This window comes from Podarcis vaucheri (genome assembly GCF_965113315.1).
Source record: "Podarcis vaucheri genome assembly, chromosome: W".
In the NCBI taxonomy this organism is placed as follows: Eukaryota; Metazoa; Chordata; class Lepidosauria; order Squamata; family Lacertidae; genus Podarcis; species Podarcis vaucheri.
Genome location: NC_138757.1, coordinates 27764494 through 27908672, shown reverse-complemented (window position 1 = coordinate 27908672; position 144179 = coordinate 27764494). Strand labels below are relative to the sequence as shown.

Below are 144179 nucleotides of genomic sequence, written 5' to 3'. Positions count from 1 at the left end.
GCATGCTCACCGCGTGTTATCTCCAAAATAGGCTCTTTCATAAAACCATAGGTACAACTCCGTATTTTAAATTGTTTCAGAAAAAACCCAAAATTGACCATTTGCATGTGTTTGGATCAAAAGCCTGGGTATTAATTCCAAAACAAATGAGGAAAAAGGGAGATCCTAAGACCAAACAGTTAGTGTTTGTGGGTTACCAGGAGCTGGGAAAAAGTTTCCGCTTTGCTGAAGGGACAAATGGCATTGTGATCTCCAGGAATGCCAGTTTTTGTGAACATAGTGGCTGGGAGAGACTACATGCCAATACTGAGGTTTGGTTTGAACCTTCCCAGGAGCTTCATGACTCTGAAGGTAAACATAGAGAATCAGAGTCTGAGGGGGAGGAAAGTTCAGATAAGAGCTCTCAAGAAAGTGGAGTTAGCCAGAGACCAGTTGCTAAGCAACAAAAGAGAGGTCGTAGTTCTGAGGAGGAAAGTGGGTCAGAAGAAAAATTTTCTCCCAGAAGATCTAAACGACAAAACAAAGGAGTGCCTCCGGTGCGTTTTTCTCCAGATACTGCAAATGTGTTTAGTGTAATTGCAGAACCCAAGAGTTTTCAGGAGGTGTTAAAGTTACCAAAAGAGGAGGCAGAGCTCTGGAAACAGGCAATGGAGGAAGAGATGTCCTCTCTGAATGAGCACAAGGTCTTTACACCAGTAGCAGCGCCTGAGGGAGCAAAGATGGTAGGCTGCAGGTGGGTGTACAAACTTAAACCTCTGCTGACAGGAAAGTACAAATACAAAGCTCGTTTAGTGGCTCAAGGATATTCTCAGAGGCCTGGAAAAGATTATGACGAAACTTTTTCCCCTACTGCTAAGGGGGACAGTGTAAGGCTGATTTTAACGCTTGGAGCAAAGAGAAAACTCCTGTTAAACCATTTTGATATCCAGACTGCATATTTACATGCATCAATATCAGAAGACCTGTATCTAGCCGAACCGCCTGGTTATGAGACAGGTTCCAATAGAGTGTTGAAATTAAACAAAGCTCTATATGGTCTCAAACAGGCTGCAAGATCGTGGAACAAATGTTTCCATGAGGCCTTAGTGTCATTTGGTTTCAAGCAGAGTACAGCTGACAATTGTGTTTATGTACAGTGGTGCCTCGCAAGACGAAATTAATTCGTTCCGCAAGTCTCTTCGTCTTGCGAGTTTTTCGTCTTGCGATGCACGGTTTCCCATAGGAATGCATTGAAAATCAATTAATGCGTTCCTAGGGAAACCGCCTTCAGACCAGGTCCGGGGACAGTCTGTCCCCGGACCTCTTCTGAAGGCTGGGGGGGGGGACAAGGGCTTTTCTTCCCACCCCCAGCATTTTAAAAAACCCCGGGACAGCGGAGGACTTCTCCGCTGTCCGGGCGATCTTAAAATGCTGGCGGGCGGCATTTTGAAATCGCCCCGGACAGCGGAGGACTTCTCCTCTGTCCGGGGCGATTTAAAAGCCCCTGGGAAGGGAGGCAGGGGGGACAAAGACTTTCGCCCCCTGCCCGCCTTCAGAAGGTGTTCCCGCCCCCCGCCCCTCTTCGGAACAGCGTTCCGAAGTGGGGCGGCTGGGGCAGGTGTTCCCACCCCCCCTCCCCGCTTCGGAACAGCGTTCCGAAGTGGGGCGGCTGGGGCAGGTGTTCCCGCCCCCCTCCCCGCTTCGGAACAGCGTTCCGAAGTGGGGCGGCTGGGGCAGGTGTTCCCGCCCCCTTGCCCCCCTTCGGAACAGCGTTCCGAAGTGGGGCGGCTGGGGCAGGTGTTCCCCCCTCCCCGCTTCGGAACAGCGTTCCGAAGTGGGGCGGCTGGGGCAGGTGTTCCCCCCTCCCCGCTTCGGAACAGCGTTCCGAAGTGGGGCGGCTGGGGCAGGTGTTCCCGCCCCCTTGCCCCCCTTCGGAACAGCGTTCCGAAGTGGGGCGGCTGGGGCAGGTGTTCCCGCCCCCCTCCCCGCTTCGGGACATGGGGAGATTTTAAAATGCTGGGGGTCGGCAGCGAACGCTCCCGACCCCCAGCATTTTAAAATCTCCCCGGGACAGGGGGAGATTTTAAAATGCTGGGGGTCGGCAGCGAACGCTTCGCTCCCGCCCGCCAGCATTTTAAGATCGCCCGGGGCAGGCGGGGGGGAAGGCAGGCGGGGGGGGAGCAAAGACTTTTGCCCCCCGCCGGCCTTCAGAAGAGGTCCTCTTCTGAAGGCCGGCTGTGGGCGAAAGTCTTTGCTCCTGACCGCCAGCATTTCCCTATGGGCTTTCGTCTTGCGATGCAAGCCCATAGGGAAATTCGTCTTGTGAAGCGCCTCCAAAACAGAAAACCCTTTCGTCTTGCGGGTTTTCCGTCTTGCGAGGCATTCGTCTTGCGGGGTACCACTGTACGTGGTACAGGCAGTGATCAAGAGTTTTGTCTGATTTATGTAGATGATGTATTGTATGCCTGTAAAACAGATAAACAAACTAAAAGGTTTGACAAGCAATTATCCAGTAAGTTCAAAATGAAAGACTTAGGCCCGGTTAGGACATACATATCTAGGGTTGGAAGTGTGCTGGGCCCAAGATGGCAGCTGCCTAATTAGTCAGCAGAACAAAGTTAAACAACTACTGACTACATACAGGATGCAGGATTGCAAAGGGGCAGCGGTGCCTATGGATCCAGGTTTCATAAAAACACTTCACATAGATGAAAGTCCTGAATTTGAACATCCTGATGTATATCACTCTGTAATTGGAAGTTTATTGTATCTAGCACAGTGGTCCAGACCTGATATTAGCTACGCAGTAGGCATATTAAGTAGATTGGTCTCAAAACCCACACTAAATGCCTGGAAAGGGGTAAAACAAGTTCTGAGATACCTCAAACAGACAATTGGCTATATGTTACAAGTAAATTCTTCTGAGGACGAAATGTTGAGTTGCTACTGTGATAGTGACTGGGGAAATTTGCCAGATAGAAAATCTGTCACAGGACTAGTCATAATGGTCGGTGGAGCTTTAATCAGCTGGCGGTCACGCAAGCAAGACGTTGTAAGTGTGTCATCAATGGAGTACGCCGCATTGAGTGAATTGTGCAACGAGGTGATTTATTTCAAGCATTTGTTAGCAGATTTAAATGTAAATTGTGGAGAACCAGTACAAGTTTACATTGATAATCAGGCTTGTATAACCTTAAGTAAAACAGAGGGTTTCAAATCACGTTCCAAACATATCTCTGTAAAATACCAAAATGTACGTTGCTGTGTACAAGACAATATAATCACATGTACTTATGTATCAAGTGAAGAAAATGTAGCAGATGTATTAACTAAACCATTGGCAAAGATAAAGAACAAGCAAATGTGCAAGGGTTTAGGTTTTCTGGAAAAATAATCTCCTACATAGGTGTTATTTGATGTTAATTGTCCAGCAGAATCTGTGAGGGGGTGTTCAGTTTCTGTTAATTGATTCTCATGGGAACTTGCAGATTCTGGCTTCACACAATTAACTCAAGGCAGTGTCAATTTACTCTTGGCAGAAAGCCAAGGTCTGCTTGACCTAGAAACTACTTACTCTGATTGGTTAACGACCAGCACTCAACTCTGTTATCTAGGAATGCTAGCACAGTTTGGTGTTAGGTGTGTTGAAGGAGTAGAAGTTCTGTGTATGGTTAAGAGAGAGAGAGAGAAAGAAAGGATTTATTTGCTTTGTTTTGTATGCAGAAACTCTGCTGGTTTTATTTTTCCTTTTAATAAATCCTATAAATAGTTATTCTGAGTCTAGCTGACTAGTCATTTCCACCTCGACTAGCTTCTTCGCTGTGCAAGAAAACTCTGCTACGTTTGGGCTAAAGCCATTAGAGCGATGCCTGACACTTCAAAGTTCCATGATTAATCGTGTAGAAAAACATCATAAATCAGCACAAATCATCCCGGCGAAAGAGCGCACATCTTTCGCCTCTCGGTCAAAACCGAAAGAGAGATCACACACAGAGAGTGTTCCCGTATGTGAACATAACCACGCCTCAGAATGTGAGACGTCACTCAGAACTGTTAACCCTGTAAGTTCTGATTCTCTTCACACCCCCTCTCGTCTCGCATCCTGAGGGAAACTGTGAACATACATCTACAGACCTCTTTGAGTTCAACTCCCTTCCCATTGCCCCTTTCTGGCATCTGTCTCAGGCAACTGTTGAACCTCCTCAGAACTCCCAGGTTCGCACTGCGCGAAACCAACCCACACACTGGTGACCTGAAACCTCTCATGTGGCACCCCCTTTGTTGTGCGTGCGGATCGTCTGAGCACAGTCTCAGGTGCTCCTCCTGACCCACTGGGGCCAGCAAGTGTGTCTTCTACATCAGAAGACTCCCCCTCTGACTTACTGCGTCTTCGGGCCTTCTGGACTTTGCTAACAGGAGACAAAGGCTCACTCTTGGGCTCTCTTTTAACAACCTGTGGAGAAACCCAACCCTGTTCTTGACCCTGTTCAGAGACCTGGTCCTCAGCAGCAGGTTCAGCCTCTGGCTCTCCCTCCTCCTCAGAATCAGACAGACATTCTGAGAGAACGTCAGGACCCTCATTGAGTCTTGACCAACCATTCTGCTCACAGAACTCAGCATGCTTGCTAATCAGAAGCTTGGTCTGATCACCTTCTGGATATGCAAACCTCCACCCCTTTGTCGCAGGCTCATATCCACAGAAGATCATTTTCTGGAACCTCGGATCACCTTCCTTCCATTGAGCCTTTGGCACACACACCCAGGCTTCGCAACCAAACACACGGAAGAAATGCACCTGCGGCTTTTTCCGGTGCAACAAGAAAAACGGTGTGTCACCTATAACCGAGTTATAGGACCTATTCATCGTAAAGTTGGCAGCCCTCCAAGCTTCGCTCCAAAAGCTCTGAGGCAAACCGGAGTCACACAGTAGAACCTCAGTAGCTCGAGCCAGAGCTCTACTCCGGTGCTCCGCCACGCCCCTCTCCTGAGGAGAAGTAGCACCCGTCACCTTGTGACGTATTCCCTTCTGGCTGAAAAACCCCTGCAGAGCAGACCCAGTAAACTCTGCACCTCGGTCGCTTTTGAACCCCTCAACCTTGGTGGAGAACCGTAGTTCCACCTCCGCAACCCAGTCTTTAATCAGTTGTGCTGCCTCGCTTCGCTCCTTCAGCGAGAAAGACCAGCCAATTTGGCTAAAATCATCTGTCAGCGTCAGCACAAACCTGGCCCCGCCCAGACTCGGACTTTGCATGGGACCACAAAGGTCTATGTGCACAAGCTCAAAAGGTTTTGTGGTTACCCTCTCCCTTCTGGGATAACTGCACCTTTGTACCTTTGCCCTTCTGCATGCCCTACAGTCTAGGGATCTACCACATGCTTTCAGTTTGCAACCCTTCGTGCATCTGGGCAACTTCTGGACATCTTCCAAACTGCTGTGCGACATTCTCCTGTGCCACAAGTGAACACAAGAATCATGACTGGGAACACTAGCACACTCCGCTTGTGCTGTCTCGTTGTCCCCCTTACCCTCCAGAGGTATCTCCAGAACAAAGAGGTTGTTCTGACTTGCAACACTGACCAGTTGTCTCCCACCCCTGGAAATGGAACAGACATCATTTTCAAAGCAAACCTTATAACCCTCCTTTACAAGAGCAGGTACAGATAAAAGACAACAATGCATCTCTGGCACAACGTAGACTTCCAGCTCCGCCTGTAAAAAAGAAACAAAAACATTTCCCATGTTAGACACAGGCCTCTGTGACCCATCAGCGAAAATAACAGTTTTCCCAGCTGAAACAGCTCTGCAGTTCCACATCTCGCCACCAGGTGGCATCAGGTGATGGCTGGCTCCGGAATCGATAACCCAACGCATCACTCTGCCCTCACTGGAGTTGTCCCGTAGCGTTGCCATGGCAACAAACTTCTCGCTGCCCCCGTCCTTGGCAGCTTCTGTAGATGCAACTCTCTCAGTTGCCATGGAGACTGGACTAGTCTCAGTGTTCCCACACAACTCTGAAGCTCTTATCTCCCTTTGCTGCAGGTGGCCGACCTTGAAGCCTCTAGCTCTTCTCAGCTTCCCAGGCTCCGACTCACGACGTAAACAACTCTTGGCAGCTTTTGGAGAAAGAGGCGTCTCTGAGCTTTTACTGCTCACTGCCCCCCCCCACTTCTCACAGGGCTCCCAGGACGCTTTCCTGCACGCCCTCTGATGGGTAAAGGGCTCCCAGCACTTGGCCTCTCTCCAGGCTTCTCACACAGACACGTTGCAGCATCCACACAGCCCTCAGACTCTGCAACAGCAGCAGCAGCAGTAGCAGTCCCTTCGCCCCCCTCTGGGGCCTCCCAGCTCCTCCCAGCTGTGTATCGGCTCTCAAGAAGGTGGCCGGCGCCACCTTGCCTCTCCTGTTCAGATACAGCCACTTCCCGGCCCTTGCTTCCGACTCCAGCTTCACAAGCTTCTTGGAGTGCTAGCCAAGCGGCCTCTGGCCTCCTTGCACCCAGGACAACAGGCACCAGATGAGCATCCACACTTTCTGCCAAAAAAGCAAGCACACGCTTCTCAACTTCACTTTGCTCTGCAGCCCTCTTAGCCTCTGCATTCCCAGCTGCCTTCGGAACTGGCTGGACAACTTCCCACAGCCTTTCCCCAACCAATAGCAGCTCTGCTTGAAAACTCCACTCCAGCCAAGTTTGGCTAGTCAGTTTCTGACATGGCAACTTAAGCTCAAAGCCATGTTCCTGGGGCTGAGCCATTTCCTCCCTTCTGTTGGCTTTCCAAAGGTACTCACTCTGCAGCCAAACTGGGCACTCCGTACGACATGGCTCCTCAGCTCCCACTCCACCAGCCTCCTCTGATCTGCCTCAAACGTTAGGCAGGATTCCAGCCGGCTCACACACACACCAGCACGACCTGGCAACAGTTTCAAAAGCTTGGCTGACCTCCCATAACCTGTGGCTTGTTGATGGAGTCCGGCACGTTTCCCTGCGCCACACTGGACTCCTGTGGGTAGCTCACTGTCAGCGTCCTTCAGCGTCCTTCAGCAAAGTCTCCGCAGCGGTAGAAAACTGTTGCAATGTGTGTGTAATAAATCAGACTGCACGCAGGCTTTCTTGCTTATCTCCAACAGTCTTTAATCGTGTAGAAAAACATCATAAATCAGCACAAATCATCCCGGCCAAAGAGCGCACATCTTTCGCCTCTCGGTCAAAACCGAAAGAGAGATCACACAGAGAGAGCGTTCCTGTATGTGAACATAACCACACCTCAGAATGTGAGACGTCACTCAGAACTGTTAACCCTGTAAGTTCTGATTCTCTTCACAAATACTAAGTCATCTGCGAATGCTCTCAATTTGTACTGTTTAGCTCCGACCTGTATACCTTTCACCCACTGGTCCCTTCTAATCATGTTCAGCAAAACCTCCAGGACCGATATAAAAAGCAATGGGGAGATTGGGCACCCCTGTCATGTCCCTTTTTCTATTTTAAATTCTTCAGTTATCACATTATTTACAATCAGCTTTGCTTTTTGTTCTGAGTATATTGCACCCATACCATTCTCAAAACCTTGGCCTACCCCCATCCCCTGTAGGTTCTTCTTCATAAAACTCCAAGAGATATTATCAAAAGCTTTCTCCGCGTCCACAAATATCAAAACTGCTTTAGTATTTATGTTCACTTCTAGTTTTTCCAGAATATCAATTATATTCCTCAAATTGTCAGACAAGTGTCTTCCCGGGAGAACGCCCGCTTGGTCTTTATGAATCTCTTCCATCAACACTTTTTTCAATCTCTTGGCCAGAATGTCTGCAAAAATTTTGTAATCCAAATTGAGTAATGATATGGGGCAGTAGTTCTTAAGCTGAGTCTTTTCAGTCTCTGTTTTCGGTATAAGTGTAATGTACGCCTCTTTCCAGGACTCTGGTGCCCTTTTCCCTTCCAATATTTCATTGCAGACTTCCTTTAAAGGCTGTATTAACCACTCTTTCAAGGATCTATAATATCTAGAAGTCAGCCCATCCGGTCCTGGAGATTTGCCCAATTGCATGTTTTGGATGGCACCTTCTACTTCCTGTTCAGTTATTTTATAATTCAACATTAATTTACTTTCTCGAGAGATTTTTTGTAATCCATTTGTCTTCAGAAATCGGTCTATGTCCATTTCTTTCTGTGGCCCTTGTGTGTATAGTTGTTTAAAATACCTCTGGAAACAGTTTCTAATCTCAGTTGGGTTATGTATGTTCTTTCCTTCCACTTCTAAATTTGTGATAGTATTTAGTTTTTGTCTTTTTTTTCATTTGCCAGGCCAGCAATTTCCCACATTTATTAGCTGATTCAAATGTTTTTTGTCTCATTTGTTTAATTTTCCATTCTATTTCCTGATTCATCATTTCCTTATATTGTACTTGGTATAACTTTATTTCTCTTAAAATCTCCTGCGACTTTGGTTTTACTCTCAATTTCTTCTCACTTTCTTTTATTTTCCCCCAAATTTTATCTTTCTTCTCATTTTGGCTTCTCTTCTTTATTGCATTCTGTTGTATCAGGAACCCTCTCATGACAGCTTTGCTTGCGTCCCAGATTACTCTTTTTTCCACATTGGTGCTCATATTTATCTCAAAACAATCTCTCAAGGTTTTTTGGGCCTCCTTAAGCACTTCTTCATCTCTAAATAAGTTGTCGTTCATCCTCCATCTAAAGGAGCCAGTTGGTGTTAGTTTCATTTCCATCTTAACAGCATTATGGTTGGAGCAGGTTTTTGGGCAGATTTCCACTTTTCTTGTCTTTGGTGCCATTCCTCTAGTTACCCATATTTGGTCAATTCTAGTCCATGTCATCTTGGCTTCAGAAAAGAAAGTTCCCTCTCTTCCCAAGGGATTCTCTGTTCTCCAAATATCGACTAAGTCCAAGTTGTCTATCATCTCGAAAAATGTTTTCGGTAGTCTACCATCCTTAGTGACTACCTGTCTTTGTGCCTTATCCATATTTGTAGATACTACTCCATTCATGTCCCCCATCAAAATCAGATTATAATCCAAATAGTCCATTAAGGTCTCATGCGACTTTTTAAAGAATTCAGCTTTCCCCTCATTCGGTGCATAAATTCCTACTATCAAAAATTTCTCTCCTTGAACTTGAATTTCAATTGCCACAAATCTTCCTTGATCGTCTTTAAAAATAAATTTCGGTGATAGTCTCTCCTTTGCATAAATCACAACTCCTCTTTTTTTTTTAACTTTATCAGATGAAATAAACTCCTGTCCCAATCTCTTGTTAATCAATACTTTCCTATGTAGCCTTATCACGTGTGTTTCCTGTAAGCAAATCAAGTCCAATTGTTCCTTTTTTAGTAAATGAAATACACTTTTTCTCTTCCGAGGGGAATTGAGACCATTACAATTCCAACTTAACAGTTGCAGAGCCATGATGGGGTTACTTCGCTTTACCTCCAACTGCGCCAAGTGTTTGTTCTTGTTCTGTCGGTGGTGTCACTTTCTCTGGACCATGCAATCCAAAAGATAAAGATAAGTTTGCTATATCTAGCATTCCTTTTTCCAGTGCTTTTGGCTCTTCTCCGGATTCTGCTTCTTTCTGTAGATCTTCTCCGTGATCCTTCAAAAACCTATCTTTGTCATTGACTGATCTTATTTTTATCTTTCTTCCTTTATATTTAAAGGACAGGCCTTGAGGGAATTCCCACCTAAAGATGATTCTATTACTTCTCAACAGGGCAACCAGATCTCCGTAGTTAAGCCTTAAGTCCAAAAGATGTTTTGGGATGTCCTTAAATATCTCCACACTTGAGTCGTAAATTTCTAAAGTCTTTTGGTAATGCAGATTCAAGATTTTGTCTCTCTCCTCTTTTGTTCGAAGGGTAATCAAAGAGTCTCTCACCTTGTTCTTCCTTCCTCCTCTTCCAAGTCTGAATGCACTCACTATCTTAAATTCTTCCTTCCCCAAATCCTGTTGCCAAAAATCTGCGTAAGAAATTCAGTCAAGTTATCTTTCTCAAGTTCTGGTACAGCCCTGATTCTTAAATTTCTTTGTTTCTCCTTCAGTTCAATCATAGACAGTGTCAAACCGTGGTCCTCGAGTTGCTTATAAATCGGTGGTATCTTCTCTTGAGTGGCAGTTGCTATATCTTTTGCTTCTTCTGCTGTCTTTCGGGTCGAAGCAGATTCCTGTAACAATTTTTCAATAGACTCTGTGTTGGTATTCACCTTCTGTCCCAAATTATTAATGCTTGTAGTGTTTTGGTCAATTTTAACTGATGCTTCAGCTACTTGTTTATTTGTTTCAGCTACTTGTTTAGTTAAATTTTCCAAAGATTCATTAATTTTCCCTAGTGCCTGAGCCAAAACGTCTTTGGACGACATTACTTTTAATTTAACTTGTGGAGGTGCAGCCCCTGGTAATCCAGATGGTCCAGAAGGGCCAGATGTTAAAGCTCTTCGCTGTGACGCAGTATCTGTCCGATAGGGTCTGCCAGACCTAGTAGTTTTTTCCGAAGTCAATTCTAACTTTCCTCTTCCATCTGCCATAACACTCTCATGGGAGTCCAAGGTCGATCCCACGGCTGGAATTTGTTTTGGAATGGAAAATTCCCCTAGCCCAGTTGTTATTGTAGCAATGTCAAACCTCCTCTAGGGGGACACAGTAGCAGCCAAAACTTGCAACTTTAAGAAAAGAAAATAGTCCTTATAAGTCCCCCAATTCACAGGAAAACAACAGTTTCAGTTGCACTTAATCAGTTACTTTAATCAGTTACTTTAAAGCCAGGAGAAGTCCAGAAACACTGTATCTCTCTTGCAGAGTTAGCTGTCAAAAGTCCTCTGCTTACCGATAGTGCTTTTCACAGAGCGGCATTCCTTGTCTCAGGGCAGTCCGTTCCCAGGCTCTAAGCGGTGGATTTTAGCTTCCTTTCCCTCTTTTTTTTGCAGATAAAGACAGTTCGAACCTTTCCCCCCTCCTCTCCTGCAATCCAGAGGGGAGATCGCTTTCCTGATGTTAAGATTTAAGTCTTTTTTCAAACGTCTTTTAGAGTTTCCGCTTACAGTCTCTTTGCTTTGATCTGCTTACAAGAAAGGAAGGCGGACTTCCTTTTTTAATTTTTTTAAAAATATTTTTTATTGGTTTTACAAAATTTTTTATAAACAATACAAACAAATAAAGAAACAAACAAACATGTATAATTTCATCTCCTTTTTTCATAAACCTCACTTCTCTGACTCCCCCAAACCTCCCCTTTCCACATCCCAATTTCCAAAATTATTTCAGCAAATCCTAAACTTAATTTTATCAAATTTGTCCCTTATTTGTTCTTTTCTTTTACTTAATCTTTTGTCGCTGTAATCTCCTTTTCTTACTAAAAACCTCAACATTTTAGCATTCATCAATTTTGTAATATTTCTTGAGATAAGTTTTAAATTTCTTCCAATCTTCATCCGCCGTCTCTTTCCCCTGCTCACGGATTCTGTCGGTCATTTCAGCCAATGTCATATAGTCTATCACCTTCATCTGCCATTCTTCCAGAGTGGGTAGATCTTGGGTCTTCCAATGCTTTGCGATGAGTATTCTTGCTGCTGTAGTAGCATACATAAAAAAAGTTCTATCTTTCTTCGACACCAATTGGCTAACAATGCCCAAGAGAAAGGCCTCTGGTTTCTTAGGGAAAGTACATTTAAGTACCTTTTTCATTTCATTATATATCATTTCCCAGAAAGCCTTAATCTTCGGGCACGTCCACCAAAGGTGGTAGAAAGTATCTTCAGTTTCTTTACACTTCCAACACTTGTTGTTGTTTAGTCGTTTAGTCGTGTCCGACTCTTCGTGACCCCATGGACCAGAGCACGCCAGGCACTTCTGTCCTCCACTGCCTCCCGCAGTTTGATCAAACTCATGCTGGTAGCTTCAAGAACACCATCCAACCATCTCATTCTCTGTCGTCCCCTTCTCCTTGTGCCCTCCATCTTTCCCAACATCAGGGTCTTTTCCAGGGAGTCTTCTCTTCTCATGAGGTGGCCAAAGTATTGGAGCCTCAGCTTCACGATCTGTCCTTCCAGTGAGCACTCAGGGCTGATTTCCTTCAGAATGGAGAGGTTTGATCTTCTTGCAGTCCATGGGACTCTCAAGAGTCTCCTCCAGCACCATAATTCAAAAGCATCAATTCTTCGGCGATCAGCCTTCTTTATGGTCCAGCTCTCACTTCCATACATCACATGCTCCAGCTCTCACTTCCATACATCCAACACTTATTGTCAGGCAAATGATAGATTTTTGCTAGCTTGACTGGGGTCATGTACCACCTATAGATCATTTTCATAATATTTTCCTTTAAGGCATTACATGCCGTAAATTTTATACCGGTGGTCCACAACCATTCCCAGTCAGCAAACATAATGTTATGACCAATATCCTGTGCCCACTTAATCATAGCTGATTTAACTGTTTCGTCTTGTGTATTCCATTTCAGCAACAAGTTATACATTCTTGACAAATTCTTAGCATTGGGTTCTAACAGTTCTGTTTCTAATTTTGATTTCTCCACCTGGAAGCCAATTTTCCTGTCTTGTTTATAAACCTCCATTATTTGGAAATAATGGAGCCAATCTCGTACTTTTGTTTTCAATTTCTCGTGGCTCTGTAATTTCAATTTATCACCTTCTTGTTCCAAAATTTCCCAATACTTTGGCCACTTGGCCTCCATATTGAGTTTTTTCACCGCTTTAGCCTCCAAAGGTGACAACCATCTAGGAGTTTTGTTTTCCAACAAATCTTTATATCTAGTCCAAACATTATATAGTGCTTTTCTGACAATGTGATTTTTAAAGGCCTTATGCACTTTATCATACCATAAATATGCATGCCATCCAAATGCATTGTTAAAACCTTCTAAATCCAAGATATCTGTATTCTCGAGGAGCATCCACTCTTTCATCCAGCAAAACGCTGCTGATTCATAGTACAATTTTAAGTCCGGCAGGGCAAATCCCCCTCTTTCCTTTGCATCCGTTAATATCTTAAATTTTATTCTGGGCTTTTTGCCCTGCCAGACAAATTTTGAAATATCCTTCTGCCACCTCTTGAAACAGTCCATCTTGTCAAGAATTTGCAATGTTTGAAATAAAAATAACATTCTAGGCAATACATTCATCTTTATAGCTGCAATTCGGCCCAACATTGAAAGCTTCAAATTTGACCATATTTCCAGATCCTTTTTAACTTCTGACCAACATTTCTCATAATTGTCTTTAAATAAATTCAAATTCTTAGATGTCATATGAACCCCTAAATATTTCACCTTCTTAACCACCGTCAAGCCTGTTTCATTCTGGAACTTCTCCCTTTCCATGACTGATAAATTTTTTTCCAAAACCTTAGTCTTTTGTTTGTTCAATTTAAATCCAGCAACTTGACCAAATTCTTGAATTAATTCTAAAACCCTTTTTGTACTAGTGTCTGGCTCTTGTAAAGTAAGTACCAAATCATCTGCAAATGTCCTTAACTTGTACTGTTTGGCTCCGACCTGTACCCCTCTAACCAGCTGGTCACCTCTAATCATATTTAGCAACACCTCCAAGACAGATATAAAGAGTAATGGGGAGATTGGGCACCCCTGTCGTGTCCCTTTTTCTATTTTAAATTCTTCAGTTATCACATTACAGTTATCACAAAGCAACCACTGTCGGAATCTGCAAGTGACTAGAGCAGCCATGTCTGAGGGGCTCCGTCACAGACAGAGGTTTGTGGGCTTGAACAAACTCTGAGGGACTATCATTTTACACACAAGCAGCTCATCATCCCATCACAGCATTCCGACAGTCTCTGTAAGCTGTTTGTGCAGGAGAAGGCATCATGAGCGAACCAGCCGGAACCAGAGAAGCAGGAGTTGGAGCGGGTCCAAGCTTGGAAGAAAGGTACCGGGCGTTGGAGATCCAACTGGCGCTGCAGACGGCGAGGCTGGAGGAGAGAAGGGCTCAGGATGCAGACAAAAAGGGGAAAGCCACCCAGTTCACCAGAAAGGTACCAGGATTGGTGCAGAAGTTTGGGGGGGACCCCAAGGACTACCATGCTTTTAGGACAGAGATGCAATATGCCCTCAATGTGCAGTTTGATGAATTCCCTGACGAGGAATCGCGAGTGGCTTTCGTGATTGGGCATCTTGAAAGGGGGGCGAGGGACTGGGTTAGACCCCTGATGGCAACGAATAATGACGTCCTAAAGGACACAATGAAGTTCTTTCGTGCCATGGATCTGATGTTTTCCAGCGATATTGAGCAGGGAGTGGTACGCAGACAGCTAATGTCTTGCAAACGGGGAGCCGATCTGTCCGTGAGTACTGGACTGAGTTCACCATGCTGGTTCACAGATTGGGGTGGGACTTATCGGCGGAACCCATTCAAATGCTATTTGAAGAAGGGCTTGCTTCGGCTGTGAAAGACGAACTTTCCCGGAGTCCCAGGGCGGTTTCTATGGATCAGCTGACCAAATCTGCGCTGACCATAGGAGCGCGCCAGGAGGCGAGAGCCTTGGAGAGGCGGGAAGGGAAGGGGGAACGTTGGAAGGAGTTCCGCATTCCAGACATTCCAGAGCCAACTTTCCCGCCGGCAGAGCCGATGGAAATCGGAACAGCGCACACGTGCGCAGTTTCAAAGCCCAGTGAGGGGGGGAAGAAGGAGGGAAAAGGCGCCCGGAAATGCTATCTCTGCCAACAGCCAGGTCACTTTGCCAGAGTCTGCCCCCAGAGGAAGGAATGGCAAGGGATGGTGGGAGCTGTTGAGGGAGGAGTGGAGGAAACACCGGAGCAAGTAAAAGCCAACGCCTGGCTGCCACCGTCGGGGCACAGCAGCCAGGCCAAAGAGCAGTGAAAGTGCACACGCCAGAACCTCCTAAACCTGCCCTAGTGATAGAAGTGTCGCTAGAGCTGCAAAACGGATACCCTCTAAAGATAAAGGCGCTGTTGGACTCAGGCAGCTCCTGCAATTTCATGAGCAAAGAGTTTGCAGCTGAACACCAGATACAGACCATCCCTTTAAGCAACCCCCTGCAGGTGACCACGATCGATGGCAGGGAGCTGTTGGGAGGAGAAGTCAGCTTGCAGACCGTCCCAATGATAATGAAGGTAGCAAGGCACACCGAACTGATAGCGTTTAATGTGGCCACCTTGGGAGGGGCTCCTATTATTTTGGGGATGAGCTGGCTTGCGTTACATGATCCGCAGGTGGGCTGGCATCAGAGAGTGGTTTCCTTTGGTTCCGCACATTGCTTAGAACACTGCAAGGAGGGAAAGGGTTCAGCAGGGGCCCAAGCTACCCTAGCAGGGACGGAAGTAACGGAGAAAGTGAAGGTACCACGACAATACGCAGATCTCAGCGACATGTTCAGTGAAAGGGAAGCTGACCAACTACCCCCGCATAGACCCTTTGACTGTCAAATCAATTTACTCCCTGGGGCACAGCTCCCTGTAGGCAAGTTGTACGCCATGTCAGACAGAGAGATGCAGGAGCTAAGAGAGTTCATTGACAAGAACCTGAAGAGAGGTTTCATCAGAGAGTCCAGAGCGGTGGGAGGTAGCCCAGTGTTTTTTGTGGATAAAAAAAACACGGACAAGCCGAGACTTGTGTGTGACTTCAGGGCTTTAAACGCAGTGTCAGAACCGGTGGGCCTTCCCTATGCCCAGGATTGACGACATTTTGACCAGGGTGCGGAAGGGAAAGATTTTTACAAAGCTGGACCTAAGGGGGGCGTACAACCTGATACGTATAAGGAAAGGGGATGAATGGAAAACCACCATGTTTACCCCTTTGGGGGCATTTGAATATTTAGTAATGCCCTTCGGCCTACAAGCAGGCTCGGCGTGCTTCCAATCGTTTATGAACCACGTACTGGGGTCTTTGCTTTACAAGAATTGCGTGGCCTTCCTAGATGACGTGTTGGTGTATTCTGAGAATGAGGAGCAGCATGTGAGAGACGTCAGAGAAGTGTTGAGCAGGCTGCAAGCCAACCGGCTGTGGGTAAAACTGGAGAAGTGTCAGTTTCATACCAAGGAGGTGGAGTTCCTGGGGTACCGCCTGTCAGACAAGGGATTGGCAATGGATCCCGGCAAGGTCCAGGCAGTGCTGGAATGGAAAACACCCAAAACCAAGAAGGATGTGCAGAGGTTCCTAGGGTTTGGGAACTTTTATCGTAAGTTCATCCGAAACTTTGCTCACCTGACGGCGCCCATTACAGACTGTCTCAGCAGTAAGAAGAAATTCGTTTGGACTGAGGAGGCGGAGCGAGCATTTGAGGAACTACAAAGGGCCTTCGCCTCTGAAGAACAACTTCTGCATGTGGATTTACAAAAAAAGATGAGAGTCGAAACAGACGCATCAGACAGAGCTATAGGGGCGGTGCTTCTGCAGCCAGGGAAGGAGGAGTCAGAGTGGAGACCGTGTGCCTTTTTTTCGCGAAAGCTGAACAAATCCGAGAGGAACTACACGGTGTATGACCGAGAACTACTTGCCATTCATGAGGCTTTCCGGAGATGGAGGCACCTGCTAATTGGTGCACAACATAAGGTGCAAGTGTGCACTGACCACAAGAACCTAGAGTATTGGAGAACGGCACGAGTGCTCAACCAACGGCAAGTGAGATGGGCACAGGAGTTCTCCAAATTTAACTTTGAGATTTGTTACGTGCCAGGCCCAGAGAACATTAGGGCGGACGCTCTCTCACGCAAACCTGAATATTTGGAGGGGGAGGGAGCACCCGAAGAAAGACATGTCATTCCAGAGGACCGCTGGGTGTGTGGGGCGGCATTGGTGGGGCAAAGAGAACTGGTAGAGGGAACGGAGAATGATGAATACGCCCAGGACAAACTCAGGGGTCTCAGGAGGGAGGGAGATAAACCCGGAGGGTTTGAGGAGAGAAACGGGGCGTTGTATTACAAGGGAGCGTTATATATACCTGAAGGAGAGTTGAGGGGGAAGGTACTCAAGCAGCTGCACGATAGCCCCACAGCAGGGCATTTTGGGCAACACAAAACCATGTGGCTGGTTACCAGGAAATTTTGGTGGCCCAAGGTCAGGGAAGATGTGCGGGAGTATGTGAGAGGTTGTGACCAATGCCAGCGAGCCAAAGGGGAGAGGCGGGCGCCGGCAGGGTTATTAGAACCGCTACCCACACCTGAAAGACCATGGGAAGCAGTGGCAATAGATTTCATGACTGATCTGCCAAAGGCCAGAGGGAAAACAGCCATCATGGTTGTGGTAGACCTGTTAACCAAAATGGCCCACTTTATAGCCTGCTCACATGCTGTCACGGCAGAAGAAACAGCTAAATTGTTTGTAGAAAATGTGTTTAGGTTGCATGGCGCCCCCTTGAGGGTGGTCTCAGACCGAGGGAAACAATTTACTTCCAGGTTCTGGAGGAAGCTCATGAGCTTACTGCATGTAGAGGTCAATTTTTCGACTGCCCGACATCCTGAAACCAACGGGCAGGCGGAAAGAGCCAATGGCATCCTCCAGCAATATTTGAGGTGTTATGTCAATGACAGAGAGAATGATTGGGTGGAGAAGCTGGCGTTGGCGGAATTTGCCTACAACAATGCGGAGAACGTGTCCACAGGGATGAGCCCCTTTTTGGCTAATTACGGGTGCCATCCCAGGGCTTTCCCAGGGGGGGAAGGGGAGAGCTGGAGCGTTCCAGCTGCCGAACAGTTCGTAGAAGAAATGGAAGCGATCCATCGTCAGCTCCAACTTAACTTAGACAGGGCCAAGGAGGAGTATAAGAGGCAGGCAGACAAAAACAGAAGGGAAGGTGAAACCATTAGGGTGGGGGACCAGGTGTGGCTGTCAACCCAAGGGTTACCATTCAAAGGGGGTTGTAAGAAGTTAAGACCCAAAAGATTGGGCCCATTTGAAGTCACGCAACAGGTCAACCCAGTGGCTTTCAGACTCCGGTTACCGAACCACATGAAGCTGCACCCAGTTTTTCACAGGTCGTTGCTGTCACCGTATAAAGGGGACAGAGAAGGGAGGGTCACTCGAGGACCAGCAATGGAGGAAAGGGAACACAGCAACCATGTGGCGGAGATCCTCGATTCCAGGTGGAAGGGAGATCAAGTAGAGTATTTGGTAATGTGGGAAGGGGAACCGGAGTCGGAAAACACCTGGGTCATGGCAGAGGATGTCAATGACGAGGTTTTAATAGAAACTTTGTTCTCCAAATATCAATCAAATCCATATTTTCAGTCATTTCAAAAAAAGTCTTTGGTAATCTCCCATCTTTGGAGATTACCTGTCTTTGTGCTTTGTCCATATTTGTAGATACTACTCCATTCCTATCTCCCATCATAATTAGGTGGTAATCCAAATAGTCCAATAATGTCTCATGCAACTTCTTAAAAAATTCTGACTTCCCTTCATTAGGTGCGTAAATCCCTAATATCAAAAATTTTTCACCTTGAACTTGGATTTCAATTGCCAAATATCTCCCTTGTTCATCTTTAAACATAAATTTCGGGGGAAGTTTTTCCTTTGCATAGATTACCACTCCTCTTTTTTTAACTTTATCTGATGAAATAAATTCTTGACCTAATCTCTTGTTGATGAGTAGCTTCCTATGCAATCTTGTCACATGAGTTTCCTGTAAACAAATCAAGTCCAAATGTTCTTTTTTCAATAGGTGAAATACATTTCTTCTCTTATGAGGGAGGTTAAGACCGTTACAATTCCAACTTAAAAGTTGCAGAGCCATATTGAAGCTATTTGCCTCCTGTCGCTCCGAGTAGCTGTTCTTCTTCTGTCGGTAATTTAAGTCCAAACGACAAATTTAAGATGTCTGTTACTTCTTTTGTCTCTGATGTTAATTCCACTCCCACTATTCCTTTCAGGAGGTCTTCCCTGTAGTCGTTCAAAAATTGGTCTCGGTCTTGAACTGATCTTATCCTGATTTTCCTACCTTTAAATTTGAAAGATAGGCCTTGAGGGAATTCCCACCTGAAGAGTATTTCGTTCTTCTTCAGCAGACCAACTAGTTCTTTATATAGTGTTCTTGCATCCAGAATCTCTTTTGGTATGTCTTTAAAAATCTCCACAAAAGAATTCTCAATCTTGAGGGTTCTTTGATAATGCAAATTCAATATTTTATCTCTTTCCTCTTTTGATCTTAAGGTTATCAGGCAATCCCTTGGCTTTTTCCTGCCTTGCGCTCTGCCCAGTCTGAAGGCAGTCACTATCTTAATTTCTTCCTTCTCCAGCTCCTCTTGCCAAAAATCCGAAAATTCTTTGGAAAGGAAGTCCACCAAGTTGTCTCCCTCACTTTCAGGAACTGCTCTCAATCTTAAATTCCTTTCCTTCCTCTGCAATTCGAGCATGGACAGGGCTAGTGTATGATCTTCTAGTTTTTTGCAAACTGGCACTATTTTTTCCTGTGTGGTATCTGCAGAGACTTTGGCCTCCTCAGCAGAGACCTTAGCTTCTTCTGCAATTTTACATATGTTGGCAGAGTCCTCTAAGATTTTATTAATAGATTCTGTATTAGAAGTCACTCTTTTCCCTAATTCATTCACGCTTTGTGTGTTCTGATCAAGTTTTATTGAAAGTTCTGTCAACTTTTTGCTATTTTCCACTCCCTGCTTTGTCAGAGATTCCAAAGACTCATTTATCTTGACTAAAGCTTGTGTTACAGCATCTGATGTCATTGTTGTTTTTATCTGGCCAGTTGCAGCTGGTGCCGTTGGGATGCCTGAAGCTGAAACTCTACGCTGTTGTAAAGATTTTGTCTTGTATGGTCTACCAGATCTAGTTGTTGTCTCTTCTGGTGCACCACTCATTGCCTAGCCAAGGTCACTCTCACGCCTGTAAGTTGTTTTTAAAAGGAAATTTCCACTGCCTTGATAGTTACAGTCCAAATTGCAACAATTACCAAAATGCCCTCTAGGGGGAAAAAGTTTCCAAAGCTTCTGAAACAAAATGTCTTATAGTCAATCCCCTAGAGTTTTCCAATAGTCAATTGCAACAGTTTCCTGTATTTTCAGAGATTAACAAACCAGTAATTTTTGTAACTCTCCTGAGCCCAATAACTTTAAAACAAAGTAGCTTTCCAAGTAGCCATTTAACTCACTGACAGTTCTCTTCCGGCATCCTCACTTAGGCAGTCCGTTTCAGGGGTATTTGACACAGCGGTAAAAGTTTTTCAACTCCTTTTCCAGCAGGTTTAAATCACAGATTCAGACCCCTTCTGCTCCTGCCAGCCAAAAGGGGGAATTTTCAAAGCCAATGTCTAGTTCGCTTAGTTCTTTAAGATCTTTCAAAGGTTGCAGCTTTTAACCTTCTTTGCTGTATGCTTTTTTGCTGTCCGGGAAAGGCTGACTTCCTTGCTTTAAAGCCAGTCCCGTTTTCAGCCAAAATTCTTTAAAGTAATTGTAAATCCCAAATGTTTCAGTCCTACTCACAGGTTTTAATTTGTAATCCAGATTTCAGGAAGGAATCGGCGCTCTCCGGCTATGGCGATGCGGCTTCGCTTCACGAGCTGGGTGACGACTCTCAGCACCGCGCTTCACCCCCGCTGCCGTTCCGGAGCCTTTAAAAAGGCTCCTTTGCGATTTCGGGGGGGCACAATGGCGCCCACCGAGTCTCCTTGTTTACAGGCTTCTGCGCCTGTAATTTTTAGGGGTCCCCGCTTCGCCGTAGCGGCAGGACCCGAACTCGCAAAGCAGACTCCCTCCGGAGCTCGGAGGGAAATCCGCCATTAACCGATGGCGCCGACCGGAAGGCGGACTTCCTGTTTATACCTTCCCACTTCAGTGCCGAATTAAATTATTTTTCCCTTTAAATCCAATTTAATCCTACTCACGGGTAGTTACTTTCGAGGTCAGATTGTCCCAGGAAAAAGTCAGCACTCTCCGGTAACGGCTGTGCGGCTTCACTCTGCAGAAGAAGCAGGCGACTCTCAGCACCGCGCCACTCACCCCGTCTCGCTCCGGAACCCTTAAACGGGTCCCTTCGCTGTTTGGGGGGGTGCAAAAGGTGCCCGCCGAGTCCCCACGTTCACAGGCTTCACCCGCCTGTGATTTTTGAAGGGTCCCCGCTTTGCCGCAGCGGTCAGACCCGATCCCGCAGAGCTGGTCCCTCAGAAGCTCAGAGGGAATCCGCCATTACCAATGGCGCCAACCCAGAAGTCCCTCTTTGGGGGGACATTGTTGGGGAGCAGGGCTGCTTGGTGGTTTTGTTTAGCTCTTGGCTGGAGTGGACCTCACTTTTATATACCTGGTGGCTTAGGTTCCTAGGCCACCCCATCCTTAAGGCTCTGGGACACATCAAAATGAAATGCCCACAGTAAAGTCCAGTCATGCATCCAAACAGCTTCACAGCTTTAACCCCCATTTGAAAACATCAGCCTGGCTAGATAGAGCAGAGGTGGGGAATCTTGACAGGCCCACAGGCCCCACATGTAGCATCATACGTGGTATCAGGTGTGGAGACAGGTAAAGACATGGCTGCAAAGGAGCTTCAAGGGTGCGTTCAATTGTTCTTTGGCAAGCAGGGTTTGTTGACCGCACTTTTGGAGTTGACCACCAGTATTTGTTGTTTGGATTGAAACCATGCCTGCAGAAGGACATTTCCTCGACAGATCAGCTTTGCAGGCAGCTTCGTCAAGAGGGGAGGTGTGGGATAATTACAGTGGGGTGGCTCAGTTGGTCGAGTGTGACACTCTTAATCTCAGGGCTGTGGGTTCAAGGTCTACCTTGCGCCAAAAGGGGGAACTTGCAAGGTGGGCCCATATGTATAAGGACAAAGCTTCTTGCTTTGGACCAGCCTGGGAAGGAGGCAGGGTGCAGGTAACAGGACAGAACACTTTCCTTGCCAGGTTTCAATAGCTGGCAGTAACCACTCAGTGGCCGAAGCTCTGCTCATCTTCCTGGAGGCAGTGCCAGAACCAGTCATTTGCTATAAACTGTATCAGCGCTGCCTTGAGTGCTCACATGACAGCCACCTCTGTCGCCAGGTCGGCCCCAGAGCCCCATCTCTTCCTGGCTGGTCTGTGGTGTGTACAGAAGCAGAGAATCAGAAGGGATTTCCAAAGTCATCTAGTCCAAATGTTGCCGCGAGTAACAGGAAACCCACTAAAACATCCCTGAAAGCCAGTAAACCCGGCACACTGGCAGGAGGGTTAGTCTGGTCTGGGAAGCCTTGTTAACTGCAGAGGTTGCTGATGTCTCCTTTGATAACCATCCCTCTCGGTTGTGGAGGGGGGTGGGGTGCGCACATGTTGCCTTTTTGCTTTCTGACAAGGAGTTGTAACAGTAGCCCACCTGTTTCAGTGAACCTTGCTTCAATTTCCAACACAGGAAGCAGCCATATACTGAATCAGACCCCTGGGCCATCTAGCTCAGTATTGTCGAAATTGACAAGCAGTGGCTCTCAAGGATTTCAGACAAGGGATGTTCCCTACCCTACTTGGATGTGCTGGGGGTGGAACCTGAGACTTTCTGCATGAAAAGCAGAGCAATGGCCCTTCCCCCAAGATATCTCAGTTGGTAGAGCATAAGACTCTTAATCTCAGTGTCATGAGTTCGAGCCCCACCTTAGGCATTGCAGGGGGTTCCCTCGTGGTCCCTTCCGACTCTACAGTTGTATTATTCCCCAAAGTTCCCAGCAGAGTTCTAGTCCGGTTACCATTTTAGAAATTATTTTTTTTATGCCAGGTCTAAACCTGCAAACATAAAAAGTACACCGTGCTAGTGATCCATGCCCCTCCTCTATCAAAGCTCTGCATCGAAACTCCAAACTGCCCCTCCCTGTCTTACAGGTGATCTGCCAGTTGCCGCGGTCACACCAGAACGTGTTCTGCTTTGTGATGGCTTTCCTGCGGGAGCTGCTGAAATACTGTGAGAGCAACAACGTCAGTGCCAACATGCTCGGTAAGGCCTGCCTGTCCTGGCTGGGAGCTGGCCTTCCTCCTGCTCCCGCCTCCTCTCATGCAAACGTTTTCGCTTTCCTGCAGCCACCCTCTTCGCAAGCCTCCTGCTACGGCCTCTGCCCAACGTTCTGTCGAAGCAGAGCCCACAGGAGCGTCAGCGTGCCATCGGCTTCCTCCTGGGCTTCCGGCTAGGGGCGGATGACTACAAAAGGTGCCAAGCGTGACTGGAGACGAAGTTGGGAGGGAAGAGGCAAGGCCCAGCCTCTGTTCTCTGGTGCCTGCCTGTGAGGGGTGAGGGTGCTGATAAGCTAGTAAAACAACATTCCGGGCTTCGCGCCATCTCTTCACAAGATTTATTGTTCAGCTTCAAAGCCATTTACGAGAGATCAAACACATACATCCATACTCAGCTATCCAGATGAGTCATCTGACTTTCGTCTGTGACGCTGCCAACAAGCCCATTCCCGGAAATGACGCTTCCTTTTCGTTTTGCCCTGTGAATGGCTGGGTCCTGCTTTAGGCTCCCCCCTGCCAGTTTCCCCCTCTGACGAGGAAGAGACGCTGCTGAATGCTGGCTTGGGCTCTCTATATTTGTCTCCCTCCATCATGGTTTCCCCTGCAGCCTCCAATTCCCTGACATCCACCCCCTCCTCAAAGGCCCCTCCCCGTACCTGTGGACACATTCTCTGCATTGTTGTATGCAAACTCTGCTAGAGCTAGTTTATCCACCCAGTCGTTTTGTCTCTGACTGACATAACATCGCAAATACTGTTGCAAAACAGCATTTGCCCTCTCCGCCTGCCCATTGCTCTCAGGATGTCTCGCCGTGGTAAAACTCACCTCTACTTGCAACAAATTCATGAGCTTGCGCCAGAAACATGAGGTAAACTGAGTTCCCCTGTCCGAGACCACCCTTGCAGGTACCCCATGTAACCTAAACACATGCTCAACAAACAGCTTGGCTGTTTCTTCCGCCATCACGGCATGTGAGCAAGCCACAAAATGGCACATTTTGGTTAGTAGGTCTACCACCACCATGATTGCTGTTTTACCTTTTGACTTGGGCAGATCTGTGATGAAGTCCACTGCAACCACCTCCCATGGCTTTCCTGGTGTGGGCAAAGGTTCCAGCAAACCTGCCAGCGCCGCCCTTTCCCCTTTGGCCCTTTGGCAAGTGTCACACCCTCTCACATATTCCTTTACATCTTCCCTCACCTTGGGCCACCAGAATTCTCTAATAACTAGCAACATGGTTTTGTGCTGCCCAAAATGCCCCGCCGTGCAGCTGTCGTGGAGCTGTTTAAGGATCCTGCTTCTGAGGGTTTCACCTGGAACATACAAAGCTCCCTATAGTACAGGAGTCCCTCTTTCACCTCGAACCACCCGACACCCCCTTTTTGCCTTAAATCCTCCATCTTTTGCCTTGCAAAGTCATCCTCCCTGAGCAGCCTCACCAGTTCATCATCTTTCACCAACGCCCCCCCCCATGTCCACTGTGTTTCTGGGAACATTAATTTAGCGACCGGCGGTCCTTGCTCTCCCAGGTACTCCGGTTTGCGGGACAGCGCATCCGCCCTCACATTCTGTTCCCCTGGCACGTATTCAATTTTAAAGTTAAAGTTGGCAAAAAACTCCGCCCAGTGTATCTGCCTCTGGCATGGCACCCGCGCCTTGCACCAGTACTCCAAGTTCTTGTGGTCCGTGCACACCAAAATTTGGTGCCTCGCCCCAATCAGGAAATGCCGTCATTGCTTGAACGCTGCGACAATCGCAAGCAATTCTTTATCGTAGATCGTGTAGTTCTGCTCCGGCTTCTTCAATTTCTGCAAAAAAAGCACATGGCCGCCACTCCCTCTTTTCATCCAGCTGCAGCAACACGGCCCCTATCGCCCGGTCCAAAGCATCCGTCTCCACTCGCAGTGGCTGCTCTGGATTGACGTGCAGCAGCTGTTCCTCCGACGCAAACACCCTCTTAAGCTCCTCGAAACCCCTCTGTGCCTCCTCCGTCCACACAAACTTCTTCTTGACACTAGGACAGTCTGTTATGGGTGCCGTCAGTTTTGCGAAGCCCTTGATGAATTTTCTGTAAAAATTGCTGAACCCCAGGAAGCGTTGGATGCCCTTCCGGTTCTTTGGGCTCTTCCATTCGACCACCGCCTTGACCTTCTCCGGATCCATGGCCACCCCCTTGTCTGACAGCCTGTAACCCAGGAAATCCACCTCTTTCGCGTGGAACAGACACTTCTCCAACTTCACCCACAAACGGTGCTCCTTGAGTCTACTCAGAACTTGACGTACGTCTTCTACATGCTGTTTCTCGTTGTCTGAGTACACTAGCAAATCGTCCAAAAAGCAAACGCAATTACGTTACAGCAACGGCCTAAGCACGTGATGCATGAAGGCTTGGAAACAGTGACTTCCCGACTGCAAACCAAAAGGCATGACGAGATACTCAAACGCCCCCAGTTGTGTGAACATGGTGGTCTTCCATTCGTCTCCCTCTCGTACTCTGATGAGGTTGTAGGCCCCCCGGAGGTCCAACTTGGTGAAAATTTTCCCCTTTCGCACCCTGGCTAACACATCGTGGATCCGGGGCATCAGGAAGGCCACAGGTTCCATCAGGCTGTTTGTTATTTTTTTTAAAAAAAAGATATTTATTAGAAGTTTAGAAATTACAAAAAGAAGAAGAAAAAAGAAAACAACAAAAAATTCAACAAGACATACATTTCGATACATAAAAAAGGAAAATAAAAAACATAAAAACCAATACAACAATACAACATTAAAAAACACACATCCAATACTCCATATCTTTATCTTTCATTTGCTTGTTCCCTCGACCTCCTCACACCTCCATTTTTGTATTCTAGTTTAGTTAGTTGTTTCAGCAAATTCTTTCCATCTTTCTCAATTTTTATTAAGTAATTTATCTTAACGGTCTAACATATTAATTCACTCAGCAAATCCTTGCTATCTTTCACTGTGTTCTGTCATTCAATTTACCTTAATTTATTTTAACCTTATCTTACCATCAAATACCTTAAATCTTAAAACTTAATATTTATTTATGCATAACTCTTTATATCATTTCTACTAAAGCCAAATAGTTTCATTCCAACATTTTTCCTAATACTCATTAATTTTACACTAATTCTCAAAATAATGTTTTTTTAAAAAAAATTCTTCCAATCTTCATCCAATGTCTCTTCTTCCTGGTCTCGGGTTATGTCAGTCCTTACTGTTCATTCCATCTAGTTCATCAACCTGGTGTTCTTGTGTCCGAGGCTCTTAAGTCTCTTCCATGCCCCTTCTGCAGATCTTCTTCTTTTTTATACCTGCACTTTACCTTGTCTTCTGTTGATCTTTTTCTTAGTTTCTTTCCTTTCTCATTGAGGAATAGGTCTTGGGGAGACTCCGACCCAAAAATATCTTCATCTCCCCTCAGCAGATCAGCCCATTCCCCACAGTCCCATTCCCCACACTCAGCACTGTAGTCCAGAAAGTATTTAGAAGCATGTTTCAAAGACCCTCCAAAATTAAAAGCCCCCACAACTCCAGACCCCCCCTGGCCCACTCCAGATTCAATCTTCAAAAACAGCGGCTTATGCTCCTGCAGGGCCACGGGTCTCTCCATTTGTGTTACTTGAGGTTCAACAGCGACCTCCTCCATTATCTTCTGCACTTGCACTTGCCCTGTCAAAACAAGTTCCTGAGTTGGCTCCTGAATGGTTTCTATATGGATATTCGCCGTTTGTCCAAAGTTTTTGACTGCAACAGTCATCAAATCCATCTTCTCATGCATCTGCTCCAACAAAGTGCTTGTCTTGCAAAAAGCAAGCACCAAAACTTCTTCTAAACACATTTTTATTCAAGGCCAGAGTCTGGTCTCACGATCGTAATCTTGCAGCTGTAAAATCCCCAGATCGACTCCAGCAACAATCTAACAAGCTCCCTCTAGAGGAGACAATTTCTATTTGTATCCATCTTTTGAAAGCAGGTCCAACAAAGGAAAATTACTTTCATTTTTCATATATTTTGTATCTTTTAATTGCAAAAGGCTGTTGGGATATTTCCGTTCCACCTTAAAAGGGAGCAGGCTTTGTGAGTCACAGAGTCTGTGCATGTCCTGTTCACAGGATGTTTATGTTCTGCTGTTCCTTTCGATTCCTCAGTCGGTCAGAGACGCTGACTCAGAACGGTCATGTTTTCCTTTGTTCTGTTCAACGCTAAATAAAGTCTGTAAATTATGCTCTTCTGCGGTGCAAGCTTTCTGGCTGTGTTTTCTGCTGATAAACAGTGTGCACAAGCCCCGGAATGCAGCCAATCTATTTCTGAGGCTTCATTTCACTAACTGCTGGATCTGCCTGTCTACGGGAGATCGATGGACGTCCGGCAGCCGGCTTGGGGCCATGATGGACTATATCTCCCTGGCAGTTTCCCAACAAAGGCAACATTGGAATCAGTTTGTTTCTCTCTTTTTTTTAACTATCTGTCAAAAGACGTTCCTTTCACAGTCAATGAACTTTCCCACGAATTTCTGTCTCTGACACCCCGTTCCCAGGTTTGAGACGGTGGAAATTTATCTTTCTTTACTCTCTCTCCTGCAGGCTTGAACAATTAAAATTCCCCCCCTTTCTCCTGCTTCCAAGAGGGGTTTTGATGGTTATAACTGAAGGAAATTTAGTCGTTTATATGCAGCTTTCCAGACTTTAGCTTGCAAATTTTTGCTTCAGTCTATTTACAAAAAGCGGAAGGCGGACTTCCTGTTTAGAACCTTCCCGCTTCAGTGCCAAATTTAAATGTTTCTTAATCCGATTTTCCGTTTTACTCACGGGTACTTGTTTAGAGTCCAATTGTTCACAGAAAAAAGTCAGCGCTCTCCGGCAACGGCTGTGTGGCTTCACTCCGTAAAAGTAGCAGTCGATTCAAAACACCACGCCACTCACCCCACGTCGCTTCGGATCCCCGAAAAAGGGTTTCCCTGCGAGTAGGGGAGGCGCTCCTGGTGTCAGCCAAATCCCACGTTCCCAGGCTTCCTCTGCCTGGGATTTTTAAAGGGTCTCCGCCTTCGCGGCGGCGGCAAGGCCCGATTTTCACGGAGCGGGTTCCTCCCGGTCATAGGAACTCTGCCATTGCCGATGGCGCTAACCCGGAAGTCCTCCGCCAGGCTGTTTAGGACCCTGTAATCTACTATCAATCTTTTCTCATTAGTCCCCTTCTTGTCCACGAAGAACACAGGGCTCCCTCCTGCCACTTTGGATTCCCTGATGAATCCTCTCTTTAGATTTTTCTCTATAAAGTCCTTCAGGTCCTTGATCTCTCCCTCCGACATGGAGTAGAGCTTCCCCACCGGCAACGTGGCCCCCAGGATCAGGTTGATCTGGCAGTCATATGGTCGATGCGGTGGCAACGTGTCGGCCTCTTTCTCACTGAACACATAGAATCATAGAATCATAGAGTTGGAAGAGACCACAAGGGCCATCGAGTCCAACCCCCTGCCAAGCAGGAAACACCATCAGAGCACTCCTGACATATGGTTGTCAAGCCTCTGCTTAAAGACCTCTAAAGAAGGAGACTCCACCACACTCCTTGGCAGCAAATTCCACTGTCGAACAGCTCTTACTGTCAGGAAGTTCTTCCTAATGTTTAGGTGGAATCTTCTTTCTTGTAGTTTGGATCCATTGCTCCGTGTCCGCTTCTCTGGAGCAGCAGAGCAGCAACATCCTGTAGATCCCCATAACACAGAGGAATCTCGGTCGTCCCTGCCTTGCATGCTGCTGCCCTCCTAGCCTCCGCTGGTCACGGTTGCTCTAGGCCCAGACAGTTCTCCATGCAGTGCGTCGAACCAAACATCAGAGATCGTTGATGCCAGGAAACCACCGGATCGTGCAGAGCCAACCAGCTCATGCCCAGTATGATAGGCGGACTTGCCAACGTGGCCACATGAAAGGCGATGACCTCAGAGTGGGTGGACACCCGCATCCTCATGGGAGGCGTTTGATGGGTCACTTCACCCCCCAACAGCTCTCTGCCATCAATGGTGGTGACTTGCAACGGAAAGTCCAAAGGCCTCAGGTTCAGTTGGTGCTGCACTGCAAACTCTTCGCTGAAAAATGACGTGGATGCTCCTGAATCCACCAAGGCAAACTCCGCCACTGCGTGGCCGTTCGGGAGTTCCAGCACCACCTTCAGTACTATGCTTTCTTTGGGGTGTCCAATCCGAGGGCTTTCACTGTTGCTCCAGCCTGGCTGTTGCCCCGGTTCACCACCAGCAAGGCGTCCCCGTTTCCCGAAGTCTGGGGTGCTTCTGCTTCTGCCTCTGCCTGTTGAGTGGCCCCAACCATTCCCTGCCAGTTACGACGTTCCGGACACACTCTGGCAAAGTGCCCGGCTTTCTGACACAAAAAACATTTCTTGGCTGCTTGCCAGTCTTTTTTCTCTTTCCCGCCCGGCTGTTGGGCTTTTGAACTTTCCCCCGCGTGGGCTGCATCTATTTCCATGGGCTCCTGCAGTTGCTGAGCTTCGGAAGCAGCTGCCGGCATTTCAGGAATGTGGTTACCATGGAAACTCCGGCCCTTGCCCTGCTTCCTCTCCCGCAGTCTGGCTTCCTGCCTCAGCCCCACCGCTAGTGCAGCCTGTTAGGATATTTCCATTCCACCTTAAAAGGGAGCAGGCTTTGTGAGTCACAGAGTCTGCATATTTCCTGCAGGAAGTTTATGTTGTCTGTTGCTTTCGTTTCTCTCGGTGCCTGAACGCGGAAGCAGGCAGTCATGTTTTTTCTCTGTTCTGACTAACGCAGAATAAACTTATAAATAATGCTCTCCTGCGTGCATCTTTCGCTGTGCACTATCTGCTGATAAGAGCATGCATCAGCTCTGGAATGTGGCAACCTATTTCTGGAGCTCGTGTCGCTAATTGCTGATACTGCGTGTCTACGGGAGATCGATGGACGTCCGGAGGTGACGTGGGGCCATGATGGACTTTGTCTCCCTGGCAGTATCCCAACAACAGGTTTTGGGCCCAGATTCACAGCACTTACAGGAGAGTAAGACTGCGAGAGAGATATGTGGAGGGAAAGCGAAAGTGAGGCTTTTCGTTGCCGCGGCAAGAGACTTTGATATCCGGCTGGCTTAATTGGCCTGGGAATCGAGCCAAACAGAATTCGTGATTAATGAGCTGCCGAGATAAGAAGTCTCTGAAGTGAAAAGGACTCACGGCTCAAGTAAAGAGCTGGAATGGAGTTTTTCCAAGCTTCTGAGGCTGCTGAGTGCCCAAAGCTAAATGGCCACAATTATGAGACCTGGGCTGTGTGGTGTGAGAGTTTGTTGCGACAGTTTGGAGTGTGGCATACTGTGTGTGAAGCCCCTCCAGTTCCTCTGACAGATAGATGGAAGGCCCAAAATTCAAAGGCCATAGATGTAATAGTCTTGTCCGTCACTCTGGAGGAAATTAAAACGCTGGCTGGCAATGCTACAGCACGTCAGATGTGGAATGCTTTGAAAGTAGCTCATCTGCCTGTCATCCCAGCCCAGAGTTTGACTGCATCGGAGGTCCTGGCTGTTTCCCAGAATGAGAGTGTATGCAGGGATGCCGAGGGCACCGGTTGCAAGCTGCAAGGGGAGCTGACTGTGATGTCATCCCAGGCAGCATTCCAGCCTCCAGGGGGAGCCAAGGAGTTGGCAGCTCAGAGCTCTGTTTCTCATGGGAGCCAAGGTCATCCTCACAGATACCGGAAGGCCAGAAGTAAACAGAGACAGATGCCTGCTGATGGCCCGAAGCAGAAGGGGGGTGTAAAGCCCACGTCAGTGGAAAACAAGGCTTTGTTTGCTGGCACAGCTTAACCAAAGGCTAAAGGCAAGTCTGATGGCCAGGAGCAGGGGGGCAAGCATCAAAAGCCCACGCCGGTGAAAAACAAGGTTTTGCTTGCTGCAAAAGCTGCTCCAAAGGCCAAGGCCAGATTTATTGTGCATTCAGGATGCACCCACCATCTCGCAAAAGATAAGCATCTTTTTATCTCCTTCAAGCCTCAAGATGGAGAGATCCACCTGGGGGACTTCCGGGGTGACGCCACCGGCAATGGCGGACTCCCTCTGAAATGGAGGGACAAGCTCCGCGCGAAACGTGTCTTTCCCGCTACGGTGAAGTGGGGACCCTTTAGAAATCACAGGCGGATGAAGCCTGTGACCTTGGGACTCGGCGGCACCTTTAGCGCCCCCCCAACCCGCAAAGGAGCCCAATAACGGGCTCCGAAGCGAAGAGGGGGAAGTGGCGCGGTGCTGAGAGTCTACCGCTATTTCCGTGGAGTGAGTACCTAAACTTGGGAAAATCGAACCACAATTTAAGGAACTGGGAAAAGAAAGGAATTGGACTAAAAAATGCATTACAATTCGGTACTGAAACGGGAAGGTCTAACAGGAAGTCAACCTTCCGTTTTTTTGTAATTTGAACAAAGCAAAGACAAAGTAAACTAGAGTTTTGAAAATCATTTTAAAGGAGTGGATTTCATCATCTAAAATAGCTGAACCTCCCCTTCGGCAGCAGGAGGAGAAGGGGGTGCTTTCTTTGAACTGTTTTAACCTGCAGAAGTAAGTTTAAAACAAAGTAATTTTCCACCCTCCTGACCCAGGGAGCGGGGTGTCAGGACTGACGTTTGAAGCTCACTGACCAGGACAGAAGTTGTTTGACAGATAGTTAAAAGAAGAAGAAAAGCTGCAATTCCACTGTTTCTTTTTGCAACTTAAAAATAACAACGATTGACAAAGTATCTAAAAGTAAAAGAAACTTTGGGGCTGGATTTGCAACAGAAGTTTTCCCTCTAGGGGGAGATAGTGAAACTGTAACTAGGGATTTTCCAGCCGTTACAGTATAACCTGTGGGAACTGAATGGTGACCCTGAAGGACAATGTACTCAGAAATGTTGTTGTGCGCTTTTCTCAAAACAAATGCTCTACTGGAAGAATTCCATGAGGGAATGAATTTGATGACTGACTTGGTTGGGAATCTTAAGCAGACTGGGAAATCTTGGACAGGCAGTAGAAAAAAGTATGGAGTTTACCCAGGATTTATACCAAGATTGTGCCTTGTTAGAACAGATGAAAGAAGAGGATTCTGCTGAACCTTGGGAGTCAGAAATGGAGCCACAGACGGAGGTTGCGGCCCTGCAGGAACATGAATCTTTGGAATTGGCAACTGGCTTTCGAAAAAATCAGACTCGGAAAGAAGAAGTTTGGATCGGACTGGAAATGGGGTGTTGGATTGACCCCCCTGAGCAGGGACTTTCCGAGTCTGGTAGTGGACTGTGAGAGGCTTGGAGATATGGGGATTCCAAAGTCTGGAGGGGCTTTGAAACATGCTTTTAAGTACTACATGGAGCTCAGTTTGGACTGTGGAAAAGGGGCCTTTTGGTTGGAAGGAGGCAAAAGCATTATTAAATTGGAGATCACACGAGTGAAAAGAAAATATGAAGAAAAACAGTGGAAGGGACGTGGAAGAGATTTAAGAGCCTCGGATATAAGATCACCAGGTTAATGTGCCAGTTTAATGGGATAAATGGACTGACAAACCAGGGACCTGGGGGATGGGACGTTGGATGAAGATTTTCTTTTTCTTTTTCTTCTTTTTTGTTATTAGGATTATCCTACATAATTGAAGAATACTAGATGGATGTAGGAAATGAAACTGCTTGGCTCTGGTATAAAAGTTTAAGGGATTAGGAAAGAATATAATGGTTAAGAGAAGTTATTAAAAATAAGATTTAGGTTAAGGTTTTTATAGGACAATGAGGAGAATAGAGTAAGGTAATGTAATGAAAGATTAGAATAGGGTAAAAACTGGATGGTAAGGATTTGCTGAACTAACAAATTGAACTGGAATACAAAAAAGGGAGGTATGAGGAGGTCTGGGAAAATAAGTGTATGGAACATATGTTACGAAAATTAATGTGTTTTTAACTGTTTTTCTTTTGTATGTTTTTCTTTTTTGTATTTTTTTATTTTTCATTTTTCTTGTTATAATTTGGAAAACTCTAATAAAATATCTTTTTTAAAAAAAAACAACAACAAGATGGAGAGATCCACCTGGCTGACAGAAAGACGTTACGTATTGCAGGAGAAGGGACTGTGAAACTGGCAAGTCTGCACACTACCATCAAAGATGTACTTTATGTTCCAGGTGCTGCAGACAATTTGCTCAGTGTCCCACAGCTGACTGGGCGTGGCTTTGAGATTTCCTTCAAGAGGAGCGTCTGTGTCATCAGGAAAGGCAAAGAGGACATTTTGCATGTAAAGTTTATGGATGGTTTGTTCTGTTTAACTTATGAAGACAATGGTGCTGTTGCTGTGTCTAATGTTGATTCTTGTTGTGTTGCACAAACTAACAAAGTTCTTCATGCAGGATGCATTCATGATGCACACAGAAGGTTTTGTCACATCTCTTGGCAGGCACTGGCCAAGATGCCTGAGTTGGTTGAGGGTTTGAATATCAAACCCTGTAAGTTTCACATGAAATGTGTATCTTGTGCAGAGAACAAGGTGAAGGTTGCTCCAAAAGGCAAGGAGTCTAGCAGGCAGGCTTCCAAACCCTACCAGCTAGTCCACACAGACCTGGTTGGTCCACTTGCGCCCTCTTTGGGTGGAGCAAGGTACTTCATGGTTCTAATTGATTCTTTTTCCAGGTACATTCATGTGTTTATGCTCGAGCAGAAATCGCAAGCATTTCCTAGGTTCAAGGCATTCTGTGCTTGGTTGGAGATTGTTCACGGTAAACGTATCGGCTGTCTCTTTACTGATCGGGGCGGGGAGTTCACTTCTCAGCAGTTTGAAGCTTTCCTGACTGAGAAGGGAATCCAGCATGACTTGTCAACGCCTAGATCGCCATGGATGAATGGGCTTGCGGAGCGAGCAAATCAAACGTTGCTGCAAGGACTGAAAACCTTGTTGCATGATGCCAATCTCCCTGAAAAGTTTTGGGGGGAGGCTCTGTCGACTTTTGTTTACACCTTTAATCGCAGATTGTCATCACCTATTGGTTGTACTCCATATGAGAAGATGTTTGGTAAGAAACCTTGCGTCAAGCACATGAGAATCTTTGGTTCTGGGGACTTCCGGGGTAGCGCCATCGGCAATGGCGGACGCCCTCTGAATTGGAGGGACTAGCTCCGCGCGAAACGGGTCTTTTCCGCTATGGCGAAGTGGGGACCCTTTTAAAAATCACAGGCGGATGAAGCCTGTGACCATGGGACTCGGCGGGCACCCTTAGCGCCCCCCCAACCCACAAAGGACCCCACTAACGGGCTTCGAAGCGAAGAGGGGGAAGTGGCGCGGTGCTGTGAGTCAACTGCTATTTCCGTGGAGCGAAGCCGCACAGCCGTTGCCGGAGAGCGCTCCCTTTTTCCTGGGACAATTTGGCTTCTAAAATAAGCACCCGTGAGTACTTAAACTTTGAACAATTGGACTTTAAATAAGGACTGGTGAGCAGAAAGGAATTGGACTTAAAATTTTTATTTCAATTTGGTACTGAAACGGGAAGGTCTAAACAGGAAGTCAGCCTTCCGTTTCTTTGTAAACAGAATAAAGCAAAGACAACGTAAACTAGAGCTCAGAAAATCGCTTCTAAAGGATTGGCTTTCATCATTTAAAATTGTTGAACCCCCCTTCAGCAGCAGGAGAAGAAGGGGGATCTTTTCTGGACTGTTTAAACCTGCAGAAGTGAGTTTAAAGTAAAGTAACTTTCCATCGTCCTGATCCTGGAGCGGGGTGTCAGGACTGACGTTTGAAGCTCATTGACCAGAGACAAACGCTTTTGACAGATAGCTAAAAGAAGAGAAACATAGTGATTTCATTGTTTCCTTTCGCACCTTAAAGGAACAAATATTGACAAAATATCTGAAAAAAGGAAACTCTGTTGCTAGACTTGTCTTTAAAAGAAAGATTAAATAGAAGTTTTCCCCCTAGAGGGAGACTGTGAAACTGTAACCAACTCCTGGGAGCTGGCAGCTGTTACAGATTACAATTGTGGGAATAGACATCTGACCTTCAGGACAATGTATTCAGAAGCTCTGTTGTGTGCTTTCTATAAAACAAATGCCCTACTGGAACAGCTACATGAGAAGATGAATTTGATGGCTGATTCGATTAAAAATTTTGAACAGGCAGTGGGAAAATATGTGGAGCCCACCCAGGAATTAAATCAGGAGTGTGCCCTGACAGAACAGGCCCAACAGGAATATGAACTTTTAGATTTGACAAATTGTCAGAGCTGCTTCCAGATCCTAGCTCACAGAGGATCACGCTAGCCAGCGATCATTTAGTAAAAGTCTTTATTGAGTTACAGTTTCCATTCTCAAGCTGCTGCGTGCAACTCTACGTCTTATGGGTTAGACCGGCGAAGTTCCGTCTGAGTCTCCGCCCCTTGTACACCAACTTAATATCCTAGCCTTACTCCACCTTTTCCGCCTGACTGTTCTTCTCTGGGTCCCTCTGCCCCCCGGGGTCTCTTCCTTCCTGGGTTCTTCTGACGCCGACCCCCCGGACCCTCCTGTCTCCTTGCGCCGGGCTTTAGGACCTGGCTCCCTTTCCGGGCTGCTTACTGCGCCACCTTCCTGTGCATTTGAACTTGGCGCGCGCGCCCAACCTTCCACTTTCCGTCTGACCGTTTCCTCGCTCCCCGATGGAGGTGTGGCCACTCCTGACTCGTGCCCTCCCTCCTGTTGTGAGCTGCCAGCGCTTGATACCTGACGCCCTTCCTCTCCCCTGCTCTCTGTTGGTGATGCTGGTCCCGATTTCCAACTGCTCCCCTCTGAGCCCCCTCTGGCCCTTTCCTCCTGGGGTGTCCCCCTAGGCTCCCCCCTTGCCCTGGCCACTGGTGCTCCTTTCTGTGAATCTTCTGATTCACTGGAAAGACTCGGAGATCTCGGGTCGTCGTCATCACTCATCCTTTCTTCTGCCTCCTCCCCTTCGCTCTCTGTTTCCTCCCTTGCCCTTGCCTCTGCTCCTGAACCCCTGACATCCATCCCCCCTCGAAGCCCCCTCTTCCCCCCTCCCCTCCTTCCGGTGCGGGAGCTGGGTGCTGCCGTGTCAGGGGGACGAATGTCGGATACAGTTCGCTTCCCGTGGCGGGCCTCCATCTGAAGTCTTCCGGTTCTTCCTCCCTGCTCTCGTCGACGACGGTCACCTCCGCTTCCATCTCTGTGCCGCCGTGCTCGAAACCCGGGTCGTCCCCGAATACGTCCATGTCCGTCTCTCCCTCGCTTCCTTCTGGGGACGTTGCTCGTCCTGGACCCTCCAGCCACTTTCTGCGCCACTGCTCCTCTGGTCTATCGTCCCACCAATACGAGGGTTCTGAGACAGATCCCGAGGGTGACCCCTCCGGGGAACGTGCGTCTCGTGTCGGTTCCTCGTCCGAGTCGAACCCCCGGAACGTGCTGGCTGAAAGCGTGGGCGTGAAAAGCCAGTCGTCGAAAAAATCTGCTGGCATGGGCCTATGTGGGAAGAGGGCATGAAACTCTTCTTTGAGCAGAGGTTCGTCTAAAGCGTAGCCCGGCACCCAGCTGTTGGCACTGGCCGGGGTGCCCTCCTTGGCGAGAAGGTATTCTACCCCCTCTTCCCCCCATCTGGAGTCCAAAATCTCCGTGACTTCGTTGATGTGCTCCTCCTGTGCCACTCCCCCTTGCTCGGTTCTCTCTCGGAGCGGACTCGGTGCCGTTCCTGGTTCCTGAAACCTGTGAGGTGCCTTGTAGGGAGTGAGCACCGATCTGTGGAACACCGGATGCATCCTGGAGCCCTCCGGAAGCGCCAGCCTGAAAGCCACCGGGTTGACCTGCTCTTCGACTTGGTAGGGCCCCAGTTGTTTATGCCCTAGTTTCTTCTTCGCCAACGACCTGGCCGGCACTGCGTGGGCTGCTAACCAGACCCAGTCTCCCACATGGATCTCTTCGCCAACCCTCCTGTGTTTGTCCGCTTGTACCTTGTATGCGTGCTTAGCCAGCTCCAGGTGCCGCCGAAGCTGATCGTGGACTTCCTGCAATTCCGACGCGAACGCATCTGCTGTCTGCGGCTCCTCCTCCCCCATTCTTTCCAGTCCTGGGAAGGTTCTGGGGTGCCTCCCGTTGTTGGCGAAGAACGGCGTGACCCCCGTGGACACGTGCTTCGTGTTGTTGTAGGCGAACTCGGCGAGAGGCAGGTAATCCACCCACGTCGCAGGCTGTTGATTCGCATAACATCTCAGGTACTGCTGCATGATGGCATTGACCCGCTCCGCTTGCCCGTTGGTCTGCGGGTGTCTAGCCGAAGCCAGGTTGATCTTGACGTTCAGGAAGCTCATCAGCTTCTGCCAGAAGTTCGAGATGAACTGCCGCCCCCGGTCGGACAGTATAGACCGCGGCAGACCGTGAACCCTGAACACGTGATCTGTGAACAGTTTGGCGGTTTGTTCCGCCGTGGCCACCTTCGCACACGGGATGAAATGTGCCATCTTGGAGAACAAGTCCACCACCACTAGCACTGCCGTCTTGCCCCTCGAGCTGGGCAGATCCGTGACAAAGTCCAGGGCCACTCTCTCCCACGGTTCGAACGGGGTTTGCAGCGGTTCCAGCAGTCCCGCCGGCGGTCTGTGTACTGGTTTGGCCCTCTGGCAGGTGTCGCACCTCGCCACGTAGTCCGCGACCTCCCCTCTCATTCTGGGCCACCAGAAGTCCCTGGCAACTAATTCTATCGTCTTCTCCTTGCCAAAGTGCCCGGCAGTGGGTGCGTCGTGCAGCTGCTGCAGTACCTTGGCGCGAAGATCGTCCCCCGGCACGTAGATGGCCCCTTTACGGAGGAGTAATCCATCGCGAACTTGGAACTCGCCGGTCACCGCCTTGCCCCTTTGCGCCTCTGCCATCTTGGCTCGCGCGAAGGTGTCGTCCTGCAGCGCTCTCCTCACCGCATCCAGGTCAACTGTCGCCGAAGCGCACGCCCACACCGTCGGTGCGAAGATGTGCATGGCAGCCGCTGGCGTCGCCTCCTCCAGGTACTGTGGTTTACGGGATAGGGCATCCGCCATGACGTTGGTGTCCCCCGGGACATACTCTATTCGGAAGTCGAAGTTCGCAAAGAATTCGGCCCAACGTATCTGCCTCTGGTTCAGGAACTGCGCCGTGCGCCAGTGCTCCAGATTCTTGTGGTCCGTGCAGACCTGCACCGTGAAGTGCCTCCACGCCTTGAAAGCTGCATGAATGGCAAGCAACTCCCTGTCCCAGATGGTGTAGTTCTGTTCAGACTTGCTGAGCTTCCTGGAGTAAAACGCTCCCGGCCTCCAGGCCCCCTGTGGGTCTTGCTGCAACAGGACTGCTCCCACGGCTCTGTCTGATGCGTCCGTCTCCACCCTCATCGGCCTGCTGGGGTTGACATGCAGTAGCTGCTCTTCCGACGCGAAGAGACGCTTGAGTGCCTGAAAGGACTGCTCCGCCTGCTCCGTCCAGATGAACTTCTTCTTCTTGGAACTGAGCGTGTCTGTGATGGCCGCCGTTTGCATAGCGAACCCCTTGATAAACTTGCGATAGAAGTTCGCAAAGCCAACAAACCGCTGGACCTCCTTCCGGTTGCGCGGGCTCTTCCAGTCCAACACGGCACGAACCTTGGCGCTGTCCATGGCGAGCCCCTTGTCTGACAACCTGTAGCCCAGGAAATCCACCTCCGTCACGTCGAACTGGCACTTTTCCAGCTTGGCGTAAAGCCTATGCTGCTGTAGTCTGCTCAGCACTTCCTTGACGTGTCTGTCGTGATCCTGCTGCGATTCAGAAAATATCAGGATGTCATCCAAGAAGCAGACGCACGTCTTGTAGAGGAGCCCCGCCAGCACGTGATGCATGAAAGCTTGAAAACAGTGAGAGCCATTTTGCAATCCAAAAGGCATAACCCTGTATTCGTAGGTGCCCAGGGGCGTGAACATGGCTGTCTTCCGCTCATCACCCTCCCGCATGCGAATGAGGTTGTACGCCCCACGCAGGTCCAACTTGGTGAACACGCGGCCCTTGCGTACCGTCGCGAGGAGGTCGTCAATCCTGGGCATGGGGAAGTCCGATGGCTTGGTCACACTGTTCAAGATCCGGTAGTCCACTACAAGCCTTTTTTGGGGCGTGTCCTTCTTCTTAACAAAGAATACAGGACTGCCTCCCACCGCCTTGGACTCCCGGATGAAGCCGCGCTCCAAATTATGATCTATGAACTCCTTAAGTTCCTGTAGTTCGTCCTCAGACATGGAATACAGCTTCCCTTTGGGCAGCGCCGCCCCTGGCAGTAGGTCAATCTTGCAGTCATATGATCTGTGGGGGGGTAGCTTATCCGCTGCCTTCTCGCAGAAGACCTCCAAAAATCCCACGTATTTGTGGGGGATTGCTTGCAGCGTCCCCAGCTGCAGCTGCGCTTCCTCCTCCTCTCCCTCCTGCCGGGGCAGGATGCAGTATTCAGCGCAGTATGAGGAGCCAAAGACTAGCTGCCGCTGGTACCAAGCCAACGTCGGACTGTGTCTGTCCAACCAACTCATGCCCAAGACAATAGGCGTGTCCGACAGTCTGGTGACATTAAAACTGATGATTTCCCTGTGATTTCCAAGTCGCATCACCATTGGTGGTGTTTGCTTCACCACCTGCCCCCCTAGCAGCTCCCTGCCATCCACCGTGACGACCTGCAGGGGCAGCGTGGCAGGCAGCAGCTGTATAGCGTGTTTATCGACAAAGTCCTGCCCTATAAAGTCCGCATTGCTTCCTGAGTCAATGGTGATTGGCACGTCCATGGTGAGTCCATTGGGTAGCTGGAGCGATGTGGTGAGCCTCACCACTAGTTTGGGTGGGAGGGGGTCTGTGGGCTGCAAAATCTCTGGGGACTGCTTCACTGACACGTCTGGCTGGGCCCCAGTGCCTCTCTCTCCAGCCAGACTCCGTCGTTTCCCTGCTGTGGTTCCCCTTGCTGAGTTGCTGCAGTTACCATTGCTGAGGCTGCAGTGTGCTTGTGGAGCCTCTGGGGACACTCTTTCGCCAGGTGCTGCGGACTTTCGCAGATGTAACACTTCCTGTTCCCTCTAGGAGGCTTCGCTTTGACTGCTCCCGGTGCTGTGGCTCTGGTTGCTGACTGAGCCCTGGCACCGCCAACCTCCATCGGTTCCGCTCCCCCTCCTGGCAGAGGCGTGGATTGCGCACGCACAGCTTCCCTGGGAACGAAGGAGAACCCTCTCGCTGATTCGCGCCCTCCACGTCCTTCGTCCCTGCTCCATGGACGTTCCTCCAGCCGCACTCCCACCGCCAGCGCCCTCTGAACGACCTCCTGCGTGGTCCGGGGTCTCTCCCCCCTTGCAATTTCGTCTTTAACCGCACTGTTCAAGCCTTCCCAAAATAGATCTCTGACTGGAGCTGAATCTCTGTCCCATTCCAAGGCACTGACTAATGCAAAAAAGCGGGCATGGTACTGTCTTACGCTGGCCCTCCCTTGCTTCAGCCCATGCACCTCCTTCCGGGCAAGATCCACGTCTATGCTAGATAAAAAGCAGCCATCCATCGCTTTAATAAAGGCATTCGCAGTTTGGCGCGCTGGATCCTTATCCCTCCACAAATTGCGCAGCCATGCTTTAGCATCTCCATGCAAATGGGACATGATAAATCCCACCTTCTCTTGCTCATCTCTAAAGTCTTTGTTCAGCAGTTGCAGTGCACACTGTACATCTGCTTTAAAGTTGGGGTACATTTGTAAATTCCCATCAAAGTGAGAGACTAGACCGCCTGTTCTTCTCCCCAATCCAATCTCCTCCGGTTTGGGTGTCAGTTGCCCTTGCTTCGTAAGCACTTCCAACCTGACCTGGAGATCCCTGTAGGCGGCAGCTGCGTGCTCCTCTCTCTTCCTGGATGCAAGTATCTCGGCATTCAGACGTATCACTGCTTCTCTGAGTTCTCCTATCTGCTGTTCGGCCGTCATATTGTCTGCCGTTCGTGAGCTCGCTAGTAGGCACCCGCTTTCTCTCCTCTCCGCGAGGCCGTAGATGCCCACAATTAGGGACGGAGCTTACTGTCAGAGCTGCTTCCAGATCCTAGCTCACAGAGGATCACGCTAGCCAGCGATCATTTAGTAAAAGTCTTTATTGAGTTACAGTTTCCATTCTCAAGCTGCTGCGTGCAACTCTACGTCTTATGGGTTAGACCGGCGAAGCTCCGTCTGAGTCTCCGCCCCTTGTACACCAACTTAATATCCTAGCCTTACTCCACCTTTTCCGCCTGACTGTTCTCCTCTGGGTCCCTCTGCCCCCCGGGGTCTCTTCCTTCCGGGACTCTTCTGACGCTGACCCCCCGGACCCTCCTGTCTCCTTGCGCCGGGCTTTAGGACCTGGCTCCCTTTCCGGGCTGCTTACTGCGCCACCTTCCTGTGCATTTGAACTTGGCGCGCGCGCCCAACCTTCCACTTTCCGTCTGACCGTTTCCTCGCTCCCCGATGGAGGTGTGGCCACTCCTGACTCGTGCCCTCCCTCCTGTTGTGAGCTGCCAGCGCTTGATACCTGACGCCCTTCCTCTCCCCTGCTCTCTGTTGGTGACGCTGGTCCCGATTTCCAACTGCTCCCCTCTGAGCCCCCTCTGGCCCTTTCCTCCTGGGGTGTCCCCCTAGGCTCCCCCCTTGCCCTGGCCACTGGTGCTCCTTTCTGTGAATCTTCTGATTCACTGGAAAGACTCGGAGATCTCGGGTCGTCGTCATCACTCATCCTTTCTTCTGCCTCCTCCCCCTCGCTCTCTGTTTCCTCCCTTGCCCTTGCCTCTGCTCCTGAACCCCTGACACAAATGAACTTGGAAAAAGCCAGATTTGGAAAGAAAAAGTTTGGTTTGGTCTGGAAATGGGGGGTTGGATAGACCCTCCTATGCAGGGATGTTTGGACTTTTCAAGTCTGGCAATGGGCCGTGAGATGTTTGGGATTGAGGGGGCTCTCAATTTTGGAGGGATTTTGAAACATGTCTTTAAATACCACATGGAATTTAGTGTTGATTATGGAAAAGAGGCTGATCTGTCAAGAAGGGTAAAAAATATTGCTAAGCTGGAGTTCCCACGAGTGAACCGAGCAGGAGACAAGGGAAAATACAGTTACAAATATGAAGAAGAGCTGCGGAAGGGACATGGAAGAGACTTAAGGGCCTCGGATATTAGGATACCAGGTTAATGCGCCAGATTGATGGGATAATGAGGACTGACAAAACCCGGGACCAGGAGGAAGGGACGTTGGATGAAGATTGGATTTGTTTTTATTTCCTTTTTTTTACTGCTAGGACTGTTTTACAAAATTGATGAATGTTAGAAAAATGTTGGAATGAAAGTACTTGGCTTTAGTAAAAATGTTTAAAGAATTATGCAAGAATATTATGGTTATGAGAAGTTGGTAAAAATAAGATTTAAGTTTTAAGTTTCAAGGTTTTTTATACAGATAGGTAGCCGTGTTAGTCTGCCATAGTCAAAATAAAAAAAATCCTTCCAGTAGCACCTTAAAGACCAACTAAGTTAGTTCTTGGTATGAGCTTTCGTGTGCATGCACACGAAAGCTCATACCAAAAACTAACTTAGTTGGTCTTTAAGGTGCTACTGGAAGGAAGGTTTTTTATAGTAAGATAAGATTAAAATAGTTTAAGGTAATGTAATGACAGAATATTATGAAATATGGAAAGGATTTGCTGTGACAATTAACAACCAGGATACAAGTAAGGGGAGGAGGAGGAGGTCAAGGAAAGAGGGTAATGATAGTTGAGGAGTTGAGAATAATGGATTTGTTTTTAATGTTTTTAAATGTTTGTGGTGTATTTTTTGTGTTTTTTTCTTCTCTTATTTTGAATTTGTATATGTATGGTTGGAAGTGGCTTGTTTTTTTTCTTTTTCTACTTTGTTTTTCTTTTGTAACTTTAAAAAAAAATTTCCAATAAATATCATTAAAAAAAAAGAAAATCTTTGGTTCTGACATGTGGGTACACACCCCAAAAAGCAACAAGCTTGGGAAGCGTGGTGCACATGGTTTCATAGAATCATAGAACCATAGAATCATAGAGTTGGAAGAGACCACAAGGGCCATCGAGTCCAACCCCCTGCCAAGCAGGAAACACCATCAGAGCACTCCTGACATATGGTTGTCAAGCCTCTGCTTAAAGACCTCCAAAGTAGGAGACTCAACCACACTCCTTGGCAGCAATTTCCACTGTCGAACAGCTCTTACTGTCAGGAAGTTCTTCCTAATGTTTAGGTGGAATCTTCTTTCTTCAGGTTGGATCCATTGCTCCGTGTCCGCTTCTCTGGAGCAGCAGAAAACAACCTTTCTCCCTCCTCTATGTGACATCCTTTTATATATTTGAACATGGCTATCATATCACCCCTTAACCTCCTCTTCTCCAGGCTAAACATGCCCAGCTCCCTTAGCTGTTCCTCATAAGGCATCGTTTCCAGGCCTTTGACCATTTTGGTTGCCCTCCTCTGGACACGTTCCAGTTTGTCAGTGTCCTTCTTGAATTGTGGTGCCCAGAACTGGACACAGTACTCTAGGTGAGGTCTGACCAGAGCAGAATACAGTGGTACTATTACTTCCCTTGATCTAGATGCTATACTCCTATTGATGCAGCCCAGAATTGCATTGGCTTTTTTAGCTGCTGCGTCACACTGTTGGCTCATGTCAAGTTTATGGTCAACGAAGACTCCTAGATCCTTTTCACATGTACTGCTCTCAAGCCAGGTGTCACCCATCTTGTATTTGTGCCTCTCATTTTGCCCAAGTGCAATACTTTACATTTCTCCCTGTTAAAATTCATCTTGTTTGTTTTGGCCCAGTTCTCTAATCTGTCAAGGTCGTTTTGAAGTGTGATCCTGTCCTCTGGGGTGTTAGCCACCCCTCCCAGTTTGGTGTCATCTGCAAATTTGATCAGGATGCCCTTGAGTCCATCATCCAAGTCGTTGATAAAGATGTTGAATAAGACCGGGCCCAAGACAGAACCCTGTGGCACCCCACTAGTCACTCTTCTCCAGGATGAAGAGGAACCATTGATGAGAACCCTTTGGGTTCGGTCAGTCAGCCAGTTACAAATCCACTGAGTGGTAGCATAGTCAAGACCGCATTTTACCAGCTTCTTTACAAGAATATCATGGGGCACCTTGTCAAATGCCTTGCTGAAATCAAGGTAGGCTACATCCACTGCATTCCTTTCACCTACCAGGCTTGTAATTCTGTCAAAAACCGAGATCGGGTTAGTCTGACATGACTTATTTTTCAGAAATCCATGCTGACTATTGGTGATCACAGCATTCCTTTCTAGGTGCTCACAGACTGTTTGCTTAATGATCTGCTCCAGAATCTTCCCTGGTATTGATGTCAGACTGACTGGGCGATAATTATTTGGGTCCTCTCTTTTCCCCTTTTTGAAAATAGGGACAACATTTGCTCTCCTCCAGTCTGCCGGGACTTTGCCTGTTCTCCAGGAATTCTCAAAGACGACTGCCAGTGGTTCTGAGATCACATCTGCCAGTTCTTTTAATACTCTTGGATGCAGTTCATCTGGCCCTGGAGACTTGAATACATCTAAACTAGCCAAGTATTCTTGTACTATCTCCTTAGTTATTCTGGGCTGTGTTTCCTTTGCTGAATCATTTGCTCCAAATTCTTCAGGTCGGGCATTGTTTTCTTTATCGGAGAAGACTGAGGCAAAGAAGGCATTGAGGAGTTCAGCTGCCTGCAACCTTTGGCAAGATGGCAAACATTGTGCAGGAACCACAGGCGACTGCAGCTGTTCCCTCCCCCTCCATCCTGAGAACGTGTCGTTGGGGGTGGCTACAGCGGTCCTCAATCATAAAAAGCGTGAATACAGGACAAATAACTCCCCCCACAAGAAAAAAAACCTAGGTCTCCCCCAATAAACGTTTGAGACTAGCTCCCCTAAATCTAAAAGATGGATCAAACACAAACACACAAGAGAAAACCCTTTTTGCTCCTTCTTCAACTGCTGCCCTGCTAGGTCTGATAAGCTACTCCCACAGCTAATCCCCTGCCTCAACAGAAACCCTGCCCCCTGTTTCGGCCGAAGCGTGGAACAGGGGGGTCTGTGTGAGGGTGAACAAAGAATTGCAAAAGGGGATGAATGCGCAGTTGCTGAGTTCACATTTGCCACATGAATATTGGGCGGAGTCGCTAGTGTCCTATGTTCACGTGTGGGTGAGAAAAGTCTCAAAAGAGTTGGGAAGTTCTCCTTTTGAGAAGCTGTTCCACAGAAAACCTTCTGTTGCCTATTTCAAGGTTTTCAGGTCTCATGTGAGAACAGAAGCTCCAGGTGGAGTAAAGAATGCCAGAGGCATTTTTGTGGGTTATGAAAAGGGTCTCTACAAAGTAATTTTGTCTGAATCTGGTCAGGTGATTCTCACAAAGTTTCTGGAGAGTGCTCCTGAACAGGAGCGGGTAGTAGTACACACATTTCCCACAGGTGACAATTCAGATGATGATGATTTTTCTGATTTCACAGATTACAGTGGTACTGATGATGACAGTGATAGCTCAGAGAGTTCAGTTGTAACAGTCATTGAGAGGAAATCTCAAATAATGGATAGACCTTCACAGGTGAAGGAAGAACCACTGTTTACTATTGGATCTGGTTCTCCTAAGAGTCCAGAGGTTGAACCAGTGAGCAGAGAGGTTCAGCACCTCATACGCAGGTCTGAGAGAGTTACAAAGGGTGTACCATCGAAGAAGTACTCAAAAGAGTTTGCTAACTTAGCTGTTGCATGTGTTGCTATTGTTAACAACTCAGAGCAGGTTGAAGCAGTGTCTAAGTCAGAGACAAAGGCACAACAAAGAGCCCCTAGCCAAGGTAATGCAGAAGCACTCATTCCTTGGAAACCAGACAACCAGAGAGGTACACTGGTGGAATCAGTGGTGGGGAGTTCCAAGGGTGGAACTGAAACAACAGGGGACTGTTATGTGTATAACAACTGTTTGTTTTCTTCTCTGGATCATGTTTTGCTTTTGGGGGAGATTGTTGGATAAAAGCAGCTTTCGCATTGCTGCTTTTTCCTGACAGGAATGGTGGGGGCTGCTGGCTGTGAGGAGGAGGGAGATAAGGAGCAGGGAAAAGCCAACGCTTGGCTGCCGATCAGCGGGCACAGCAGCCAGGCCAGCAACCAGTAAAAGTGCCCAAGCCAGACCCCCCCAAGCAGCCATAGCCATAGAGGTGGTGCTAGAACTCCCGAATGGGCACCCAATCAAGGTTTAGGCACTGCTGGATTCAGGCAGTTCCTGTAATTTTTTCAGCAAGGATTTCGCGCTGGAGCACCAGCTACACCTGCTGCTAGAGTGTCCCTTACAAGTAACAACCACTGATGGCAGAGAACTCCTGGGAGGGGAAGTGACGCACCAGACTCCCCCCATGAGAATGAGGGTCTCCAGACACACAGAAACCCTTGCCTTTCACGTAGCCACACTGGCAGGACCACCAATCATACTGGGAATGAGCTGGTTGGCACTACATGATCCAGTAGTGGCATGGCACCAGTGGAAAGTTATTTTTGGGTCAGCTCACTGCTTGGAACACTGTTACGGGGGGGGGGACCCCGAGGATAGCCGTAGCCCGAGTGGCAGGAATGGCAGTGGGGGGAAAGGGGAAAGTACCACCACAATACGCTGACTTGCAGGATGTCTTCAGTGAGAAGGAAGCGGATAAACTACCCCCCATAGGCCCTTCGACTGTCAAATCAATCTACTCCCAGGAGCTCAGCTCCCAGTGGGCAAGCTGTATACCATGTCGGACAAGGAGATGCAGGAGTTGCGGGAGTTTATTGACAAGAACCTGAAAAGAGGTTTCATAAGAGAATCAAGGGCGGTGGGAGGCAGTTCGGTGTTCTTTGTGGACAAAAAAGACACTAAACAGCCCAGATTGGTCGTAGATTTCAGGGCATTGAACCTTGTGTCGGAACCCGTGACCTTCCCAATGCCCAGGATTGACGATATTTTAACCAGAGTGAGGAAGGGAATTTTTTTTACCAAGCTGGACCTTCGGGGAGCGTACAATTTGATTAGGATGAGGGAGGGGGATGAATGGAAAACCACCATGTTCACCCCTCTGGGGGCCTTTGAGTACCTCGTTATGCCTTTTGGATTACAATCAGGATCCGCCTGTTTTCAATCTTTCATGCACCACGTGTTGGGATCCCTGCTGTACAAGAATTGCGTGGCCTTTCTAGATGACGTGTTAATCTATTCGGACAACGAGGAACAGCACGTCAAAGACGTCCAGGAAGTGCTAAAGAGGATACAGGAACACCAGTTGTGGGTCAAACTGGAGAAGTGCCAATTCCACGCACGAGAGGTCGAGTTCCTGGGATACAGGTTGTCGGACAAGGGCCTAGCTATGGACCCAAGCAAGGTGCAGGCTGTGCTGGAATGGAAGACCCCCAAGACACGGAAGGACGTGCAGAGGTTCCTGGGCTTTGGGAACTTCTATCGGAAGTTCATCAGGAACTTCGCCCACTTAACCGCACCCATCACCGATTGTCTCAGTAGCAAAAGGAAATTTGTCTGGACAGAAGAGGCACAGCAATCTTTTGAAAGGCTAAAGAGGGCATTCGCTTCAGAAGAGCAGCTCTTGCACGTGGATCTGCAGAAGCCAATGAGGCTGGAGACAGACGCGTCAGACAGAGCCGTAGGGGCGGTGCTTCTCCAGCCGGGAGACCAGTCCAGCTGGAGGCCATGCGCATTCTTCTCGAGGAAGCTGAGCAAGTCGGAGCAAAACTACACGGTTTATGACCGAGAACTGCTCGCAATTTATGAAGCCTTTCGACGCTGGAGACATTTGTTAATAGGGGCGCAGCACAAGATCCAGGTATGCACGGACCATAAGAACCTAGGGTACTGGAGGACTGCACGAGTACTCAACCAGTGACAGGTGGGATGGGCTCAGGAGTTCTCTAAGTTTTTCTTCGAGATTCGGTATGTGCCGGGAGAGGAAAACGTCAGAGCAGACGCCCTCTCCCGGAAGCCGGAGTATATGGAAGGAGAAGGACCACCAGAAGCCCGACATGTGATCCCCGAGAACCGATGGGTATGGGGGGGAGTATTAGTAGAGAGACGAGAACTAGCCGGACTGACGAGGGACGACGAGTTCGCCGAAACTAAAATCCGGGAACTCAGAGGCACGGGGGAAAACCATGGGGGTTTTGAGGAGAAAGAAGGGGTACTGTATTACAGGGGAGCACTGTATGTACCAGGGGATGACTTGAGGAGAAGGGTGCTCAAACAACTCCATGATAACCCGACGGCGGGGCATTTCGGTCAACACAAGACCATGTTGCTTGTCACCAGGCAGTTCTGGTGGCCAAGGGTGAGGGAAGATGTATGGGAATACGTACGAGGGTGTGACCGCTGCCAGAGAGCAAAGGGGGAGAGGGCGGCGCCCGCGGGGTTACTGGAACCCTTACCCACACCGGGAAGACCATGGGAGGTGGTATCCATAGATTTTATAACCGATTTGCCCAAATCAAGGGGGAAAACAGCTGTCATGGTGGTGGTAGACCTGTTAACAAAAATGTGCCATTTTATCGCTTGCTCGCATGCGGTGACAGCAGAGGAAACTGCCAGGTTGTTTGTGGATCACATCTTCAGGATGCATGGCGCCCCCTTGAGGGTTTTGTCCGACCGAGGGAAGCAATTTACTTCCAGGTTCTGGAGGAAGCTCATGAGCCTGTTGCAAGTCGAGGTGAGCTTCTCGACAGCCAGACACCCGGAGACTAACGGGCAAGCGGAAAGAGCGAACAGTATACTCCAACAATACCTACGCTGTTATGTCAGTGAGAGGCAGAACGACTGGGTGGAGAAACTAGCGCTGGCCGAATTTGCGTACAATAACGCGGAACATGTGTCCACGGGAATGAGCCCGTTCATGGCCAATTATGGGTGTCACCCCAGGGCATTCCCAGGGGGAGGGGAGGAGAGGTGGAGTGTGCCGGCCGTGGAGCAGTTTGTGGAAGAAATGGAGGCCTTACACCAACAACTTAAAATGAACTTGGAAAGGGAAAAGGAAGTGTATAAGAGGCAGGCAGACAAGCACCGTAGGGAAGGAGAAACCATACGAGTGGGGGACCGGGTGTGGTTGTCAACCCAAGGATTACCTTTCAAGGGAGGTTACAAGAAGTTGCGGCCCAGGCGGCTGGGACCTTTCGAGGTGACACAGCAGGTTAATCCCGTGGCCTTTAGGCTCAAGTTGCCGACTAGCATGAAACTACACCCAGTGTTCCATAGGTCCTTACTCTCTCCGTACAGGGAGGGACTGGAATTTCCGGGGCGGGAGAGAGAGGTCCCCACTCACCCACGCGTAGAGGAGAGGGAACTTAGTAGTCAAGCCAAGGAAATACTCAATTCAAGATGGAGAGGAGGACAGGTGGAGTATTTGGTGGCTTGGGAGGGGGAACCCGAGTCGGAAAACACGTGGGTTCCTGCGGAAACCATTAGGGATGAGGATCTCCGGGGGGAGTTTCGCGGCAGGTTCCCAAGGAAACCCAAACCAACAGCGAGGTTCTGGGAGGAGCAATTTGGCACCACAGATGAGGAAGAAGATTTTATGGGGTTTCCAGCCTCCGAAGAGGAGGGAGGAGAGGTATCCGAGGGAGAGGAATCGGAATGGGAAGATTACCCTGTGTGAAGAGATAGCAGCAGGTGGAGAGCAATGTTTGAATCTTCAGAAGAGGGGGGTAGTTCCTTCCGGGGATTCCCCGCATCACCGTCAGAGGAAAGGGAGGAATTTAGTCCCAAGGAACGGGACGGAGGTGAGGGGGGTCCTGGGGGGGAGGTGGATGTCAGGGAACTGCCATCGGAGCCAAGAGGGGAGGTAAGGCTCTCCGACGATGCGGGAGAAGGGACCAGCAGAGGGAGAGAAAACACTTCCCTTGGGGAAGGAAATCAGTGTGACACCTGGGAGGAAGGGGAGCAGGGAAGGACTTCGGAGAGAGGGCTCCAGGACTCTTCCACAGAGACCAGCGGGGAGAGTCCAGGACCTCCGCTGGCCACGCCCACTCTGCGCAGAAGACTTCCGCGCAGGGAGTCTAGGCGGAGACTTGGTGTCAAGGAGTTTTTATGTTGGAGGAAGTTCAGGAAACGCCCACTGACGGATTCTGCCAGTGACTGACACAGCCACAGAGTAAAGGCTTTCCAGCCAGGGGAAAGTTTTAGCCAGGGAACGTTGCCTAGAGCATCCGCACCCTCTACGCACAAGCAACCCCCAATTCCCTTTACACAGGGTATGGATGACTGACTCTAAGTCCATTAAGTTCACAAGGAGTGTTGAGTACAATCCTAAGTGGGGGGAAAATGTGGGAATTTTCCAGAGTTACCCAGAGGAAGATGAAGGTGATGTGAAAAAAGCAGATGATGCTGAGGAAGCTGAGGAAGCTGAGGATGATGATGATGATGATCAGAGTTCGGATTCCCGCTCAGTGGGCGGCGCTGCTGCTGATGTCAGTGACAGTGATGATACAGCAGACTACAAGAGCGCAAAGGCCTCAGTCAGACCATCTGATGTGTCTGACAATGAACTGGAAGAACCACTGTTCACCATTGGTCACTTTTCTCCTAAGAAAGAGGAGATGAGTCCAGAAGACTTGCGTCTAGTACGCAGATCTGAGAGAGCCACTGTCAGGGAACTGCCATCAGAGGAAAGGGAGGTGGAAGGGCTCACAGAGGCTGGCAGGGAGTCAGCAGCGAAAGCAGGGACCAGCAGGGGGAGAGAGGGGTCTCTGGAGGAGGGTCTCATGAATGCGGAGAGAGACGCAGCAGCAAAAGCAGGAACTAGCAGTGAAGAGGGAGGGATCAGGGACACGTCCAGCGAGAACAGCGGGGAGGTGTCAGAAGCTCCCATAGGGAGACCCATGCTTCGCAGGAAGCTGCCACGTCGTGAGTCCAGAAGACACGTTTCCGTTAAGGAGCTTCTTTGCTGGAAGCGCTTCTGCAGACAGCCACTGTCGGAATCTACGAGTGACTAGGGCAGACATGTTTGAGGAGCTCTGTCACACACAGAGGTTTGTGGAGTGGCACAAACTCTGAGGGACCACGATTTTACGCACAAGCAGCTAATCATCCCATCACAGCATTCCGACAGTCTTTGTAAGCTGTTTGTGCAGGAGGAGGCATCATGAGCGACCCAGCCGGAGCCGGAGAGGCAGGAGTTGGAGCGGGTCCAAGCTTGGAAGATAGGTACCGAGCGTTGGAAATCCAATTGGCGCTGCAGACGGCTAGGCTTGAGGAGAGAAGGGCTCAGGATGCAGACAAGAAGGGGAGAGCCACCCAGTTCAACAGAAAGGTACCAGGATTGGTGCAGAAATTTGGGGGGGACCCCAAGGACTATCATGCCTTTAGAACAGAGATGCAATATGCCCTCAATGTGCAGTTTGATGAATTCCCTGACGAGGAATCGCGAGTTGCTTTCGTGATTGGGCATCTTGAGAGGGGGGCGAGAGACTGGGTTAGGCCCCTGATGGCAACGCACAATGACGTCCTAAAGGACACCATGAAGTTCTTTCGTGCAATGGATCTCATGTTTTCCAGCGATATTGAGGAGGGAATGGTGCGCAGACAGCTCATGGCTTGCAAGCAGGGAAGCCGATCTGTCCGTGAGTACTGGACTGAGTTCACTATGCTGGTTCACAGATTGGGTTGGGACTTATCGGCGGCACCCATTCAAATGCTATTTGAGGAAGGCCTGGCTTCGGCTGTGAAAGACGAATTGTCCCGGGGTCCTAGGGCGGATTCCATGGATCAGCTGACTAAATCTGCGCTGACTATAGGAGCGCGCCAGGAGGCGAGAGCTTTGGAGAGGCGGGAAGGGAAAGGGGAACGCTGGAAGGAGTTCCGCATTCCTGAGATTCCAGAGACAACTTTCCCACCGGCAGAGCCGATGGAAATCGGAACAGCGCACACGTGCGCAGTTTCAAAGCCCAGTGAGGGGGCTAAGAAGGAGGGAAAGGGCGCCCGGAAATGCTATCTCTGCCAACAGCCAGGCCACTTTGCCAGAGTCTGCCCCCAGAGGAAGGAATGGCAAGGGATGGTGGGAGCTGTTGAGGGAAGAGAGCAGGGAGAAACGGAGCAGGTAAAAGCCAACGCCTGGTTGCCACAGTCGGGGCACAGCAGCCAGGCCAAAGAGCAGTGAAAGTGCCTGTGCCAGAAGCTCCTCAACCTGCTCTAGTGATTGAAGTGTCGCTAGAGCTGCAAAATGGACACCCCCTAAAAATAAAGGCGCTGTTGGACTCAGGCAGCTCCTGCAATTTTATGAGCAAGGAGTTTGCTGCTGAACACCAGATACAGACGATCCCTTTAAGCAACCCCCTGCAGGTGACCACGATCGATGGCAGGGAGTTGTTGGGAGGAGGAGTCAGCTTGCAGACCGTCCCAATGATAATGAGGGTGGCAAGGCACACAGAACTGATAGCGTTTAATGTGGCCACCTTGGGAGGGGCTCCCATTATTTTGGGAATGAGCTGGCTAGCGCTACATGATCCGCTGGTGGGCTGGCATCAGAGAGTGGTTTCCTTTGGTTCAGCACATTGCTTAGAACACTGCAAAGGGGAAAAGGGTTCAGCAGGGGCCCAAGCCACCCTAGCAGGGACTGAAGTAATGGAGAAGGTGAAGGTACCACCACAATATGCAGATCTCAGCGACGTGTTCAGCGAGAAGGAAGCCGACCAACTATCCCCGCATAGGCCCTTTGACTGTCAGATCAATTTACTCCCTGGAGCACAGCTTCCTGTAGGCAAGTTGTATGCCATGTCAGACAGAGAAATGCAGGAACTGCGAGAGTTCATTGACAAGAACCTGAAGAGAGGCTTCATCAGAGAGTCCAAAGCAGCGGGGGGTAGCCCAGTGTTTTTTGTGGATAAAAAGAACACGGACAAGCCGAGACTTGTGTGTGATTTCAGGGGGTTAAATGCAGTGACAGAACCAGTGGCTTTCCCTATGCCCAGGATTGATGACATTTTGACCAGGGTGCGGAAGGGAAAGATTTTTACAAAGCTGGATCTAAGGGGGGCGTACAACCTGATACGTATAAGGAAAGGGGATGAATGGAAAACCACCATGTTCACCCCTTTGGGGGCATTTGAATATCTCGTTATGCCATTTGGATTACAGGCAGGCTCCGCGTGCTTTCAATCGTTTATGAACCACGTACTGGGGCCTTTGCTCTACAAGAATTGCGTGGCCTTCCTAGATGATGTGTTGGTGTATTCGGAGAATGAGGAGCAGCATGTGAGAGACGTCAGAGAAGTGTTGAGCAGGCTGCAAGCCAACAGGCTGTGGGTGAAACTGGAGAAGTGTCAGTTTCATACCAAGGAGGTGGAATTCCTGGGGTATTGCCTGTCAGACAAGGGATTGGCCATGGATCCCGGCAAGGTCCAGGCAGTGCTGGAATGGAAAACACCCAAAACCAAGAAGGATGTGCAGAGGTTCCTAGGGTTTGGAAACTTTTATCGTAAGTTCATCCGAAACTTTGCACACCTGACGGCGCCCATTACGGACTGTCTCAGCAGTAAGAAGAAATTTGTTTGGACTGCGGAGGCGGAGCGAGCGTTTGAGGAACTGAAAAGGGCCTTCGCCTCTGAAGGACAACTTCTGCATGTGGATTTACAAAAAAAGCTGAGGGTCGAAACAGACGCATCTGACAGAGCCATAGGGGCGGTGCTTCTTCTTCTGCAGCCAGGGAAGGAGGAGTCAGAGTGGCGACCGTGTGCCTTCTTTTCGCGAAAGCTGAACAAATCCGAGAGGAACTACACGGTGTACGACCGGGAACTTCTTGCTATTCATGAGGCTTTCCGGAGATGGAGGCACCTGCTAATTGGTGCACAACATAAGGTGCAAGTGTGCACGGACCATAAGAACCTAGAGTATTGGAGAACTGCGCGAGTGCTCAACCAACGGCAGTTGAGATGGGCCCAGGAGTTTTCCAAATTTAACTTTGAGATTTGTTACGTGCCAGGCCCAGAGAACGTTAGGGCAGACGCTCTCTCACGCAAACCTGAATATTTGGAGGGGGAGGGAGCACCCGAAGAAACCCATGTCATTCCAGAGGACCGCTGGGTGTGTGGGGCGGCATTGGTGGGGCAAAGGGAACTGGTAGAGGGAACGGTGCATGATGAATACGCCCAGGACAAACTCAGGGGTCTCAGGAGGGAGGGAGACAAACCCGGGGGTTTTGAGGAGAGAAACGGGGCGTTGTACTACAAGGGAGCGTTATATATACCTGAAGGTGAATTGAGGGAGAAGGTACTCAAGCAACTGCACGATAGCCCCACAGCAGGGCATTTTGGGCAACACAAAACCATGTGGCTGGTTACCAGGGAATTTTGGTGGCCCAAGGTCAGGGAAGATGTGCGGGAGTATGTGAGAGGGTGTGACCAATGCCAACGAGCCAAGGGGGAGAGGCGGGCACCGGCAGGGTTATTAGAACCACTACCCACACCTGAAAGACCATGGGAAACAGTGGCAATAGATTTCATGACTGATCTGCCAAGGTCCAGAGGGAAAACAGCCATCATGGTTGTGGCAGACCTGTTAACCAAAATGGCCCACTTTATAGCCTGCTCACATGCGGTCACGGCAGAAGAAACCGCTAAATTGTTTGTAGAGAATGTGTTTAGGTTGCATGGCGCCCCCTTGAGGGTGGTTTCAGACCGAGGGAAACAATTTACTTCCAGGTTCTGGAGGAAGCTCATGAGCTTACTGCATGTAGAGGTTAATTTCTCAACTGCCCGGCATCCTGAAACCAACGGGCAGGCGGAAAGAGCTAATGGCGTCCTCCAGCAATATTTGAGGTGTTATGTGAATGACAGAGAGAATGATTGGGTGGAGAAGCTGGCGTTGGCAGAATTTGCCTACAACAATGCAGAGAACGTGTCCACGGGGATGAGCCCCTTTTTGGCTAATTACGGGTGCCATCCCCGAGCCTTCCCAGGGGGGGAAGGGGAGAACTGGAGCGTTCCAGCTGCAGAACAGTTCGTAGAAGAAATGGAAGCGATCCATCGCCAGCTCCAACTTAACTTAAACAGGGCTAAGGAGGAATATAAGAGGCAGGCAGACAAAAACAGAAGAGAAGGGGAAAGCATTAGGGTGGGGGACCAGGTGTGGCTGTCAACCCAAGGGTTACCATTCAAAGGGGGTTGTAAGATGTTAAGACCCAAAAGGCTGGGCCCATTTGAAGTCATGCAGCAGGTCAACCCAGTGGCTTTCAGACTCCGGTTACCGAACCACATGAAGCTGCACCCAGTTTTCCACAGGTCGTTGCTGTCACCGTATAAAGGGGACAGAGAAGGGCGGGTCAATAGGGGACCAGCAATGGAGGAGAAGGAACACAGCTCCCATGTAGCGGAGATTCTCGATTCCAGGTGGAAGGGAGATCAAGTAGAGTATTTGGTAATGTGGGAAGGGGAGCCGGAGTCGGAAAACACCTGGGTTATGGCAGAGGATGTAGATGACGAGGTTTTAATAGAAACTTTTCATCAGAGGTTCCCACGTAAACCTCAGCCAGTGGCGAGGTTCCGGAGGGAATACTTTGCCACCACCGACGAAGAAGAAGAGTTGGAGGGGTTCCCTGATTCCGAGGAGGAGGAGGATTCAGCGAGCCGGAACGAAGACCGATGGAGGGAAATGTTCGAGACGTCTGAAGATGAAGAGGATTCTTTTCGGGGTTTTATCTCCTCACCGCCCAGAGGAGAGAGAATGGGCGGGGGGGAAGGGGGCCCTGGAGGGGAGGTGGATGTCAGGGAACTGCCATCAGAGGAAAGGGAGGTGGAAGGGCTCACAGAGGCTGGCAGGGAGTCAGCAGCGAAAGCAGGGACCAGCAGGGGGAGAGAGGGGTCTCTGGAGGAGGGTCTCATGAATGCGGAGAGAGACGCAGCAGCAAAAGCAGGAACTAGCAGGGAAGAGGGAGGGATCAGGGACACGTCCAGCGAGAACAGCGGGGAGGTGTCAGAAGCTCCCATAGGGAGACCCATGCTTCGCAGGAAGCTGCCACGTCGTGAGTCCAGAAGACGCGTTTCCGTTAAGGAGCTTCTTTGCTGGAAGCGCTTCCGCAGACAGCCACTGTCGGAATCTACGAGTGACTAGGGCAGACATGTTTGAGGAGCTCTGTCACACACAGAGGTTTGTGGAGTGGCACAAACTCTGAGGGACCACGATTTTACGCACAAGCAGCTAATCATCCCATCACAGCCATGAAGGGCAAACCTCCAAAGAGATTTGCTGATGAGTTTGCTAAGACAGCAACTGCTCTTCTTAGTAGCTCAGAGAAGGTGTGGGAACCTTCAAGCTTCAAAGAGGTTCAGGAGTTAACCTCTAAAGATGCTGAGCCTTGGCTTAATGCCATGAAGGCTGAAGGTGATTCCTTGAACAGGAACCAATCTTGGGAGCTGGTACCAGTAGTCCCAGGAATGAGACTGGTTGGCAGCAAATGGGTCTTCAAGGCCAAGACAGACCAGAATGGCAAGGTTGTCGACTTCCGGAGGCGGTGCGAAACAGCAATGGCGGTCCTCTTCGCGCTGTGAAGAGGAGCTCTGCAGAAAAGGGTCGTCCGCTGCGGCAAAGCGGTGACCCATCAAGAAAAACCACAGGCAGAGTGAGCCTGTGGCCGTGGGACTCGGCGGGTGCCAGAAGCCCCCCCAGAAACGAAGAAGGAACCCCGTAAGGGGCTCCAGAACGTGGAAGGGGGAGCGGTGCTGTGAGTTCATCGCTCTTTCTGTGGAAGCGAAGCCGCGCGGCTGCTGCTGATGAGCGCCGACCTTTCTTCCTGGAACATCAGATTTAAAACTACAAACCCGTGAGTAGGGATTTTAAAATCTTTGGGACTAAAGTGATTAAATTCGGCTGAAAACGGGAGACGCAACCAGGAAGTCCGTCTCCCGATCGTGCTTAAGAGAACAAAGCAAAGATTTTGACAAGCGGGAAGCGCTTTAAAAAGGATTGCAAAAAGTTTGGATTATCGTGTAACAATCAAACTTGTTTCTAAGAATTTAAAAGAGACAATTCTGTTTTATCTTTATTGGATTTTGATCGGACTTTTCCTCTCCTTTGTGGATTTACAAATGATTAAGAAGCCCAAAGCCTCGGACTGCCAGGTTAAAAAAGAACTGTCAAATTGCTGAAACTGTATTCAACATTGAAAGTGTTACAAGCGAGCGTTACAGTTTGGATACAAACAGGGAAACTGTTTCTTGCACCTTTTATGAGACTTTGTTTTAACTTGGGAAAAAGCTCTACATGCCAAAAGGAAGTCGAAGGTACCTTTTTAATCTGTTTCTGACTGCTGGGATTTTAATGGCGGGAAAATCCCTTTCTTTCTTCTGAAATACAGTTGTACTCCCCCTAGAGGACTTTGGTTTTATAATTGTCTGGGAACTGCACATTGTTTTGATTCTTTGCTGCCTTGTTGTTTATTCTCTGGAACTGTCTTTCCCATGGGACTGCAGATAACTTGACCCTGGCACGTAGACAGGATTGGAATGAGTGGTACAGGGAAAGCAAGACTGGCGAAAACGAAAGCTAAACAACTTGTTCAAACAACTTTGACTTCTCAGCCACGCAGATCATCTGTCCCAGCTGTGTTAGAGGTACAAGAAGGGGAAGTTGTGCAGGCATCACCAGAGGATATGGCTGCAGGAGGATCTGAAACAGTTTTAAACCAAATTTTGGAACAACTGGCAATTTTAAATAAAAAGGCGGATGAACACTCGTCCAAAATTGACCAGGCCACAGCCACTATTAGCAAATTGACTGATCAAGTTGCTCAACATACACAGGCAATTGGGAATCTCCAGGACGCAACTACAGAAAACCGCAAATTGGCTGAGGAAGCTATTCAAAAAGCTGGGGAAGCCAATCAGAAGGCTGAGGCAATAAAAGTGGAGGTGAAGCCTTTGCATAAACAGGTCTTTGAACAGCAGGCCTACCTGTCTGTGGTCGAGCTGAGAAATAGGGAAAACAATCTCAGATTAAGAGCTATCCCAGAACTTGAACAGGGAGATTTGGTTGGCTATTTGACATCGGAATTCTCAAAGTTCTGGGGTATAGAAGAAGACAACAATTTTAAAATTGTAAGTGCTTTTAGATTGGGAAGAGTAGCGAGGAAGGACCGACCCAGAGACTGTTTGATCATCTTGAGATCCAAGCAAGAGAGAGATAAAATATTAGGCCTTCACTTTGGAAAATCACTGGATATTCAAGGCAACAAAGCAGAAATTTATAGAGACATTCCGAAACAACTTTTGGATCTTAGAGCTACATATACAGAACTAGCAAGACTACTGAGAGGTAATTCAATTCCTTATAGGTGGGAGTTTCCTCAAGGACTATCCTTCAACTTCAAAGGAAAGAAAATTAAAATTAGAACAGCAGAAGATCAACAAAAGTTTCTGAACGACCACGAAGAGGACCTTCAGAAGGGAGCAGCAGGACCTTGGCCACCACCTCTGCCTGTACCTGCACCGACACCTGCACCCTCGGGATCAGAGGATCAAAAGAAAGAGACGCCACCACAGGATTAACAGATTGATCCAGGATGTCTCTGCAGCTTCTAAGTTGGAACATTAATGGCGGGAATTCCCCGGAAAAAAGAAGAAGAATCTTTCATATACTGAAAAAAGAGCAATTGGACATCATTTGCTTGCAGGAAACACATGTGACTAGGCTCCACAGGAAAGTGTTAATTAATAAAAGATTAGGTCAAGAATTTATCTCTTCAGACAGAGTTAAGAAAAGAGGAGTGGTGATTTATGCAAAGGAGAGCCTATCACCAAAATTTTTATTCAAAGATGAGCAAGGAAGAATTTTGGCAATTGAAATACAGACGCAAGGAGAAAAATTTTTAATATTAGGAATCTATGCACCGAATGAGGGGAAATCAGAATTCTATGGGAAGCTGCATGAGACAATGCTGGACTATCTAGACTATACTAAGAGAGTTTGTGTCCTGGTCCAGTAAACGCTTCCGCTGCGCCACCAGCAACAGCTCTCTTTGCAGAGTATTAATTAAGTCCAGTGCAGAGATTCTTGTTGCAGTACAAGCTTCAGAGTCTCAGCAGCAAAGAAATAACGACACAGGGAAGCCTGTCTTTCCAAAGACAGGTTTATTGCAGAAAGATAACAGAAACACCTCCGGAGCTTTCAGACATTTTTGCTTCACGCCCCACACAGGCAGAGAAAACAAACACTCTTTATATACTGAGCAACTTAACAACTTAACGAGCTTGACTACTTAAAGTCACATGACATTGCTAACTTGCCAGCGTCTTAGGTTTCACACCCTAACACCCCCTCTCGCTGGCAATACAAAAAACAAAAATTACTTCAGACCCATTTCTTCACAAAAGTTTTCATGCCGCTGAAACCCAAGCGGTTTTGTAAAACCATCAGCTTGATTTTCATGACTGGGACAGTAATTTAATTTAACAATTCCTGCTTTTACCGTTTGACAAACATTTTGAAAGCGGATATCCAAATGTTTTGTACGACCTTTAAACTGCCCATTTTGTGCTAACTTAAGACACGGTTGATTATCACCCCATACAGTGATTGGAGTGATGGCCTTTTCATACATCTCTTGTGCCAAGCATTTGTAAAATTCTAGATCTCTACATAACTCAGATAAGGCACAGAACTCAGCTTCTGTTGACGACAAAGTAATCAGGTTCTGTTTCTTGGATCTCCACCCAATCAGAGAGTTACCAAATTTTATTACACAGCCAGACACTGATTTTCTATCCTTTAAATTTGCCCAATCACTATCTGCCCAACAAGTAATCTGTGCTTGTCCTTCCGAAGATAATTCAAGGCAAAAATCTTTGGTGTATTGTAAATATCTTAACACTCTTTGAATTCCTTTCCATGCATTTACACTAGGCTTCGAAGCTTCTCTGCTGAGTAAGTTAACAGCGTAAGCAATATCTGGTCTACTCCATTGCGAAAGATGGAGTAAGCTTCCCAGTGCTGACTGAAAGATTTCAGCACGCTTGAATTCAGCACTATCCTTGAACTCATTGTCTTTTACAAAACCCATTTCCATTGGTGTTCTAACACCTGCACACTCCGTCATGTTAAACTTTTTCAACATTGCAATATCTTGCCTTTTTGATTCAGTAGAAAACTGCCAATTTTGGTCCTATCTATCTGAACACCAAGATAGACCTTCACATCACCAAGATTCTTAACTTTGAAGTGTTTATTTAACTCTTTGGCTAGTTTTTTTACTTGTTCTTGTGTCTTTGAAGTATAAATCAGGTCATCTACATAAACAAGCAAAGATTCTTGAGCATCTCCTGAACTTCTGAAATATAAGCAATTGTCAGCCTTGCTCCTGCTAAAACCAATGCCTACCAAAACGTCATTCAAACACTCATTCCAATTATGAGCAGATTGCTTGAGTCCATAAATAGATTTATGTAGTTTCCATACCTGATTTGATTTACCAACTTTCAATCCTGGCGGTAGCTCCATATAGAGCTCTTCAGCCAAGTCTGAATGAAGATAAGCTGTAGAGACATCAAATTGATTCACTTTGAACCCTTTCTGAGCAGCAACTGCTAATAGTGCCCATAGGGTTTCACTCCTTGAAGTGGGTGCATAGACTTCGGAATAATGTAACCCCTTTCTTTGCGTAAAACCTCGAGCTACAAGCCTTGCTTTGTACTCTGGTTTCCCCATCGCTGTTGTCTTTATCCTGTACACCCACCTACAACTTACTGCCTTGGTACCTTCTGGCAGTTTGGTGATGGAAAACACACCCAGTTCTTTCATAGAATTCAACTCCTTTTGCATGGCCTCACGCCACCTACTGGCCTCCTCCTGGGGTAATTGCTCAACTTCCTCAAAACTTTCAGGTTCGCAATTTGCCAAACCAGCCCAAACACTAATAGCTTGGTACCTTTCAGGAGGTTTACCTTTGTTGGTACGCTTAGAACGCCTTAACAGTTCCTGCGATGTTCCTTCAGTTTCCCCCTCTGACCCAGAATCACTAGTCGTCACCTGTTTGTCACTAGTAGTTGAAGAACTTTCTGATTCTGACTTTACACGTCTCTCTTGCTGTACAGGTGAACTTTTAGAGCTAGAAGATTCTGACTTTACAGACTTGGGTGAACTAGGCGATTTCTCACCCTTGTCCTCAGACTTAAATTCCTCAGTCTGTTCTGGAACTAATACCTGCCCTGGGGCCTGAGTTTCATTGCTACTGTTCACCACATCAAATAGTATGTCAGGATTTCCATGAATTTTATTCCAACCATCCTGTTCACAAAATTCCGCACTTCTGCTGATTGTGATTTTCGTTTGATTTCCTTCTACATTCACAAATCTCCAACCTTTTGTGTTTGCTTGATAACCACAGAAAAACATTTCTTTAGACCTAGGATCGCCTTTCCTACGTTGTGCCCTAGGCACCAGCACATAAGCACGACATCCAAAAACTCTTAGATGATCAATTTTTGGTTTTTTCCCAAATAGCATGAAGTAAGGAGTGTTGCCTACTGTGCTATTGTATACTCTGTTAAAAGTATAATTCGCATACAGTGCAGCCTCAGCCCAAAAACGCTGTGGAAGTCCAGAATCAAACAGCAAAGCAGCAATGGCTTCCTGTAATGTTCGAAATTTTCTTTCGGCAACTGCATTCTCCTGTGGCGAATAGGGATTGGTAAGTCTATGAACTATACCTTTCCTTTTTAACCACGTCTCCAGCGTGTGGTTCACATATTCCCCACCACGATCTGATTGTATTTTACGTACCCTGGTGTCAAATTTACATTCGACTTCTTCAATCCAATCCATCAGGATGGAAGCTGCTTGTGATTTTTCTTTCAGAAAGAAAACCCAACTAGCCCTTGAAAAGTCATCCACCAAAATTTGCATAAATCTCGCACCTCCAAGCGATTTGACTGGCATAGGGCCACACACATCTGTGTGCACAAGTTCAAAGGGTTTCTTGCTTACTCTATCAGATCTAGGATAGTTACATGTCTTAACCTTAGCATGTTTACAAGCACAACAATCCAAAAAATTTGGACAGGGTTTAATGTTACACTCCTCAGCTAAATCTGGCATCTTGCTTACATACTTAAAGCATATATGAGCTAACCTTCTGTGTAGTAGATGTGCACAACCTGTATGAGGAGCCTTATTTACACACTTAGCTTGCGCTTCACCTGTTGAACATCTACCTGCTGCTAACTGCTCTTCAACCAAAACAAAAAGCCCATCCTCACAGGGAATTTTAACTAGCTCCTTTCCCTGTTTCGAAATGGTGCACACATCATTTTCAAACTCAACCTTAAAACCACTTTTTACCAGGCATGACACACTCAAAAGTCCATTCTTCATTCCTGGAAGAACAAAAACAGGAAGGTTAGTTTGCAAACAGTTAACATAAATTGTGCCTTTAAGGTTCATTTCTCGTTTACTATTGTCTGCTATAGTCACGGTTTTTGCAACTGGCAATGTCTTGCAGTTCATCAAGCGGCCACTAGATGTCGCTGGAACTAAACTGTGACTTGCTCCACTGTCAATTATCCACTTCAAAGTTTGTTGGCTCCTTTTAGGACTCTGTTGTGCTGCCATTGCAGATAGTCCCTTATCAGCACCTGCTCCCCCTCTGGATCGTTGATTCTTGTAGTTCTCACGTTGTCTTCCCCTGTAACTCCGGAAACTGGCCTTGGACTGTTGAAATTCCTGTTGCTTTTCTGGACACTTTGCTATCAAATGAAACCTGCTGCCACATCGAAAACATGACTTGCTGGCCATAGCAGACACTTGTGAGGCTTCCTTACAGCTCTGCCTGCTAGTTTCCCCACACTGGGAATTATCTGAACATCCAACCCTTGGGGTATTTGAATTATCAATACGTTTTCGATGATGTTGATATTCTTGTTCACACAATCTACCAGTCACATAATTCATATTCAGCTGGTCCTCTGGCAAAACTTGTAAAGTTAGTACTAAGTTTTCAAACCCTGCATGCAAGCTGCTAAGCAGAGTATAAACTTTAATATTTTCAGGAAAATTCACACCTAAAGATGACAGTCGGTTGAAATACTCAGTCATCTGTGACGTGTGTTCAACCACACTATCCCCTGGCTTCAGTTTCAACTCATACAAAGCACGTATAATGTTCACCTTCTCTCCGGGCGTGGCTCTATGGTGAATTCGCCTAAGAGCTTCCCAAATTTCAAATGCAGACCTTAAATTTTCCACATGAGGTAATTGGGAATCGTCTATCGATACCATCAACATGCATCTAGCTTTAGTGTCCATTTTATCATGTTCCCTGTTCTGAGCATGTGCAGCAGCCTGTTGCTCTGCTGTGGCATCTGCTGCAACAGCCACAAACGGCTTTCGCCTCTGGACATAGTCAGCCCACACTTCTTTGGCTTCCAACCAGACTTGTGCCCTCTTAGACCACTGCACGTAATTAGCAGAGTTCAACTTTGTAAAGGGAACCTGGAAATTTTCCACTGCCATTCTTGGGGTCTGCTGCTACTCCCTCTGTGTGCCCTTTCTTCTCTTTCCCCTTGGGATTTGTCTTACTCACTTTTCAGACGCCTCCAGCCTCTCAGTTCCTTTAAGAGCTGGATTTACGACCAAGCCGGTCTTCTCTCATCTGAAAGCTGCTCTCACTTTCTCTGCACACAATACAGCTGTAGAAACGTAGAAGGGGTCCATAACCTAAGAGAGTTTGTGTCCTGGTCCAGTAAACGCTTCCGCTGCGCCACCAGCAACAGCTCTCTTTGCAGAGTATTAATTAAGTCCAGTGCAGAGATTCTTGTTGCAGTACAAGCTTCAGAGTCTCAGCAGCAAAGAAATAACGACACAGGGAAGCCTGTCTTTCCAAAGACAGGTTTATTGCAGAAAGATAACAGAAACACCTCCGGAGCTTTCAGACATTTTTGCTTCACGCCCCACACAGGCAGAGAAAACAAACACTCTTTATATACTGAGCAACTTAACAACTTAACGAGCTTGACTACTTAAAGTCACATGACATTGCTAACTTGCCAGCGTCTTAGGTTTCACACCCTAACATATACCAACATCATTATGATGGGAGATATGAACGGGGTGGTCTCTACAAATATGGACAAGTCACAAAATCAAAATCTAACAAAAGACGGCAGACTACCTAAAACTTTCTTTGAACTAACTGACAATATGGACTTGATTGATATATGGAGGACAAAGAACCCCTTAGGTAAAGAAGGAACTTTCTTTTCTGAAGCCCATCTGTCATGGACAAGAATCGACCAAATATGGATCACTAGAGGGCTGGCACCTAAGACTAGAAAAGTGGAAATCTGCCCAAAAACTTGCTCCGACCATAACGCTATGAAAGTGGAAATGAGACTTACTCCAATCAGTTCCTTCAGATGGAAAATGAATGACACCCTATTAAGAGATCAGGAGATTGTGAAGAAGGCCCAAAAAACTTTAAAGGATTATTTTGAAATAAATTTGAACACTACGGTGGAAAAAAGAACAATCTGGGACGCAAGTAAAGCAGTCATGAGAGGGTTTTTGATACAACAGAATACGATAAAGAAAAGACTTTGGAATGGAAAAAAGGATAAGATCTTAGAGAAGATAAGAGATGGTGAGAAAAAACTGAGATCAAAACCAAAATCACAGGAGGTTCTGAGAGAAATTAAATTCTATCAAGCACAATATGCTAAATTGATAAACCAAGAAGTAGAGTGGAAAATTAAACAGATGAAACAAAGATCATTTGAATCAGCGAATAAATGTGGGAAACTGCTAGCATGGCAGTTGAAAAAGAGACAAAAATTGAACACGGTTACTAACCTAGAAATTGAAGGGAGAAATATCCAGAAACCCGAGGAAATTAGAAAGTGCTTCCAGAGATATTTTAAAAAACTTTATACGGAAGGGCCGCAGGATGAGACTGAGATAGACCAATTTCTAAAAAATAATGGACTACCAAAACTATCCCAGGAAAAGAGAACAATCCTGAATTATAAAATAACACAACAAGAAATTGAGGGTGCCATCCAGAATATGCAACTAGGCAAATCTCCAGGACCAGATGGACTTACCTCCAAGTATTATAAGATATTGAAAGAAATTTTGTTACAACCATTATTGGAGGTCTGTAACCAGATTATGGAGGGGAAGAAGGCGCCGGAATCGTGGAAAGAAGCTTTCATCACATTGATACCCAAATCGGAATCTGAAAAGACTCAACTTAAGAACTACCGTCCCATCTCACTCCTTAATGTGGATTACAAAATTTTTGCAGATAATTTGGCAAACAGATTTTAAAAAGTGTTAAACGAAGTAATTCATAAAGACCAGGCAGGCTTTCTCCCAGGTAGACATTTGTTTGATAACACTAGGTATATTATTGACATCTTGGAACTTTTGCAAACCAATACTAATACAAAAGCAGTGTTAATCTTTATTGATGCGGAGAAGGCCTTTGACAACATCTCTTGGAAGTTTATGAAGAAAAATCTGGAAGGGATGGGAGTGGGACGGGGGTTTGAAAATGGAATAGAGGCAATTTATTCAGAGCAAAAAGCTAAATTGATAGTTAACAATGTGGTGACAGAAGAGTTTAAAATCGAAAAAGGAACACGACAAGGGTGCCCTCTATCCCCTCTGTTATTTATTTCAGTCCTGGAGGTGCTTTTGAACATGATTAAGGAGGACCGGTTGGTGCAAGGAATACAGGTCGGAGTGAAACAATATAAACTGAAAGCCTTTGCAGATGACTTGGTTTTAACATTACAGGAGCCAGAATCTAGTACGAAAAGAGTTTTAGAACTGATTAATGAGTTTGGTCGGGTGGTGGGATTTAAGCTGAATAAGCAAAAAACTAAGGTTTTTTTGGGGGGAGAATTGACATTTTTAGAAGCAGAAGGGTTTCAGAAAGAGACAGAGTTAAATGTGGTCAAAAAAGTGAAATACCTAGGGGTTAATTTGTCTGCTAAAAATTTGAATTTATTCAAAGACAATTATGAAAAATGTTGGTTAGAAATTAAAAAGGATTTAGAAATTTGGTCAAGATTGAAACTTTCCTTGTTGGGTAGAATTGCAGCTATAAAAATGAATGTATTGCCAAAGATGTTGTTTTTGTTTCAAACCCTACAGATTGTGGACAGAGTGGAATGCTTTGGAAAGTGGCAGAAAGACATCTCTAAGTTTGTCTGGCAGGGCAAAAAGCCCAGAATAAAATTTAAAATTCTAACTGATGCAAAGGAAAAAGGGGGATTTTTAAGGTTATATTATGAAGCTGCAGCTTTCTGCTGGATGAAGGACTGGTTACTCCTAGAGAACACTGATGTCCTAGATCTGGAAGGGTTTAATAATGCTTTTGGATGGCATGCTTATTTGTGGTACGACAAGGTAAAGGTTCATAAAATGTTTAAAAATCATATTGTCAGAAAAGCAATATTTATTGTCTGGACAAAATACAAAGACTTATTAGAAAACAAGACCCTGAGATGCTTATCACCAATGGAGGCTAAGGCCCAAAAAAGACTCAATATGGAGGCCGGTTGGCCGAAATATTGGGAAATAATAGAAAAAATTGGAGACAATTGGAGGTTGCAGAGCTTAGAAAAATTAAAGCATAAGGTGCGAGATTGGTTACATTACGCTCAAATTCAAGAGGTTTTTACACTGGATAAAAAAATAGGATTCCAGGTGGAAAAATCGAAACTAGAGACAGAATTGCTTGAACCAAAAACTAAGGTACTTTCGAGAATGTATAACTTGCTGCTTAAATGGAACACTCAGGATGAGACAGTCAAATCAGCCATGATAAAATGGGCACAGGATATTGGGTACAACATCATGTTTGAGGACTGGGAAAGGTTATGGACCACCGGAATGAAATTCACGGCATGTAATGCCTTGAAGGAAAATATTATGAAAATGATATATAGGTGGTACATGACCCCAGTCAAACTCGCAAAGATATATCACCTGTCTGATAATAAATGCTGGAAATGTAAGGAGGCTGAAGGGACATTCTTTCACCTCTGGTGGACTTGTCCAAGAGTGAAGGCCTTCTGGGAAACGATCTATAATGAGTTAAAAAAGGTATTTAAATATACCTTTACCAAGAGACCAGAGGCCTTCCTCTTGGGCATTGTTGGTCAGAAAGTGTTAAAGAAGGACAGAACTTTCTTTATGTATGCGACTACAGCAGCAAGAATACACATTGCAAAATACTGGAAGACCCAAGATTTGCCCACACTGGAAGAGTGGGCAGACGCAATTGATGGACTATATGGAACTGGCTGAAATGACTGGCAGAATCCGAGATTTGGGAGAAGAAACAGTGGAAGAGGACTGGAAAAAATTTAAGGACTATTTACAAAAACATTATAAGTTGCATGAATGTTAAGAACTTGCACGATTCGGAAACTTTAGCTCCAGCAATTAGATTTTGTGGAACAGGAAACTAAGTTTTAAATATGAAAAGGTCAAAATTTAAAGTAATACTATGTTTAATTCAAGGTATAAGTAATTGATAAAAAGTACTTTAAACTCAGAAATATAACATTTGAAAAGTACAAAATAAGGTATGAAACAAGGTAATAATTTGCTGATATTTTTATTATAAAGAAGGCAGGGTAGGGGAGATGTGGGGAAGTTTGGTTGGTTATACAAAAATGACTTGAATGGTTGGATTTTTTCTTTTTTCTTTTGTTGTTTCTTTTTCTGTATTTCTTTCTTCTGTGTATATTCTTAACTTTGTATCTGAAAAAGTCAATAAAATATTTTATAAAACAAAACAAAACAGAATGGCAAGGTTGTCAGACAGAAAGCCAGATTGGTTGCCAGAGGTTTTTCACAGGTACCAGGACAGGATTAACACGAGACCTACTCTCCCACCGTCAAATATGAGAGCATTCCACTGATGCTCAAGATTGCTGCAGAGGAGAAACTGCATGTTTCCCATCATGACATTAATACAGCCTTTTTGTACGGGATTTTGGGGGAGTACATGCTTCCACCTGATGGAATGCAGATACAGAAGGGAATGGTCTGTAAACTCCGGAAGTCCTTATATGGTCTCAAGCAGAGTGCCAGGTGTTGGAACACAAAACTCACTGAGACATTACTTTCTCTAGGATTTCACCAGGGCAAAGCTGATCCGTGTGTGTTTGTCAAGGAGGAGGGGCAAAACAAACTGTATTGTTTATGTTTTGTTGATGATCTTCTGATGTTTTGGAAGAATCAGGCTTTGTACCAAAGCACCCTAGCTCAGCTGAAGGAGCACTTTGACATGAAGGATCTTGGTGAGGTATCCAACTATCTTTCTCTGCAGGTGGAGAGGGACCAAGCAGGTAATTTTCTGGTACACCAAACACAGAAAATTGCTGATGTATTAAACAGGTTGAATTTGGTTGATGCAAACCCAGCAGACACACCAATGGTGACAGGTTACCAGGTAGATAGTACTGCTGAAGCGTTTTCTGACACTACGCTGTACATATGCATTCTAGGCAAGTTGAATTTCATTGCTAGATGTTCAAGACCCGACATAGCTGTAAGCACTAACCTGCTTAGCAGACATGCTAACAATCCTACTGTTCAGGATTGGAAAGCTCTGAAGCGCATAGCCCACTATTTGAAAGGGACTTTGCACTACAGGCTGAGGTTCACCAGTCAGAAGACTGGAGGTCTTGAAATCTTTGCAGATGCAAGTTTTGGAAGTGACACCACGGATGGTACAAGCACTTCTGGAGTATGCTACATGTATAACCACTGCCTGTTTGACTGGTTGTGCAAAAAGCAGACGACAGTGAGCCTAAGTTCCTGTGAAGCAGAACTCAATGCTCTGTCATTTTCACTCATGGATTGTGAATGGTTGATGCAACTGTTTAAGGACATAAGAGTTTCTGTGAAATGTCCTATACGAGTGTATCAAGACAATAGATCTTCTTTGGCTTTGCTGAACTCAGAGAGTTGCAAGCAAAGAACCAAGTACTTGCAGATTAAGCTACATCGTGCAAGAGAGTGTATTCAGAAAGGACTCATCCAGGTGTCCTACATGCCAGGAAATGAAATTCCTGCTGATCTGTTGTCTAAGGTTGTTAACAGAGAACAACTTAAGGTTTACGTACAAAGGTTGCAATTGGATTGAACCACAGGTACTACAGGTTACACGGAAAGGGGGAGGATGTTAGGATATTTCCATTCCATCTTAAGAGGGAGCAGGCTTTGTGAGTCACAGAGTCTGCGTATTTCCTGTTGACAGGAAGTTTATGTTTTCTGTTGCATTCTTTTCTCTCTCTCGGTGCCTGAACGCTGAAGCAGGCGGTCATGTTTTTTCTCTGTTCTGACTAACGCAGAATAAACTTATAAATAATGCTCTCCTGCGTGCATCTTTCGCTGTGCACTATCTGCTGATAAGAGCGTGCGTCAGCTCTGGAATGTGGCAAGCTATTTCTGGAGCTCGTGTCGCTAATTGCTGATACTGCGTGTCTACGGGAGATCGATGGAAGTCCGGAAGCGACGCGGGGCCATGATGGACTTTGTCTCCCTGGCAGTATCCCAACATTATTGGCAGTTATACTCCCTGGCAGTATTCGTTAACTCATCCATATCTTTGGGTCGGGGACCTCTAGCAAGCTCATCCTTAACTTCCGCGTTCAATCCATGCTTACACAAAGTTTGCACAGGCTCTGATTGCAAGTCCCATCCCAGTTTGTGCACAAACATCGCAAATTCTGACCAGTAGCTCCTTACTGTAGCTCTGCCTTGCTTCAACTCCAAAAGCTCCTCCTGCATCTTGTCAATGTAACTTTGATCTGAGTACATAAAGTCCATCGCTTGCCAAAACTTGGGCAAACTTCTGAGAGCTTCAGGATTAGAGGCAATTAACGGCCTCACCCAACTCTTGGCACTTCCCGACAGGTGGCTAATTAGGTAGGAAACTTTCTGGGCATTGTTAGGGAATTGAGCACTCTCAAGCTCCAGAAAATATTGAATTTCCATCTTAAAATCCAAATAACTTTCCAGGTCCCCATTAAACTGTTAGGATATTTCCATTCCACCTTAAAAAGGGGACAGGCTGTTGTGAGTTTCTGTTTTGTCTATTGCTTTCGTTTTCTCTTTGTGCCTGAGACATCGAAGCAGGCAGTCATGTTTTTTTCTTTGTTCTGACCAACGCTGAATAAAGTTATAAATAATGCTCTCCTGAGTGCGCCTTTCGTTGTGCGAACTCTGCTGATAGAGCGTGCACGAGCTCTGGAATTTGGCAAGCTATTTCTGAGGCTTCGTGTCGCTAATTGACTGATAACGTATCTACGGGAGATCGATGGATCGTCCGGAGGCGATGTGGAACCATGATGGCCTTTGTCTCCCTGGCAGTATCCCAACAACAGGTTTTGGGCCCAGATTCACGGCACTTACAGGAGAATAAGACTGCGAGAGACTGTGAGAGGTATGTGGGGAAAAGCAAATGCAAAGGTTTTTCTGTTGCCGCGGCAGAGTCTCTTTGATGTCCGGCTGGCGTAATTGGCCTGGGAGCCGCGCCAGAGGCTTCGTGATTTATGAGCTGCCAAGATAAGAAGTTTTTGAAGGCATAAAGGCTCATGGCTCAAGTAAAAGCCTATAATGGAGTTTTTCCAAGCCTCTGAAGGCACTGAGTGCCCAAAGTTAAATCGGCACAATTATGAGACCTGGGCTGTGTGGTGTGAGAGTTTGCTTCGACAATTTGGAGTGTGGCATACTGTGTGTGAAGCCCCTCCAGTTCCTCTGACAGATAGATGGAGGGCCCAAGATTCAAGGGCCATAGACGTAATTGTCTTGTCTGTCTCTCTGGAGGAAATTGCTACGCTAGCTGGCAATGTGACAGCACGTCAGATGTGGAATGCTTTGAAAGTAGCCCATCTGCCGGTCATCCCAGCCCAGAGTTTGACTGCATCGGAGGTCCTGGCTGTTTCCCAAAATGCGAATGAATGCAGGGATGCCGAGGGCACCGGTTGCAAGCTGCAGGGGGAGCTGACTGTGATGTCATCCCAAGCAGCATTCCAGCCTCCAGGGGGAGCCAAGGAGTCAGCAGCTGAGAGCTCTGTTTCTCATGGGAACCAAGGTCATCGTCTCTGCAGAGGCCGGAAGGCCAGAAGTAAACAGAGACAGATGCCTGCAGATGGCCCGAAGCAGAAGGGGGGTGTAAAGCCCACACCAGTGGAAAACAAGGCTTTGTTTGCTGGCACAGCTTCACCAAAGGCTAAAGGCAAGTTTGATGGCCAGGAGCAGGGGGGCAAGCAGGAGAAAAAGCCCACGCCAGTGGAAAACAAGGTTTTGCTTGCTGGAAAAGCTGCTCCAAAGGCCAAGGCCAGATTTATTATTGACTCTGGAGCCACCCGCCGTCTAACAAAGGATCGGCACCTTTTTATCTCCTTCACACCTCAAGATGGAGAGATCCACCAGGCTGATGGAAAGACGTTGCGAATTGCAGGAGTTGGGACTGTGAAACTGGCAAGTCTGCACACTACCATCAAAGATGTACTTTATGTTCCAGGTGCTGCAGACAATTTGCTCAGTGTCCCACAGCTGACTGGGCGTGGCTTTGAGATTTCCTTCAAGAGGAGCGTCTGTGTCATCAGGAAAGGCAAAGAGGACAGTTTGCATGCAAAGTTTATAGATGGTTTGTTCTGTATAACTTATGATGACAATGGTGCTGCTGTGTCTAATGTAGATTCTTGTTGTGTTGCACAAACTAACAAAGTTCTTCATTCAGGATGCATTCACGAGGCACACAGAAGGTTTGCTCACATGTCTTGGCAGACACTGGCCAAGATGCCTGAGTTGGTTCAGGGTTTGAACATCAAGCCCTGTAAGTTTCACATGAAATGTGTATCTTGTGCAGAGAACAAGGTGAAGGTTGCTCCAAAAGGCAAGGAGTCTAGCAGGCAGGCTTCCAGACCCTACCAGCTAGTCCACGCAGACCTGGTTGGTCCACTAGCGCCCTCTCTGGGAGGAGCAAGGTACTTCATGGTTTTAATTGATTATTTTTCCAGGTACATTCATGTCTTTATGCTCCAGCAGAAATCAGAAGCATTTCCTAGGTTCAAGGCATTCTGTGCCTGGTTGGAGAATGTTCACAGTAAACACATTGGCTGTTTGTTTACTAATCGAGAGGCTGAATTCACTTCTCAGCAGTTTGAAGCTTTCCTGACTGAGAAGGGAATCCAGCATAGCCTCTCAAGTCCTGGATCCCCATGGGAGGTTTGTGAGCAAGCAAAGCAAACATTGCTTCAAGGCATGAAAACCTTGTTGCATGATGCCAATCTCCCTGAGAAGTTTTGGGGGGGAGTCTTTGAACTCGTATGATTACACTTTTAACAGGAGTCTGTCATCACCTATTGGTTGTACTCCCTATGAGAAGATGTTTGGTAATAAACCTTATGTCAAGCACATAGGAATCTTTGGTTCTGTCATGTGGGTACACACCCCACAGAGCAACAAGCTTGGGAAGCGTGGGGCACATGGTTTATTCATGGGGTACGAAAAAGGTGCATACAGAGTATGGTTGACTGCCTCTAAGTCCATTAAGTTCACAAAGAGTGTTGAGTACAATCCTAAGTGGGGGGGAAATGTGGGAATTTTCCAGAGTTACCCAGAGGAAGATGAAGGTGATGTGAAAAAAGCAGGTGATGTTGAGGTAGAAGAAGAAGCTGAGGAAGCTGAGGATGATGATGATGATGATCAGAGTTCGGATTCCAGTTCAGTGGGCGGCGCTGCTGCTGGTGTCAGCGACAGTGATGACTCAGCAGACTACAAGAGCGCAAAGGCCTCAGTCAGACCATCTGATGTGTCTGACAATGAACTGGAAGAACCACTGTTCACCATTGGTCATTTTTCTCCTAAGAAGGAGGAGATGAATCAAGAAGACTTGCGTATAGTACGCAGATCTGAAAGAGCCACGAAAGGCAAACCTCCAAAGAGATTTGCTGATGAGTTTGCTAAGACAGCAACTGCTGTTCTTAGTAGCTCAGAGAAGGTGTGGGAACCTTCAAGCTTCAAAGAGGTTCAGGAGTTAACCTCTAAAGATGCTGAGCCTTGGCTTAATGCCATGAAGGCTGAAGTTGATTCCTTGAACAGGAACCAAACTTGGGAGCTGGTACCGGTAGTCCCAGGAATGAGACTGGTTGGCAGCAAATGGGTCTTCAAGACCAAGACAGACCAGAATGGCAAGGTTGTCAGACAGAAAGCCAGATTGGTTGCCAGAGGTTTTTCACAGGTACCAGGACAGGATTACCACGAGACCTACTCACCCACCGTCAAGTATGAGAGCATTCGGCTAATGCTCAAGATTGCTGCAGAGGAGAAACTGTTACGATATAGAACCAATGCGGCAGCGAGCTGCTGGCTTGAAAGCAAAACATAAATGGGAATGTTGGGGCTGTTCTGTGGGAAACAAAGGGACAGTCTATTCACAGTGCGAAGCACCGGAATTAGCTCAGAGTGTAATATGAGCTGTACAGGAAGTACAGGAGGAGTTTGTCTCTCTGCTGTTGGAGTTTGATGAGAGCAGACGTGTTTTCCGTAACGCTGCAAAAGACAGAAATAAAGACATGTAAATATGTTTCTGTCTATCTCTTTCCCCTCCGGGGGGGGCAGGAAAGAGTGGTGTGTCCTTCTCACGTTGGGGAGGATCGCCGATCGCGACCTTGCCTGGATCCTGCCGGGAAATGCAGAGAGTGAGGTCAACCGGAGATTCAAGCCGGGTGCCTGGAGAGTGGCCAGTTTCTTCTGATAACAGCTTGAATCCCGACATCTGGTAGCAATGGGCCGATGGTTTTGATCCATGTAAGCTGGAAGAGAGGTTGATGGATCGTTCTTCATCCTCTGCACCAGGAGAAGGGAAAAGCAGTAACGTGCAGCTGGGAGCTACACAGACGGCTGGGCACCGCAGAAGGTGTTTACTGAGCAACGGAACCCCTAAGGTATGCTGATTTTATGGCTGTGAAAGTGAACGCGAATTGAGACATTCTTCGGTTCACTGAGTGTCTGCGTTTGGATGAAACCAGCACTGTAAGAAAGCCGCATACTTCGCTTATCTTGGTATGCCTGGAATGTATAGTTGCTAAGCAACGATACGTCAGTGCAGTGGAAAGTTACTGGCAAACAACGGCAAAAGGGGCTGGCACAGTGTGAAGGCTGGGAAACAGCGAATGTTTTGTCTACAAAAGCTGCTTTTGGAAAGACTTTCAAACAGCTTGCGTTGAACTGCCAGGTGTGAGGCAGTAAACAACCAATTGACTCTTGGATTTTACAGGCTCGAGAGTGAGAGCTGAGGCTTGGATTCAAAATGGATGCCAAGGAGGGGGGAGGCTTACCTTACCCACCTCCACTGACTAATGACAATTATTCCTCATGGTCTGTAAAGATGAAAGCCCTGCTTCAGAATCAGAGGATTTTTGGGGTGATTGAGAACCCCATCCCTGCAGCACCAACGCCAGGTTGGAATTCACAGAATGTGAAAGCCAGGACGGCCATAATTCTGTGTGTCTTGGATGACCAGCTCGTGCATATTCAGGATTTAAATGACGCGCGAGAGATTTGGCAGACGCTGTGTAGAATACATCAAAGAGATGCTGGTTCTTCAGCGTTGCTGCATTTTGAAAAGCTGACCAATCTGAGGCTTGCGCCCGATGGAGATGTACAAGCGCATTTGACAGAGATGAAATTCTTACGCCAGCAGATGGCAGAACGCAATTTCCCTCTACAGGAAGAGATATTCTGCTTCATGATTATAAACAGCCTTAATCGGACTTATAAAACAGTTGCAAGTCAACATGGTTCTCTACCTGCAGCGGATCTCACGGCGGAGAGCGTGTGCGCTGTCGTTCTCAATGAGAGAGATCGACTTGCTGCAATAGATGTCAAAGACAGGTGGAGAGAAGCTCGGAGTACTGACACCCCCACTGCTATTGCTAGTGAAGAACAGGCTGTTGCTTTGAACGTTGTGCATTGTTTCAATTGTGGACAGACAGGGCATCTTCAGAGGAACTGTAAGAAACCACGTCAACAGAAAGGAGCCAAGGGGAGCTCTGCAAAGCCTGAAGCGTCAGGCAAAAGTCATACCAAGTCCCAGGTTAAACCTGCAAAGGCTTTGATGTCGAACGGAGCCACACCAGAAGTGGAGAACACGTTTATTTTGGACACGGGGTGCACTCAACACATGACATCGAACAAAGGACTGTTTTCAACGTTTAAGAAGCAAAGCTTCGCTGTGAAACAGGCCAACGGTCAGGATCTGGAAGCGACTGGGTTTGGAACTGTGTATCTTGAGAGTCTGAACTTGACTATCAACAATGTGTATTTGGTTCCTGATTTAAAGTTCAATCTGCTGAGTGTTTCGCAGATCACAAAGAAAGGACTGACTTTGTCCTATGATAGAGAAAGCTGCAAGATCTTCAAAGATGGAGAACTGTATCTTTCTGCCAGAAAGAAAGATGGACTGTATTTGTTGACTTTTGATCAAAGTGATTGCATGAATTGTAATGCATCTGATTCTAACATAATTTCTCTCGCAGGTGTGTCAAAGAACGTCAAGAAGACGACCAGGGTCGACAGGGCATTTCAGTGGGTGTATGCTGATGTGATTGGTCCTCTAGCACCTTCTAGAGGCAATGCAAGATATCATCTTGTGTGTGCGGATTATTTCTCTCATTATGTCTGGGTATATGTGTTGGAGAAACCACAAGAAGCCTTAGAAAGGTTTAAACAGTTTTGTGACAAAGTTAAGAATGTTCATGATGCTAACATTGATTGTCTTTTCACAGATGAAAAGCCAGTTTTTCTTTTACAGGATTTTCAGGATTTCCTGCATAAGAAAGGGATAAGGCACAAGACTGCTGTTTCTGCAGAAGCGTGGAACAGAGGTGTCTGTGTGCAGGTGAACAAAGAATTGCAAGAAGGCATGAAGGCGCAATTGCTGAGTTCACATTTACCACATGAGTTTTGGGCGGAGTCGTTAATGTGTTATTGTCACACGTGGTTGAGAAAGGTTTCAAAAGATTTGGAAAGTTCTCCTTTTGAGAAGCTGTTCCATAGAAAATCTTCAGTTGCCCATTTTAAGGTTTTTAGGTCTCATGTGAGGACTGAAGCTCCAGGTGGAGTAAAGAATGCCAGAGGCATTTTTGTGGGTTATGAAAAGGGTCTCTACAGAGTAATTTTGTCTGAATCTGGTCAGGTGATTCTCACGAAATTTCTAGAGAGTGCTCCTGAACAGGAGAGAGTAATTGTTCACACATTTCCCACTGAGGACGATTCAGATGATGGTGATGATTTTACTGATTACAGTGGTACTCAGAGTGACAGTGATAGCTCACAGAGCTCAGTTGACACAGTCATTGAGAGGAAGTCTCACACAATGGATAGACCTTCACAGATGAAGGATGAACCACTGTTTACTATTGGAACTGGTTCTCCAAAGAGTCCTGAGACTGAACCAGTGAGCAGAGAGGATCAGCACCTCATACGTAGGTCTGAGAGAGTTACAAAGGGTGTACCACCCAAGAGGTATTGAAAAGAGTTTGCTAGCTCAGCTGTAGCATGTGTTACTATTGTTGACAACTCAAGACAGGTTGAAGCTGTGTCTAAGTCAGAGACGAAGACAAAACAGGGAGTTGTTAAGTGTAACACTACATTCCCTAGCCAAGGTAATGCAGATGCACTCATTCCTTGGAAGTCAGACAACCAGAGAGGTACACTGGGGAAACCAGTGGCGGGTAGTTCCAAGGGTGGAACTGAAACAACAGGGGAATGTTATATGTATAACAACTGTTTGTTTTCTTCTCTGGATCTCACTTTGCTCGCAGCACACATTGATTCATATGGGGGAGTATGTTACGATATAGAACCAATGCGGCAGCGAGCTGCTGGCTTGAAAGCAAAACATAAATGGGAATGTTGGGGCTGTTCCGTGGGAAACAAAGGGACAGTCTATTCACAGTGTGAAGCACCGGAATTAGCTCAGAGTGTAATATGAGCTGTACAGGAAGTACAGGAGGAGTTTGTCTCTCTGCTGTTGGAGTTTGATGAGAGCAGACGTGTTTTCTGTAACGCTGCAAAAGACAGAAATAAAGACATGTAAATACGTTTCTGTCTATCTCTTTCCCCTCCCGGGGGGGGGGGAGCAGGAAAGAGTGGTGTGTCCTTCTCACGTTGGGGAGGATCGCCGATCGCGACCTTGCCTGGATCCTGCCGGGAAATGCAGAGAGTGAGGTCAACCGGAGATTCAAGCCGGGTGCCTGGAGAGTGGCCAGTTTCTTCTGATAACAGCTTGAATCCCGACAGAAACTGCATGTTTCCAATCATGACATTAATACAGCTTTTTTGTACGGGGTTTTGGGGGAGGAGCTGTTCATGCTTCCACCTGATGGAATGCAGATACAGAAGGGAATGGTCTGTAAACTTCGGAAATCCTTATATGGTCTCAAGCAGAGTGCCAGGTGTTGGAACACAAAACTCACTGAGACGTTGCTTTCTCTAGGTTTTCACCAGGGCAAAGCTGATCCATGTGTGTTTGTCAAGGAGGAGGGGCAAAACAAACTGTATTGTTTATGTTTTGTTGATGATCTTCTGATGTTTTGGAAGAATCAGGCTTTGTACCAAAGCACCCTAGCTCAGCTGAAGGAGCACTTTGACATGAAGGATCTTGGTGAGGTATCCAACTATCTTTCTCTGCAGGTGGAGAGGGACCAAGAAGGTAATTTTCTGGTACACCAAACACAGAAAATTGCTGATGTATTAACCAGGTTGAATTTGGTTGATGCAAACCCAGCAGACACGCCTGGTGATAGGTTACCAGGTAGATAGTACTGCTGAAGCGTTTTCTGACACTACGCTGTACAGATGCATTCTAGGCAAGTTGAATTTCATTGCTAGATGTTCAAGACCTGACATAGCTGTAAGCACTAACCTGCTTAGCTGAAGCTTTGAAAGGGACTTTGCACTACAGGCTGAGGTTCACCAGTCAGAAGACTGGAGGTCTTGAAATCTTTGCAGATGCAAGTTTTGGAAGTGACACCACGGATGGTACAAGCACTTCTGGAGTATGCTACATGTACAACCACTGCCTGTTTGACTGGTTATGCAAAAAGCAGACGACAGTGAGCCTAAGTTCCTGTGAAGCAGAACTCAATGCCCTGTCATTTTCACTCATGGATTGTGAATGGTTGATGCAACTGTTTAAGGACATCAGAGTTTCTGTGAAATGTCCTATACAAGTGTGTCAGGGGTTCAGGAGCAGAGGCGAGGGCAAGGGAGGAAACAGAGAGCGAGGGGGAGGAGGCAGAAGAAAAGATGAGTGATGACGACGACCCGAGATCTCCTAGTCTTTCCAGTGAATCAGAAGATTCACAGGAAGGAGCGCCAGTGGCAAGGGCAAGGGGGGAGCTTAGGGGGGCACCCCAGGAAGAAGGGTCCAGAGGGGGCTCAGAGAGCAGCAGTTGGAAATCAGGGCCAGCATCACCAGCAGAACGCAGTGGGGAGGAAGGGCGCCAGGTACCGAGTTCTGGCAGCTCGCAGCAGGAGGGAGGACATGAGTCAGGAGTGGCCACACCTCCATCGGGGAGCGAGGAAACGGTCAGGAGGAAAGTGGAAGGTTGGGCGCGCGCGCCAAGTTCAAATACACAGGAAGGTGGCGCAGTAAGCAGCCCGGAAAGGGAGCCAGGTCCTAAAGCCCGGCGCAAGGAGACAGAAGGGTCCGGGGGGTCAGCGTCAGAAGAGTCCCGGAAGGAAGAGACCATGGGGGGCAGAGGGACCCAGAGAAGAACGGTCAGGCGGAAAAGGTGGAGTAAGGCTAGGATATTAGGTTGGTGTACAGGAGGCGGGGACTCAGACAGAGTTTCGCCGGTCTAACCCTTAAGACGTAGAGCTGCACGCAGCCACTTGAGAATGGAAACTGTAACTCAATAAAGACTTTTACAAAGTGACCGCTGGCTAGCGTGATCCTCTGTGAGCTAGGATCTTGAAGCAGCCCTGACAAAGTGTATCAAGACAATAGATCCTGTTTGGCTTTGCTGAACTCAGAGAGTTGCAAGCTGAACTCAGAGAGTGTATTCAGAAAGGACTCATTCAGGTGTCCTACATGCTTACTGAGATTTTTGGAGGTTTTCTGCGAGAAGGAGGCGGACAGGCTTCCCCCTCACAGACCATATGACTGCAAAATTGACCTACTGCCAGGGGCGGCGCTACCAAAAGGGAAGCTGTATTCCATGTCTGAGGACGAACTACAGGAACTCAAAGAATTCATAGAGCATAATTTGGAGCGCGGTTTCATCCGGGAGTCCAAGGCAGCGGGGGACAGTCCTGTATTCTTTGTTAAGAAGCGGGACACGCCCCAGAAAAGGCTCGTTGTGGACTATCGGACCTTAAACAGCATGACCAAGCCATCGGACTTCCCCATGCCCAGGATCGACGACCTCCTTGCGGCGGTACGCAAGGGCCGCGTGTTCACCAAGTTGGACCTGCGAGGGGCGTACAACCTCATTCGCGTGCGGGAAGGAGATGAGTGGAAGACAGCCATGTTCACGCCCCTAGGCACCTACGAATACAGAGTTATGCCTTTTGGACTACAAAATGGCGCCCACTGTTTTCAAGCTTTCATGCATCACGTGTTAGCGGGGCTCCTCTACAAGACGTGTGTCTGCTTCTTAGATGACATCCTGATATTTTCTGAGTCCCAGCAGGATCACGACAGCGACGTCAAGGAAGTGCTGAGCAGGCTAAAGCAGCATAGGCTGTACGCCAAGCTGGAAAAGTGCCAGTTCGACGTGACGGAGGTGGATTTCCTGGGCTACAAGTTGTCAGACAAGGGGCTCGCCATGGACAGCGCCAAGGTTCGCGCGGTGTTGGATTGGAAAAGCCCGCGCAACCGGAAGGAGGTCCAGCGGTTTGTCGGCTTTGCGAACTTCTACCGCAAGTTTATCAAGGGGTTTGCTATGCAAACGGCGGCCATCACAGACACGCTCAGTTCCAAGAAGAAGAAATTCATCTGGACGGAACAGGCGGAGCGGTCCTTTCATTTTTTTAAAAAAAAAATTTTTATTGGGTTTTCACATTTTATATAGACAAAAACAAAACACAGAACACCAAAACAAACATAAAAGACAACAAACATGTACAATTTCCTAACATCCTATTTTCTAACCCTAGTCCTTGACTTCCCCCCACCCCCACCCTTGCCTCCCTATTCCCAAATTTATGTCAGCAAGTTGGCATTTCCTTTTCCATCTTAATATTAATCCTTTTATAAAGAAAAACAAAAAATAAATTTTCCCTAAGTTGGACCCCAATTCTCTTCCCTCGATTTCTCATTTTTTCTTGAATAATTTTCTTATTAACTAAACCCCCTGGTCTTGAGTGTTGTTTGAATTTAAATGCTTCCCTCCCTCCCATCCCCGGTTTGCGTCCTTTCCCAAGACATGTCCAAAATAACATTTTTTAGCCTGGGTTCCGCACGTCCGAGGCTCTCAAATCTCTTTCAGTCCCTCTCCGCCGGTTTTGTTGGTAGTCCTTTTTGTCGGTCATCGAGTCTCGAAAGAGTTCCTTCACAATCAATCCAATCAATCCATAGTCTCTTCCCATATTTAGAAGCAACTGCTGAAGAATTTCCACAAGGCCTGAGTCTTGATGATAATCAAAGTCAAAGTCTATGTGGAGGCCCCAATTGTACTTCTTTATTTCAAGCTCCTGAATTCCATAAACTCCCGGGGCCTCCACTTTCGTCTTCTGTATCTTTCGTAGGCTTAAAATGGATTTAATCCAATAGTCTCCTTGCTTATGTTCTCCAAATGTCGGCTTCTGGTTAGTATTTTCCCACTTGACTTGTTCTCTTTCTTGTTTTGTCTTCTCCTCTTCTTTGTTTATTATTTCAAATTCAGCTGTGGGTTCTTTCTCACTCAAGTCCTCATTACATTCAGCAGAACTACTTGTTTCAGAATTCAAGGTCATCAGTTGTTTACTCATAGCTGTAGTCTGCTCCTGTAAGGTTCCCACCAGTGAAAACATCCTTTCGATTTCTCTCAGTATCTTTCCACCCACAGCCATTGTAATTCCACAGAATTCCCCCTAGAGGGAATCTGGTTACTTAATGTTCTTTTCTCCAACAATCCTCTGTCCTGTTATTGTTTCTTTGTTTCCAACAATTTTGATTCAATTGTAACTCCTTTTAATCTGGAGAGATCTTAAATATCAATTTTTCCACTGTTAACAGTCCATTTGACAGCTTTGACAGCTGTCAAATTCTGCTCCTCTAAACAGGCTCCAAAGCAGGTCGCTCCCGGGCCCGGGGGGGAGGGTTGTTTACAACAAAACAAAGTCTCTTCCAACACTCCACTCTCCTGCTCAAATTTGCCTTTCCAAATCTTGGAAGTTACTGTCTTTTTAAAACTCACCCTTTACAGGGTAGGCACTCCAGCTTAGCTCTTATATCGTTGCTCTGGATCGTCTACAAGGGGGGGGGGACTTCCTTTTAGCACACCCCCCGGTCGTCTCAAATTCAGAAGATAAAATTTTTAAAGTTCAGTTCCAGATTACTCACGGGTTCTTTTTTTTCAGTCCAAATTTCAAGGAAGGAAGTCAGCGCTCTCCAGTTATGGCTCGCGGCTTCGCTCAGCGGCGGTAGCGATCGACTCTCAGTGCCGCGCCGTCCCCCGTATCCCCTCCATAGCCTTTAAAAAGGCTCTTCGCGAATCAGGGGGGGCGCTTAAGGCACCCGCCGAGTCTTCAGTCCGCAGGCTTCCGCGCCTGCGGTTTTTAAGGGTCCCCGTGTCGCCGGCACGGCAAAGACCCATCCACCGCTGAGCCGATTCCCTCCGGAGCTCGGAGGGAATCCGCCATTTCCAGATCGCGCCAACCCGGAAGTCCCCCGGAGCGGTCCTTTCAGGCACTCAAGCGTCTCTTCGCGTCGGAAGAGCAGCTGCTGCATGTCGACCCCAGCAGGCCGATGAGGGTGGAGACGGACGTGTCTGACAGGGCCGTGGGAGCTGTCCTGCTGCAGAAAGACCCGCAGGGGGCTTGGAGGCCGGCAGCGTTCTACTCCAGGAAGCTCAGCAAGTCTGAACAGAACTACACCATCTGGGACAGGGAGTTGCTGGCCATTCATGCAGCATTCAAGGCGTGGAGGCACTTCCTGATCGGCGCCAAGCACACAGTACAGGTCTGCACGGACCACAAGAATCTGGAGCACTGGCGCACGGCGCAGTTCCTGAACCAGAGGCAGATACGTTGGGCTGAGTTCTTTGCGGACTTCGACTTCCGAATAGAGTACGTCCCAGGAGACACCAACGTCATGGCGGATGCCCTATCCCGTAAACCACAGTATCTAGAGGAGGCGGCGCCAGCGGCCGCCATGCACATCTTCGCACCGACCGTGTGGGCGTGCGCTTCGGCGACAGTTAACCTGGATGCGGTGCGACGAGCGTTGCAGGATGACTCCTTCGCGCAAGCAAAGATGGCAGAGGTGCACAGGGGTACGGCTGCAACCGACGAGTTCCAAGTGCGAGATGGCTTGCTCATCCGTAAAGGGGCCATCTACGTGCCGGGAGACGAACTTCGCGCCAAGGTACTGCAGCAGCTGCACGACGCGCCCACTGCCGGGCACTTTGGCAAGGAGAAGACGGTGGAATTAGTCGCCAGAGACTTCTGGTGGCCCGGAATGAGGGGGGAAGCCGCGGACTACGTGGCGAGGTGCGACACCTGCCAGAGGGCCAAACCAGTGCACAGACTGCCGGCCGGACTGCTGGAACCGCTGCAAACTCCGTTCGAACCATGGGAGAGAGTCGCCCTGGACTTCGTCACGGATCTGCCCAGCTCGAGGGGCAAAACGGCTGTGCTAGTAGTGGTGGACTTGTTCTCCAAGATGGCACATTTCATTCCGTGTGCGAAGGTGGCCACGGCGGAACAAACGGCCAAACTGTTCATAGATCACGTGTTCAAGGTCCACGGTCTGCCGCGGTCTATACTGTCCGACCGGGGGCGACAGTTCATCTCGAATTTCTGGCAGAAGCTGATGGGCTTCCTGAACGTCAAAATCAACCTGGCTTCGGCTAGACACCCGCAGACCAACGGACAAGCGGAGCGGGTCAATGCCATCATGCAGCAGTATCTGAGGTGTTATGCAAATCAACAGCCCGCGACGTGGGTGGATTACCTGCCTCTCGCCGAGTTCGCCTACAACAACACGAAGCACGTGTCCACGGGGGTGACGCCGTTCTTCGCCAACAACGGAAGGCACCCCAGAACCTTCCCGGGACTGGAAAGAAGGGGAGAGGGGGAGCCGCAGACAGCAGACGCGTTCGCGTCGGAGTTGCAGGAGGTCCACGATCAGCTTCGGCGGCACCTGGAGCTGGCTAAGCACGCATACAAGGTGCAAGCGGACAAACACAGGAGGGTTGGTGAAGAGATCCGCGTGGGCGACTGGGTATGGTTGGCAGCCCACGCAGTGCCGGCCAGGTCGTTAGCGAAGAAGAAACTAGGACATAAACAGCTGGGACCCTACCAAGTCGAAGAGCAAGTCAACTCGGTAGCCTTCAGGCTGACGCTTCCGGAAGGCTCCAGGATACATCCGGTGTTCCACAGATCGGTGCTCACTCCCTACAAGACACCTCACAGGTTCCAGGAACCGGGAACGGCGCCGAGTCCGCTCAGAGAGGGAACCGAGCAGAGGGGAGGGCCACAGGAGGAGCCCATCAACGAAGTCACAGAGATTTTGGACTCGAGATGGGGGGAGGAGGGAGTAGAATACCTTCTCACCAGAGAGGGCACCCCGGCCAGTGCCAACAGCTGGGTGCCGGGCTACGCTTTGGAGGAACCTCTGCTCAAAGATGAGTTTCATGCCCTCTTCCCACACAGGCCCATGCCAGCAGACTTTTTCGACGATTGGCTTTTCACACCGACGCTTTCAGCCAGCACGTTTCGGGGTTTCGACTCGGATGAGGAACCGACAATGGACACTCGTTCCCCGGAGGGCTCGACAGCGGAATCGGCCTCAGAACCCTCGTATTGGTGGGACGATAGACCAGAGGAGCAGTGGCGCAGGAAGTGGCTGGAGGGTCCAAGCCGAGCGACGGACCCGGGAACGCCTGAGGCGGAGACGGACGCGGACATGTACGGGGAGGATTTTGGGTTCGAGCACGGCGGCACAGAGATGGAGGCAGAGGTGACCGTGGTCGACGAGCGCAGGGAGGAAGAACCGGAAGTCTTCAGTTGGAGGCCCGCCACGGGAAGCGAACTGTATCCGACATTCGTCCCCGGGACACTGCAGCACCCAGCTCCCGCACCGGAAGGAGGGGAGGGGGGAAGGGGGGACTTCGAGGGGGGGGATGGATGTCAGGGGTTCAGGAGCAGAGGCGAGGGCAAGGGAGGAAACAGAGAGCGAGGGGGAGGAGGCAGAAGAAAAGATGAGTGATGACGACGACCCGAGATCTCCTAGTCTTTCCAGTGAATCAGAAGATTCACAGGAAGGAGCGCCAGTGGCAAGGGCAAGGGGGGAGCTTAGGGGGGCACCCCAGGAAGAAGGGTCCAGAGGGGGCTCAGAGAGCAGCAGTTGGAAATCAGGGCCAGCATCACCAGCAGAACGCAGTGGGGAGGAAGGGCGCCAGGTACCGAGTTCTGGCAGCTCGCAGCAGGAGGGAGGACATGAGTCAGGAGTGGCCACACCTCCATCGGGGAGCGAGGAAACGGTCAGGAGGAAAGTGGAAGGTTGGGCGCGCGCGCCAAGTTCAAATACACAGGAAGGTGGCGCAGTAAGCAGCCCGGAAAGGGAGCCAGGTCCTAAAGCCCGGCGCAAGGAGACAGAAGGGTCCGGGGGGTCAGCGTCAGAAGAGTCCCGGAAGGAAGAGACCATGGGGGGCAGAGGGACCCAGAGAAGAACGGTCAGGCGGAAAAGGTGGAGTAAGGCTAGGATATTAAGTTGGTGTACAGGAGGCGGGGACTCAGACAGAGCTTCGCCGGTCTAACCCTTAAGACGTAGAGCTGCACGCAGCCACTTGAGAATGGAAACTGTAACTCAATAAAGACTTTTACAAAGTGACCGCTGGCTAGCGTGATCCTCTGTGAGCTAGGATCTTGAAGCAGCCCTGACAAAGTGTATCAAGACAATAGATCCTGTTTGGCTTTGCTGAACTCAGAGACTTGCAAGCTGAACTCAGAGAGTGTATTCAGAAAGGACTCATTCAGGTGTCCTACATGCCAGGAAATGAAATTCCTGCTGATCTGTTGTCTAAGGTTGTTAACAGAGAACAACTTAAGGTTTATGTACAGAAGTTGCAGTTGGGTTGAACCACAGGTACTACAGGTTACACGGAAAGGGGGAGGATGTTAGGATATTTCAGTTCCACCTTAAAAAGGGGACAGGCTGTTCTGAGTCACAGCCTACGTATTTCCTGCTCACAGGAAGTTTCTGTTTTGTCTATTGGTTTCATTTTTCTCTCTGTGCCTGAAACATCGAAGCAGGCAGTCATGTTATTTTCTTTGTTCTGACCAGCGCTGAATAAAGTTATAAATAATGCTCTCCTGAGTTTGCCTTTTGTTGTGCGAACTCTGCTGATAGAGCGTGCACGAGCTCTGGAATGTGGCAAGCTATTTCTGAGGCTTCGTGTCGCTAATTGACTGATACTGTATCTACGGGATATCGATGGATCGTCCGGAGGCGACGTGGAACCATGATGGCCTTTATCTCCCTGGCAGTATCCCAACGCTCCTCCACCCACGCTCCTTTCCTATTTCCCAATAGCCCACCTGTGGCACCACTCTGCGCAGCTCTGCATTCCTCCAGCCGAGATTGCAAGTCTGAAGCCCTCATTTCAAGTCCGGCATTCCGTTTTCTCAGGTCAGCAATTTCCTTCTCCATAGCGTCTGTTTTAATCCCCTTTTCCACTAGCTATCAGCGAGGAGATGACTCATGCTGTGAGGGATGAGGGTGCTGATAAGCTAGTAAAGCAACTTTCCGGGCTTCGCGCCATCTCTTCACAAGATTTATTGTTCAGCTTCAAAGCCGTTTACGAGAGATCAAACACATACATCCATACTCAGCTATCCAGATGAGTCATCTGACTTTCGTCTGTGATGCTGCCAACAAGCCCATTCCCGGAAATGATGCTTCCTTTTCGTTTTGCCCTGTGAATGGTTGGGTCCTGCTTTAGGCTCCCCCCTGCCAGTTTCCCCCTCTGACGAGGAAGAGACGCTGCTGAATGCCCGCTTGGGCTCTCTATATTTGTCTCCCTCCCTCATGGTTTCCCCTGCAGCCTCCAATTCCCTGACACTGCCCTTCCCCTTGTGCCATCTTGCCATGTGCCAGCTCCCTTCCCTGTGCTTCGCCCTTTCCACCTTTTCCTCTTGACTCCTGACACGGTTGAACACTTGGTTTTCCACATGGTTCCAGGGCATTAGCAGGTTAAGGGTGCTTTGGGAGGGACCCTGTTAGAGGACAGTCATTCCCCTGCCCATCCTACCACCACTGCTGCTCTCAGTCCCTGTGCAGTAGTCCACTCTCTCCCCTTCTGCTGCAGTTGAGCATGTGATACTCTTGGTGGGTACAAGGCATAAGGATTCCTAGCCTGTCCTGGGATTGCAGGACCTCTTTCTCTGTTTCCAACGGCCAAATCCCAGCAATTCCAGGCGGATGGCAACCATACCCACTTGTGCCAGATTGCCTGGCATACATTACAAGTATCTAGTCACATAGATTATCCAGAATCCCAGAGCTAGCCGACCTGACTAGAAGAGACCATGACCAGAAGGAGGAGGAGTACCAGGAAGAATGGACAAAATTCAAAGCTTATTTAGCTAACTATGTCAAGATAACCTAATTGTAAAAGCTTGCAAATATGAGATAGGCTTAGGATTTAGAATCATAGAATCATAGAATCATAGAGTTGGAAGAGACCACAAGGGCCATCGAGTCCAACCCCCTGCCAAGTAGGAAACACCATCAGAGCACTCCTGACATATGGTTGTCAAGCCTCTGCTTAAAGATCTCCAAAGTAGGAGACTCCACCACACTCCTTGGCAGCAAATTCCACTGTCGAACAGCTCTTACTGTCAGGAAGTTCTTCCTAATGTTTAGGTGGAATCTTCTTTCTTGTAGTTTGGATCCATTGCTCCGTGTCCGCTTCTCTGGAGCAGCAGAAAACAACCTTTCTCCCTCCTCTATGGGACATCCTTTTATATATTTGAACATGGCTATCATATCACCCCTTAACCTCCTCTTCTCCAGGCTAAACATGCCCAGCTCCCTTAACCGTTCCTCATAAGGCATCGTTTCCAGGCCTTTGACCATTTTGGTTGCCCTCCTCTGGACACGTTCCAGTTTGTCAGTGTCCTTCTTGAATTGTGGTGCCCAGAACTGGACACAGTACTCCAGGTGAGGTCTGACCAGAGCAGAATACAGTGGCACTATTACTTCCCTTGATCTAGATGCTATACTCCTTTTGATGCAGCCCTGAATTGCATTGGCCTTTTTAGCTGCCGCGTCACACTGTTGGCTCATGCCAAGTTTGTGGTCAACCAAGACTGCTAGATCCTTTTCACATGTACTGCTCTCAAGCCAGGTGTCACCCATCTTGTATTTGTGCCTCTCATTTTTTTTTGCCCAAGTGCAATACTTTACATTTCTCCCTGTTAAAATTCATCTTGTTTGTTTTTGCCCAGTTCTCTAATCTGTCAAGGTCGTTTTGAAGTGTGATCCTGTCCTCTGGGGTGTTAGCCACCCCTCCCAGTTTGGTGTCATCTGCAAATTTGATCAGGATGCCCTTGAGTCCATCATCCAAGTCGTTGATAAAGATGTTGAATAAGACCAGGCTTAGGTAGACTACATCCACTGCGTTCCCTTCATCTACCAGGCTTGTAATTCTGTCAAAAAATGAGATCAGGTTAGTCTGACATGACTTATTTTTCAGAAATCCATGCTGACTATTGGTGATCACAGCATTCCTTTCTAGGTGCTCACAGACTGTTTGCTTAATGATCTGCTCCAGAATCTTCCCTGGTATTGATGTCAGACTGACTGGGCGATTTAATTATGTAAGGATAGGAATTAAGATGTTTAAAGCTAGATTAGAAAGCTAGAATGAAAGATGTTAAGTGATCAAGTTATTTATTTTATTTTTTGAGAAGATTGATTTTGGAAAACTGTTAAAATGAAATACAATGAAATTCAGCCAGGGGGATTTGAGGAAGTCACTTAACAATGTTATCAAGATTGGTTTAATTACAATTAGGATGTATGTTTGTTTGTTTGTCTTAATTTTTTTAAAATTAATATTTTTAATAAAAAAAAACACCATAGGTTATCCAGAATCCCAAGCAGCGACACTGTGAAACTTTCATAGGAATAAAAGGTAGGGGGGAAGGAGGCACAATGTCAAGCAGGCAACAGAATAAACCCGAGCACTGTGGGTCTAAAACCGGCCCCTGAATCTCTTGCTCCCCACTCTGCCCTTCTAACAAGAACATTTTTTTGCTTGCTGGATGGCTGTGTGCAATGAGAGCTCAGTCACTGAGGAAGGGTGCTGGCCCGTGGGAGAAGTATGTGCTTGGCATGCAGGCGATCCAAAAATCCATTCAAGCCCAAAATTCCAGTTCTCGTGTTTTCTGTCGAAATGGCTAATTTAAAGGGGAATAGCATGGTGCCTTCCACAGAGTCAGCCCATTGAGCCGCCTAACTCCTTAAGGGAGGACCAGAGCTCGCTGGTGATGCAGGTCCCAGAACAGTCTCCAGCATCTCCAGGTGAAACTGAAAACATCACCTGCCTGGAACCTTGTAGAGCCACTGCCAATCAGTACAGACAGTGCTGAGTTAGGTAGCGAGGATCCATCCACCACCACCCTTTGCCCGAAGCAAAGGCACATCGCTGGTCCAAATCTTTGAAAGAAGTTCCCTGCTCACCAAGCCACCTGCCCTCCTTCATGCATTGCCGATGGCTTATCAAAGGGATCCTCACTGCAAGTCTCATCAAGGCAGACAGCTTGATGAAATCTTGGTGCCCTTTCTTACAAAATGCTAACAGGGACAATGGCACCAGTTGCCCTCTGGACTCACAGGGTGCAGCTGATTTTGGAGCCATCAATTGTACACATTTGGAATGGCCCTTGAGAAATGATGGTCTGCCTATATTCAGCAGCTTACCACCTTGTTGTTTGTTAAAAACTTTAATAAAAAGCATGCTTGAAATAAAACAGGAAAAATGAAATTTTGCTGGCTTCTTGAGAGAAGAATAATGCCTAATTATTTGTATCTGTTTTTAAATGTTGTGTCTCTTCTCTTTGTAATGAGTTTTACTGGGTCTGTGGTCATTTTAAGTTGCTTACCTTCACTAAAATATATAAATATACTCGACTGGAAACTTTTATTATCCAAATTCAAACCCACTTTTCTTTCTTAGAATGTCCTCCATGGAAATTAGATGAGCAAATGGATAGCAAAATTCCTTGAGTGGGGAGGAGGGTTCAATGTTCTAATAGATTAGATATGGACAGTCCTTCAGTACAGCAAAACTTGACACTTAGAAACCTTTGAGTCCTTTCCAAAAGGACTTCACCCACTATTTAGGGGGGAAGTATGTCAGAACTGACCTTCTGCAGTACTCATTTCACATTCTTGGACTCCTAATCTTACACGTAAATTAGAGCTGGAACCATCTCAGGCCCTATGGCTCTTGAAATGACCATGACCTATTGAGCAAAACCACAGAATCAACCTCTCTGGTGACTAAACCCCACTTGCTTTTACAAAATAAATTACCGTATTTTTTGCTCTATAAGACTCACTTTTCCCCTCCTAAAAAGTAAGGGGAAATGTGTGTGCGTCTTATGGAGCGAATGCAGGCTGCGCAGCTATCCCAGAAGCCAGTACAGCAAGAGGGATTGCTGCTTTCACTGCGCAGCGATCTCTCTTACTGTTCTGGCTTCTGAGATTCAGAATATTTTTTTCTTCTTGTTTTCCTCCTCCAAAAACTAGGTGCGTCCTGTGGTCTGGTGCGTCTTATAGACCGAAAAATACGGTAACAACAGAGGAAAATCATGGAAGAAATAAAATAGCTTTTGAAATTAATGAAGGCGATTCCTATTATCCACATGTATTACGGGACATGTTAAAAGTGCCCCTAAGGGGAAATTCTGTAAGCAAAGGTAGCAGGCTTTGAAAAGCTTATGCAGATACACAAGGACACATTGCTAAAAGAAACAAAGGGATTTGGAGTGACCATGAGTGAAAAGGTAGTACCAGAATGTACAGAATTGTACCTAGAAAAAGGTTACAAGTGGATTACCTTTTGGTAAACAAAAACAACAACAACCCCCAAAATAAAACTCAGAAGCAGCAGGACTCCTTAGGAACTCTTTAAAAAAAAACCACAAAACTGCATATCCCTACCAAGTCAGCAAATGTGAGGGGAAACATAAACAAACATCTTACACTGCTTTAAATGATAACCAGATTCTGCAATTTTTTACCACACCTGAAGTAAATGCACGGGGCATTAATAAGTTTTTGAAAAATCATGCAATTCATTTGTAGGCAAGGGAAAGCTTTCTGAAATGTACAAAATCTTACTAAGACACACAATCTGTTGAAATGACAAAGCAGCGGACGAGATTTGGGGACAGTGGTGTGCCGCCTGAGGAAATGTTCCTTTCCATTCACCTTAAGCAAAGATGTGGTGACCTTGTGCATCCATAAATAACTTTCAGAAATGTATTTCATTACTTCCCAAGCCTTATCAATGGGCTACCAAATGGCATTTCTTTCTATTTTTGATGAAACTGGGGAAGCAGCTTTAGAAGGGGTAGTTGACATTCACTGGCCTGGAAAACACCTGATGCCAATATGATGGCATAGCGGTGTCTGCAAATTGTGGGTGGTGCATTGATGGAGAAACTAAGGCAACAAATGGGGACATGACGCCACCTGTGTTCTAAAGATACATTTCACACAATGTGGGTTTTCTTTATTAAACATGTAAAGATTATGATGGGCTTCTTCAAATGCACATAGCCTCTTACAAGCAGAGGTTTCAGATTAATTTTCTGTAAACATCTGTAATAAATAGTTGGCACTGAAAATACGACCCAACAATGCAATGCTGGACTCATCCCTCCCGTCAACATGCCTGGAAAGCACGGGTCCAAGTAGTTTCTGCCTTACTCTGCTCCTTTATCTGTGAAAGCCTGCTCTTTAGCTTTCACATTGGAGCAAACGTCAATCCACCCCCTCCCAAATAAACATCTTTTTATGAGCCCCCCTACTCTGTGTGTGCTTTCTTTGGCTCCTGTCTCAATGTGCAGAAATTGAGCACATGAATTTTTCAGCACCGTGAGTTCCCCCCAAAACAGTGTCAAGATAAGGCGTGTTTGTGTGGCTCCACACTTGCAATTATTGGGGCTTTGGCTAAGAGGAGTGCATGCACTTTCAGCAAGACATAGCTAGCTAGATAGCTAGATAGTTTACATCACTTTGCCTCCATGCCAGGAGAATGCTACAGCTTAAATTTCTGCATGCCATCTGCTGTTATGGAACAAGTCATCCCCATGATCCCTCTAGCCCAGTGTTCTCTAGGTTGGCCCACAGAAGCTCTCAAGGGTTTCAGACAAAACATTCGTTCACTTCAGCATATATTAGTCAAAATAAATGTATGATCTAGAAGGTCACAGGCTCCCCCGTCTTTGGGGTAGAGGTTTGACGTCTGAGACTAGGTCTGCAGTACTCATAAACATTTCACTCTGTAGAGATGAGTAGTCAGCACCGTCCGAGTATAGGAGGAGGGGGTGGGGGTGGAATACAGGGCTGAGAAATAGAAGGATGCGTTCAATCTCCTACACGAAGCCAGAGCCAATTATGAAGATTGACCAGTTGCTTATACAGTGGTACCTCGCAAGACGAACGCCTCGCAAGACGGAAAACCCGCTAGATGAAAGGGTTTTCCGTTTTGGAGGCGCTTCGCAAGACAAATTTCCCTATGGGCTTGCTTCGCAAGACGACAGCCCATAGGGAAATATCCGGGACAGCGGGGAAGCGCAGCGCGTCTTCCCCACTGTCCTCGGACCTCCTCCGAAGCCAGGCGGTGGGGCGGGAACGCCTCCTCCCGCCGCCGCCGGGCTTCGGAAGGCTGCTTCGAAGCCGGGCGGTGGGGCGGGAACACCTGCCCCCGCCGCCTGGCTTCGGAACGCTGCTCCGAAGCCGGGCGGCGGGGCGGGAACACCTTCTGAAGGCGGGCGGGGGGCGAAAGTCTTTGTCCCCCCTGCCTGCCTTCCCAGGGGCTTTTAAATCGCCCCGGACAGCGGAGAAGTCCTCCGCTGTCCCGGGGCGATTTTAAAATGCCACCCGCCAGCATTTTAAGATCGCCCGGACAGCGGAGAAGTCCTCCGCTGTCCCGGGGTTTTTTAAAATGCTGGGGGTGGGAAGAAAAGCCCTTGTCCCCCCCCCCCAGCCTTCAGAAGAGGTCCGGGGACAGACTGTCCCCGGACCTGGTCTGAAGGCGGTTTCCCTAGGAACGCATTAATTGATTTTCAATGCATTCCTATGGGAAACCGTGCATCGCAAGACGAAAAACTCGCAAGACGAAGAGACTTGCGGAATGAATTAATTTCGTCTTGCGAGGCACCACTGTAGATCAAATGCATGGATCATGCAGCTGCAAAGAGGTCTACCCAGCCGCTCCCACAGGCAACATGGAATTCTTCTGTGCAATTTACTGTGTTGTTGTTGTTAAAGATGTAAGACAAGCCTATATTGCACTTCATTAAAAATGCCAGGTCACTTCACAACAATATACTGATGGACTCAGTAGAATCAGCAGTCAATACTGGGGCACGGGCCTTGGTTGGCACCCTGAAATGCACAGCCCCTGCGCCAGTCCTGAGGAGGCTCAAGGCCAGGGGTCAGCAACCTTTTTCAGCCGTGGGCTGGTCCACCATCCTGTAGAGCATGTGGGGGGGCTGGACTATATTTTTTTTGGGGGGGATGAACAAATTCCTATGCCCCACAAAGAACCCAGAGATGCATTTTAAATAAAAGGACACATTCTACTCATGTGAAAACACACTGATTCCCGGACCGTCTGTGGGCCGGATTGAGAAGAAGATTGGGCCGCATCCGGCCCCCGGGCCTTCGGTTGCCTACCCCTGCTCAAGGCAATCACTTTCTGCACTTCACGTTAACTCAGAAGACAGCCCAGTTGTGCTCAGATGCTCAAAATTCCCTTTTCTTTTTCTTTTTTAAATGATATTTATTAAGAGTTTTAGAATTACAGGAAATAAAAACAAAAAAGAAAAAGAAAGAAAGAAAACAAAATAAAAACAAACCACAATCAAACAATACAAATTGATAAAAATCAAAATCAAAAAATAACACAACACAATCAAAAGACAAAAATAAGCCACAAACATTTAAAAACAAATTCAGTATTCTCAAATCCTTAGCTGTCATTACCTTCTTTCTTTGACCTCCTCACTCCTCCCTTTTTTTGTATCCTAGTTGTTAATTGTCACAGCAAATCCTTTCCATTTTTCATAATATTCTGTCATTACATTACCTTAGTCTATTTTAACCTTATCTTACTATAAAAGACCCTAAAACTTGAAACTTAGTAAAAGGCGAAAGATTTATACGATCTGAAGAGAAACCAGGTGGTACATGACCCCAGTCAAACTCGCAAAGATATATCACCTGTCTGATAATAAATGCTGGAAATGTAAGGAGGCTGAAGGGACATTTTTTCACCTCTGGTGGACTTGTCCAAGGGTGAAGGCCTTCTGGGAAATGATTTATAATGAGCTAAAAAAGGTATTTAAATATACCTTTACCAAGAAACCAGAGGCCTTCCTCTTGGGCATTGTCGGCCAGAAAGTGTTAAAAAAGGACAGAACTTTTTTTATGTACGCGACTACAGCAGCAAGAATACTTACTGCAAAACATTGGAAGACACAAGATTTGCCCACGCTGGAAGAGTGGCAGACGCAATTGATGGACTATATGGAACTGGCTGAAATGACTGGCAGAATCCGAGATTTGGGAGAAGAAACAATGGAAGAGGACTGGAAAAAATTCAAGGACTATTTACAAAAACAATATAAGTTGTATGAATGCTAAGAAACTGCACGATTTAGAAAAACACGGCTCCAGTAATTTAATTGTGGGATACAGAAAACTAAGTTATAAGTAAGAAAAGGTCGAAATTCAAAGTAATATTATGTTTAATTTAAGGTACAAATAATTGACAAAAACTGCTTTAAATTTAGAAATATAACATTTGAAAAGTACAAAATAAGGCATGAAACAAGGTAATAATTTGCTGGTATTTTTATTATAAATAATGCAGGGTAAGGGAGATGTGAGGAAGTCCAGTTAGTTACATTCTTTTATCTATGTTGTTTGTCGGTATACTTGTATTCATTTCTTTGTATGTTATCTTTTTGGTGAAGGGATTTTGTGTGTTTACTCTTTACTTTGTGTTTGAAAACTCAATAAAATATTAAAAATAAAATAAAATAAAACTTGAAACTTAGATCTTATTTTTACCAATTTCTCATAACCATAATATTCTTACATAAGTCTTTTAACATTTTTGCTAAAGCCAAATGATTTCGTTCCAACATTTTTCTAACATTCATCAATTTTATAAAGCAATCCTAATTAAAAAAATTTTCTTCCAATCTTCATCCAGCGTCTCTTCCTCCTGGTCCCGGGTTTTGTCAGTCCTTTCTATCAAAATTCCCTTTTCACCTTTGAATCTTTGGAGGGTATGTTTCAGTTGGCATCGGGACAGCTCACCTAGCAGTGCAGCTGCCTTTATTGCAGAGGCAGGAAGTTTCCTTCCTTTCATATTCAGGATTTCTGTACTTACATAAAAATAATAAAATTGTTTATGCTGTTTTTTAGAAGTCATGAATGAACTCTCACAACTCGTTGATAAGGTAGCTTGCTTGTGTTTCGAGAAATCGTATAAGAGGAGCATTCATAGGAAGTTGCACTTTACAGAGTCAATCTAGCTTAGCACTGCCTACACTGACTGGCAGCAGCGCTGCAGGGTTTTCAAAAAGGGGACAGTCCCAGCCCTGTCTGGTGGAGATCCTGGACTGAACCTGGGATCTCCTGCATGCAAAGCAAGGCCTCCCTAAACTTGGGAGGCGTGAGTTCTCTACTGTATTTCAACAAATTTCTTGAGAAATGTTGCAAGAAAATGTATGAACTGGTTTGTGATAAAAAGTGATTCGTAAAGCTGCAAACAGCAAGTGTCCCAAAGTTAGGGAGAAAACATCGCAACTAAAGAGGGGGGAGATTAGTTCAGGGTCAAGCTGGGTGGGTTGTCAAGGAAACAGTGCCCTGCCCATCTTTGTGACATCTCTTGCTGCTTGTATAAAAGACAGCAGCTACACATACCGTCGTGGGTTAGTTGGGAGGAGTTGGCTGAGACAGAACTGGGACGGAGAAGCAAGCAAGCGAGGGACCAACAGGGGAGATAGCTGTAGACTTTTCTTTTCTTTGCTTTATCATTTCATTTTCATTTGTATATTTTGTGCACATATTTTCCTGTATATTTTAGACAGAGAGGAGTAGCAATAGGGTTAGAGGCAAGGTTCAGAGTTAGTGTTGTGTGAGCATTTTAAAGCAGTTGAGTTTAAACAGGAGGGGATTTCACCTGAAGAGATGGCCAGCATCGTGAATCTGTAAGTAGGATTTCGTCTGCTTCTTTTTTTTTAATCTTCTGGGGCGAGGGCTTGGGGTCCCCCACACGGCCAGCATCCCCATGGAATTTAACCCCTTCCTGAACAGCTTAACTTCTCTTCCCACCCGCCTTCCCATTCTCCCTCAAATCTCATTGCAGCTCAGCTGGTTAGAGGGAGCTGCAGATAGCACCAAGGTTGCAGGTCCGATTCCCATAAGGTACAGCTGCATATTCCTGCATTGCAGGGGGTTGGACTAGATGATCCCCAGGGTACCTTCCATGATCATTATTTGGGGATGCTTTTTATTACATTCGTAGCCCACTTTTCATCCAAGCAGTTCAAGGTGGCATTTATGGCTTGCCTTTCCCCCCGTTTTCCCCCTCACAACAAATCTGTTAGGTAGGCTAGGATGAGAGTGACTGGACCCAACATCAAACAGTGCACTTCATGACTGAGTGGGGATTTGCACTCGGATCTCCCAGGTCCTCCTAGTCCAGAATTCTCGCCACTATACACCCCCCCTCTCTCTACCCCTTCTCCGTTTCTCAACTCTTCAGCCATCAACTGCAACAGACAGGCGTTCTGTCAGTCTTCCTGTCAGTCACTCTGGCTCTAAGAGAGTTTTCATTGCATTCTTTGGCTCATCTATGCCTTGATGCTTTGACGACCTTCCTAGCAGCCCCCTTCCCTCTCCAGGCAGGGCTGCTGTCCTAACAGCATTATGCTGAGGGCTCTTTTAAATGCTGGAAATGCTTCCCTTATCTTTGCTTTGCTGGGGGTGGGGGTGGGGGGAGTGTTGGAATCCCCCCCACACACACATACATGAGATGCACCACTGTGTTCCTGTGGAGAGCCGTTTGGGGTCTGTGGGTGCATAAAAAAACAAAAAGAGCCCTATTATGTGGCGAGTTCCCGCCCCCCCCCAGTGGAAATAAAGACACATGACACAATTATCTAAGGTTAATGGGCTAAATATGGCCACAACTTTATTGGTTACAGGTGATGAGTGGTATTGGCTTAGGCATTGGTCCTAACCGACTATCTGGCTTCAGCCCATCCGCTTGAAGTCTGGGAAGGGTTAACCACCAGTAGGGGGAGTCCTGCTGATGCACATCAACTCGGAACCCCCCCCCCTCCTGGGGTCACCGCTCAGGGGCGTGCCTTAGGCCCTTACCTCCATAGGCTTCGGACAGGGCCACGGCTCCGGGAATCCTTTATCGGACTAGCCTTCAATATGTGGGGCAGGTGATGGCGCTTCCTCCCCTCTTCCATCTACAGAACAATACCAATACCAATGCCTAACCGCCAATACCCAGAAAGTTGTGACGATTTGCTATGAGGGAGGCAAAAAAGCAAGTGGCTGGTGCCAATTTGCCACAAATTGTGGCGACAAAACAACAAATACCCGAGGAGATGCAACAACACCAAATGCTCCTTTCCTTGTTGATACAATGTCCTGCAGCCAAAGTAGTGTGTGAAATGATACGGCTCTGCCTGCAACTGTTAGGCTACCCGTATTTGTGTTATGGCTATGCTGCAAAGACTCCACACACCATTTTGGTTGTAGGCTTCTGTCTCAGGTTTTGAAATGTGTTGGGGAGGGGGGTTTACTGGGTGTTTTTCACCTTTATTATGCATTTTGTGTCTTTATATTGTAATTTTTATGTTGTAACCAGTGCTTTTTTTCTTTAAAAAACATGTTTGGGGTAATCTCATTTTGACTCAAGAAAATCACCATTTTATAGTTCAAATCGGGGAAAATAAATGCAGTAAAGTAAATGGACAAAAGTGCAAAGATTCACAAAATGTTTAGGGGTATGCGTACCCCTGCATCCCCCCAGAAAAAAGCACTGGTTGTAACTGAGACCTGTGGGTATAGGGCGGTATAACAACAACAACAAGGTCTGCCCCTCTCCTTCTCTTCTAGGTTCAGGCGACTGAGGGACATGGCAGCCCGCAAGAAGAAGAGGACCCGCAAAGTCCCCAAAAAGTCCAGGGTTGCTGTGGGCCCGCATGAGCAAATGCTTCCTTTTCATTTTGGAGCGTAAGGAGGGGTGGCCTTAATGCTCTAATACTCAACTGTGGAAAATAAGTAGAAATGAACTAACCTGCCCCCATGTCCTTTCCTCCTTCTCTTGTTGCAGGTGGTTCAGAGACTGGCAGGGTCTTGGCATCGCCTGTGGTTAGTATTTGAGAAAACAGCACAGTACATACTAAATCCCTCACCCACCCACCCCCATCCACCAGTGCTGTTTATACCCCCATTTTGGCGGTCTCAGATGCAGAGAAGCCCTCCTGCCATGAACTGACAGCCTGACTCTTGCCATTTCAGCAACTGGAGAAGGGCGAGATGTTCCTCTCCTGCGTGCTGGCCACTTGCTCGGAGGCCCGCCAGAGAGAAAAGCACAGGTTGAGGTACTCCAAAAATATGGCCGTCAAGGCAATTGCAGTGAGTGAGATGTTGCATGAGGTATCCAGTGGTGAGGTGGGCAGGAGAGTTGGGGGTGGGATTTTTGGGATGCTGGGCAGAAGGAAGGCCTGGCGGGGTCTGGCCAAGAGAAGGGTTGTGCAGGCATTTGGCATTAAATTACCAATTCCTGCACTGCGTTTTGGGTTGGAGGAATCCACCTGATGTCCATAGGGGAATGACTCCCCCCCCCCCCCGCCCTCTGTTCTCTATCAGGATCTCATGGGACGGATTGCATGCTTTACGCAGCCTGAATTGGTCCTTGCTACGGCACTGGAATCCCTTTACCAACTGAGGTATACCGGGTATTTTGAGCTTGACAAGGAGCTGGCGGGGGGAGGGGAGCAGAATGTGGAAAGGTGTTACCAGACCTTGCCACTTCAGTGAATTAGACTGGAATAATTGCTTACAATATCTTGGGTTTCTTGGGTTCAAAAAGCTTTATTTATGCAGCAACTATTTACAGGATGAGTGGAGATGTGAGAGAGAAAATAGAAGATATATTGTCTAGAGATGACTGTGAAATGGCTTAGCTTTTAGGGGTGGGATTAACTAAGACCTAGAGGCTTGCAACAAAGTGCCAGGTAGACTGCCACATAAACAGTGCCCTCGTGTGTTTATTTTAATTTTACCTTCATTCATTTTTCTCCTGTAAAATTGATACGCTGCTTGATTGTAAAAAGTGGTTTAAGCTAACACATGCATTCACTAGAAGGTCATGAGAATGAAATGTATTTGATGCCCTCCCCCCCCCCCAATATGAGGAAGACTCCAAGGAGACAGAGTCTAAAAACTTTTCCCTCCATCTCTCCAGCCTCATGAAGCCCAAATTACCACTGAAGCTCCACAGCCTGATTGTGCATGCAGCCTCTGGGGCGGTCATTGAGGTAAAAACTGAGCCCGACAAGCAGGTAAGTTGTTAGCCTTGAAATTTGACTTCTATAGTTGTTTCTTCTTCACATGCTTTAAGCATTGCTCCCATTGCTCAACATCTGATCTCTCTTTCCCCTGCTTGGCGCATCCTCTCCCTCCCTCAACAAACCCATGTGGATGAAAATTGCCATTGCCTGCAGGAGTTAGAGGAATGTTATACTCTGATGCTGGGAGGCCTCCTCTGGGAGGCCCCAAGCACTAAGGTCCTGAACTTGCTGATGAATGTAAGTATCTTGATGGCCTCAGTGGCTGTTTGACCTAGAAAGCTTTCATGGAGAAGCCGCCACCTAGCAGTGCACCTCTTGGGCCCTTCCCCTCTTGTAAGGCAAGCTGGCCACATGGACCAGTCAGCAAAGCACCACTTGCCCAGACAGCCAAAGGAGGGCCATGGATGCAGAGCTACAATTTGGGGCTGGAAGACATTGCCATTTTAGAACAGAAACGGATCTCTCTCTGAGAGTGTAAAGGGCTTCACAGTGGTCTGCCTCTTTCCCCCAGACCAGCCTCCTGATTCTGAGGTCCCCTTTCCTCCCAAAGGAACTGAGAGGTTACACAACAAGTGTGATTGCAGCGGAGAGGCAACTGGCAGCCAGTGGCATTAGCTCGCTGATGTCCTATGCAAGAAGGCTCAGTTGCCTGAAGGTAAGTCTCTCACCTTTGGCACCTTCACAGCCCCAAGAGGCTCCCAGAGTGGCTTGTGAAAGGATTCCCACAGTAGGAATCACAGTCTGGTATCAGGCACACAACACAATGTGTGTCCCTGGGATGCCAGACAAGGCTGGAGACATTTCCTGCCCTCTTCCTTGATCTTACACTTCCACCTCTGCCTAGTAGGCTGCAGGACCCATTGAGGTCGCCTGGGGCAAGGGATTGGGGCCAGGCAATAGAACTCACTCATCCCATGATGGAAGCAAGTTTTCCCTGGCTTGGGTCTGCTTCCATGTTCTCTTGCACCCATTATTTGGGGAGGGTTTAGGATCAGGTCAGTCATCTGATCCAGTACTGTCTTTTCTTTTCTCTACAGCATGTTCTTGTCCCTCTGGAGCTGGCTCACTTCTGCCCCAAAGAAGGTAACACCCACAGCCTGGGGACATGGGACGCACTTTCCAGACTAAGGAGAGCCCTCTCAGTAGCTGCAGCATCCTTGCTTGATGCAGACCTCCTGGGTCATGTGGCTATGAAATCCTGCCACAGCACAAACATGGCTATTTCTCTCCAGGGCCAAACTGCAGGCTTGGAAGGAGTCGTTGCCACCAAAGACAGGATCCATAAAGCCTCATTGTAAATATGGTTGAATGGGTGCCAGGTAAATTTGGTGAATCAGTAAATGTGGCATAAATTAATCTCTCTTCTCCTTCATTCTCTTCCAGATGACATAATACTTGATGTCAATTTCGATTACGGGGAGAAGAAAGACACAAGTTTCAAGGCTCAGCAATGATAGAGTGGCAATTTTTGCTTGCTGTTTCATTGTGTGTTGTTGCTAATTGTGATCATTGCTGTTGTTTTAGAATTCTTTCCTATGCAATATTACTTTTTTATTGCTTTTAAATTGTCCTTGTAAAGGAAAGTGTTCTGCTAATGTTGATTGTATTCTGAATTGCTTCAAGAAGCCTCATAGCAATGAATAATATTTAGAGTAATAATTATTTTACCTGCCTTAAATATAATAAAGCATTGGCATGCATATTTTAAATTAGCGGTTAAGGTCTTAAACTACATATTTTTATTGTTTTACATCTGTATTATTTACTGTGTTCTAGCTTATAGATTTTAATTTTAACATATATATATATATATATATATATATATATATATATATATATATATATATATATTTGCTTTCGTAGATTTTCACGGGTACAGGAATGCAGGTTTTGGTGTCTTCGGGTGTCTTCCCGTGTAAGAGTCGGGGTGTCTGGGCGACGTTTCGACGAGGTCTCACTCGTCATCTTCAGGCTGGTGCTTTCGGCTTCTTGTTACTGGAACAGAGCAGAATCTGGTGTTTGAGTTCCTATAAATACTGTTGAGGGGTGTGGTGTATAGCCTCCAACGTTTTGGGCAGAGAGGAAGTTCCTAGATTAGTGTGCCTTTTCTTCTTTTGTTCCTTAATTACTTGAGGGATATCTTGAGTGATTTCATGAGTGATATTCTGAATACCACTGGGTGGGTCATTAAGTGTAGATTAGTTGCTAAAGCTTTCGTGTCTTGACCTCTTGAGCTTGTGAAGAGTTTTTCTGAGAAGATGGCTGTGCTGCATTTAGTTGTGCTCTGGCTTGGCTTCGTGTATAGGGGCGAGCTGTGATTTTGTGCCTAGTGCCAGCCAGATCTGTGTAGGGATTGCAGGGGGGTGCAGCATCCGGAGGTGCCACTATAGTTTGGCTGCTGGATGGAGTCTGTAATATGTCTGTGGAGAGGGTCTGGGTTTGGGTCTGGTGTGGTTGATTGGTGACGGCGTTCAGTGTGCCTCTGGTTCTGGTGTCGGTTTTTGTGGGGAGGGCTAATTTCCAGATGTCTGGCAGGCGGGACGTGTCGTCACGCTTGTTCATGTTGTGAGGGTGTTTCTCTATCTCGATGGCTTCCATGATTATTCTCTTGTGGTGATGTTCCATGTTAAAGAGCAATTTGGAATCTGCAAAATTAATTTCGTGTCCTGTTTCTTTCATGTGTTGGAAAAGAGAGGAAGTTTTTTCTTCTTTTTTGACGGCATTCTTGTGTTCTGCGATACGTGCATTTATTCGTCTGTTTGTTTGTCCAATGTACGTGGCTGGGCAGACTTTGCAGAGTATTTCATAGACCCCTTGGTTTTCCAGCTGGATTTTGTCTTTTGGGTTTCTGAGGATATTGGCTATTTTTTGGTTGGTGCAGAAGGCTGTTTTGATATTGTGTTTATGGAGGATTTTGCTAATTTTGTCTGTAGTGCCCTTGATATAAGGAAGGAGGGCCATGCCATTGTTTTCTTCTGTGTCTTGGTTTTTGGGGGGTGTTTCTTTTTGGATTAGCTTCGTAACCTTGTTTTTCTGGTATCCATTGGCGATTAACACATTTGAGAGATTCTGTAACTCAGTTGTCAAGTGGTCTTTGTCAGCCAGGCGTTTGGTTCTGGAGATGAGAGTCTTGGCTACGGAGTTTATTTGTGCAGGGTGGTGGTGTGATTGTGCATGTAAGTAGCGGTTGGTGTGTGTTTTTTTCCGGTAGATAGTGTGTCCTAGGGAGCCATCAGGTTTTTTGTAGATTAGGACGTCAAGAAAGGGGAGTTGGAAATAGAAGACAACAACCAACTCCCCTTTCTTGACGTCCTAATCTACAAAAAACCTGATGGCTCCCTAGGACACACTATCTACCGGAAAAAAACACACACCAACCGCTACTTACATGCACAATCACACCACCACCCTGCACAAATAAACTCCGTAGCCAAGACTCTCATCTCCAGAACCAAACGCCTGGCTGACAAAGACCACTTGACAACTGAGTTACAGAATCTCTCAAATGTGTTAATCGCCAATGGATACCAGAAAAACAAGGTTACGAAGCTAATCCAAAAAGAAACACCCCCCAAAAACCAAGACACAGAAGAAAACAATGGCATGGCCCTCCTTCCTTATATCAAGGGCACTACAGACAAAATTAGCAAAATCCTCCATAAACACAATATCAAAACAGCCTTCTGCACCAACCAAAAAATAGCCAATATCCTCAGAAACCCAAAAGACAAAATCCAGCTGGAAAACCAAGGGGTCTATGAAATACTCTGCAAAGTCTGCCCAGCCACGTACATTGGACAAACAAACAGACGAATAAATGCACGTATCGCAGAACACAAGAATGCCGTCAAAAAAGAAGAAAAAACTTCCTCTCTTTTCCAACACATGAAAGAAACAGGACACGAAATTAATTTTGCAGATTCCAAATTGCTCTTTAACATGGAACATCACCACAAGAGAATAATCATGGAAGCCATCGAGATAGAGAAACACCCTCACAACATGAACAAGCGTGACGACACGTCCCGCCTGCCAGACATCTGGAAATTAGCCCTCCCCACAAAAACCGACACCAGAACCAGAGGCACACTGAACGCCGTCACCAATCAACCACACCAGACCCAAACCCAGACCCTCTCCACAGACATATTACAGACTCCATCCAGCAGCCAAACTATAGTGGCACCTCCGGATGCTGCACCCCCCTGCAATCCCTACACAGATCTGGCTGGCACTAGGCACAAAATCACAGCTCGCCCCTATACACGAAGCCAAGCCAGAGCACAACTAAATGCAGCACAGCCATCTTCTCAGAAAAACTCTTCACAAGCTCAAGAGGTCAAGACACGAAAGCTTTAGCAACTAATCTACACTTAATGACCCACCCAGTGGTATTCAGAATATCACTCATGAAATCACTCAAGATATCCCTCAAGTAATTAAGGAACAAAAGAAGAAAAGGCACACTAATCTAGGAACTTCCTCTCTGCCCAAAACGTTGGAGGCTATACACCACACCCCTCAACAGTATTTATAGGAACTCAAACACCAGATTCTGCTCTGTTCCAGTAACAAGAAGCCGAAAGCACCAGCCTGAAGATGACGAGTGAGACCTCGTCGAAACGTCGCCCAGACACCCCGACTCTTACACGGGAAGACACCCGAAGACACCAAAACCATATATATATATATATATATATATATATATATATATATATATGCAGGTTTTGGTGTCTTCGGGTGTCTTCCCGTGTAAGAGTCGGGGTGTCTGTGCGACGTTTCGACGAGGTCTCACTCGTCATCTTCAGGCTGGTGCTTTCGGCTTCTTGTTACTGGAACAGAGCAGAATCTGGTGTTTGAGTTCCTATAAATACTGTTGAGGGGTGTGGTGTATAGCCTCCAACGTTCTGGGCAGAGAGGAAGTTCCTAGATTAGTGTGCCTTTTCTTCTTTTGTTCCTTAATTACTTGAGGGATATCTTGAGTGATTTCATGAGTGATATTCTGAATACCACTGGGTGGGTCATTAAGTGTAGATTAGTTGCTAAAGCTTTTGTGTCTTGACCTCTTGAGCTTGTGAAGAGTTTTTCTGAGAAGTTTTTCACAAGCTCAAGAGGTCAAGACACAAAAGCTTTAGCAACTAATCTACACTTAATGACCCACCCAGTGGTATTCAGAATATCACTCATGAAATCACTCAAGATATCCCTCAAGTAATTAAGGAACAAAAGAAGAAAAGGCACACTAATCTAGGAACTTCCTCTCTGCCCAGAACGTTGGAGGCTATACACCACACCCCTCAACAGTATTTATAGGAACTCAAACACCAGATTCTGCTCTGTTCCAGTAACAAGAAGCCGAAAGCACCAGCCTGAAGATGACGAGTGAGACCTCGTCGAAACGTCGCACAGACACCCCGACTCTTACACGGGAAGACACCCGAAGACACCAAAACCTGCATTCCTGTACCCGTGAAAATCTACGAAAGCAAATATATATCAAGGGCACTACAGACAAAATTAGCAAAATCCTCCATAAACACAATATCAAAACAGCCTTCTGCACCAACCAAAAAATAGCCAATATCCTCAGAAACCCAAAAGACAAAATCCAGCTGGAAAACCAAGGGGTCTATGAAATACCCTGCAAAGTCTGCCCAGCCACGTACATTGGACAAACAAACAGACGAATAAATGCACGTATCGCAGAACACAAGAATGCCGTCAAAAAAGAAGAAAAAACTTCCTCTCTTTTCCAACACATGAAAGAAACAGGACACGAAATTAATTTTGCAGATTCCAAATTGCTCTTTAACATGGAACATCACCACAAGAGAATAATCATGGAAGCCATCGAGATAGAGAAACACCCTCACAACATGAACAAGCGTGACGACACGTCCCGCCTGCCAGACATCTGGAAATTAGCCCTCCCCACAAAAACCGACACCAGAACCAGAGGCACACAGAACGCCGTCACCAATCAACCACACCAGACCCAAACCCAGACCCTCTCCACAGACATATTACAGACTCCATCCAGTAGCCAAACTATAGTGGCACCCCCGGATGCTGCACCCCCCTGCAATCCCTACACAGATCTGGCTGGCACAAGGCACAAAATCACAGCTCGCCCCTATACACGAAGCCAAGCCAGAGCACAACTAAATGCAGCACAGCCATCTTCTCAGAAAAACTCTTCACAAGCTCAAGAGGTCAAGACACGAAAGCTTTAGCAACTAATCTACACTTAATGACCCACCCAGTGGTATTCAGAATATCACTCATGAAATCACTCAAGATATCCCTCAAGTAATTAAGGAACAAAAGAAGAAAAGGCACACTAATCTAGGAACTTCCTCTCTGCCCAGAACGTTGGAGGCTATACACCACACCCCTCAACAGTATTTATAGGAACTCAAACACCAGATTCTGCTCTGTTCCAGTAACAAGAAGCCGAAAGCACCAGCCTGAAGATGACGAGTGAGACCTCGTCGAAACGTCGCCCAGACACCCCGACTCTTACACGGGAAGACACCCGAAGACACCAAAACCTGCATATATATATATATATACATACATACACACACACACACACACACACACATATATATGAGAGCCAACCTATGGGAGGGGTTTTCTATGGGGTTCAGAATCCCCGTGGCTTTCCCCCCTAACACTGGGGATCCACAAAATCAAAAATCAGTTAGGGAAAGGCCCGAGATAGTCAGAAAAAAGATAGAGAAAGAAATCAGGGCAGGTAGGGTGGCAGGCCCCTTTGCCAAACCTCCCTTGGAAGGACTTCACCTATCCCCTCTGGGCATTGTACCGAAAAAGACCCCGGGGGAATTCCACATGATTCACAACCTCTCTTACCCAAGGGGAGGCTCGGTCAATGACGCGATCCCCCAGGAACTTTGTACAGTGAAATACGCCTCCTTTGACCAAGCAGTTAAAATGATTCGCAGATTTGGGCAAGGGGCGCTTCTAGCCAAATGTGACATTGAGTCGGCGTTCCGCCTTCTTCCCGTCCATCCAGCTGACTTCCGTTGGTTGGGCTTTAGATTTGAGGGGGCGTATTTCATTGACAAGGCAATGCCTATGGGCTGCTCTGTGGCTTGCTCAGCCTTCGAGTCGTTCAGTACGTTTCTTGATTGGGCCATACGCTTCAGGACGGGGTCGTTGGGCGTGTCGTGTTACCTGGACGATTTTATTTTGGTGGCAGATAACAGTCAACGATGCTCCGCCCTTTTGGAGGCTTTCACAGCCCTGGCCGGGGAGCTGGGCGTGCCACTGGCCGCCGAGAAAACGGAGGGCCCAGCCACTTCCATGGTCTATCTGGGCATTGAGTTAGACACTGTGGCCCAAACGTCTAGGTTGCCCGGGAAAAAACTGTTCGCCCTTAAGGCATTGATTCAACAGCTACTGCCACTAAGGAAGGTTTCCCTAAGGCAAATTCAATCCCTGCTAGGCCACCTAAATTTTGCTTGTAGGGTAGTGGCGCCGGGTCGCCCCTTTTGCGGCCGCCTGGCCAGATTGCCGGCAGGTCTCAGGGCACCACAGCATAGGGTGCGCCTCTCCAAAGAAGTTAAGGCGGATCTGGGAGTTTGGCTACAATTCCTCGACAAGTACAACGGTATATCCTTATGGCAAGATTCCATGGCACTCAATGCTGACTTCCAAGTCCAGTCAGATGCGGCAGGTTCCTTGGGTTTTGGAGTTTATTTCAGGGGCCAGTGGTGTGCCCAAAGGTGGCCTGCAGACTGGCAGGGCCAGCCCATTACTCGGGACCTTACATTCTTGGAATTTTTCCCTTTTGTAGTGGCAGGACATCTTTGGGCAGAGCAGTTCCGCAATCATAGGGTTTGTTTCAACACAGATAATCAGGCAGTAGTAGCGGTTCTCTCCAGACAGTCCGCGCGCTCCACCAGGGTGGGAAACTTGTTACGGTCCTTCGTCCTCCTGTGTCTTGAGCAGAATATATATTTTTCAGCCAAATTCGTACCTGGCATTAATAATGACATCGCGGATGCTCTGTCTCGCTTTCAGATGGAGCTTACCTGCAAATGTTGAGCTGGTGTGGATAGCGCGAAGAGGGATGCGCTGGAGCGAATTCAAGCCAGCCGTGATGGCAAGAGCCGCCTCTGAGGGCCCACCTGATGCCCTGGTTATCCAGTTGGGGGAAAACGACCTAGCATACCGCAAAGCTATTGACTTGAGATGGAACATTTTTGACGATTTTGCTGATCTGATGGCGGTTTACCCAAACATTACTATCTTGTGGTCCTCGTTGCTTGAGAGGAGGACATGGAGGGATTGTTTGAGCCCGGTTGGAATCAATAAAGCAAGAAAGGTCTTGCAGCGGGCTGTGGAGCGTAGAGTGGCGGCTCTGGGCGGGTGCGTCATTGGCCACCCAAACATCCAGTACAGCAACAAGGCCTTCTACAGATGGGATGGCGTGCATCTGTCAGATGCTGGAAACGATATCTGGTTGGGGGACATCATAGCAGGGCTTAGGAATTGGTTACAGGTTTGAAGGTATTGGTGACGAGCATTGCTCGAGTGGCGGTTAGGCATTGGCAGGGGGCTAATTGTTATGCAAATGAATGGGGGGAAGGAAGCGCCATCACCTTCCCCCAATGAAAGTCCGGTAGAGGACTCCAGGGGGCATTGCCTTGTCCGAAACCTAGGGAGGTAAGGGCCTCCGGCACGCCCCCGAGCGGTGACACCCGTGGGATCCTAGTTGGCGTACTTCAACAGGACTCCCACGGCTTGTGGATAACCCTTCCCGGTCTCCATGCCGGGTAGTCGATAGGAGCCAATGCCTAAGGCCAATACCTTTCAATTCTGTAATCAATAAAGTTGTGGCCTTTTTATGCCCATTAATCTTAGATAATGTGTCCAGTGTCTTCATTTCACATGGGTTAGGGGACTTGCCACGCAATATTAAGAGTAATAATTATTTTACCTGCCTTAATTATAATAAAGCATTGACATGCATATTTTAAATTAGCGGTTAAGGTCTTAAACTACATATTTTAATTGTTTTACATCTGTATTATTTACTGTGTTCTAGCTTATAGATTTTAATTTTAACCTACATATATATATATATACATATATATGAGAGCCAGTGTGGTGTAGTGGTTAAGAGCGGTAGTCTCGTAATCTGGGGAACCGGGTTCGTGTCTCCGCTCCTCCACATGCAGCTGCTGGGTGACCTTGGGCTAGTCACACTTCTCTGAAGTCTCTCAGCCCCACTCACCCCACAGAGTGTTTGTTGTGGGGGGGGGGGAGGGAAAGGAGAATGTTAGCTGCTTTGAGACTCCTTCGGGTAGTGATAAAGTGGGATATCAAATCCAAACTCCTCCTCCTCCTCTTCTTCTTCTTCTTCTTCTTCTTCTTCTTCTTCTTCTTCTTCTTCTACATGTTCTCTATCTCTCTATAAGTCCATATTCTGGTTTGTGAATGTAATAAATTGATTCGTTCATTCAATAAAGCTTCAGTGGTTTTGAAATTCAGTAAATTGTCTCTGCCTCCATTTTTTGGTATTGAGGGAATCGCTTTATAAAATAATCAGAAAACATCAGGGTTGTAGTCAACATCAGTCCTTTCCACAGCAGAACTATTTAAATTGATGGGCACAAATTACGTGGATGTGTTGATTTTGATGCATCTATTCTAAGTAAAACTCAGTTGACTACACCTCACAGGATATCATGGAATTGTAGAGTTGGAAGGGACCACAAGAGTCATCTAGTCCACCCCCTGGAATGCAGGAATATTTTGCCCAACGTGGGGCTCGAACCCACGACCCTGAGATGAAGAGTCTCACACTCTACTGACTGAGCTATGGGCAGATATATTGTTTGATAAATTGTCCCTTGGAAACATTTTGGTTTTATCCATTCTGCAGGAGTTGCTATGCCTGATCATTCCATCTAGTTCTGTCGAAAGAGAGGTGGGGGTTGTTTTCTGATTTCTTAATTGTGAATATTTGGGGGAGGGGAGGCATAGGTGGAAAGGAGATACTCAGATGGACCAGAGTGAAATGGGGCCGAGTGAAATGGGGGCTTCGGGATGGCTTGGGGAAGTCTAAAAGTGTCACATCCAAACCAAAACTCTGGGTTGTTGGATGCCCCTGCCTTCTGTCATCATTTGAGCTTTCCTCTGCTTCCCTTTCAAGCTGCTGTCTGGAAGGAGGCCAAAGCCCACTTAAACATAAGAATGATTATAACAAAGCATTCATTCAACAGCCAGAGTTGAATGAAGACGATGTGCTAGGATGAGAATGAGATAATTAAACCATTCTGCAACACACACACACACACACACACACACTGCAATCCGAACCTCAGTACTGTTATGAGGACAATGGTCACAATCACACATTTAAAGAACCATTGCACTAAGAGTCACAGATTCACCCAACACATCCTGGGAACCTCTGTTTGCTAAAGATCTAACATCTCTCAGCACCCTTAGCAAACTACAGTTCCCAGGATTCTTTAGGGAAAGCCTGGACTCTTTAAAGTGGTGTAAGAGCTTTAAATGTGTGGTGTGGAATTCCTCCAAAATAATCGGGGAACTGTGCAACCCTCTCTCTCTCAGGCTACGGTCCTGCCACAGGCTAGATTAGGTTTGTATCCTGCCTTTCTATTTTCATGCTCAAGGCAACTAAACCGTCAGAACTACATAAATCAATTATAATAATCAATACAGGAAGAGTAGCAATAAGAATTATTTACCAAATCTAAATAATCTGATAGAAAATTGAGGGAGGGGTGATCTCTCCATCAGCTGCAGTCTTTGGACACAACATTTCAATGAACATTATTATTATTATTTATTTCATTTCTATACCACTTTATATTTTCAAGAAAAATCTCAAAGCAGTTTACAGCATATTAAAACATAAATAAAACAATCTGAAGAATGTCAAATATAGAGTATACAGTTAAAGCAACATAGTTAACAAAAAACTGAAATATTAAAGATAAACCGACGTTACCGTCTTCCTTCATGAGTACTCTTGATTTTACAGTTTTAGTTTGGAGCAGCCTGGTGCTTTCTCATTCGGGTCTAAGGGGCGTCTCACGGCTGGGTGTGCGATCTTTCTGAGGTTCTGGGCTAAGATGGCGGCTGTAACAACTTCTCCTTCGTGAACCCTCCGGACTACAAACCTTTTATAGCCTTTTATAGCCTTTTCCAGCCGTCTTTATAGCTGTTTTTATTAGACTTTTAAATTATTTTACCTCTGTTAGAAGTTTTTAATTGTTTTACTCCCACGGCTGGCCTGTTGGGGCCAATATACGTATCAACAAGGATATTCAAACCTTCTGCTCGCAGCTGATTAGTAACGCCGCCTTGAAGACTGGATTATGCTGAGTAGTGGAGGAGGAGTAGTAGAGAAGTTGCGCCCATAACAGATAAGTTTTCTTCTATCTCTGTTTATCTCTACTTTGAACCTCCGTAGTTAGTGAGACAGCGACAAATGGGTTATGGCAAGCGACCAAGATCTGCTGAGAAAGGTTGCTCACCTCCAAGAGTAAAGCAGTCGAAGCTTGAATCTCCCCCACCTTCTACTAATAATTGCAAAACAGAGCAAGTAATTGTTTCTGCGGTCGAAACATACAACCGCTTTTGGCCTCTGTATGATCAAGGAGAGTTGGAAAAGCTAGCTGATTCAGCGGGGGATGGAAGCCATAGGGAAGCCCTCCTCCCTGACCCCTCAATCACATCTCCGCCATTAAAACAGGACGCATTAGGGCAAACTGCCCATGAATTAGTACCTGATCAAATACAACTGGTTATCAGGACTTTAAGCTTCATTTTCAAGGAATTGGAGGGGATTTCTTTGTCATTGAACAAACTTTCACAGGCCCTTCTGGCCCACTTACCTTCCTCAACTGAGCTATCTAATTTGCATCAATCTCCTGTGCAGCTTGTAAGCGCCTTAAAGAGACAACCTGATCAGAAAACTCATCTTAAGAGCTCAAGACGCTGGCCACCACTGCCCCAAAGGAATAAGCAATCCTTGATTTTTCAACCTAATAAAATATGTCTATCCATTTTTTCCCGTGACGCCCCCAGACTTAGGTGGAATAACCTGAGCATGGCTAGGGGGTACCTACGTGATTTGTTAAATATTCCTTTTTTCCAGATAGATCTTATATCTGTAGTACCCCTAAATGCCATGCCCTGGCCAAGGAAATTTATGCTCTCCTTCCAGGCTGCAAGGATCCCACATCTTCTTGCAAGACAGAAAGATCGGCTGGCACCCTGGGAGATTGTAACAACAAGAGTCTTTAAGGACACGAGTGTTAAACCTCTTTTTGCCAACATCTCAACCGGCAATGGACGCTCGTTTCCTCCTTCTGTTCCTATATCAAAGGGAAAACATCTAGCCGGGTACCCCCTGGTCCATCTGCGTTCTCAAGTGCCCATCTAGCTTCGTTGAGGAATGATTAAATTGCAAGTGGAGATTGGAATATCCCTGAAGAGAGAACAGCAGGTTATTCTCGATAGATTGGATCTACTCAAACAAAGACTCCTATCGCAAGGGGACCCCTCTATTCCGATGAGTGGGGAGAGCAGGCGCTCCACGTCCCACAAGGTGTCTCCATCAAATGCCTTGATAATCTCTCAACCTGCTACCTTGTTACCCCCTACTGACCCGAATCAGCAGTCATCTGTTGACCAACAGCACCATTCCACCGTGGAGGATGTCGATAAACTTAATACTCCCGTCTTAGACCTTAAGTCTAATCAAAATAGGGATGCTGAGGATTCCTTTGCCTCAATGCCTGAGCTAGAATCTACCCTGTCTGAAGATCACCAGGAAATGACTATGCATGTACCATCCCCATGTTCACGTTCTTCTATACATCTGCGTGACAATTCTTCTCCATCTGCGCAGCAACTACAAGTGATGGCTGGAACACCTCTTAGCGCTACCCTGGCTAAGACTGACAACTCTGACGGACCTACTAGTATAGCCCATCAAAGACTTGCTACTACTCACCTTAATGAACAGCACCCGACCTCACCAACTTTGTCTTATTCTTCCTCCTCGGCAAAGCCCTTCCTGCCTGTTAATGTTACCAAATCATGGATCCAATCAACACAGAAGAAGACTTTATCCGCACAAACTAAAATTACTGATTTCCTTACGGGTCCTCGCTCTACCCCCAAGAACCCATTAAACAACCCAAAGTGACAATTACCGGGACAGCATAAGGACCCGACATTATCAATACTTAGCTGGAACATTGCTGGTTGGAGATCCAAAAAATCAGACCCCGAATTCAGGAAGTACATAAATTCATTTAACATCATCCTATTCCAAGAAACATGGGATGAGGAAGAGATTACCATAGACGGCTTCGATCTTCTAACACTTCCGGCCTCCCCTTCCTTGAAAGGTGGTCGCCCCAAAGGGGGTCTTCTGATTGGGATCTCACTCCAACTTCGCGCCAAATTCACTCTGGTACGGGCTTCCCCGCCTTTTGCTCTATCTGGACTGATCGTAGAAGGGAAGTCCTCATTACTAATTACTAATGTTTACCTCCCCCCCAAGGCTCAACACCCGATCTTGATTGGAGATGGGAATCATTTGAAAATCACCTATTGTCATGTCATACCAAATGCCCAAACTCGTACTCCTTAATTGGGGGTGACTTTAATGCTCGAATTGCCACAAATTGGGACCTACTAACCAAGTCCAAATGGTGGACTCCCCCATGTTTGGACAACTTTGACTTGGAACATACTAGAATTAGAACTTCAAAGGACAACAGAGTAAACAAAGCTGGAGTGACCCTTTATCAAATGGCCATTCGCCTGAATTTAGTATTCTTGAACGGCACCTTCCCCCCCGATATACCGGGGGAGTTCACTCACCTGGGACCAGCATCTAACAGTGTTATCGATTACTTCTTGATCTCCGCAAATTTGGCCATCAGTGTACTTTCCTTCCAAGTCGAAAACCAACATTTCAGTGATCACCTCCCAATAGTGACCACTTTGTCATTGTTCCGGTGCCAGAAGGAAACTTCATCAGCGATCAAAATAAGAGGGATCAAATGGTCCGAGGCTGTGGCCCAAAAATACCAGGATTTTTTCCATAGGGAAATCACTGCCTATCTACCTCAAATAACTACTGATTTACAAGATTCCAGTTCGGTTTTGAAACTTTTTAACCTTCTTATAACAAACCTCACCACTTTTTTTACATCACCTCCTCAGAAGGCGAAAGTGGCGCATTGCAGTGCTGGGGCCCCTTGGTTTAACACCTCTTGCAAGCTAGCAAGATCCCTTCTTCGCTCCATCTATAATGAATATAAAAACTCTAATGCCCAGGCTTTACCATCCTCCTATTTACAAGCCAAAAGAGCATATAAACAGACTTTAAAGCTGGCCAAACGTGAGTGGTATCTAAAGCGTTGGCGAGCCTTGATTGCGGCCTCTAGATCCCGCCGACCACAGGAATTTTGGGCCTTGATAAACAAAAGAGGAAGGAAGTACCCACTGACGATTATCCCTGCGCCCACATGGGAACAATTCTTGAGTAAATATTTCTCCTTGGCAGAGGAATCCAACCCATCCACGGAATTACGAGCCGACCATCTACCTTTGTGGCCCTCTTCCGACCCAGACCTGATAATGAACTTGATATTAGATCTGAAAACGGGCAAAGCCCCCGGGCCGGATCTAGTCCCTGCTGAGGCTATTGTTGCGCAACCGAGGTGGTGGGCTGAAATTTTGGCCAAAGTCTTTGATGCAATTAATTCTACAGGGCTTATCCCTAGGTCATGGAAGAAGGCCGTGATCGTGCCAGTCCATAAAAAAGGTCCCCCTGCTGACCCGGAGAACTATCGGAACATCAGCCTTTTGTCTATCATCGGGAAAATCTATGTAAAATTTTTGCTGTCTAAGCTGTCCCATTGGGCAAACGACTCAAATTTGATTGGCCATGAGCAAGCGGGCTTTAGGAACAATTATTCGACCACTGACCATATGGTAATTATGTATCATCTTGCCAGAAAATATTCTGCCCCGAGTCGGGGGCGCCTATGTGTCGCTTTCATAGACCTAAAGGCTGCCTTTGACAGTATCCCAAGAAACTGTCTATGGAAGAAATTAGAGAGATGGGGCATAGATAGAAGGCTGTTATGGCTTATAACTCAATTACACCACGGGTCGTCAGCTAGAGTGAGACTCACACCGGCGGGAAACCTATCCAACGAGGTCCCAATAAATAGAGGTGTGCGCCAAGGCTGCATTTTGGCCCCACTCCTCTTTAACTTGTTTATTAGCAATATGAGGCTCTTTCTGAATGAGTCTCAAGCCAACATCCATGCCCCCCGCCTAGCTGATTTTCGCTGCCCTCTGCTTCTATATGCCGACGATGCAGTGCTCCTTTCCTACTCTAGAGTCGGTCTATGCAGAGCTCTAAAGATTTTTGCGGCTTACTGCAAACTTAACCATCTGACTATTAATCATGGGAAATCTAAAGTCCTGGTCTTTACCAGGTCTCGGAAAACTTATAGCTGGAAGTTAGATGGAGTCCAACTAGAACAGGTTTTCAAATTTAAATACCTAGGAGTCTTTTTTCACTACAACCTAAGCTGGAAGCCACAGATTCAGTATCTACTAAACAAAGGGAAAACAATACTCTATTCTCTGCTCCAATTTTTTGCGGCCGACGGAGCCTCCCACATCCCTTCTGCTTTGAAGGTATACCACGCAAAAGTGGTTTCCACCCTCTGTTATGCTGCCCCGCTCTGGGCCCCAGGGTCCAATTTAACATCGCTTGGGACATTGCAGAATCAGTTTCTCCGTCGCCTCCTGAAACTCCCCATGTGTGTGAGCAACGCAGCCATACGTCTGGAGTTAAGGATTGCATCATTGGAGACCGTCATCTGGAAGCGAGTCTTTGGCTACTGGCTGTCCAGCTGGCATAGGCTTCCCGACCATTACCTTTTTCAGTGCCTCTGGCGAGACGACTTTGTCAATCCGTGGGTAGGAAAAATCCATGCCAAACTCCTGAGCATCGGAATTTCCCCAGCAGACTCCCTAAAGATGAACTTATGCTCAGCCAAAAGCCTTATAGAGCAAAGATTAGCAGACATTGAAAATCAACACAACCTCGCCTGGGGTGGGGGTGTTTGCTCCCCCAGGTATCACGGAATAACCCCACCACTTGGCCTTCCATCATACATGTCATCTCTTTCATCTGTACCACACCGACTTGCATTTATTCGTGCAAGGTTCAATGTCCTTCCATCGAACCTGCTGAGCCACAGATTTTCTAAGGGTTTGGTGTCTCCGTTATGCGTGTGTGACGGGAAAACTGTTGAATCTCTTCCACACATAATGTTCAACTGCCCCCTACATAGCATAGCCAGGACTAAATTCCTAGGTCCTACTTTACTGTGCTTGGTGGGACGGCCTGTTGAGTCACACGCAGCACTACTTTTGCAGGATACAGATCCTTCGGTAACTCTGCAGGTGGCGAGATTCCTGAACGCGGTTATCTCACACACAAAAACAACCAAAAAACAACAACACCAAAACTAATCAGACAGTTACGATGAGAGTGCATGTCGGACCTCGTCTTCAGTTTTTCTTTTTTCTGTGATCCGTCCCTTGGAGCTCTCTGGGCCCCAAGCTGTTATTTGGCTCTGCTCATTGACCCACCCTAGTACCGTGATGTTTCACCCTTTGGTGTCGAATATATCGGTCCTTATGCCTCTGTGCTTTTATGTTTGTACATATTTTATGGGCTAATAGCCGTAAGTAAATAAATAAATAAATAAATAAATAAATTTCTGAGGTTCTTCCATCTTCCTCCACTTTTGTGCTGGAATGGCAGAAAACCCCTTTGTGCGCTGCTTGGATCTATTTTTTCCAGTCTGGAACCTCCTCTCAGACCTCTGCAGGGTTTGTGTCGCCCTCGCTTCCCCGTCCTTTTATCCTGTACCCGTGACTGGGAGCACTCTTACTGCAGCAAAGCACTTTCCTCGACCCGTCACTGAGCGCACCACGCCAGGAAGTCTTATCGAGAGTTCTTAAAGTGGAAACGGGGAGATTGTAAAATTAAAACAAGGGTTTTTTTCTTTTACACTTAATAAAAGAGGGCTGGGGTGTTGTTTATGGGTTCTTTTTCCGGGGAGGGGGGATTTTTGATGTTGCTGATGTTAATTTTTTATCTCTTTAGTTTGGATTATATGATTTACATGGAATTTTATTATTTATGTGGATTTTTTTCCAATTTCGTTGTGTACTTTTTGTTCATTGTTTATGACTAGTTTTGTTATGTTTGCAGTTATGTAATTTTTTTTGTAAGCTGCCTTGCACATGGTTTGAAATTTGGAAAGGCAGCATACAAATAAATTATTGATTGATTGGTTGATTGATTGAGAGATTCTAGTTGGAAATGAAGACTTGGGATATGGAAGAGTGTAAGACGGGTTTTGAGATACAATTGTGCACATCATGTGATATCAAAAATGTACAAACTGTTGTTGAAATCCTAAATGGAAGAGGAACAGATTAAAAAAATGCATGATTAAAGGAGCAAGATTTTTTCATTTTTTGGTTATACTGTACAGTTGGAATAGTGGTGTCAGGGAACTGACATCAGAGGAAAGGGAGGTGGTAGGGCTCCCAGAGACTGGGAGAGAGTCAGCAGCTAAAGCAGGGACAAGGAGGGGGAGCGAGGGGTCTCTGGAGGAGGATCTCAGTAATGCTGAGAGAGACGCAGCAGCCCAGGCAGGAAACAGCAGGGGAGAGAAAGGGGTGAGAGACACTTCCAGCGAAAATAGCGGGGAGGTGTCAGAAGCAACTGCAGGGAGACCCATGCTTCGCCGGAAGCTGCCACGTCGTGAGTCCAGGAGACGCGTTTCCGTTAAGGAACTTCTTTGCTGGAAGCGCTTCCGAAGGCAGCCACTGTCAGACTCTACTAGTGACTAGAGCAGACATGTCTGAGGAGCTCTGTCACACACAGAGGTTTGTGGGGCCGCACAAACTCTGAAGGGGCACAATTTTAAGCACAAGCAGCTAATCATCCCCTGACAGCAGTCTGACAGTCTCTGTACGCTGCCTGTGCAGGAGAAAGCATCATGAGCAACCCAGCCGGAACCGGAGAGGCAGGGGTTGGAGCTGGTCCAAGCTTGGAAGAAAGGTATCAAGCTCTGGAGGTCCAACTTGCGCTGCAGACGGCGAGGCTCGAGGAGAGAAGGGCTCAGGATGCTGACAAAAAGGGGAGAACCACTCAGTTCCCCAGAAAGGTACCAGGATTGGTGCAGAAGTTTGGGGGGGACCCCAAGGATTACCATGCCTTTAGGACTGAGATGCAATATGCTCTGAATGTGCAGTTTGATGAGTTCCCTGATGAGGAATCGCGAGTTGCTTTCGTAATTGGGCATCTTGAGAAGGGGGCGCGGGACTGGGTTCGACCCCTGATGGCAACGCACAACGATATCCTAAAGGACACTATGAAATTCTTTCGTGCAATGGATATCATGTTTTCCAGCGATATTGAGGAAGGGGTGGTGCGCAGACAGCTAATGGCTTGCAAGCAGGGAAGCAGATCTGTCCGTGAGTACTGGACTGAATTTACCATGCTGATTCACAGATTGGGGTGGGATTTATCGGCAGCACCCATTCAGATGCTATTTGAAGAAGGTCTTTCTTCAGCTGTGAAAGACGAGCTGGCCAGGAGCCCCAGGGCGGTGTCTATGGATCAGCTGACCAAATCTGCGCTGACCATTGGAGCGCGCCAGGAGGCAAGAGCCTTGGAGAGGCGGGAAGGGAGAGGGGAACGTTGGAAGGAGTTACGCATTCCAGACATTCCTGAGCCAGCTTTCCCGCCGGCAGAGCCGATGGAAATCGGAACAGCCCGCGCGCGCGCAGTTTCAAAGCCCAGTGAGGGGGCGAAGAAGGAGGGAAAGGGAGCCCGGAAATGCTATCTCTGCCAACAGCCAGGCCACTTTGCCAGAGTCTGCCCCCAGAGGAAGGAATGGCAAGGGATGGTGGGAGCTGTTGAGGGGGGAGAGCAGGGAGAAACGGAGCAGGTAAAAGCCAACGCCTGGTTGCCACCGTCAGGGCACTGCAGCCAGGCCAAAGAGCAGTGAAAGTGCCCGTGCCAGAAGCTCCTCGACCTGCTATAGTGATTGAAGTGTCGCTAGAGCTGCAAAATGGACACCCCCTAAAAATAAAGGCGCTGTTGGACTCAGGCAGCTCCTGCAATTTTATGAGCAAGGAGTTTGCTGCTGAACACCAGATACAGACTATCCCTTTAAGCAACCCCCTGCAGGTGACCACGATCGATGGCAGGGAACTGTTGGGAGGAGGAGTCAGCTTGCAGACCGTCCCAATGATAATGAGGGTGGCAAGGCACACAGAACTGATAGCGTTTAATGTGGCCACCTTGGGAGGCGCTCCCATTATTTTGGGAATGAGCTGGCTAGCCCTACATGATCCGCTGGTGGGCTGGCATCAAAGAGTGGTTTCCTTCGGTTCCGCACATTGCTTAGAACACTGCAGGGGGGAAAAGGGGTCAGCAGGGGCCCAAGCCACCCTGGCAGGGACTGAAGTAATGGAGAAGGGGAAGGTGCCACCACAGTATGCTGATCTCAGCGACGTGTTCAGCGAGAAGGAAGCTGACCAACTACCCCCGCATAGGCCCTTTGATTGCCAGATCAATTTACTCCCTGGAGCACAGCTTCCTGTAGGCAAGTTGTATGCCATGTCAGACAGGGAAATGCAGGAGTTGCGAGCGTTCATTGACAAGAACCTGAAGAGAGGCTTCATCAGAGAGTCCAAGGCAGCGGGGGGTAGCCCAGTGTTTTTTGTGGATAAAAAAAACACGGACAAGCCTAGGCTGGTATGTGACTTTCGGCGCCTAAATGCAGTGACAGAGCCGGCGGCTTTTCCTATGCCCAGGATTGATGATATTTTGACCAGGGTGCGAAAAGGAAAGATTTTTACAAAGCTGGACCTAAGGGGGGCGTACAACCTGATACGTATAAGGAAAGGGGATGAATGGAAGACCACCATGTTCACCCCTTTGGGGGCATTTGAATACCTCGTTATGCCTTTTGGATTACAAACAGGCTCCGCGTGTTTTCAAGCCTTCATGAACCACGTACTGGGGCCTTTGCTCTACAAGAATTGCGTGGCCTTCTTAGATGACGTGTTGGTGTATTCGGAGAATGAGGAGCAACATGTGAGAGACGTCAGAGAAGTGTTGAGCAGGCTGCAAGCCAACAGACTGTGGGTGAAACTGGAGAAGTGTCAGTTTCATACCAAGGAGGTGGAATTCCTGGGGTACCGCTTGTCAGACAAGGGGTTGGCCATGGACCCCGGCAAGGTTCAAGCGGTGCTGGAATGGAAAACACCCAAGACCAAGAAGGATGTGCAGAGGTTCCTAGGGTTTGGAAACTTTTATCGTAAGTTCATCCGAAACTTCGCCCACCTGACGGCGCCCATCACGGACTGTCTCAGCAGCAAAAAGAAGTTTGTTTGGACGGGGGAGGCGGAGCGAGCGTTTGAGGAACTGAAAAGGGCCTTCGCCTCTGATGAACAACTTCTACATGTGGATTTACAAAAAAAGCTGAGGGTCGAAACAGACGCTTCTGACAGAGCCATAGGGGCGGTGCTTCTTCTGCAGCCGGGGAAGGAGGGGTCAGAGTGGCGACCGTGTGCCTTCTTTTCGCGAAAGCTGAACAAATCTGAGAGGAACTACACGGTGTACGACCGGGAACTTCTTGCGATTCATGAGGCCTTCCGGAGATGGAGGCACCTACTAATTGGTGCACAACAGAAGGTGCAAGTGTGCACGGACCATAAGAATCTAGAGTATTGGAGAACTGCGCGAGTGCTCAACCAACGGCAGTTGAGATGGGCCCAGGAGTTCTCCAAATTTAACTTTGAGATTTGTTACGTACCAGGCCCGGAGAACGTTAGGGCGGACGCTCTCTCACGCAAACCTGAATATTTGGAGGGAGAGGGTGCACCCGAAGAGACCCATGTCATTCCCGAGGACCGCTGGGTGTGTGGGGCGGCATTGGTGGGGCAAAGGGAAAACAGCCATTATGGTTGTGGTAGACCTGTTAACCAAGATGGCCCACTTTATAGCCTGCTCACATGCGGTCACAGCGGAAGAAACCGCTAAATTGTTTGTGGAAAATGTGTTTAGGCTGCATGGCGCCCCCTTGAGGGTGGTTTCTGACCGAGGGAAACAATTTACTTCCAGGTTCTGGAGGAAGCTCATGAGCTTATTGCATGTAGAGGTGAATTTCTCTACTGCCCGTCATCCAGAAACCAACGGGCAGGCGGAAAGAGCTAATGGTGTCCTCCAGCAATATTTGAGGTGTTATGTGAATGACAGAGAGAATGATTGGGTGGAGAAGCTGGCGTTGGCAGAATTTGCCTACAACAATGCAGAGAACGTGTCCACGGGGATGAGCCCTTTTTTGGCTAATCACGGGTGTCATCCCCGAGCCTTCCCAGGGGGGGAGGGGGAGAACTGGAGCGTTCCAGCCGCAGAACAGTTCGTTGAAGAAATGGAAGCGATCCATCGCCAGCTCCAACTTAATTTAAACAGGGCGAAGGAGGAATATAAGAGGCAGGCAGACAAAACCAGAAGGGAAGGGGAAAGCATTAGGGTGGGGGACCAGGTGTGGCTGTCCACCCAAGGGTTACCATTTAAAGGAGGTTGTAAGAAGTTAAGACCCAAAAGACTGGGCCCATTTGAAGTCACGCAACAGGTCAACCCAGTGGCTTTCAGACTCCGGTTACCGAACCACATGAAGTTGCACCCAGTGTTCCACAGATCGTTGCTGTCACCGTATATAGGGGACAGAGAGGGGAGGGTCAATAGGGGACCAGCTATGGAGGAAAAAGAACACAGCTACCATGTAGCGGAGATTCTCGATTCCAGGTGGAAGGGAGAGCAAGTAGAGTATTTGGTAATGTGGGAAGGGGAGCCGGAGTCGGAAAACACCTGGGTCAGGGCAGAGGATGTAGATGACGAGGTTTTGATTGAAACTTTTCATCAGAGATTCCCTCGTAAACCCCAGCCAGTGGCGAGGTTCCGGAGGGAATACTTCGCCACCACCGACGAAGAAGAAGAGTTGGAGGGGTTCTCTGATTCCGAGGTGGAGGAGGATTCAGCGAGTCGGAACGAAGACCGATGGAGGGAAATGTTCGAGACGTCTGAAGATGAAGAGGATTCTTTTCGGGGTTTCAGCTCCTCACCGCCCAGAGGAGAGAGTAGGGGCGGGGGAGAAGGGGGCCCTGGAGGGGAGGTGGATGTCAGGGAACTGACATCAGAGGAAAGGGAGGTGGTAGGGCTCCCAGAGACTGGGAGAGAGTCAGCAGCTAAAGCAGGGACAAGGAGGGGGAGCGAGGGGTCTCTGGAGGAGGATCTCAGTAATGCTGAGAGAGACGCAGCAGCCCAGGCAGGAAACAGCAGGGGAGAGAAAGGGGTGAGAGACACTTCCAGCGAAAATAGCGGGGAGGTGTCAGAAGCAACTGCAGGGAGACCCATGCTTCGCCGGAAGCTGCCACGTCGTGAGTCCAGGAGACGCGTTTCCGTTAAGGAACTTCTTTGCTGGAAGCGCTTCCGAAGGCAGCCACTGTCAGACTCTACTAGTGACTAGAGCAGACATGTCTGAGGAGCTCTGTCACACACAGAGGTTTGTGGGGCCGCACAAACTCTGAAGGGGCACAATTTTAAGCACAAGCAGCTAATCATCCCCTGACAAGTGGTAACATATGTAGACTAATGTAGACTAAAGGATTAACATATACATTGAGTTATGACTTAAAATAGACTATATATATATATATATATATATATATATATATATATATATATATATAGACTTTGCTTTCGTAGATTTTCACGGGTACAGGAATGCAGGTTTTGGTGTCTTCGGGTGTCTTCCCGTGTAAGAGTCGGGGTGTCTGTGCGACGTTTCGACGAGGTCTCACTCGTCATCTTCAGGCTGGTGCTTTCGGCTTCTTGTTACTGGAACAGAGCAGAATCTGGTGTTTGAGTTCCTATAAATACTGTTGAGGGGTGTGGTGTATAGCCTCCAACGTTCTGGGCAGAGAGGAAATTCCTAGATTAGTGTGCCTCTTCTTCTTTTGTTCCTTAATTACTTGAGGGATATCTTGAGTGATTTCATGAGTGATATTCTGAATACCACTGGGTGGGTCATTAAGTGTAGATTAGTTGCTAAAGCTTTTGTGTCTTGACCTCTTGAGCTTGTGAAGAGTTTTTCTGAGAAGATGGCTGTGCTGCATTTAGTTGTGCTCTGGCTTGGCTTCGTGTATAGGGGCGAGCTGTGGTTTTGTGCCTTGTGCCAGCCAGATCTGTGTAGGGATTGCAGGGGGGTGCAGCATCCGGAGGTGCCACTATAGTTTGGCTACTGGATGGAGTCTGTAATATGTCTGTGGAGAGGGTCTGGGTTTGGGTCTGGTGTGGTTGATTGGTGACGGCGTTCTGTGTGCCTCTGGTTCTGGTGTCGGTTTTTGTGGGGAGGGCTAATTTCCAGATGTCTGGCAGGCGGGACGTGTCGTCACGCTTGTTCATGTTGTGAGGGTGTTTCTCTATCTCGATGGCTTCCATGATTATTCTCTTGTGGTGATGTTCCATGTTAAAGAGCAATTTGGAATCTGCAAAATTAATTTCGTGTCCTGTTTCTTTCATGTGTTGGAAAAGAGAGGAAGTTTTTTCTTCTTTTTTGACGGCATTCTTGTGTTCTGCGATACGTGCATTTATTCGTCTGTTTGTTTGTCCAATGTACGTGGCTGGGCAGACTTTGCAGGGTATTTCATAGACCCCTTGGTTTTCCAGCTGGATTTTGTCTTTTGGGTTTCTTCCAAAAAGAAACACCCCCCAAAAACCAAGACACAGAAGAAAACAATGGCATGGCCCTCCTTCCTTATATCAAGGGCACTACAGACAAAATCAGCAAAATCCTCCATAAACACATGTCAGGGGTTCAGGAGCAGAGACGCAGAGAAGGGAGGAAGCAGAGAGCGAGGGGGAGGAATCCGAAGGGAAAATGAGTGATGATGACGACCCGAGATCTCCAAGCCTAAGCAGTGAGTCAGAGGACTCCCAAAAGGGAGCCCCAGTGAGCAGAGCAAGGGGGGGATCCGGGGGGACACCCCAGGAGGAAGGGAACAGAGGAGATTCAGAGAGTAGCAGCTGGAAGTCGGGACCCACGCTCATAACTGAGGGCGGCAGCAGCTGGAAGTCGGGACCCACGCTCAAGACTGAGAGCAGCAGGGAGGAAGGTAGCCAGGCATCGGGTTCCGGAGGCTGTCAGCAGGAGGGAGGGCACGAGTCAGGGGTGGTCACGCCCTCCTCAGAGAGCGAGGCAACGGTTAAGAGGAAAGTAGAGAGTTGGGCGCGCGCGCCAAGTTCAAATGCAGCGGAAGCTGGAGCAGTAAGCAGCCCGGAGAGTGAGCCAGGTCCTAAAGCCCGCCGCAAGGAGGCAGAAGGATCAGGGGGGTCAGCGTCAGAGGAGAGTAGAAGGGAGGAGGCCCAGGGGGGCAGAAGGACCCAGAGACGTAGGGAGAGGCGAAGGAGGTGGAGCAAGGCTAGGGTATTAAGCTGGTGTGCAAGAGGCGGGGACTCAGACGGGTCTTCGCCGACCTAGGGCAGAAGGTGTAGAGCTGCACGCTGCAGTTCGGAAATGAAACCTGTAACTTAATAAAGACTCTTATAAAGTGAGCGCTGGCGGACTTGGTCCTATGTGAGCTGGGACTGGGTGGCAGCTCTGACAGTAAGACCCGTCTCTCAAAAGCTTCGGACACCTGATATCTCGCAGCGGAGAGAGAGGCAGCTGGAGGAGGGGATCGGTGTTTGGGAGCAAGCTCACGACGGTTAGCAGAGATGACGGAAGCAGAGACAGTTGCAGCGCTGCAACAGGCAGTTACCCAATTGAACGCGGAGGTACTGGCATCCAAGAAGAGGGAGGAGGATGCGGCAGCCGCCTACAGAGATCTCCACGCCAGGTTTGAAGCATGGGTGAAACACGGGCAGCCAGGACCCAGACCGGAGGGGGTTGGGTTGGCACGGAGAGCAGGAGGGCTTGTGGCTCACTTCGATGGGAATTTACAACAGTACCCCAATTTTCGAGCAGACGTAATGTGCGCACTGCAACTGCTGGCAAAAGACTTTAGAGATGAGGAAGAGAAAGTGGGGTTCATACTATCCCATTTGCATGGGGATGCTAAAGCGTGGCTACGCAATTTGTGGAGGGATAAAGATCCGGCGCTTCAGAATGCAGACGCCTTTATCAAAGCGATGGATGCGTGTTTTTTGTCTACTATTGATGTGGATCTTGCCCGACGGGAGATTCATGGACTAAAACAAGGGAGGGCAAGCGTCCGGCAGTACCACGCCCGCTTTTTTGCGCTGGTCAGTGCCTTAGAGTGGGACCGGGATTCGCCCCCTGTCAGAGACCTGTTCTGGGAGGGTCTAAGCTCTGCGGTCAAGGATGAGATTGCAAGGGGGGAGAGGCCCCGAAGCACGCAGGAGGTGGTCCAAAGGGCGCTGACTGTGGGGGTGAGGCTGGAAGAACGTCCATGGTGCAGAGATGAAGGACGTGGAGGGCGCGAAGCAGCGAGAAGTTTCTCTTTCATTCCAAGAGAAGCAGCGCGTGCGCAATCCACACCTCCGCCTGGAGGGGGAGGGGAACCGATGGAGGTTGGAGGTGCAAGGGCTCAGTCAGCAGCCAGAGCCCAAGCACCGACAGCAGTGAAAGCGAAGCCTCCTAGAGGGAACAGGAAGTGTTACATCTGCGAGGATCCAGGCCATTTGGCGAAAGAGTGTCCCCGGAGGCTCCACAAGCACACTGCAGCCTCAGCAATGGTGACTGCAGCAACGCAGCAAGGAGAACCACAGCAGGGAAACGACGATGTCTGGCTGGAGACAGAGGCACTGGGGCCCAGCCAGACGCATCAGTGAAGCAGTCCCCAGCGATCTTGCAACCCACGGACCCCCTCCCACCCAAACCAGTAGTGCAGCTCACAGCATCTCTCCAGCTACCCGATGGCGTCACTATCGAAGTGCCGCTTTCTGTGGATTCTGGAAGCAACGCAGACTTTATAGCGCAGGATTTTGTGGAGCAGCACGCTATACAGCTACTGCCTGCCACTCTGCCCCTGCAAGTCGTCACAGTGGATGGCAGAGAGTTGCTAGGGGGGCAGGTGGTGAAGCAAACGCCACCGATGGTGATGCGCCTTGGCAACCACAGGGAAGTCATCAGTTTTAATGTCACCCAACTGTCGGACACGCCCATTGTGTTGGGCATGAGTTGGCTGGACAGGCACAGTCCGACACTGGCTTGGTACCAGAGACAGCTGATCTTCGGCTCCTCTTATTGCGCAGAACACTGCATCCTGCCCAGACAGGAGGGAGAGGAGGAGGAATCACAACTGCAGTTGGGAACGTTGCAAGCAGTCCCCCACAAATACGCAGACTTTCTGGAGGTCTTCTGCGAGAAAGAGGCGGACAAGCTACCACCGCACAGGCAATATGACTGCAAGATTGACCTCCTACCAGGGGCGACGCTGCCGAAAGGGAAGCTGTATTCCATGTCTGAGGACGAATTACAGGAACTCAAACAGTTCATAGATCACAATTTGCAGCGCGGTTTCATCCGGGAGTCCAGGGCAGTAGGGGGCAGTCCTGTTTTCTTCGTGAAGAAGAAAGACACGCCCCAAAAAAGACTGGTGGTGGATTTTCGCCTCTTAAACAAGATGACCAAGCCTTCTGATTTCCCCATGCCCAGGATTGACGACCTACTAGCGACGGTGCGCAAGGGACGCGTGTTCACCAAGTTGGACCTGCGAGGTGCGTACAATCTCATCCGCATGAGGGAGGGCGATGAGTGGAAGACAGCCATGTTCACGCCTCTGGGCACCTACGAATACAGAGTGATGCCGTTTGGATTGCAAAACGGTTCTCACTGTTTCCAAGCTTTCATGCATCATGTGTTGGCGGGACTCCTTTACAAGAAGTGCGTCTGCTTTCTGGATGACATCCTGATATTCTCCGAATCGCAGCAAGCCCATGACCAAGATGTTCGGGAGGTGCTGAAGAGGCTGCAGCAGCATAGACTGTACGCCAAACTGGAGAAGTGCCAGTTCGACACGACGGAGGTGGATTTCTTGGGTTACAAGTTGTCGGACAAGGGGCTAGCCATGGACAGCGCCAAGGTTCGTGCGGTGTTGGATTGGAAGAGCCCGCGCAACCGGAAGGAGGTCCAGCGGTTTGTCGGCTTCGCCAACTTCTATCGCAAGTTTATCAAGGGGTTCGCGATGCAGACGGCGGCCATTACGGACACGCTAAGCTCCAAGAAAAAGAAATTCATCTGGACGGAGCAGGCGGAGCAGTCCTTTCAAGCACTCAAGCGTCTCTTCGCGTCGGAAGAGCAACTGCTGCATATCGACCCCAGCAGACCGATGCGGGTAGAGACAGACGCGTCCGATAGAGCAGTGGGAGCTGTCCTGCTGCAAAGGGACCCACAGGGGGTCTGGAGGCCGGGAGCGTTCTACTCCAGAAAGCTCAGCAAGTCGGAGCAGAACTACACCATCTGGGACAGGGAGTTGCTGGCCATTCATGCAGCTTTCAAGGCGTGGAGGCACTTCCTGATCGGCGCCAAGCACACGGTGCAGGTCTGCACGGATCACAAGAATCTGGAGCACTGGCGCACGGCTCAGTTCCTGAACCAGAGGCAGATACGTTGGGCGGAGTTCTTTGCTGACTTCAATTTCCGAATAGAGTACGTCCCAGGCGACACCAACGTCATGGCGGATGCACTGTCCCGCAAACCGCAATACCTCGAAGAGGCGACGCCAGCGGCAGCCATGCACATCTTCGCGCCAACAGCGTGGGCGTGCGCTTCAGCCACAGTAGACCTGGATGCGGTGCGGCGGGCGTTGCAGGACGACTCCTTCGCGCGGGCGAAGATGGCAGAGGTGCACAAGGGCACGGCGAAGGGCGACGAGTTCCAGATACGAGACGGCTTGCTCTTACGTAAAGGGGCCATCTACGTGCCGGGAGACGAACTTCGCGCCAGGGTACTGCAGCAGCTGCACGACGCACCCACGGCCGGGCACTTTGGCACGGAAAAAACGGTGGAATTAGTCGCAAGGGACTTTTGGTGGCCCAGACTGAGAGGGGAAGTCGCGGACTACGTTGCGAGGTGCGACACCTGCCAGAGGGCCAAACCGGTGCACAAACCACCGGCGGGACTGCTGGAACCGCTGCAAACGCCGTTTGAACCGTGGGAGAGAGTGGCCCTGGACTTTGTTACGGATCTACCCAGCTCGAGAGGCAAGACAGCTGTACTAGTGGTGGTGGACTTGTTCACCAAGATGGCACATTTCATTCCGTGTGCGAAGGTGGCCACGGCGGAACAAACCGCCAAACTGTTCATAGATCACGTGTTCAAAGTGCATGGTCTGCCGCGGTCTATCCTGTCCGACCGCGGGCGCCAGTTCGTCTCGAATTTCTGGCAGAAGCTGATGAGTTTTCTAAATGTCAAGGTCGATCTGGCATCAGCAAGACACCCGCAGACCAACGGGCAAGCAGAGAGGGTCAATGCCATCATGCAGCAGTACCTGAGATGCTATGCCAATCAACGACCTGCGACCTGGGTGGATTACCTGCCGCTCGCCGAGTTCGCTTACAACAACACGAAGCACGTGTCCACAGGGGTGACGCCGTTCTTCGCCAACAATGGGAGGAATCCCAGAACCTTCCCGGGACGGGAGAGAGTGGGGGGCGGAGAACCACAGACGGCGGACGCGTTCGCGTCAGAGTTGCAGGCGGTACACGATCAACTCAGACGGCAGCTGGAGCTAGCTAAGCACGCCTACAAGGTGCAAGCTGACAAGCACAGGCGGGTTGGCGAAGAGATCCAAGTGGGAGACTGGGTCTGGTTGGCAGCCCACGCAGTGCCGACCAGGTCACTGGCCAAGAAGAAGTTGGGGCACAAGCAAATTGGTCCGTACCAAGTCGAAGCACAGATCAACCCGGTAGCCTTCCGACTGGCGCTGCCGGAGGGTTCCAGAATGCATCCGGTGTTCCACAGGTCGGTGCTCACTCCCTACAAGGCACCTCACAGATTCCAGGAGCCAGGGACGGCACCGAGTCCGTTCCGGGAGCGGACGGAGACGCGAGGGGTGACGCAGCAAGACCCCATCAACGAGGTCACGGAGATTTTGGACTCCAGATGGGGGGAAGAGGGAGTCGAATACCTCCTAGCCAGAGAGGGCACCCGGGCCTGCGCCAATAGCTGGGTGCCAGACTACGCTTTGGAGGAACCCCTGCTCAAGGACGAGTTTCATGCCCTTTTCCCACACAGACCCATGCCAGCGAGCTTCTTCGACGACTGGCTGTTCACGCCCACACTTTCTTCCAGCACGTTCCATGGATTCGACTCGGACGGGGAACCCGCACTGAGCACCCGTTCCCCAGAAGGATCGCCGGCGGGTTCGGCGTCAGACACCTCGTATTGGTGGGACGATCGACCGGAGGAGCAATGGCGCCGGAAGTGGCTGGAGATGCCAGGTCGAGCGACCGACGCAGAGACTGACATGGACGTGTTCGGGGAGGACCTTGGGTTCGAGCACGGCGGTACAGAGATGGAAGCGGAACAGGTCAACGTCGGCGACCGCGAGGAGGAAGACTCGGAGGTCTTCAGTTGGCGGCCAACCACGGGGAGCGAACTGTATCCGGCATTCCCTCCCGTGATGATGGAGCACCCAGCACCCACACCTGAAAGCGGGGAGGGGGGAAGGGGGGGCTTCGAGGGGGGGATGGATGTCAGGGGTTCAGGAGCAGAGACGCAGAGAAGGGAGGAAGCAGAGAGCGAGGGGGAGGAATCCGAAGGGAAAATGAGTGATGATGACGACCCGAGATCTCCAAGCCTAAGCAGTGAGTCAGAGGACTCCCAAAAGGGAGCCCCAGTGAGCAGAGCAAGGGGGGGATCCGGGGGGACACCCCAGGAGGAAGGGAACAGAGGAGATTCAGAGAGTAGCAGCTGGAAGTCGGGACCCACGCTCATAACTGAGGGCGGCAGCAGCTGGAAGTCGGGACCCACGCTCAAGACTGAGAGCAGCAGGGAGGAAGGTAGCCAGGCATCGGGTTCCGGAGGCTGTCAGCAGGAGGGAGGGCACGAGTCAGGGGTGGTCACGCCCTCCTCAGAGAGCGAGGCAACGGTTAAGAGGAAAGTAGAGAGTTGGGCGCGCGCGCCAAGTTCAAATGCAGCGGAAGCTGGAGCAGTAAGCAGCCCGGAGAGTGAGCCAGGTCCTAAAGCCCGCCGCAAGGAGGCAGAAGGATCAGGGGGGTCAGCGTCAGAGGAGAGTAGAAGGGAGGAGGCCCAGGGGGGCAGAAGGACCCAGAGACGTAGGGAGAGGCGAAGGAGGTGGAGCAAGGCTAGGGTATTAAGCTGGTGTGCAAGAGGCGGGGACTCAGACGGGTCTTCGCCGACCTAGGGCAGAAGGTGTAGAGCTGCACGCTGCAGTTCGGAAATGAAACCTGTAACTTAATAAAGACTCTTATAAAGTGAGCGCTGGCGGACTTGGTCCTATGTGAGCTGGGACTGGGCTCAAAACAGCCTTCTGCACCAACCAAAAAATAGCCAATATCCTCAGAAACCCAAAAGACAAAATCCAGCTGGAAAACCAAGGGGTCTATGAAATACCCTGCAAAGTCTGCCCAGCCACGTACATTGGACAAACAAACAGACGAATAAATGCACGTATCGCAGAACACAAGAATGCCGTCAAAAAAGAAGAAAAAACTTCCTCTCTTTTCCAACACATGAAAGAAACAGGACACGAAATTAATTTTGCAGATTCCAAATTGCTCTTTAACATGGAACATCACCACAAGAGAATAATCATGGAAGCCATCGAGATAGAGAAACACCCTCACAACATGAACAAGCGTGACGACACGTCCCGCCTGCCAGACATCTGGAAATTAGCCCTCCCCACAAAAACCGACACCAGAACCAGAGGCACACAGAACGCCGTCACCAATCAACCACACCAGACCCAAACCCAGACCCTCTCCACAGACATATTACAGACTCCATCCAGTAGCCAAACTATAGTGGCACCTCCGGATGCTGCACCCCCCTGCAATCCCTACACAGATCTGGCTGGCACAAGGCACAAAACCACAGCTCGCCCCTATACACGAAGCCAAGCCAGAGCACAACTAAATGCAGCACAGCCATCTTCTCAGAAAAACTCTTCACAAGCTCAAGAGGTCAAGACACAAAAGCTTTAGCAACTAATCTACACTTAATGACCCACCCAGTGGTATTCAGAATATCACTCATGAAATCACTCAAGATATCCCTCAAGTAATTAAGGAACAAAAGAAGAAGAGGCACACTAATCTAGGAATTTCCTCTCTGCCCAGAACGTTGGAGGCTATACACCACACCCCTCAACAGTATTTATAGGAACTCAAACACCAGATTCTGCTCTGTTCCAGTAACAAGAAGCCGAAAGCACCAGCCTGAAGATGACGAGTGAGACCTCGTCGAAACGTCGCACAGACACCCCGACTCTTACACGGGAAGACACCCGAAGACACCAAAACCTGCATATATAGACTATATATATATAGACTATATATATATATATATTGCTGGTATCTAACTCCCGAGAAGTTATTTAGAATATATGAAAATATGCCAAATGTTTGTTGGAAATGTCAAGAAGATGAAGGGACATTTTCTCGTGCTTGGTGGACATGTGAAATAGCTTAAAACATCTGAGATACAAATACATACATTGTTTTTGAAGGTTCCTATTCAACTGTTGGGACTTACCGATATACAGAAAGCCTTTCCTGACTATAGCGCTGCAGCAGCTCCCAGCCAAGTGCTAGGAAATGTTCCCCAGCAGATGGCATGCTAGGAGGTCCTGCACCACTGGGTTTTTCAGGTATTCAGAGAAATTGTGGATTTGAGGACTTAGAAATGGGTCAGTAGCTTTATTTGGCACTGCCAGAAAAGACTGCCCCTGCAAATTCTGTTTCTAATGCATATAATAATTTAATAATAATAATTTGTTATTATTTCTACCTCGCCCATCTGGCTGGGTTTCCCCAGACACTCTGGGCGGCTTCCAGCAAAAGATTAAAAATACATTAAAACATCAGTCATTAAAAGTTTCCCTAAACAGGGCTGCCTTCAGATGTCTTCTAAATGTCATATAGTTGTTTATTTCTTTGACATCTGGTGGGTGGGCGTTCCACAGGGCGGGCGCCCCTACAGAGAAGCCCTCTGCCTGGTTCCCTGTAACTTCGCTTCTCGCAATGAGGGAACCACCAGTAGGCCCTCAGCGTTGGACCTCAGTGTCCAGGCTGACCGATGGGGCTGTATTTAAGCACAATAGGGGGTGGCGTAGAAACTTTGCACAGTTGATCGATGGTCAAGAAAAGGCAACCTTTGTGCTGTTTTATGTCAGGAGTTGGGAATTCTAGAAGTAGTATGCCTTTTTGCACATTCTTACTTCCTGTACTGCTTGAATGGAAGAGGGAAACTTCACTTACTAATTAATTATGTTAAGCCAGGCAAATGTTAGGTCAGGAAGCTCAGCGCAGTATAACTGAAGGAGTATCTCCACCCCCATCATTCAGCCCTCCTCCGAGGGTCTTCTGGTGGTTCCCTCCCAGTGAGAAGCGAAGTTGCAGGGAACCAGGCAGAGGGAGGGCCTCTGTAATAATTTATTGCTCAGAGACATAGGGTCCGGCAGGGTTCTGCTGCGGCAGCACACATTCCAAAGCTCTTAGCAAAAGCAGAGTCACACAGCGGTCAGGAATAAAGCCTTCTTACTTCTGTGCAACAGTGTGCATAAATCAGGCTCTCACACAGAGTTACTAAAACTAAAAGCACTTTATTTACAGCATTCTAACCATTATCACGGAACATCATACAAACTGTGTCTGTCCCGGACAAAAGTGAAACTATAACAGAACAAAGAATTGAGACTCTCAGAAGTGATGCAGATTCTCTCTCCACCCCACAGCAGGCAGAACTCTGAGCTGTTTAACCCTGTAAGCTCAGGTTCTCCTCACAGGGCCTTCTCGGTGGTGGGAGCCTCTCTGTGGAATGCCCTCCCTACAGGTGACAAGGAGATGAGCAACTATAAAACCACTGGAAGGCAGCCCTTTATAGGGAGGCTTTGAATGTTTGTTGTTTTAATATGTGTTGGAAGCCGCCCAGACAGGCTGGGGAAACCCAGTGAGGTGGGTGGGGTACAAATGACACAATTACATTTACAGCCCCCATTTCCTGCAAGGTCAAGTTGGTGTGCAGTATTCTCTCCCCCCCCCCATTTTATCCTCACAACAACCCTTTGAGGTAGGTTAGGCTGAGAGTGATTGCCTGGCCCATGGTCACCCAGTGAGCTTCAGGGCTGAGTTTGAACGCCTGCCCCCAGCATTCGTTCTCTGCAAGGCCTGCCTCCTCCCATTACAAAGTCTGCTCACACACTCTCAAGCCCCCCTAAACAGTCTGCATGGATGGCTGAGACAAGTAAGGTTGTCTGTGTTGGAGGAGGACAGGAGCAGGCAAGGTGAGCCATGCCCCAAAAGGAGGCAGCTGCAGCTGAAACAGGAACAGGGCGGGGAGGGACCAGCCCCCAGGAAGGACATGTTTGCCTCCCTCTGCAGTGCTCAGAACAAGAGGCCCTCTGGAGCACAGAAGGGCTCACCAGTAAAGGGAAGTCTTCTTTCTACACATAACTGTTAGTCTCTTTCTGCACAAAACTGCTCCATTTTGGGGAAGTTTTGCTCCTCTTTTCTCTTGCTTGCTAAAGAAGTCTTGCTCATAGGTTTTTCCCTGCTTTTGCACACACTATACGAACCTGCTCTTCACGCCTAGCTGATCACAAAACCTGATTACATTGTTACATGATATAATCAATCATTAGTAACAGACATCCTAAGCTCATGGAAAACAAACTGTACTTGCTCTCCATGCCTAGCCGACCATAACTATAGAACCCGATTGTTATATTGTTTGTGCCAATTAATCCCTAGTTACAATTCCATTAGGAGGCTTCATGCCTGTCTAGTTCTAGCTCCGATTCTCAGCCTTCTCTCTATCAATGATAAATGATCACATGTAATCCCCACCTTTCAGATGTAATTCCCGCCTTAGTACTTATGTTAACCAATTACAAGTTTCTCTGTGTATGTATCAACCAATCAACCACAGGCCCACCTGGGGCAATGCTTGCAATATTCAATAAAATAGGCTCTCAGGGCCCGCCCTGACAGACGCCTAGCTACACCTGCCTCTCTCGTCTCCCGTGATTTTTCATTTCTACATCTGGTGACCCCGACGTGCCAGATCCCTTGCGCAGTCGAGCAGTCAGCCAGCCTCATACTTCACTCGACTGGAGAAGTCTTAGCCGGCTACACCGTGAGTATGGGGGGGGAGCTTACAAAGTCCCAGAAAGTGCATGCTACTGAACTGCTTCATTTAGTCAGAAAGAGAGGTGCAGGTGCTCATGTTTCTTTAAAGGAAATTGAACGTTTGCTATGTGAGATTGCATTCCAATGCCCCTGGTACCCTGAGGCAGGCTCCTTGGGGGTAGAGGCCTGGCAAAAGATTGGAAAAACCTTTTTTGAAGAACCCAGGGCTCCTATCCACTGTCTGCTAACTTGGCAGAAGTGTGAAGATGCCGTGGCAAAATTTGGACCTCAGGCGTCCCAGGCGTCTCCCTCGGCCCCTGCATCTCTGTCTGTTAGAGACAACCCCCCTCCTTATCCTAAGCTTTTGCCTCCTGCACAATCCTGCCAATCCCTCCCTCCTTTGCCTGCTTCCAACCCATCCACCCCCCCTTCCCCCCCTCCTGCATCTGCTCATACAGGAGCTGTCCCTCAGCCCACAACCACCACCCCCATCCCCCTTCCCTCCCTCCTGTGTTTCCTTTGCCTGCATCTCAGCCAACATCCACTTCCTCCCCTCTTTCTTCCCCCCCACTTTCTTCCCTCCCTCCTTCCACCCCTCCCTTGCCTGCCTCAGCTCCTGCCTGTTTCACGGGAGCTGTCCGTGTTGCACTTTCCCAGGCAAGGCAGAAAGGGCTCCTATCCTTAGAGGAAGAGTCTGAGTGGGCTGGGGTGTTGCCATCTGCTTTCCCTATTTCTTATGCAAACCCAGGCACAGCACAACAACAGGTGCTATATGAAACCCTTTCTTATTCTGTAATGCGAGAATTAAAAAGGGCCATTGTTGATTCTGGTCTCAAATCCTCCTATGTAACAGGAATGCTGGAGGGAATAGCAAATGGTTATACGATGCTACCGCAGGATTGGAAGGATCTTATGCGTATGCTTTTGTCCCCTGCTCAGTATGTAGTTTTTGACAGTGAATTTAAACATAACGCCTCAACCCTGTCTGATCCACAGCATACAGCCAATGAACTTTATGGTGCTGGTCCGTTTGACAATATAGCAGCCCAGGCAACGCTGACACCTGCACATTTCAGTCGCACTGCGACCTGTGTACAGCGCGCCTTTCGGAAAGTCCCTGTATCAGGGCAACCACAGAGCCCCTTTGTCAATATTAAGCAACAGCATTCGGAGCCTTACCATCAATTTATAGATAGATTAAAAGAAGCAGTTACTCGGCAGATTGATAACACCACAGCTCAGAATGAGTTGATGAAAAAATTGGCTTTTGAGAATTCTAACACAGATTGCAAAAAAGTTTTACAGTCCGTCATCCAACGTGTTAAATATGACCTGGCAGATATGATAAAAGCATGTGCGGATGTTGGAAGCCAGAGTCATGCGATGTCCTTGCTTGCCGGTGCCATCCAGGCTGGCAATAAGCCAACTGGTAACTGTTTTAACTGCAAGCGCCCAGGACATTTTGCAAAAGAATGCAGAGCACCTGGCGGTGGGGCGCACAGGAATGGTGATGCCAACAAGGCTAAACCTTCAAAAAAATGCCCGAAATGCGGTAAAGGCTATCATTGGGCTAATCAATGCAGGAGTCCGGGAAACTCCATTGCGGCCCCACTCTCGGGCCAGGACAATTAGAGAGTCTTCCGCCTTTAGTGTCCGCTGCTGAAAAACTTTCTAAACATACACCTTCTGAAAATGCCATTGATTTGATAAATCAAGAGAACAAAGACACTGTTTTACCTGGTGAAATTGTGCTTATGACCACCCAATTGGCAGGTCCACTACCTCCTAAAGTCGCAGGCTTAATTTTACCCAAATTTTCTGCGGCCAAAGAAGGAATCCAGGTTATTCCTGGTGTTCTGGATCCTTTATCCCACTCTTGATATCGCCGCTCTGTGAAATTGACTAACGATTGTGATGCTTTTGTCTCCTTTTTCAGTAGGTCTGAATATATCTCTTTAGTTGTTTCTCTCCTAGGAGTCCCTGGATTGGCTGTACAGAATCGTATGAACATTAATTCTTTAGCTTGTTCTGCAGAAAAAGCCCTGAATTTTACTTCAGAAGCTCTTCACCTTTTGAATAAAGAACAGAGTGAATTTCACTATGGACTTTTACAAAATCGTTCTGCTATCACTATTTGCTGATGCCTCATCATTATGGCTGTGAAAAAGTGGACAACATGTGCTGTTTCAATACGCCCTTGTCATTATATGCATCTTAATTTTGTTATGTTGCTTCCTTCAATGCGTTCCTGGCCTCATAAGTCTTTTCTCTCGGCTTCTCTCTCCCCCTCAACCACCTAATAAACTCCTTGCTGCCTACTTTGCGAAATGGCAACACCAACAGTAAACCTAAGGTGAGATGTGGACGGATTTACTTTGGGCATGCGTTGGCAAACCACGTATCCCGAAGTATTGGTGGGAGGAGCTATCAGAGTCTGAAGGGCAGCAGTTGAAGAAGGAGCAAAAAGGGTTTTCTTGTGTGTGTGTGTTTCTTTGTGGCTGGTTAGCTGTTTTCCCTGTGTAAAGGTCAGAGGGGGCAGGGTTTCTGTTGAGGCAGGGGATTAGCTGTGGGAGGAGCGGCGCGCGCAGTTATACCCATCTTTTAGATTTAAGGGAGCTAGTCTCAAACGTTTGTTGGGGGAGACCTAGGTTTTTTTTGTGTGTGGGGGGGAAGTTATTTGTCCTGTCCTCAAGCTTTTTATGATGGAGGACCTCTGTAGCCACCCCCAACGACACGATCTCAAGATGGAAGGGGAGGGAACAGCTGCAGTCGCCTGTGATTCCTGCGCAATGTTTGCCATCTTGCCAAAGGTTGCAGGCAGCTTTACCTGCAGCAATTGCATGTTGATTGCCCTTTTAAAAGACAAAGTCCAGCAACTGGAGGAACGTGTAGCTACGCTCCAAAGAATTAGAGAGCTGGAGCTCTTCTTGGAAGCAACAGAGCACACCGTCTCCACCAGGGAGGAGACAGGGGACTCCCCTGAGAAGGAGGCTAGTTCACCAACACAGGAGCCAGATATATGGAGAAACGTGACTCAAAGAAGTAGGAGGCCCAGGGTTCACTCTGATTGTTTAGAAATACACAATCGCTTTGAGGTCCTCTCCCCTAGCATGGAAGACGAAGAGCAGACTCCATTTGAGGATCTCTCCCTCATTACAGTCGATCAGGTATATGAAGACGAGCAGCAAAGTCAGTCCTCAGGGAATGTGCAGGCGACCTTGGAACGGACAGCTCACGGAAGAACCCCGACCAAACCCAAGAGGAGGCGTGTAGTGGTGATAGGGGATTCCCTACTGAGGGGAACAGAAGCAGTGATCTGTGGGCCTGACAAGATGTCTCGGGAAGTGTGCTGTCTCCCCGGGGCTAAGATCCAAGATGTAACTGAACGACTGCAAGGAATCATAAAACCCACTGACGAATACCCCTTCCTCTTGGTTCATGTGGGAACCAGTGACACTGCAAGCAATAGCCTCCAGAAGATCAAAAGAGACTACGAGGCTCTCGGCAGGAAATTGAAGCAACTAAATGCGCAAATTGTCATCTCGTCTGTCCTCCCAGTTGAACGACGTGGCCCAGGGAGAGAGGGGAAAATAGTGGAAGTGAACAGCTGGCTTCGCAAATGGTGTAAACAGGAACGGTTTGGATTCTTAGATCACGGACTGCAGTTTCTTGAAGATGGACTTCTGGCAAGTGATGGGCTGCACCTCACAACGGTTGGGAGAAATGTTTTTGCCAAAAATCTCAGAAACCTCATCAGGAGGGCTTTAAACTGACTAATGTGGGGGAAGGAGACAGTGCTCCTGAAGGTAGGAGTCTATCAATTAATGAAGATGATCATCCAAATGTCATAGACCAAATGGAGCAAACAGCACGCGGACCTAGTGGAGGGAGGGAAAAATCCTTAAATAAGAGACACGGGGGAATGATTAATGGAATTCAATGTCTGTACACTAATGCGCAAAGCATGGGAAATAAACAAGGTGAGCTTGAGCTCTTGGTACAGCAAACTAAATATGACATAATAGGCATCACTGAAACCTGGTGGGATAAGTCCCACGATTGGAATGTAATAATGGAGGGATACAATCTATTTCAGAGAAACAGACCAGACAAGAAAGGAGGAGGAGTGGCGTTATATGTCAGGGGTGTGTATACCTGTGAAGAGATCCAAGATTTAGAACCTCAAAGCCAAAGTGAGAGCATTTGGGTCAGAATTAAGGGAGAGAAGAATAACAGAGACCTCATTGTGGGAGTTTACTATAGATCCCCAAGCCAAACGGAGGACATAGATGATGCCTTCCTGGAACAGATGGCCAAGCATGCAAAAGGAAGGGAGATAGTAGTAATGGGGGACTTCAATTACCCGGATATTTGTTGGACGTCAAACTCAGCCAAGAGCATAAGGTCAAACAGATTCCTCACTGGCCTTGCAGACAACTTCATTGTCCAGAAAGTGGGAGAAGCAACAAGAGGAACAGCCATTTTAGACCTGGTCCTAACCAATGTTGATGACCTGGTTAGTGGGGTAGAAGTGGAAGGATCATTAGGCGCGAGTGATCATGCTCTTCTGAAGTTTACTATACAGCGGACAGTAGCAGCCAAGCATACTAGGACTCAATTTCTTGACTTTAAGAAAGCCGACTTCATAAAACTTAGGGAAGTGCTGGGTGAGATCCCATGGACAGCAATACTAAAAGGAAAGGGAGTTCATGATGGCTGGGAGTTTGTTAAGACGGAGATAGTAAAAGCACAACGTCAGGCAATACCAATGAGACGAAAACATGGAAGGTGCCTAAAGAAACCAGGGTGGCTATCTAAAGAACTTTTAACTGAATTAAGATTAAAAAAGGATGTGTACAAAAAATGGAAAGGGGGGGAAACCACCAAAGAGGAATTCAAACAAATAGCCAGCACGTGTAGACACAAAGTCAGAAAAGCTAAAGCACAGAATGAACTCAGGCTTGCTAGAGAGGTTAAAAGCAACAAAAAAGGCTTTTATGGGTATGTTCGTAGCAAAAGGAAGAACAAAGAAACAGTGGGGTCACTAAGACGAGAAGATGGTGAAATGCAAACAGGGGACACAGAAAGGGCTGAACTCCTCAATGCCTTCTTTGCCTCAGTCTTCTCCGATAAAGAAGACAATGCCCGACCTGAAGAATTTGAAGCAAATGATTCAGCAAAGGAAACACAGCCCAGAATAACTAAGGAGTTAGTACAAGAATATTTGGCTAGATTAGATGTATTCAAGTCTCCAGGGCCAGATGAACTGCATCCAAGAGTATTAAAAGAACTGGCAGATGTGATCTCAGAACCACTGGCAGTCATCTTTGAGAATTCCTGGAGAACAGGCGAAGTCCCGGCAGACTGGAGGAGGGCAAATGTTGTTCCTATTTTCAAAAAGGGGAAAAGAGAGGACCCAAATAATTACCGCCCAGTCAGTCTGACATCAATAGCAGGGAAGATTCTGGAGCAGATCATTAAGCAAACAGTCTGTGAGCACCTAGAAAGGAATGCTGTGATCACCAATAGTCAGCATGGATTTCTGAAAAATAAGTCATGTCAGACTAACCTGATCTCGTTTTTTGACAGAATTACAAGCCTGGTAGATGAAGGGAACGCAGTGGATGTAGCCTACCTTGATTTCAGCAAAGCATTTGACAAGGTGCCCCATGATATTCTTGTAAAGAAGCTGGTAAAATGCGGTCTTGACTATGCTACCACTCAGTGGATTTGTAACTGGCTGACTGACCGAACCCAAAGGGTGCTCATCAATGGTTCCTCTTCATCCTGGAGAAGAGTGACTAGTGGGGTGCCACAGGGTTCTGTCTTGGGCCCGGTCTTATTCAACATCTTTATCAACGACTTGGATGATGGACTCAAGGGCATCCTGATCAAATTTGCAGATGACACCAAACTGGGAGGGGTGGCTAACAACCCAGAGGACAGGATCACACTTCAAAACGACCTTGACAGATTAGAGAACTGGGCAAAAACAAACAAGATGAATTTTAACAGGGAGAAATGTAAAGTATTGCACTTGGGCAAAAAAAATGAGAGGCACAAATACAAGATGGGTGACACCTGGCTTGAGAGCAGTACATGTGAAAAGGATCTAGGAGTCTTGGTTGACCACAAACTTGACATGAGCCAACAGTGTGACGCGGCAGCTAAAAAAGCCAATGCAATTCTGGGCTGCATCAATAGGAGTATAGCATCTAGATCAAGGGAAGTAATAGTGCCACTGTATTCTGCTCTGGTCAGACCACACCTGGAGTACTGTGTCCAGTTCTGGGCACCACAGTTCAAGAAGGACACTGACAAACTGGAACGTGTCCAGAAGAGGGCAACCAAAATGGTCAAAGGCCTGGAAACGATGCCTTATGAGGAACGGCTAAGGGAGCTGGGCATGTTTAGCCTGGAGAAGAGGAGGTTAAGGGGTGATATGATAGCCATGTTCAAATATATAAAAGGATGTCACATAGAGGAGGGAGAAAGGTTGTTTTCTACTGCTCCAGAGAAGCGGACACGGAGCAATGGATCCAAACTACAAGAAAGAAGATTCCACCTAAACATTAGGAAGAACTTCCTGACAGTAAGAGCTGTTCGACAGTGGAATTTGCTGCCAAGGAGTGTGGTGGAGTCTCCTACTTTGGAGGTCTTTAAGCAGAGGCTTGACAACCATATGTCAGGAGTGCTCTGATGGTGTTTCCTGCTTGGCAGGGGGTTGGACTCGATGGCCCTTGTGGTCTCTTCCAACTCTATGATTCTATGATTCTATGATTCTATGATTCTATTCTTGTCCCATCGATCCTGGACGGATTTATTTTGGGCATGCGTTGGCAAACCACGTATCCCGAAATATTTTTTGTCCCATCGACCCTGGCGAACTTATTTTGGGCATTTGTTGGCACACCACTAATCCTGAAATATTTTTGCCTTATCTACCCAGAATGCCTCGCAAACAAGAAAAGAAAGGGGGAGATAAAGGGAAGTCTTCTTTCTACACATAACTGTTAGTCTCTTTCTGCACAAAACTGCTCCATTTTGGGGAAGTTTTGCTCCTCTTTTCTCTTGCTTGCTAAAGAAATCTTGCTCATAGGTTTTTCCCTGCTTTTGCACACACTATACGAACCTGCTCTTCACGCCTAGCTGATCACAAAACCTGATTACATTGTTACATGATATAATCAATCATTAGTAACAGACATCCTAAGCTCATGGAAAACAAACTGTACTTGCTCTCCATGCCTAGCTGACCATAACTATAGAACCCGATTGTTATATTGTTTGTGCCAATTAATCCCTAGTTACAATTCAATTAGGAGGCTTCATGCCTGTCTAGTTCTAGCTCCGATTCTCAGCCTTCTCTCCATCAATGATAAATGATCACATGTAATCCCCACCTTTCAGATGTAATTCCCGCCTTAGTACTTATGTTAACCAATTACAAGTTTCTGTGTGTATGTATCAACCAATCAACCACAGGCCCACCTGGGGCAATGCTTGCAATATTCAATAAAATAAGCTCTCAGGGCCCGCCCTGACAGACGCCTAGCTACACCTGCCTCTCTCGTCTCCCGTGATTTTTCATTTCTACACACCAGCCTTGACTTTTCCCCTTCAACTTCCTTTTTACCCAATCCCTCATTTTGAGGAAGTCTCCTCTTTTGAAGTCAAATGTGACTGTTCTGGATTTCCTTCGCAATTGTCCACTTCCATACTGTGTATGTTGAATTTGATAGCACTGTGGTCACTGTTCCCATTTGATTCAACCACACCTACATCTTGTCAGTTGAGAGCATCAGGCAGAGCACCCAGCACCTACCGAATCCTTTTTTTATTCCAGCAGATCTTTTTAATGGAAGTCTGATGTCATCAATGTTAACTTTTTCTGCAATGTATTTCTCGTATGTCACTTCAGAGATGATTATAGTAAAGTGGTGTATAAGCTGTTTAAATAGTAAATTGTTAAATGCAATTTTAAAAATAATAATTGTATAACAAGGGGGAAAGCATACTTGTATCTGAACATATTTTAATGGACACAGACTTTGATAAATAGCATCCTAGCCATAGGCTCATTTTGTGGAGTTTAAAGCTAAGCATACAAGTTCTAAAAGCATGCTTTGAAATTCATATGAACTCTAGTATGCTGTCAGGGAAGAGGGAGAGGGAGGAGGAAGAGGAAGGATGTTGTTGGCTGAAATGAAGTCCGATCCTGTACAGATAAATCACTAGTGGAAGAGCCAACAGAAACGTGTACAGATTCCACACGACCATGAGGAAGCCTGAATCTGGGCAGGACCTTGTCTCTTTGCCTGTCATGTGTGGCTGCTCCACCCAGGTTTGAGACACCTTCCGGAGTGAAACAGTGATCGGGGGACGGGGGAGGCAAGAGGATGGAGCTGTGTAAACCCCTCCGCGGGTACTGTGAAAACAGACTCCTTTTGTCTGGATCTTCCCATGCAAAGATGGGACTGTATGCATCTTATAGGGTTTTTATGAAAACCTATGAGATGGCAGTGAAGGCCGCTAAGAAGTCTTACTTCTCAGCCTCCATTGCATCCGCTAGCTCTCGCCCGGCGCAATTATTTAGTATAATTCGGTATTTAACGTCCCTTGAAGGACAGCCAAATTTAAATAACAATCTGACACACAGCTGTGAGGCATTTGCGAGCTTTTTTGCGGAGAAGGTCCTGTTGCTCCGCCATGACCTCCCTGCCAATTTGGATACAATAAAGGAACTGGAGGCCCCTCGACTGTCCTCGGGTCCAGTATTGGACCACTTTGACCGGATACCTCCAGCCGATGTGGACAGATTCCTCCAAGCTGGAAAGCCCACCACCTGTCCTCTTGACCCGTGCCCGTCATGGCTGATTAGAGCGTGTCCAGACGAGGTGCGGGGCCCCCTGGGGGATATCATCAATTTGTCCCTTGCCACCGGGATATTCCCAGGGGAACTGAAGGAGGCAGTGGTGCGTCCGCTCTTAAAGAAAACATCATTAGATCCCTCAGATCTATCCAATTACCGCCCAGTCTCGAATCTTCCATTCCTGGGTAAGGTGATTGAGAGAGCGGTTGCTGAACAGCTTGGTAGGTTTCTGGATGAAACATCTGCTTTGGATCCATTCCAGTCTGGCTTCTGCGCTGGTCATGGGACCGAGACAGCTCTGGTCGCCCTAACAGATGATCTCCGCAGGCAGCTGGATCGAGGCGGGTCGGGGCTGCTGATTCTTCTAGATCTGTCAGCAGCCTTTGACATGGTCGATCACGAACTCCTGGACCACCGCCTTGCTGACGTGGGGATCCAGGGCACAGTCCTTCAATGGCTGCACTCGTTTCTCTCTGGTCGGGGACAGAGGGTGGCGCTTGGGGGGGAATTGTCATCGCGCCACTCCTTGGTGTGTGGAGTGCCTCAGGGTGCGATACTCTCCCCGATGCTTTTCAACATCTTTATGCGCCCCCTCGCCCAGCTTGTCCGGAGTTTTGGGCTGGGTTGCCATCAGTATGCTGATGACACCCAACTCTATCTGTTGATGGATGGCCATCCTGACTCGGCCCCAGACACACTGACCAGATGTCTGGAAGCTGTGGCTGGATGGTTACGTGGGAGCCGGTTGAAGCTAAATCTTTCGAAGACAGAGGTCCTGTGGCTGGGACGGGATGATATGGGATTGAGGGGGAACTCCCATCTCTTGCAGGGGTGCAATTAGTGCCAGCACCGTCCGTTAAGAGTTTGGGTGTAATCTTCGATACCTCCCTCTCTATGGAGGCGCAGATTACAGCTATAACAAAGGCGGCATTTTTTCATCTCCGCCAAGCTAAGCAGTTGGCCCCTTATCTCTCTCGCCCTGACCTAGCCACTGTGATCCATGCGACAGTCACCTCCAGACTGGATTATTGTAACTCGCTCTACGTGGGGCTGCCCTTGAGACTGACCCAGAAACTCCAGCGGGTGCAGAATGCCGCGGCGAGACTCCTTATGGGGTCTTCGCTGCGAGATCACATTCATCCGGTACTATACCAGCTGCACTGGCTCCCGGTGGAGTACAGGATCAGGTTTAAGGTGCTGGTTTTAACCTTTAAAGCCCTATACGGCCTAGGACCCTCGTACCTACGGGACCGCCTCTCCTGGTATGCCCCACAGAGAAACCTACGGTCTGCAAATAATAACATCCTCAAGGTCCCAGGCCTCAGAGAGGTTAGGCTGGCCTCAACTAGAGCCAGGGCCTTCTCGGCTGTGGCTCCAATCTGGTGGAATGCTCTGTCACAAGAGACCAGGGCCCTGCGGGACCTGACATCTTTCCGCAGGGCCTGCAAGACAGAGTTGTTCCGCCAGGCCTTTGGTCAGGGCACAGCCTGACTCCCTCCTCTGGCAACCTGCACAGAATTTTGCTTAATTGGTTGCCATCAATTTGATTTAATTAATTTTTATAATGAAATATTTTTAGATTGTGTGACTATTTGACTGATTATTTGATTGTTGTTATCCGCTCTGAGCCCGGCTTCGGCTGGGGAGGGCGGGATATAAATAAAATTTATTATTATTATTATTATTATTTTGAGCAGAGGAGGAGGGTCTGTGGAACTGCCCACCACTGCAATGTACTGTTCCCAGGATTGGTAAAGATCATTCAGCAGTTTTCAAATCGAAAAACAGTGTTTCATTTTGAGATCCTTCATAACACCATCCAGTTCATTTAACCACAACCGACGACCCTTGAGGTTTTTACTGAAGCAAAAGGAT

General features: G+C 47.7%; 1 protein-coding gene across 1 annotated transcript; it reads left to right on the top strand.

The window, feature by feature from the left end:
* Positions 1-29663: 29663 nt before the first annotated feature.
* LOC309523263 (uncharacterized protein) lies at positions 29664-100409 on the top strand (the record flags this gene model as incomplete). Its single annotated transcript, XM_082207046.1, has 7 exons — positions 29664-30204; positions 70637-71583; positions 97901-97983; positions 98850-98946; positions 99506-99610; positions 99993-100038; positions 100339-100409. Exons 1-7 carry the CDS (start codon positions 30120-30122, stop codon positions 100407-100409), a joined length of 1434 nt encoding a protein of 477 aa, XP_082063172.1. The 5' UTR covers positions 29664-30119.
* Between the last annotated feature and the right edge of the window lie 43770 nt (positions 100410-144179).